At 52.2% G+C, this 141,654-nt stretch overlaps 1 protein-coding gene across 5 annotated transcripts; it reads left to right on the forward strand.

Annotated features, from left to right (window-relative positions):
• The first annotated feature begins 43,074 nt into the window (after positions 1 to 43,074).
• NFASC (neurofascin) lies at positions 43,075 to 112,460 on the forward strand. Of its 5 annotated transcripts, XM_042976048.1 has the most exons (30): positions 43,075 to 43,168; positions 49,177 to 49,194; positions 49,974 to 50,079; positions 51,614 to 51,810; positions 52,271 to 52,393; positions 54,561 to 54,731; positions 64,973 to 65,084; positions 65,470 to 65,654; positions 66,979 to 67,110; positions 69,362 to 69,505; positions 70,142 to 70,253; positions 71,005 to 71,171; positions 71,642 to 71,789; positions 73,063 to 73,187; positions 74,123 to 74,167; positions 75,371 to 75,472; positions 75,778 to 75,975; positions 76,803 to 76,873; positions 78,185 to 78,407; positions 80,391 to 80,506; positions 82,159 to 82,363; positions 83,520 to 83,642; positions 84,659 to 84,832; positions 86,989 to 87,003; positions 92,183 to 92,425; positions 95,933 to 96,049; positions 97,313 to 97,465; positions 103,998 to 104,129; positions 106,181 to 106,250; positions 109,534 to 112,460. In XM_042976048.1, exons 1-30 carry the CDS (start codon positions 43,075 to 43,077, stop codon positions 109,763 to 109,765), a joined length of 4,053 nt encoding a protein of 1,350 aa, XP_042831982.1. In that variant the 3' UTR covers positions 109,766 to 112,460. The 5 variants fall into 5 exon arrangements, with proteins under 5 accessions (XP_042831982.1, XP_015394930.2, XP_015394932.2 ...); XM_015539444.2 differs by lacking the exons at positions 49,177 to 49,194; positions 92,183 to 92,425; positions 95,933 to 96,049; positions 97,313 to 97,465 and adding an exon at positions 58,964 to 59,014; XM_015539446.2 differs by lacking the exons at positions 49,177 to 49,194; positions 74,123 to 74,167; positions 92,183 to 92,425; positions 95,933 to 96,049; positions 97,313 to 97,465 and adding an exon at positions 58,964 to 59,014.
• Positions 112,461 to 141,654: the final 29,194 nt, after the last annotated feature.

Raw genomic sequence — 141,654 nt, forward strand, 5'->3', positions numbered from 1 at the left:
CCAGGGTCTCTCTTTCCTTTGCTCCTTTAGGCATCCATTCAACACTTTGCAGGCCTTGGTTTTGTGTCCAGGACCCTTGTAGGAATCCTTGCATGTGGGGGTGGAAAAAGAAGTAAAGGACATACTATAGTCAGTACCCGATATTATTATAAATGGCTGATATTATTTATTGAATGTCTTTTACTCTGACCAGAAACTGGGCTAGAAACATTACAGGTGTTGCCGAGTGCAATCGTCAAGCATTTCTTGAGTGCTTCTTATCCAGGCACTATGCCAAGGCCTGGGGAGGGGACTTAGTCTAGCAGGAAAGACCGATTGCATTAAACAAGTGTGTGTGGGTGCTTTGCCACACTCTCAAGGGTGCTCCTCCCAGCTGCATCAGATCACCTGGAGCTTGTTGGGAGAATGTAGCCCCCCCTGCCCACCAAGATATGCTGCATTTTAACAAGATCAGTGGGTGATACATTTGTGTGTGCAAAGATGTTTGAGAGACACTGCCAGCAGTCCGGGATTCAGCTTGCTCTGGGAGAGCAAATCAAAGAAGGCTCTCTGAGGAAGTGACTTTTTAAAACAATTTTTGAAAGAGAGAAAGAGAGATGGAGAAAGCTCACGGGAAGGGCAGAAAGAGAGGGAGACATGAATCCGAAGCTGTGCCAACAGCTCAGAGCCCGATGCGGGGCTCGAACTCACAGACCTCGAGACCAGGACCTGAGCCAAAGCCAGATGCTTAACCGACTGAGCCAACCACGTGCCCTAGGAGGTGACTTTTAAGCTAAGAAATGATGAGGACCCAGCAGAAAAGAAGATAACAGGTGGAAGGTGAGGTGGAGCACATCTCAGGCAGAGGGAGCAGCCTGTGCGTGCTGGGGTGTGAAGCACAGTATGTCAGAGCTGAGGGGTAGACACGGGCCAGCTGGGGGGAAGCCTTGTAAACCAGTGTAAAGAATTTAAATCCAGAGTGAGTGGACTGAAGACAAATACTGTCCCCAATTTATAGATGAGGAAATAAACCAGAGCTCAGACAGGTTCAGTAATTGGCCCAAGACCACACAGCTGGTAGCTCATTGGTAAACTAATAAGAGCTGGAATTTATATCTGGGTCTCTAATTCCAAAGCCCGTTTTCTGATCCCCTCCATGATTTTGTCTTCTCAGGTCATTAAGAAGATGAAATGTAATATAATTTTAAAGCATCTCTGTAGTATTTAAGATTGAATGATCTTATAATAAAATGGCTCCCATAAAACAAGATGATTACATTCGGAATAAAATAAGAAAGCTCATGAAGTCAGAAAAGATATAAATGCCATTTGAGCACAGATTTTTTTTCTCTCCTTTAGGACGGAGGGAGACAGGGTACAAGTTTCTTAGGAGATACAGTACAAACGGAGACGCCATACATCATACAGATAACTCTTGTTATCTGAACAAATAGATGGTTCTTTCAAAAAGAACTTTTACTTTTCCTGCCATTAGACTGTGAGAGGAAGCTTGAATTGGTGAATTGTCAGAGTGAAGTGCAATATGACTAAACTAGGGTTATTTCCTTCCCTTGTGCTGCTAGGCTGAGCAAGCCCTAGCTTCCCTCCTTTTTGTCTGCTCGTGGTGGGGGCATCAGTGCCCATGTGGCCAGAAGGCAGGAGGGGAAAGAGAGACCAGGCACAGTCTGTGTGTTCCACAATCCAGATATGTGAGGTTTGGCATTGGCACCAGTTCAGAGGATCTCTTCCCAGGAGACCCACTAGGTCTCAAGTGTCTCGCTTATTTCTAAGAGGTCACATTGACCAATCCAGCCACTGCCAGTGAAGAATGAAAGCAGATCCCTGTCCTTGGTGTAGGGGAGGTTAAAAGAGGAGGTAGGAGCCCTGGGGCTCAGGGGCTTCCAAAGCTATTGGGAGGTATGACCTTTAACTTTGGGGAACTTCCAGTCTAATGGGAAAGGCACAGTCCCTGACTTCAGAGAGCTGCAAGTGTGCTGGGTGAGGCACAGCTCCTGTCTTCATGAAGTCCAGACTGAAGGGGAGAAACACACCTGCCCCAGGGAGGCTCCAGGCTGATGGGAGACACAGAAGGCAGCACAATCATCAAAGTTTCCAAAGCTGTAAAAAAAAAAACCAAAAAACAAAAAAAACACCACAGCACTCCTGATTCCACACTGCCATCAGGACTTTGGAAGATGACAGTTTGCTTCTTCTTGCTTTTTCCTGGCCAGCTACAAAAGCAACACGTGCTCATCACATCTGCAAAAGTAGAAGTCAATGAAGACAGTGATGTCCCCGATCATGCTCCTCTTAATTAAATGGGTTCTCCTGCCCAGGGTTTATTTTAGGCTGTTACTTGCAATCCTGGCAGGAGAGAAGCAGGTAACTCCTGAAGCTGAGACAGGTAGCTGGGCCACACTCAGGCCATCGCTCCCCCCTCCCCTCACCCAAACGCCAACTTTGCTCACAGTTCACACTCCCCTGCATTGCCACGGCCCGTGGCACCAGTAGTGGGTGACACATTTGCCAGTTCCCACCTCTAGAGAACAGCTGTGCCTTCCAGCTTATGCTCTAGAACACTGTCTAGCGTGTGGCATATTTTCCTGGTCTTGGCAAAAAGGGGATCCTTCTGTCTCCTTGCCCTTCCTCCCCAACACCTCCCCTGGAGACCATGACTGCTGACAGCAGGCAAGAAAGAAGAAGAGCTTGAGGTTTACTGAACAAGATGTTGGGTTAAACAGGAGGTTCTTGCTTTTGTCCCACAAATGACTTCCATATCTCCTTGAGCATCAAGTTCTCCTCCATTCCTGTTCTCTGCTACCAGGACCACTATGTTGCCATTGGTATTAAACTAGGGAAGCATGGTGGACAGACAAGACCACATGAACTGAAATCATGAGACCCAGGTTCAATTACTAGCTCTCCTACTCCAAGGATGACCTTGGACGAGGTCATTCTATTTGCCCTCAGATAAAGGATTTTTAATAATCATGTGAGCTTCAGGTTTCTTACCTGTAAGGTGGAAATGATGATGATGATACTTTCCATGCTGGGTAGTTATGAAGACCAGTTGAAGTGAATATGTTGAAGTGCTTTGAAACTTTTAAAGCATTATAATTGTTTAATGTTTATTTATTTTTGAGAGAGAGAGGGAGACCCAGAATCGGAAGTAGGCTCCAGGCTCTGGGCTGTCAGCACAGAGCCCAACGCAGGGCTTAAACTCGGGAACTGTGAGATCATGACCTGAGCTGAGGCCGGACCCTTAATCGACTGAGCCACCCGGACATCCCGAAATTTTTAAAGTATTTAATCACCAGTGAAGGGAAAATGGATACCCTTCCCTTTTCTCCTCACCTTGTTGTGGTGTTGATAATATTGAAAAATATATATATATCTGAAAACAAAAAAGTTCATTAAAGTATAAAAGATAGAGGTATCCAAAATAAATATTGAGTTTACTCGGACCCAAGAGCCTGAGCAGTAGGAACAGCTAATTGATGATCAATTTTGTGCCAGGGCTGAGGGGGAGGAAGGATAGATACGGAGCCAGGTCTCAGACTCAGAGAAACTCAGAGTTTAGTAGGCGAGAGAAGAGTAAGAATGTGGCAGTAATACATAATATTAACTGCTGTGTTTCATATTCTAAGTGCTGGGGAGGTTCAAAGGAATCTGGGAAGTGTGCGTAGAAGAAACACTTTTTACTTTAGCTCCATGTATAAATATATTAATTTGTTGAACAAATATTTTTGGATCCCTTCTATGGGCTGGGCACAGTTCTGGAAGTCAGAGATAAAGCAGGAAATAGATAAAATCCCTGCATGTCAAGGAGCTTACATTTTAATGAGGAAAGACAGGCGATAAACAGGGGAAAGAAATATGTGGTATATTAGGAGGTAGCAAGTATGAATGAGTTATAAAATAAAGCAGGTATAAGGGGGATAGGGAGTGTTGGGGCAAAATGGTCTTCAATTTTAGATAGTGTGACTAGGCAGTCACTTACTGAGAAAAAGGCAATGGAACAAAGAAGTGAGGTAGAAAAAGAAGATGGCAGGCAAGAATGGTGGTATGGACCAGGGGAAAAGAAGGAGAGGAATAGGCAATAGGATTTGCTGACAGCTCAGGTGTGAGGTGAGAGGGAGGGAGAGGAGTCACAGATGATGCTAAAGGTTTATCATGAATACCTGGAAGAAGGGTAATCATTAACTCGAATCACATGTTGTCGGGGAAAGAGAGATGCCAGGTAGGCAGTTAGATATGTGGGTCCAAAGTTCAGTGGAAGGATTCCAGGCTAGAGGCTTGAAATTGGGAGTTTCCAGCATATAGACGGTATTTAATGCTATGAGACTCCATGAGGTCACCAAGGCAGAGAGCTTAACAAGGGAAGAGATCCTAGGACATAGCCCTCTAACAGAAGTTGGGAAGAAGAGGAGGAACCAGCACCAGAGACTGATTAATAGGAATACACTGATAAGGACATTGATAATAAGGAAGCAGTAAGGAGGAGATTGTGGAGATTGTGCTGTTCCAGACTGTGTTGTTCTCAATGCCAAGGGGAAGAAGCGTTTCCAGAAAGACAGAGTGACCACTTGTGTTAGGTCAAGAAAGATGAGAACTAGGGACTTATTTGCCATTGGACTTAAACTGTTGAGGTGACCTTGAGAAGACCTTGATAAGACCTTGAGTGAGTGGGGTGGGGGTGGGGGTTGGAATCTTGATTGGACTGGGTTTCAGAGAAATTTGGAGAAGAGAAATTGGAGGACCTAAAAGTGGGCAGGTCTTGTAAGGAGTTATCCTGTAAAGGGAAGAGAAACAGGGCAGTTGCCAGAGAGGAGAGTGGGGACAAGTGAAGGCTCTTGAGATTGGGAGAAATCACAGCAAAGTTTGTAAGCTGGTGGGAAAGATCCAGTGAGCAAGGAAAATTCGATGAGGCAGGAGGAAGAGAAGAATTGCTGCAGCTTTGTCGCCAAGTAGGTGAGAGGGGATGGGGTCCCAAGCCCAGATAGTTCACCCCCAGGAGCAGGAGAGAGGCTGGAACATAGGAGCACAGAAGCAGGGAGGCCGTCAGTGGGGGGCTGGCACCGGTCAAAGTTCCCTTTGTTGCTTCTGTTTTCTATCAAAGAATAAACATGGCCATCAGCCAAGAACAAAAGGATGGGAAAGCATTTTTTTATTTAAAAAATACAGTTGGGGGGGGGGTGCCTGGGTGGCTCAGTCGGTTGAGTGTCCAACTCTTGATTTTGGCTCTGGTCATGATCCCAAGGTTGTGAGATCAGGCCCCGAGTCAGCTCTGTGCTGTGCGTGCAGCCCGCTTAAGATTCTCTCTCTCTCTCTCTCTCTCTCTCTCTCTCTCTCTCTCTCTCTCTCTCTCTCTCCCTCTCTCTCCTCCTCCCTTGCATGTGTGCGCTCTCTCTCTCAAAAAAACAAAAAAAAACAAAAAAAATTAAAGTGTAAGGGGGAAAAAAAGATACGAAACTGATAGATTTAAAAGAGACATAAAACACATATGAACTAATGTTATCTATCAGTTAGGACCTTAGGACCTTATTTGAATTTGGATTCAAACAAACAGCAAAAAACAAAAACAAAAAACCAAGATTCTTGTGAGGCCATTGGAAATCTGGGCACTGAATGGATATTTGATGATAAAAAATTATCGCTAATTTTGGAGTTGTGATGCTGAAGTGTTATAGATGAAATTATGCAATGACAGGGTTTTGCCTCAAAATAATGCAGTGGAGACATAGGGCAGGGTATGCAGATGATGTGTGGTTGGCCTGGGGTCAGTAATTGTTGAGGTTGGCTGGTGTGCACATGGAGCTTCGTTATACTTCATAATGAAAATTAAGACAAAAGAAAAAGAACGGGGAGGGAGAAGTGGGGGTTCAAGAAGAAAGGGGAAGGTACGAATTGACATTTGGAGGGCAGATGAGGGGGCGATCCATTTGATTATCAGATGCCCACTGGAGATTAGAGAACGTGAATCCAAAGTGAGGCCAGACAGCGTGGAGGTGTGTATTTCCTCGGCCACGTCCATCGCGTGGGTGTAGGCACAGAATAGGTGGAGAGCTGGATTTAACCAGAGTTGTGGGTTTAGCCAACTAAATACAAGGAATCGAGAATATCACTGGCCCATCATGTTGATAAAGTCTTGGAGGACCGGGGTGGTGTCTTTGCTTCTGTGAACTTACAGCTAATTTGACTAGCTGATTCTGCAGTCCACCCACAGGTTTTGACTAAATTTAATACTTCATCGCACGTACTTAAGAGTTATTTATTTGTAAGTGCTAAGGAGAGGGGGGTAGATTTATTGCCAAATGGATATGGAGTTCCAGTTTGGGAAGATAAAAAATTCTTTGGTTGGCTGGTGGTGATGGTTGCTTAACGGTGTGAATGTACTTAATTCTACAAACATACACTTAAAATGGTTAGAATGGTAAATTTTTTGTATTGTATATTTTACCACAATCTTTTTAAAAGAGATTTTACGAGGTTGCATCTATGAGAAATTAGGTGGCAATAGAAATTTGCCTTGTGTCCAACTGCCTTGTGTCCCACGCTCCTCCCCCCTTGGCCCTAAGTACAGAGCGATCTTGGTTTGAGTGTTCTTTCTCTCCCCGTGTGCTTGTGGCTGGGCAGGTATGACATTAATGCCTCTGTTGACAATGACTTCTGCGTCATAGCCCCCTATCCATTTGTTAGCTTGTTCTGTGGAGGATGTAATTGAGGGCTGGTTGGGAATGAAAGCATCGTCTAAAATCACAGGTGTTTCCCACATCTGTGATTCATCCTTTGGTGGGTGCTCCCCTTGGCTCCTCCTGTCTGTTTCCCAAGACTGTTTGTTCCATCTGAAGCAGAAGTTCTTTTTCACTGGATCATTTCTGTGTAGGTCCTAGTCATGGGACTGGGGGTCCAGCTGCTATGGCTTACCTGCCTTATCTTTCTTAGGAAGAGATGTGTCATAAAGCAAAATATTACTCTGGGCAGGTCATGTTATCAGTACAAATCTGTCTCTGATTAATTGTATATTTTAAAGCCAAGACATATTGCATATGTAAACCAGTTATGACCACTCTCCTTTTTTTCCCCTTGGGAATAACAACAAGGATTCTGAGATAATCACAAAGAGGTGTGTGGTTTGTTCACCCTTGCGTCTTCCACATGGCCATTCACAAAGCAGTGGTTGAAATTTTGTTGTATTGCTGTGAAGTGGATTTCAGCATGGCATCAAAGAGCGTGGGCCTTGGGGACACTGACATGGTTTAGAGTTTCGGCTGTGCCACTCACCAATCGAGAACCCCTAGATGAGGCATTTAACATCACCAGGCTTCAGGTTTCTAATGTGTAGAATACTAATAATGCCTTTCTTAGAGGAATGTTTTAAGGACTAAGAGGGATGGTTGCTCTAGGAGTGAATGTTCTTACCTTTCCCTTGTCTCTGCTGCCTTTTGTTGCCAAACATAACTGCAAAAGGGTTAGAATATAGATGGCCGTGTGACCTTAGAGAGAGCACTGAAACATCTCTGAGCTTCGTTCACATTTCTCACGTATCTCTGTATTACTTTTCTCATCACATGGGACGATGGACTTCAGTTAGAGATTTCTGAGATCCCTTTCATTGTAGATAATCTAAGATTCCTTTGACCCATCAGAACAAACTTTCTTTTATTTTGGACCTCAGGTGCACAGCCTTGGGTTAGCCGTAATCTTTGGCTCAGGACTCACTCTTATCATCAGTCCTGCATGTCCTGCTGGGTTTTTTTCTCTTTTATTCCTGTTCTTTCCCTCCCCTCCCCTCCCCTCCCCTCCATCACCTTTTCTTCTCTCCTTCCCAACTTTCTCCTGCCCATCCATCCATTTATTTATCTATATAGTAAGTACCTGTAAACCCATACCCACAACAAAAGATAGAACTTTCATGATTAGCAAATATCTAAGCTTCAGATTCCACTACCACCACCACCAACCCATCTTCTCTACCTCCCTCCTACCAGAAGTAATCATTACTTAACAAATTTTTTACACTTTTAATTGTGATAAAATATTCATGACAGAACACTTGCCATCTTAACCATTTTTAAGTGTACCGCTCAGTAGTGTTAAGTACATTCCCTTTGTTGTGAAACTGATCTCCAGAACTCTGTTCATCTTGCAAAGCTGAAACTTCATAGCCATTAAACAACTACACCCTATTCCCCCCTTGTCCAGCCCTGAACAACCACCATTCCTACTTCCGTCTCCATGAATCTGACCACACGAGGTACCTCATCGAAGTGGGATCATTCGGTAGTTGTCCTTTTGTGACTGGCTTATTTCACTTAGCATAATGTCCTCAAAGGTTATCCATGTTGTAGCCCATGTTAGAATTTCCTCCTTTTTGTGGCTGAGTAATATTCCGTGGTATTGGTATGCCACATTTTGTGTATCCACTCATCCATCCCTGGACACGTGGATTACTTCCACGTTTTGGCTGTTGTGAATAATGCTGGGACGAATATAGACGTACAAATACCTCTTTGAGACACTGCTTCCAGTGCTTTTCGATGTACACCCAGAAATGGGATTGCTGAATCATATGGTAATTCTATTTTTAGTTTTTTTAAGAACTGCCGTGCTGTTTTCCATAGAGGCTGCCCCATTTCACATTCCCACCAGCAATGTGGAAGGGTTCCAGTTTTCCACATCCTCACCGACACTTGCTATTTTCTGTTTTGTTTTTGTTTTTTAATAGTAGCCATCCTAATGGGTATGAGGTGGTATCTCATTGTAGTTTTGATTTCTATTTCCCTAATGATTCGTGAGGTTGAGCCTCTTTTCGTATGCTTGTTGGCCACTAGTATATCTTTGGAGAAATGTCTACTCAAGTCTTCTGCCCATTAAAAAAAAATTAATGTTTATTTATTTTTGAGAAAGAGAGAGACAGAGTATGAACTGTGGAGGGGCAGAGAGAAGAGGGAGATGCAGAATCCGAAGCAGGCTCCAGGCTCTGAGCTGTCAGCACAGAGCCAGATGTGGGGCTTGAATCCACAAACCGTGAGATCATGACCTGAGCCGAAGTTGGATGCTCAACCAACCGACCCACCCAGGCGCCCCCCTTTGCCCATTGTTGAGTCAGGGTGTTTGTTTTGTTGTTGAATTATAGTAATTGCTATCTTGAATCCTGTTTTTTTCTTTTCCTCTTTGCTTCTTATATAGTTTTACTGCATAGCACTCTTATTTCGCCTGCTGCATAATATTTCATTGTTTGATTCTACTGCAGTTTAATTGTCCATTTCTCCATTGATGAGCTTTTGGGCTCTTGCTAGGTTTCTGCTATGATGAATAGGGCTGCGAGGAACATTTCTGTGCATGTACAAGAGTGTCTTGTGGGTACACAGCTAGGAGTAGATTTGCTAAATCATAGTTGGTAAATGTTCAATTTTAGGAGGTAATGTAAAACGTTTCCCAAAGCGGTTGTATCCTTAGCAATGTATAAGAAATCTTCGACGTCTTTCAACACTTGATATGGTTAGACTTAGTAATTTTTGCTAACTGAGTATAAATTGGTATCTCATTATGTTCTTGATTTGCATTTCCCAGATCACCAATATGTTTATTAGCCACATATATTCCAGTTTGTCTCCTGCCTTAATTCTGTTGGTTTGCTATTCTCTTATTTGCTTACAGAAGCTTTTTATATATATTCTTGATGGTAATCTTTTGTCAGGTGTGTGCATACCCAGTATCTCCGCCTGGGTCTTGTCTTTTCATGTACCTTAAAATTTTTTCCAAGTGAAGTTTATTAAGGTATAACTTACATAGAATAAAATTCACCTGTGTTAGGTGTAGAGCCTTATGAATTTTGCAAACACATATAGTTATGTAATAACCATCCTCATCCAGATATAGAGCCTCTCCATCATTCCAAGAAGTTCTCATGTACCCCTTTTTGGTTAATCCTCTCCCCACTGACCCCAGTCCTTATTATGTCCCTCCAGTTTGCATTTTCTTTTTCTTTTAATTAAAAAAAATTTTTTTTAACGTTTATTTATTTTTGAGACAGAGAGAGACAGAGTGCAAGTGGGGGAGGGGCAGAGAGAGAGAGGGAGACACAGAATGTGAAACAGGCTCCAGGCTCCGAGCTGTCAGCACAGAGCCCGACGAACTCACGGACCGTGAGATCATGACCTGAGCTGAAGTCGGACGCTTAACCGACCAAGCCACCCAGGCGCCCCCAGTTTGCATTTTCTAGAATATCACACAAATGAAACATTACAGTATGTAGCCTTTTGAGACTGACTTCTTTTACTTAACACATTGCATTTGAGATGGCTCTAACTCGCTACATGTATCAGTAGATCATGTTTGTTTATTGGTAAGTACTACTCTGTTGCATTATATACCACAGTTTGTTTATCCCCTCACCCGTTGACAGATATTTGGCTTGTGTCTAGTTTTTGGCAATTCTGAATAAATTTACTATAAATATCCACATGTATGTTTTTATGTAGACATATATTTTTATTCCTCTTGGATAAATACCTAAGAGTGGGATTACTTGTTCATATATTAGCTGTGTGTTTAACTTTCTAAACAACCGCCAAACTGTTTTCTAAAGTGATGTACCATTTTTTATTCCCATCAGCAATATGCAAGTTCCATTTGCTTCGCATCCTCACCAGGACTTGGTATTATGAACTTTTTTCTTTACTGAGCTCTTCTGACAGGTATAAAATGGTATCTCGTTGTGGTTTTAGTTTGCATTTCACTGTTGACTAAAGATGATGAGTATCTCTCTGTGTGTGGATTTGCCAAAAATACATCTTCGTTGGCGGAAGTGTCTGTTTAGACCCTTTGCCTGTTTTTATTGGTTTATTTGTTTTCTAATTATTCAGTTGAGAATTCTTTGCATATTGTGTGACCAGCCCTTTATCAGATTTGTGTTTTTTAAACATTTTTCCCCAATTTGTGGTTTGTCCTTTATTCTCCTACCAGTGTCTTTCCAATGGCCGTGCAGGGCCACCTAGCCCTCCTGGTCATTTTTCCTGCTGACTCGGGGGCAGGCATAGCTGTGGAGACGCACTTGAGGCTGAATTCTCCACCACCACCAGCAATCACCTGGGGGACCTTCTGAAGAGACTGATTCTCCACATTGTTTGCTGTTGTGTTTAGACTGGTCTAATTTTGCTGGATCTGTGGTTGCGAGCGCTCACATCTATCTTGAACTTTCCAGAGCAAATGCCCATCTTCCTTAGTTAGAGAACCTCTTTTGGCTTCAGAACACAGGTCCAGCTGTACTGAAATAACAGTGTCCGATTTTAGCTGGATTTTTTTGCACCTTTGGAATGTGAGATCCACTCACTGAAGCAAGTTATCAAGGAAAGTTAGCGAATCTCTTTTCTTGGAAATGTCATTGTTGAACACTCATGATGCTCAGCCCTGGGCAATTTATTTTGAGGAGAAATAACTTTTAAATACATCTGGGAAAGTGTTTTGAGTTTTTAGAAATACTGTCAAAATTCTGTAATCCATGAAAGCCCATAAGAGAATATGTTAAAAAAATTATTTCTGTCCAGTTTGTATTAATTTATGTGGTAGTAGGTTTTTCTTCCTAATTTGTTTTTGCATTGACTAACATCAAATTTAATCTGCCAAGAGAAAGAAATGAAGTATTAAAATTGGAAAGAAAGAGATGTTATGATTGCTTATAGATGATACAATTATTTATACAGAATACAAAGAGAATAAAAAACTATTTTTTTAAGTTTATTTAGTGTGTGTGTGTGAGAGAGAGAGAGAGAGCGAGCATGAGCAGGGGAGGGGCAGAGAGAGAGAGAGAGAGAGAGAGAGAGAGAGATCCCAAACAGGCTCCGAGCTGCCAGGGCAGAGCTTGACGTGGAGCTTGAACCCACAAACTGTGAGATCATGACCTGAGCCAAAACCAAGAGTCAGACGCTTAACTGATTGAGCTACCGAGGCGCCCTCAACTGAAAGCTACTTTTAATTAAGCTTTTTATTTTGAAACAATTATAGATTCATTGGCAGTTGTAGCAAATCATACAAATAGATCCCTCATATACTTTGCTCAGCTCCCCCCAGTAGTTTACAAAACTGTAGCACAACCTAACAGCCAGGTTACTGATAATATATGGTCAAGATCAAAACTATTTCCATCACAGCAAGGATCCCTCTTGTTGACATTTTAAAGCCACACCCATCTCCTCCCAACACAACCTACCTTCCTTAACCTGTGGCAACCACTAATCTATTCTCCATTTCTATAATTTTTGTCATTTCCAGAATGTTATATAAATGGAATCACAATATTGTGATTGGCTTCTTTCATCCAGCATAATTATCTGGAGATTTATCTAAGTTACCACACATATCAATAATTCTTCCCTTTTTGTTGCTGTGTAGTATTCCACTGTACTATACCACAAGTTTAACCATTCACCCATTGAAGGATACCTGTGTTGTTTCCATATGGGGGTATTATGAATAAAACTGCTATATGCATTGCTGTACAGGTTTTTGTGTGAACATAAAGTCTTTATTTCCTGGGGATAAATGCCCGGAAGTGAACTTGCTGTGTCGTCTTACAGTTACGTCTAATTTCTTAAGAAACTGCCAAACTATATTGTAACTCAGATGTACCATTTTACATTTCCACCAGCAATATATGAGGGATCTAGTTTTTCCACATTTTACCAGTGTTTGGTGTTGCCATCATTTTTTTATTTTAGCCATTCTGATAGGTCTGTAGTGATGGCTCATTTCCTCCCCTTTTCATTGTGTGCTTCATTTGCATTCCACTAGTGGCTAGTGATGTTGAACTCCTTTGCAAGTGCTTATTTGCCATCTGAGTATCTACTTCAGTGAAATGTCTTTTGGCCATGTTCCAATTGGATTGTTTGCATCTTTGCTGCTGAGTTTTGGAAGTTTTTTATATATTCTAGAACTAGTTTTTTGTCATATGTGTGATTTCTCCCACTCTTAATCCTCTTTTGCAGAGCAAAGTTTTTAATTTTGGTGAAGTCCTGATTATCGTCTTTTTTATTTTATGGATCATGTTTTTGGCATCAAACCTAAGAACTGTTTGTGTATCCCTAGATCTCAAAGATTTTCTCCTGCTTTAATTCTACAAGTTTTAACAGGTTTGCATTTTACATTTAAGTCCACCATCCATTTTGAGTCCATTTTGTATAAGGACTTGGGATGAGATTCTTTTTTTTTTTTTCTTTCTTTTTTCTTTTTTTTGTCCTATGGATGTCCAGTTACTCCAGCACCATTTGTTGAAAAGGCTGTCTTTCCCTCCATTCCCCTATTGCTTTTGCATCTTTGACAAAAAGCAGTTGAGCACATTTGTGTGGGTCTACTTCTGGGCTCTCTATTTTGTTCCGTTGATCCATGTGGCTGTTCCTTTAGCAGTAGTGCTGGATTTATATAATGAGTCTTTCAGTTGGGTGGATGGGTCCCTCCCATGTGTTTCTTCTTTTTCAAGATTGTGTTAGCTATTCTAGTCCCTTTGTATTTCCATATACATTTTATAACAATCTGTCTGTATCTACTAAAAATCTTGCTGGGATTTTGATAGAGATCGCATTGAGCCAGTATATCAATTTGGGAAGAATTCACATATTTATCATGTTGAGTCTTCTAATCCATGAGCATCATGTCCTGTCTCTCTGTTTAGATTTTGATTTTTTTGGTAAGTGTAGCGTAGTTTTCTGCATACAAATATTGTACATGTTTTGTTCATTTTATACCTAAGTATTTCATTCTTTGAGGGACTGTAAATGGTATTGTATTTTTAATTTTCTTATATGTTCATTGCTTGTATGTAGAATACAGTTGGTTTTTTAAAAAAAGTTTTTTTAACGTTTATTTATTTTTGAGACAGAGAGAGACAGAGCCTGAATGGGGGAGGGTCAGAGAGAGAGGGAGACACAGAATCCAAAACAGGCTCCAGGCTCTGAGCGGTCAGCACAGAGCGCGACACAGGGCTCGAACTCACGGACCGTGAGATCATGACCTGAGCTGAAGTCGGACACTTAACCGACTGAGCCACCCAGGCGCCCCTACAGTTGGTTTTTAAATGCTTGGTTTGTATCCTAAAATGTTGATGATTCCATTTGTTAGTTCCAAATGGTTTTTTTTTGTTGTTGTTGTTGTTTGCTTTGTTTTTTGTAGATTCCTTGGGGTTTTCTACATAGACCATTGTGTTGTTTACACATAGAAATAGTTTTATTTCGTCCTTTCTGTCCTGTATTCCCTTGACTGTCTTTTCTTGCTTTATTCCACTTGCTAGACCTTCAGGTGCTATGTTGAATAAGAGTGGTGAAAGTGGACATCTTTGCTTTGTCTCCAGTGTTAGGGGGAAAGCATTCCGTCTTTCACCATTAAGTATAATGTTAGCTGTGGATGTTTTGTAGATTTTTAAAAATCAAGTTGAGGAATTTTCTCTCAATTTTTTTTCTGAGAGTTTTTTTTAAATCATGATGGGTGGTAAATTTTGTCAAATGCTTTTCCTGCATTGATTGATAGGATCATGTGATTTTTCTTCCTTAACTTGTTAATATGGTGCATTACTTTGACTGATTTTAGAATATTAAACCAGCCTTGCATCCCTGGAATGAACTACCTGGTCATAGTTACAATTCTTTTTTATACAATGCTGAATTCTATTTGCTAATATATTTTTTTAAATTTCTTTGATTTTTTTTTTTTATTTTGGGACAGAGAAAGAGAGAGAGAGAGAGAAAGAGAGAGATAGTGGGGGAGGAGCAGAGAGAGAAAGGGAGACATAGAATCTGAAGCAGGCTCCAGGCTGCTGTCAGCTCCAAGCTGTCAGCATAGAGCCCGATGTGGGGCTTGAACTCATGAGCTGTGAGATCATGACCTGAGCCAAAGTCAGATACTGAACCAACTGAGCCACCCAGGTGCCCCTATTTGCTAACATTTTTAAAGGATTTTTGTATCTATATTCATGAGAGGTATTATTGATCTTTAATTTTCTTTTTCTTTTCTTTTTTCCTGTCTTTGTCTGATTTTGGTATCAGAGTAATATAGCTTCATAAAATGAATTGGGAAGTGTTGTCTCCTATAGTATGGAAGAGATTTTTCTAAAATTGGTGTTGATTCTTCTTTAAAAATTTGTTAGAATATTTCAGTGAAGCAGTCTAAGCCTGAAAATTTCTTTTTTGGGAGTTTTTAAATTGTGAATTCAACTTCTTTAATTATTATAAAGCCATTTAATTATCTGTTACATATTGGGAGTTGTGGTTGTTTGCATTTTCAAGGAATTGGTCCATTTCTACTGTTTTTAAATTTATTTGTGTAGAGTTGTTGATAGTGTTTGTTTATTTTCCTTTTGATGTTTGGAAGGTCTTTAATGACCTCTCCTTTTTCATTTCTGATATTGGCAATTGTGTCATCTTTTTTTCTCTTCTTCAGTTTTGTTAGAGGTTTGTCAATTGTATTGATCTTTTCAAAGAACTCACTCATGTTAAAAAAAAAAAAAAAGAACCAGCTCATGTCATTGATTTTCTATATTGGTTTTGCTTTCTAGTTCATTGATTTCTGTTTTTTCTTCCTTCCTTCCTTCCTTCTGCTTACTTTGGGTTTATTTGGTCCTCTCTTTCTACTTTCTTGATGTGGGACCTTCCATTATTGACTTGAAACTTTTTTTCTTCTCTAATGTCTGTATTTAGTGCACAAATAAAGTCAGGATAAAAATAATGATGTGGACAATTTCAAGCTCCTCTTACAGATAAAGAGGTAATTTTCCTAGTAAATAAAAAGTTCCCTCAAATTGCTAAGAATAAACCAACTGCCTGGTAGAGAAATGGGCTAAGAATAGGAACAATTAAAGAAAAGGAGGGACACCTGGGTGGCTCAGTGGGTTAAGCGTCCAACTCTTGGCTTTGGCTTGGGTCATGATCTCACAGTTCATGGGTTTGAGCTCTGTGTTGGGCTCTGTGCTGATGGCGTGGAGCCTGCTTGGGATTCCCTCTCCCTCTCTCTCTTCCTGCCCCTCCTCACCCCCAAAATAAATAAATATTTAAAAAGTAAAAATAAAGAAAAGGAAAATACTCAACCTCACTCATACTAAGAGAACCACAAAAGAGACACCAATCTCAGTGCATTAGATTGTCAAAGACCAAAAAAAAACCTAGTAATACGCCATATTGGAGAAGTGGGAAACAGAAACTCAAATATTGCTGGTGGGAGTGCTTGTCTCAGCCTTCATGGAGAGCAGTTTGGCCAAATTTTCTTTGACCCAGAAATTCTGCATCCAAGAACTTATCCCAAAAATATTCTTGCAAGTGTGAGAAATCACATATATCCAAGGATCTGTACTGCAGCAATTTTTTGCATCCAATGATCACAAATATCCTAACTGTCTGAGAGTAAAGGATGGAGCAAATAATTAGGATATGTTCATACAATAGGATACTATGCCACTGCTAAAAGCAGTTTTACATGAGCTAATACAGAAAGATATATAAGATGTTTTCTAACTGAGAAAAACAAGGTAGATGAAAAATATGTATCATATGTTGTAATTTTTTAAAAAAGGTATAGCTATGCATATACCAGCAGCTTCTGGAAGGATACACAAGAAACTGGTAACAGTGGATGGCCAGGGGGAGGGGCTGAGTAGAACTGGGAGGCTGGGGATTGGGGTTCGAAGGGGAATTTACTTATATATACTCATATACTTATATATATTTTATTATATACTCTTTTGTATCTTGTGAGTTTCATATCATGTGAAGGGATTACATATTCAAAAAAAAAGTAAAATAATTTTTTAAATGCTTAGCTTAGGGACGTCTGGGTGGCTCATTTGGTTAAGCATCCTACTCTCGGTTTCGGCTCAGGTCATGATCAGAAATAGTGACAGAGACAGAATAAGTCTTTATTCCCTGTGCACAGACTAAATATCCAGGGGGAGAAGGGGCATGAACCAAGACTCAGGAAAATTTCGATTTTATATGTCTTCAGAAATACACACTTACACAATTGTAGGATTCTAAGGCAAGAAAGTGTTGGAGATTCCCCAGACCCACTTTTATTTTGTGACTGAGGGCAGGACAATCTGAGAATAAACATTTGTTAAGAAGAAATCTGTAAACACTCCCCAGGCAGACATTAAGGTAGGAATGCCAGGAGATAACAGTTTGGGAGCTGGCAAACATTCCTTCTGGTCATCAGTTGGACATACTCTGCCTTCTCCTTGTCGCTGGGGAACACATTCCACTGCCCACTGTGGCCCCCTGTAATGCAGGCCTCATTCAGATGAACCCAGAAGGTGTCTGGCCTTCTGGAATCTGGAGGCAGTGCCCAGCAACCTGGGAGTGGTCCCCACCCATCTGTGACTGAGAGCCACTCTTCTTGCAGCCTGTTGGACATCAAGTGTCTGTTGATCATGGTTCCTCCCCAGAGCATCAGGTGTCTGTCCTGGAAACTTCCTACCCCTGGGTCAGGTGGAGAGTCTTCATCACGGATTCCAAGGCTCCCTTCTCACTTAACCCTGAAGTCCTGTGAACAATGATGATAAATAAAAACATTGGTAGTGATTATAACCTCCTCATCTTTAAGGTTATCTGTCTGTCTTTATATCTGTCCATCTCTCTTTAAATCACAGCTCTCATTTGATACTCACAGCAATGTGATACTCATAAGGCCAATGTGATCCCTAATTTTCAAATAACAGTAAAATATTTGTACAAGGATTTGGTTTTCAAGTGCTTTCCTATACATTATCTCATAGCAGCCCTCCCAGTGCCCTCATGCAGGCAAGGAAAGTTTTATTAACCCAGATATACAAATGGGGGTATTAAAGAGGCAGGTGTGGGATAGTGGGCCTTTGGGATATGAACATGTGGGTTTGAATACTGACTCAATGGGCTTATTACACCTATTTCCTCCAGTGTAAAATGGGGATAATAATATTTGCATCCTTTGTCATCAGACTGGATTGTTGTTAGGATTAAATGACTATAGTTCCAAAGGATTTCAAGAATTAGCATTCTAATGATTTCTTGTTTCTCAATCTAACATTTAAAATTTATTTTTATTTTGGGGTGCCTGGGTGGCTTAGTCAGTTAAGCTTCTGACTTTAGCTCAGGTCATGATCTCACAGTTCATGGGATCTAGCCCCACATGGGACTCTGTGCTGACAGCTCAAAGCCTGGAGCCTGCTTCAGATTCTGTGTCTCCCTCTCTCTCTGCCCCTCCCCTCACTTGCACTCTGTTTCTCTCTCTCTATCTCAAAAACAAATAAAAACATTTTTTAAAAAATTAACAAAAATTGTTTTTTTTAAATGTTTTGCAAAGGAAGAGATTAATATAATGAACCTGATGTACTCATCATTATCTGCAACAGTCACCAGTACAAGGCCAGTCTTGTCTCAGCTATACCTCTATCCACCCTTTCTTCTTTTGCTTTATTGACCTGTTTTCAAAATAATGAAGTATTTCCCTAACATCCTCAAGATGGGTTGTGTGGAGTTTTAAAAGTTATTCTTAGGGATTCATAACATATTTGTTATGTTTCAATCTATTGCAGATATGATCCTTACTGCTATTCAGCTTGACCAAGGAAACCTTATTCTAGTTGACTTTTGAGTCCTTTTGGCATGATTCTTGTAGTCTGTGACACTGCATTTGCTTTTTTTGGTTTGACGAGATGTTCTAGACTCATCTTGTACATTTACTGCCTCAGATGTTTCTTCAAAGAAGCCTGATTTCTTTGTGGGGGGATAGTATTTAGAATTCCTAAACAGATCACCAGGGGTGCTCAATCTTACTGGGATGATCCTTGTTTCTAGGTATTACAGTGAACAAGGCTAGGGAGTGTGTGGGTTTGTGTGTGTGTGTGTGTGTGTGTGTGTGTGTGTGTGTGTGTGTATACACATATATACAGATAAAACATATGAAGTTCATATTGATACTCCAGTTCACAGTCAGGGCTACAGACTTTGTACTTGATCTCTCAATCTTACATCTGTAGCACCTTTCAAGAAGAAAACCTTTTTTCTCAGCAATATCAGTATTATTATTCATTTGACCTATCCCACGATATATTACAAAAGTCTCAGAGTAACAGTAACATCAGTAATATGATTATTGAAAACAGTTTAGGGTTGGGATGGCACAGGAAAGAGGCAGTTCTTTTTATTCTTAGCCGTGTCTTTCCAAGGATATAGAATCAAATTACTGTGTTTTAGTTTCTGTGTGTGTAGGGCCAACCAACTGGACACATAAACTCATTTGTGGATTTTATTTTAATTTTAGGCATTTCTTTTAGAAACGGTAATTGTGCTTTTATAAGTGTGTCAGGTATTTACGTGTTCCAAAGTAAATCCACAAAATAAGGTCTATTCAAAGCCCAGTTTCTGTCCCTGTCCTGTCCACTTCAATCCCCCGCCCCTACCCGGTAGGTCTTTTAATTTTTATTTTACGCTTTATCCTTTTATTATCTTTTTAAAAAAATAAGTGAATACATATTTGCCTGTGCATTCCTGCCCCTTTCTTGAATAAATTATACCATATTAAGCACACTTTTTCCTATCATGTTTTTCTTCACTTGCTAGTAGAGATCACAACATAGGTATACAGGATATATTTCAAATGGATTTCTAGAACTGGGATTGCAGGTCAAAGAGTGACTGAGTGCATGTGTAGTCTGATAGATGTTGCCACATTCCCTTCTACAAAGGTGGATTTTATCATTTCCTGCAGACACATTTTTAATGTTAAAGGAAGTGATTAAGTGAGATGTGTCATCTGCACGGAGAAAGGTTAAATGGTTGCCCAGCGGGACTGGCACTGGGCTTGAACTTGCAAATTCTAACTAATGGCCTGGTGGTCTGACTCACTCTACAGTACCTTCTCCCCACTTTACAGATGAAGAAAATGAGACACATGCAGGGAAATGATCTACCCTAAATGTCATAACAAACTAGAACTTCAAATTCATGTCCCCTGACCCTAAAATTAGCTCTCACTTCTACATGCTATAGATTTATTTATGGTGAGCTCAGTTTGGTTACCTGTAGGTGGGGAAGAAAAACACAGTAGTTCTCCTAAGTTAAGATAATTAATGAGATAATTATGGGTAAATTCCCCCATAGGTACAAGAGAAATTCTCCAAGATACAGCTTAACTCCTTTAGGTGATGGGGAATCCGCAATTAGATCTCGATGTCAGGGCACTCACTAATAACGATCTTAGGAATGAGAGAGACCACCAAAGTCTGACACGTTTAGGCACCTTGCAGAATCACTGTCATTTCTTGCACAGCACCTTGAATCTCTTTAAACAAAGATGTCATTGTGCTATGCAAAACTTTCCAAATGGTTGTGGACAAAGATGTAATTTCCCAGTGAATGAACAGGCTGCAAACCACAAAGCCTTTTCTCTTCCTTTCCTAGAGTGACCCTGGGGCTCTTCTTTGTGCTTGCTTTGTGACAGGTTGATTGACTTATGTGCAATTTGGGACCCTGGAGTTTTCCTTCCTGCTGTGGGCTGGAAGAGAGCCTCTGGTTTTGCAAGAAGGAGGCTGAATGAGGCAGAGACGGTGAGTGTGTGAGCACTCGGGCTGGTGCACAAGACTGAGAGGTGGGGGTGGGGGGAGAATCTTGCCTCCTGCCCCTTCTCTCTGATGAGCCAAGGTTCTTTGGCCCCCAGAGTCTTGTGAAAGGACATACCCTTCCTTCTCCCTAGAGTCGGCCACAGAGTCAGACCTCCAGGCTCTCCTTTGCAAGGAGGCTGGCACTGGGGAAGCATTTACTCCTTTTGTCCAGCAGATGCAGTCAGCGACATTAGTCTTGTCATTGTCCCAACTGTCCACCTGAATTGAAAGATTGGGAAACAGCTTTGTGACCCCCAACCCTCCCCCTTAGCCTGGCCTCTACAACCTGGGAGCCTCCTGAATGACAGCTTCAGCATATGGGGGGCAGTCTGGGAACCCCTCCTCTGGGCGGGGAATTGGGCCCTGGCAGATGGACAGCTGTCCACGGCGCAGTAAACCAACCCGAGGCCGACATCACTGACGCAGACCCTGTATGCACGGCCTGCATTGTTCCATTCTCGGCTAGAATTTCCTGCTGCCCCACGGCTCCTGTTTTAGTCTCAGGCTGGGGTGGCAGGGGAAGAAATGCGGGAAGAGAGGGCTACAGTTTTAACCGAGGAGTTATTGGTGACAGATCACAAGCTAGCAACCCAGAGGTCTGAACAGGGAAAGGTTTCCTCGTTCTTGGCTTTGGGCACCTCTGCCTCATGGCATTTTGTCTTTCTCCAGCCCTCTTTCCAGACGTCTTCTGTTCTCCCAGGAGTTGGAGATGGGGCTAGAGCAGAGCGGGGAGGGGAATGCAGGGAGGGGGTCAAAAGGTGGGAGCAGAGCATTGCTGACATGGATTCCAGATCTGGACACAATCCAGCTCCACTTGCTCGGTGACTTTAGGAACGTTTCTAACTGCTCTAGGCCTGAGTTTATACAATGGGGACGGTAATGAATGTCTTGTAAAGATTAACTGTATAAAGAGCCCTGCGCAATGCCTGGCATGTAACAGGTGTTCAGTAAATGAAAGTTACTATTATTTATCCTATCAACAGAGTTCAGATATGCTTGTCTTATCAAAGTAGTTTCTGTGTGGGCCTTTTGGGGGCCACAACTGGCTTCCGACACTGTCAGGTTTCAGGGACCGCTTGGGAATTCCAAATGACCATGCGGGGCTTTTCAATGGATCATTGTTACTAAGTATCGAACTCGAACGTACTGCTTGACACTGGGGGTGGGGGAGGCGCCATTCTTTTGTTTTACTGTATTTGGAGGACGCTGATTGCAAAAGTGGTATATACCAAGCTATTTTCATGAGCATGTAAAGATAGGTAACACAGCACGGGAACAGACCCCCAGGTTTGCGACAGAACCCGGCGGTCGTCTGTTGTGTTACCGTGCCCCCTCTCTGCATGCAGTCTCCCCCCTGTGCCCCCCAAAGCCCGTCACCACCCTCCCTGGGCACCGTAGGTGGCCCCCCCAGACCCCCGCCTGAGGAGCCCCTCCCTTGTCAGGTGATAGCGACTTCACAGCCCGACAGCACATCTGGCTAGCAGCCCCAGTCTCGCCCTGAGGCGCGCGGCGCTACCTGCTGCCGAGCAAACCTGTGCTAGCTCGCACGTCGGAACACTTCCAATCTGATCAGCAATCCCTAACACTGGTTCCAAGCTTTATTTTTATAGTGTGTCCGTTTCATTATGCCATTCAACTTTCATGACAAGTCAGGGGTGCGAGCAAGGCTGGTGTCCTCATGCCATTTGGTTGATGAGTAAACTGAGGCTCAAGAAGTTATTTCTCCAGGGGTCCACAAAATGTATTAGCAGCCGAGCCTATTCTAGAATTTAGTTGCCCAGAATTACGGGCTGTTTCTCGCCGTGACACCGCACTGCGGCCTCCAGGCAGAGGCACCTGCACAGCACGAGGGGTCAAAGGGTCAAAGGACTTGCAGCCGCATAGAGAAACCTTAAAGAAAAGAAAAGAAAAGAAAAAAGAAAAGAAAAGAAAAGAAAAGAAAAGAAAAGAAAAGTGCAGAGAATACATGCGAGCAGGCACATATGGCTGTTGAGGGAACAGTAAGTTCTGAGAACAGGAGAGCTGGTCCAGCTTTTTTAGGGGGTGACGATAATCGTCATTATAATAGTCAGTGCTCTGAGTACTCCCTATATGCACCGGGCACTGTGCTGTGTACTTGACATGCATTTTCCATTTTATCCTCACAACAAACCTACGAAATAGGGCCTATTATCATTCACATTTTATCAGTGACAGAAATACGGGAAGTTTCAGGCCTGTACCCAAAGCTGCACGTCTAAGAAAGTGCCAGCAGCACTTTGAATTTGAATCTGGGCAGTCCAGCCGTGGGACCCACACAGCTGGGTTTGGGGTGGCCTGTTCCAAGTGTTCCCGGAAACTCTGGGTAGCCTCTTCTCAGCCCGCCTCCAGCCAGGTTCCAGGTGGGAATCTGTTTGCGGAAGCCTCATGGGGCAAGTCCTCTGTTTCTGGGTCTTCCTTCCCTCTGGCTCTTCCCCCTTTTGTTCTGAGGCCACTGCCATCTGGAGCTGCCCCAGGCATCTGCTGCCAGCACACTCCTCCCTCCCCACGTGAGGCACCTTCCCCACTCAGACTCTTCGCTCCCCTCCCTCCTCTCCCCCACCCCCGCGCTCCACCTCCGGGTCCCCACCAGGCGCTCAGAACGGACACCTGCCCTCTGACGCAAGACAGACAAACCCCTCGGTTCTCCAGGCCTTCAGTTTCCCAGATGGATCCATTCGGTTAATTGCACTCACACTCCTAAGCCCTTCTGCCCGAGCCTCCTCTCTCCAGAAACACGATAACAGGCCACCTCGGACAGCATGGGCTCAGGACACCATGTGGGGTGATCGCGAGGGGCCATGGGTCTTCATTAGGAACTGTTTTGCCCCAAGACCAATCCCAGGCCCCTGAGGCAGTGCCCATGCTTAGCCCCCTTCTCCTGGGGGCGCTGAGATCTACAGGCTAGGTGTGGAGACGTGGTAGCAGCAGTGAGGTAGGTCAAAGCTATTCCCCTAATAGCTGTCTACACCATTTCTGCCGAAACGATGCCTTCTCTTCTCCATTCCTCAGCCTTTTCTGCTGCCCCGCTAAACCCACCTGTTCAGCAGAAGCTGAGCTGTTGAGTTGGAGACACCAAGTCACTTCTGAGTTTCTATTTCTCATAAGAGGACCACATCTGTAGCAAAGGGAGCCCCTTCTACGTGCTGATGCACGCGCTTCTCAGGGCACAAGACACAAAGCTTTCCTCTGCACCACTGGAGCCGATCTTTCATGTAAGCATTGTAGCTGCCAGCACTTTGCAGCAGACTCGCAGACACGTGGTGCATCTTCCAACGCAGGCAACAACCTTCCCTTGTCTGTGCCACCTCCCTCCTCCAGGCTCCTGCATTTTCACACCCCCGGCCTGCAGGAGCCTGCCGGGGTGGCAGTTGGATCCAGACTGATGTCTGTCTGGGATGTAAATGGAGGGGGCTGGAGGGAGACAGGGGGGACAGATGCCACTCCCTCCTGCTGTCTTAGCCCTTTCCTCCCTGTGCCCCTTTAGCAGCCCAACGGGAATTTTTAAAACGCATCTGGGTGTGTGCTGTCCTTGGAATCTCAGCTGCTACGCCAATATGGATAGCGGGTTGGAAGTTACCTCCGTAGAACTGACATGGCTCCCTCTCTGGGGCTGACCCATTGGCCATGGGGCATTGGTGGATGAAGCTGATACGAATAAGGGGTAGAGGAAGGGCTTGGGATCAGGAGACCCCAGCAGAGGCAGGAAAGAAAGGGGCCCACCGCTGCTTTGGCTAGTCTGGGATCTTGCGGGAGCCTCCTTTGCCCTCTGGTCTGAAGCAGGCAACTACTGTGCACATCACCATATGTTAGCTTTAAGATTGATATTAACTCCTTGGCCACAGAGCCAAGGCTAGTTGCACAGGCATTGTTGTGCATTTCATACATCTACAAAGTAGACTTCCGTATTCCAAAGCCCAACCTGCCTAAAGCTATGTAGCGATGCAATACACTGGCCATAACTTGGGAAAAAGGGAGAAAGGACCAGTGACTTTGAATGCTGGGTTTGTGCCAGGCCTTGGTTTAGATGCTATACATATAACTTAGCCCATTAATTGATTTAAAATGAATTAACTCACAACAGTTCATTGAATTAATAATCACTGAGGGGAGCCTGGGTAGCTCAGTCAGTTGAGCGTCTGACCTTGGCTCACTTCCTGATCTCGTGGTTCGTGGGTTTGAGCCCTGCGTCAGGCTCTGAGCTATCAGCACTGAGCCTGCTGCAGATTCTCTGTCTCCCTCTCTCTGTCCCTCCCCTGCTCTCACTCTGTCTCTCTCTCTCTCTCAATAATAACCAAACATTAAAAAAATTAAAAAAGAACTAATCATGGAAACAACCTTTTATTAAGTGTATTCATCCCACTCTTAAAGACAAGAAAACTTAGGCTCTAAGAGAGAGTAAACACATTGCTGAAGACCATGCAGCAGCGGGCACCTGGGTGGCTAAGTCTAAAGTGAAGAGTCCGCCTCTGGATTTTGGCTCGGGTCATGATCTCACGGATCGTGGGATCAAGCCCCACGTTAGGCTTCTGTGCTTACAGCAAGGAGCCTGCTTGGGATTCTCTCTCTCCCTCTCTCTCTGCCCCTCCCCTGCTTGTGCGCACTCCCTCTGCCTCTCTGTCTCTCTCAAAATAAATAAATAAACTTAAAAAAGATCACGCAGCCTGTGGACAGCCGAGGTGGCACTGAAGCCCAGGTGCGTGGCTCCAAGTTCATGCCCTTTCCACGTGCCAGAGGAATTACACATACGTTCTCTTGAAGCCCCATCTCTGAATCCATTTCTAGTGTGTTTTCCCTGGTCTGCATGGTTTCCGAGCTAGTTCATCGTTCACCTCTATTGATTAAGCCCAGCCCTGTTCTGTTTTGAGCTGGAGTTTATTCCTGTGAAGGATGCAGGAAAGACCTAGAAGCCACCGCCCTCACCCTCAGAAAGCTCACAGTCTGATTAAGGGACTGAAGGTCCTCCCTCTTTCCTGCACCCCAAACAAGCTTCTCCTATAATCTTGTCCCTCTTTTCTTCCTGCTTGAGTTCAGTCTGTGGTTTTCAAATGGCTTCAGAACCTTGGTCTGTTGAAACCAGGCTTAGAATCCCACAAATAGAGGGCGGGGTAAGCAGCTTAACATGACTGACGTTGGGAGCAGATGGGTCCAGATGGTAGGTCCTCGTGTGGACAGTGGCCTGGGCTTCAAATGGAACACCCCACTCAAGGAGCCTGGGAGCCCACTGCTCAGAGCCTGGGGTAGGAAGCTACATTTGAAAGGAAGATGGCTGAGGTTTTGCACAGCTGTCTTCCCTTAGGAAAGCTTCTGAAAGGGATGGGGTTTCCTACCTGTTCTCTCCGCGACATTCCCTCTGTACAGCATTTTGCAGTTTTCTATGGAGTTAGGAACAAAACTGTGACTCCCGAAGGTGGCATACGAAAACTTAGCCTTCCGTCTTTTGTTGTTGTTTTTTTTTAACTTTTTTTTTTTTTTTTTTTAATTTTTGAGACAGAGAGAGACAGAGCATGAATGGGGCAGGGGCAGAGAGAGAGGGAGACACAGAATTGGAAGCAGGCTCCAGGCTCTGAGCCATCAGCCCAGAGCCCGATGCGGGGCCCGAACTCACGTACCGTGAGATCGTGACCTGAGCTGAAGTCGGACGCCCAACCGACTGAGCCACCCAGGCGCCCCACCGTCTTTTGTTTTAAATCAATATCCATGATGTTAAAATTCTCAATCCCCAAGCCGAATTCTTCCTTAAACTTTTCTTTTTTTTTTTTATTTTATTTTATTTTATTTTATTTTATTTTATTTTATTTTATTTTATTTTATTTTATTTTATTTTCAATATATGAAGTTTATTGTCAAATTGGTTTCCATACAACACCCAGTGCTCATCCCAAAAGGTGCCCTCCTCAATACCTATCACCCACCCTCCCCTCCCTCCCACCCCTCCTTAAACTTTTCAACTGACAAATGTTACAGTTTTCTTCATAAATCTCGTAAATTTTGACAAACGTGTTTGATCCCATTAAGAAACTTAGTTCATTAAATCCCTTTGAACATTTGAAACTGTGTTTGTCAATTTTATCATTAACTTTCCTTTTTGAAATATCACAGTTTTGTAACAAGAGCCTTCCCAGTCCTTATGTAATTCTTTTTTCTTTATTTTTTAAAGTATTTTATTTTCTTCTTTTAATGTTTATTTATTTTTGAGAGAGAGAGAGAGAGAGAGAGTGTGTGGAGGAGGGGACCCATGTTAGATCCACAGGATCCAAAGCAGGCTCTGTGCTGACAGCAGAGAGTCTGATGCAGGGCTTGAACTCACCAACCGTGAGATCACGGCCTGAGTCAAAGTCGGGTGCTCAACCGACTGAGCCACCCAGGTACCCCTGTAATTCTTTTCTCTTACTGATAGTTTAAATAACAGCTCTATTGAGATATATTTCCTATACCATACAATTTGCCTATTTAAAGTATACAGCTCAGTGATTTGTAATATAGTCACAGAGTTGAGCACTCATCACCAAAATTAGTTTTAGAACATTTTCATTGCCTTTGCCCTCCAACCCCCACAAAACCCCTACCCATTAGGGATCCCTCCCCCTCCCTCCACTCTGGTCCTTCTCTAGCCCTAGACAATACTAATCTACTTTCTACCTCTATGGATATACCGACTCTGGACTTTTTATATTCATGGGATTATACAATGTGTAGTCTTCTGCGACTGGCATCTTTCACTCATTATGATGTCCTCGAGGTGCATCCATATTGTAACATGCCTCGGTGCCTCGCTCCTTTTTATGGTTGAACAATACCGCGTTGTATGGATGTGCCACATTTTATGTAGCCACCCATTGGGTGAGGGACATTTGAATCATTCCACTTTCTGGCCATTATCAATTATGCTACCGTGAACGTTCCTGTACAGATTTCATGTGGATGTGTGTCTTCAGTACTCTCTGGTCCATACCCAGGAGTGGAGTTACTGGGTCGCGTGACAACTCTGTGACTCACCTCTGTGACCCTGGGTCTTGTCATACTAAATGCAAGCCTCCTTCTCTGACCTTTTACCTTCAGTGTTCATCTCTTCTCCCTCCTGGGTCCCTCCTTCTTACCTTACCCAAATCTTGGGCCCCACCCTTGGAGGCCTGTCACAGAGGATTATGATCACTTCCCCTCCAGCCTTGCGCTGAGCCACTTTCCTTTAATGGCAGGCCCCAGGGAGGCAGCTGCTGCCATCCTGGATGTCTTCCCCACCCACTCGGAGAGGGGGTGGGAGCCTCCCCATCCTCTCTCTCCAGCTGTGAAGAAAGATGTGCGTCTAATTGCTGTGAAACTTTCTCCCTGAGGGTAAAAGACAGGGAGCCAGACAGGGAGAAGCTAGGATGCTAAGTGGTAGGGAGGTGGGGGCTCCTTCCTCCTTCCTGGAGGTGCCTGGATTCCTCTCCAAGGGGGTCCTCCGAGGCCATCTTTCCTGGTGTCAGTTTGGTTTATGCTGATGGCTCTGAGGTGGAGGCAGTCCGCACACCCTACGTGTTAACTTCCGTTTCCTTTATAGGTAGTCTTTATACAGAAGGAGACTGGTCAGAGCTCAGTTAACCACACGCAGGGCCAGTGAGTGGAGCCTGAATCGTAGGAAGTCACAAATAGCCACAAACCTTATTCAAGCCAGCATGTTAGATCCGCCAGCCCTCAGCTACGCTGGCGACGCTGGAGAGACTGTTCCATTCCACGCGTGTTTCCTAGTCCTGCCTCTCAGAGGACGAACCAAGAAGCGACAACAATAAGGGGGAGAAAACGCACAGCCCCCGAGAACTTCAGACAGCTGGCTGGATTATAGTACTGGCAGGTTCTTCCCAGTGTGACCAGCAACCGCTGGCCCATATGGGAGCTGTCAGCAGGGCTGGGCTCTGGACCAGGCCACCTGTATACTTTGGGCTCCCTTGCCAGGCCAGGCTGAGACGTGCCAGGCTCCAGTTGGCCTGGAGTCAAAGAGATGAGACGATACAGCAACCCCTCTTCCTCCAAGTGTCAGGCTCCATGTACGAGGATGTTCACTGTGGCATTGTTGTGATGGGAAAACAAAAATAAGGAAGAACAACCTAGAAAAGTCTTTTACGAGTAGATGGTCAAAGGCTATGGGGTGGACGCTCACCGTGCAGTTACGAAAGAGAACACCGCAGGTCTCCGTGTCCAAGCCCCATGGCGTTAGTGACCCAGCCACTTATGCCATGACAGGCAGATGTCAGCGCCTCCCCACCCTGGAAGGAGCTACACTCTCTTGGTGGGTGCAGCTTCTTTGGGGGCCCCAGCCTGCCCGGAGGCGTATGAGTACCAGGGTGCCCTGTAAGTGCCGCGTGCCCCTACGGAGCCTGGTGCGAAGACTGGGTATTCAGCAGACATTCACGGCGGTCACCTGGAGGGAAAGTCCTCTTCCCCCTTTCTTCTCTCCCATTCCCTCCCTCCCTCCCTCGCTCCCGATTTAATAAATAGCCAAGTGGTTCAGGTTTCAATCTACAGATCAGTTCTGGGTGTTGAGCAGGAAACAGCTGTTTTCATCCAAATCCCTAACCTTAAACCCAGGTGTCCCCCTCGGCCCCCTCCCCAGGCAGGAATCAAGGGTCACCTGATACTGTTGTTCCCCCCACCCCCCATTCCCCCTGAGACCTGTGGCCTCTGTGAACTTAGCTGAGGCAGGGAGAGGAGGGGCCGGGTCTGCTGGGCGCCCCTGTCCCTGTCACCAAGTGGATCACTATCAACGGTTAAACACACAGCCCCTCACTCCTCCCAGATCTCTCCCCCTGACAATGAAAGGGAGCCAAGGCTGAGACAGCCACCGAGCAGATGGAGACCACCCCCCTCCAACCCTGGGAAGGGAGGTGGGAGAAGGGGGGAGTCGAATCCCATATACTAGGCTTTCTTGGCTGTTGGAAAATCCCACAAGACAACTGGTTCGACCCCACACGGCTGCGGCTGCGAGGAAACTGGGTCTCTCTCCCCCTGGGCGTGGGGAGAGGCCAGCATCTAGAAGAAGCAGGCTGGTGAGTGCTTTCTTAGGCTGTCAAGCCCCAGTGCCCCAGAGGGTTCGGTGTAGTTACAGACAGCCCTTCAGAGCGGGAGGTGGGAGGACTGTGTGGGCAGATGCTTTCTTCTAGATGCTGAGACATGCGGTCATTCCATGGGGGTGAGGAGGGGGACGTGGGGAGATGTAATCTTTTGGCAGGTGCTCCCAGAAGCGGCAGCCAGGGAGCTCCTCCCTGCTGCTTCCCCTTCAACTCTTGTCTTCCTCCAGAGATCCCTCTGTCTCTCTCCTACTTGCTTGGCGCTCTGGCTCTTTGGGACAGGCTGATGATCGGCAGCAGGGGGCATTTCCAGTTTCCTAGGAAACCCACCCCCTGGCCTTTAGATGCCTGTGAGCAGAGGGAGCGGAGCAGGCTCGGGTCACCATCTGTTGAATCGTTTATTCCTTGGCAGGAGAGAGATGGAAGGGAGGTGGCGGTGAGGATCAGAGGGCAGGAGGGGGGGACGGCAAGGAGGGTCCCCTGTTGTACCCACAGCAGTCCCTCCGCTGCAGGTGGACCTCAGAACCCTGGGCAGCTGTGCTGACGCCCTCAGGGCTGAGGGGGCAGCTAGGCTGGGAGTGGAAGGGACAGCAGTTCTGCGAGTAGTGCCTGGCACAGCTGAGCCCCTAGATTCTGAGGGCCTGTCTGTGGGGTAGAGAAAACAGCGTAACCCTGACAGATCGGACAGAAAGCTCTGAGAACGGGGAGGGGGAAGATTTCAGAAAAAAGGAGATGAGAGTGTGGGCCGAGAGGATGCTGGTGAGATGCCCTTCTTGGGTTACTGTGGTTATTTTCATTATCAGACTTATATCTTAACAATGGTTTCATCCTGTTGATATTCGCCAAGGATTTGTCATATGTGGATTTGCCGATGGGATAACTGTCTCCCAGTAATAGGAAGTATCTGGTCAGCTACTCATCCCACACATATTTTTTGTACTGTCTTCCTATGGAGGGAGGAAAGACATGGGCTCTGAGCTCAAGAAGCTGAGAGTTCGGGGGCACCTGGGTGGCTCAGTCAGTTAAGCGTCCGACTTCGGCTCAGGTCACGATCTCGCGGTCTGTGAGTTCGAGCCCCGCGTCGGGCTCTGTGCTGACGGCTCGGAGCCTGGAGCCTGTTTCAGATTCTGTGTCTCCCTCTCTCTCTGCCCCTCCCCTGCTCATGCTCTGTCTCTGTCTGTCTCAAAAATAAATAAAAACATTTAAAAAAAAAAAAAGAAGCTGAGAGTTCGATGCAGGAGACAGACATGGGAATCCCACGGGCAGGAAGCAATGACTGCTGGAACAGAGTTTGGTGGCGCATCGGGAAACACAAGGGAAATGCAGCCTATTTTCAGGGCGAAAGCAGGGCTGGTGTCAGGGAGGGGTTGCCGCTCGGGGCCTTGGTAAAGAAGGGGATCTGCACTGGAGAGAAGTGAGGGAGTAGCATTGTGGCCTGGGTGAAATGGGAGCAAAGGTCAAGGTCGCCGAAGGTGCCTGTTTGGCTGGAGCAGAGGCTGCGATTAGCGTGAGAGCTGCCCACGGAGCGCAGATTGTGCCTCTTAGGCCGGCTCCTCGACCAGTTTTCCTGCTGAGAACAGACAGGATAGAGGGTGAGCATGGGCAGGATGCTGGCTCTTTGTTCTTCAAGTAAGAAGGCGGTAGGTGAGCGGGAATGTGGTTATTATCATAGTGATAACCCGAGACGCTGGTTTATATTTATGTACAAGTCAGCTGTGACTGTTACGCGTTTGTATGGGGAGCAGACGAGCTGAGAAATATCTTAGCTCTGAGTCTGGGGTCCCAGCTAAGAAGGGCTTCCTGCCTGTCTGCGTGAGCCCTCCGGCCCAGCGTGGGACACCTCTGAGCTCTTCCGGGCCCCACACGCCTGGCTCTGCCCCACTCCTTACTTCGATGTGCCTTTATTTCCTCTTGTGTTTCAGCTTCTCTCTCTGACTGCTGAAGAGGTTGCTTCCGGAATGCTATAGTTAATAAGCCTGCTGCCTTTTTTTTTTTTTTTTTTTTTTAAATCTGATGCACAATGGTGGAGTTTTCCGTAGGCTCTGTTGGGCTTTCATTATCTCTGCTCCCTCACAACATCCTGTGGCAGCGATGTCTGAATGTGTTCCTTAGCTGGTGTGGGTCGTATTGTTCTCGTCGTTTTATTATTTATTCCAGGCACTAATTGCTAGCATGTGGCCTCATAGCACTCATCTGTCAGTACGTCCCAAGGCATTAATCAGGAGCCCAGCCTCCAAGTACCTGCAGGACTGCTCTGTTCATGGCTCGGAGGCGTCCAACTGAACGTATTCGGTTCTAAGCTCATGTTCTCCTTGTGCCCGACCACGAACAGATTCATTCCCTGTTCTGTATTTCTGATACCGATCCTCAGCATTATCCTCATCCAGTTTCCCGACCTAGGAACCTTCATGCCGTCCTTCTTCTCACCACCCACTACCGGTCAGTCATCAGCTCCTGGTGACCCTAACTCAGAAAATATCCTCAAATCTCAGTGGTCCTTGGCCACTCTGAAGCCATCCGCCTGTTGCACGCACACTCTCTCACACTGGGTGCAGAGGCATCTGGAATCTGGGAGAAAGATGCGTGGAGTGGCAGGCAAAGGAGGTGTGGTCTGAGGAACCTCACCCTGGGGAGGAACCTTGGGTCCCAGAGGCGACGGATGCTATGCAGAGAGTGGCCTGGGACTGAGCCCAGACCAGCCCCCTGATGGGCAGGTCACAGGCCCTCTCTCAGACCTGAGTTTACCCAATACTCAAAGAAAAGTCTTGCGTGGGTCGGCGTCAGCTTGAGGTCACCAGGAAGGAACACGATAAGCATAGTGAGAGCAGCTTAATTGGTGTGGTATCTCATGTTCCTATGCTTTATCCATCTGCGTTTCCAACCACAACCACTGGAAGCAGCCAAAGCAGGAATGTCTATTTCCATGGTTGAAATTTTTTTTAAAAGCTCGGAAAACAAGTAATTTATTAAAAAAAAAAAAGTAAGTGGCAGGATTGAGGACTTTACTTGGGTCTTCTACTCCGTGAATATCCCCTTCCAGGCATACACCGGACACAAGAATGATCAGGGCATGGGCTAAGCCTCCAAAATGCCACAAAGAGGAGAGACGAGTTAAGCTAGTGGTGAGCAAACTGCGACCCCCCCCCCCTCCTCCCCGCCCCCGGCCAATTCCAGCCCGCTGCCTGTTTTTGTAAATTAAGTTTTATTGGAACATAGCTATGCCCATTCGCTCACTTATTGGCCATGGTGGCCCTCTCACTACAACAGTAAAGTTCAGCAGTTGTGACAGAGGCTGTATGTCTCATAAAGCTGAAAATACCTACGATCTGGACCTTTACAGAGGAAGTCTCCGACCCTTAATTTAAAGATTTACCGGTGTGCTAAGTGCCCCAGAGAGGCAGGTGTAAGGTGAAGTAGAAATGGAGGCAAGCAGTGGGGCGGGGGTGGGGGTGGGGGAGCACAAGGAATTATTCACGAAGCAGAAGATGCCTGAGTGGTGCAGTGTTGCAGACGGAGTAGGAATTAATCACGTGACAAGGAGGGAAGGCCTTTCCAGCCACCGAGGATGGCACATGTAAAATGTGGACATTGTAAATGGTGTGTCAGTTACGGGGCATTTAGCATTTGGAGGGGGTCTGAGAGCCCTGCAGGAGTCTGATCTCCTGGAGCCTTGCTGCGCGCAAGAGTTTGAGTCTGACCGTATAGATTGATGGGGCGATATGGAAGGGTTTTCAGCCGAGCACTGACAGCCTCAGACAGGGGTTTAGAAACATCACTGTAATAGCAACATGGAGAATGACCTGGAAAGATACCAGCTGGGGGGGTTACTGCAGTAGTCCACGAGGCATGACATAGATCAAAGGTAAGAGGGTGGGAGCACGGGAAAGGGAAAGGGGGTGAGAGACACCGAGAGGGCCTCGGTGCCTCGTGTGAGGTGTAAGCAGCGGTGGGATTTCAGGGTGATTCCCAGGTGTCTGGCTCGGGCAAGTTGGGTGGGGGCCATCGACAGAGACAGGGAAGAGAGACAGAGGAGCAGGACCCCAGTGGAAACACGACGAGCCCGTGGCAGAAGGAGAGGATCCGGCAAGGTGATCACTGCTGCTGCGGAGGTTTGAAGGGCCAGAGAGAAGAGGAGGCCGGAGGTGGTGGTTCAGAGGCCAAGGAGAAAAGAATGTGAGGAGGGATGGATGGAGTGGTTGACGGAAGCCGATGCCGCCTCCAAGAGGTCTGGCGAGATAAAGACTAAGGACGCTAGAGTCGGCCGTCGGGAGGCCAACGGGAGGTCTGGAGGGAGCGTTCCAGAGTCTGGTTGGAGGAGGGAAAGAGAACTCAGGAAATAAAAGCAGAAGCCATAGTCCACTCTCTAAACAAACTTTCATGAGAAGAGAGAGAAGGAAAAAAAAACAAATCAGGTGTATGTAGGGAGGCTGTGGGATCCAGAGAATAATCTTTTGTTTTTGTTAGGAGAGAAACTTGAAGGTGTTTCTCTGCTGAGGCCTGGAGAAGAGTTGGGAGATTGAGGAGCATGTGGAGCGGACAGCGGATGGTCAAGGGCGGGTCTCTGCGGAGGGGTGGGCCTGGGTCCAGCAGACGCCGGCAGGAGGAGGGAGGGACACTTTTTACGCAGAAAGTGGAGGCCATGGGAAGCGTAGGCATCCAGCTAACGTCCCACGGGCATTTCTGACCGTGACAAGCGCGCTGTCAGCTGCACGTGGTGGAATACTCGACTCCAGCCGGCTTCAAAATTAAAGGGAATTTGTAATATAAATATATATGCAGTTGGAAGATCCACAGTTAGGGCTGGCTTCAGGGAATGCCCCGTCAGCGACACCAACGGTGGCATGAAGAATCAGGTCTTTCCCCTCTGCCTTCTGCCTTCCGCGGTGTTAGATTATCCTCGTGTTACACACGGAGACACCCCCCCCACTCCCCCCTGGGGGACTGGGGATCGTGAAGCAGTCCCAGGAAGCCCCCTGAGCCCGGAGAGCACCGCAGACCTCAACGCAAAAGATGCGAGCCTTGGCACACCTGACGGCTTGCCACGTCCTTCCTCCCAGCCGCACCTGGCTGTTGCACCCACGCATTGTCGCCGATGGGTTCGGGGTTTTCTGCATTTGGAGAGTCAGACTGCTGCACAAGGATTTCCAGTTCTTTGTTTTACTGACGGAGTCCTTTCTTCAAATAAGACCTCATGCAAAACCCAATATCAACAAACAGGGACTTTGAAGCAGCCCCGGTGAGAGTGGAGTGGGGGTGGGGGCCGAAGTCCCGCTTGTTCCTCCCTCTCCAAATGCTCTCCTCCCTTGGAGAAGGTCCCCGGCACTTCCAAAGAAACCACCAGGCTCCTCTGACCCAATGCAAAAACCTGGCACTAAAAGGTTCTTGAGAAATCTTTCAGGTGTACCCTCCTTACCCTGAATACTTGGTGTGAAACCCCGGGGTGGCCGCGAGGCTCGCTGAATTGGGTGGTTTCATTGAAACAGTGGTGAAGTTTCTGGGTTGGAAAGTGAAGACGCTGGCCTCACCCCGGAGGGTCTCCCTGCCTCCACTGCCACCTGTCTACATGCCGCCCTCCAAAGAGCAGCCAGGGTGGCCTTTGAGAACAGCTCTCATCAGGTCACCCACCACTTAGAACCCTGCAGTAGCCTCCTGGCGTGTTTAGAATGGAATTTAAATTCCTTACTTTCATCCTCAGAGCTGGCCACACTGGTTGATTTCACCTACCCATCTACTTCCTGCCACAGGGTCTTTGCACAAGCGGTTCCCCTGGCCCCGGATGTTTTCCTGACCCACCTTTATAAAGTTGGCTCCTCCTTGCCATTTAGGTCTCCGTCAAATGTCCCCTTCTCACAGAGGCCTTCTTTGACCATTCACTTCCCTTTACCCCATCAGCCTATTGGGGTTTCTTTTCTTCTTCTTTTTCTTTATTTATTGACTTGATTTTTTTTTTTTTCGAGAACTTTTAGATTTACAGCAAAATCAAGCTGGGAGGTATCGAGATTTCCCGTAAACCCCCTACCCTGACACACGCACAGCCTCCCTCATTAGCACCACCCCCCACCGGAGAGGTGCAGTTGTAACAAGTGATGAACTCACCCTGACACATCCTAATCACCCACAGTCCGTAGCTGACATGAGGGTTCACTCCCAGTGCTGTCCTTCTGTGGGTTTAGACGAATGTGTAATGACATGGGCCCACCATCATCGTCTCATACAGAGGAGTTTGATGCCCTGAAAATCCTCTGTGCTCCATCTATTCATTCCTTCTCCCCCCCCCCCCCCAACCTCTGGCGACCACTGATCTTTTTACCACCTCCATAGCTTTGCCTTTTCCAGAATGTCACCTAGGGACATAGAATCATACTGTATGCAGCCTTCCCATGGCTTCTTTCACTTAGTGATACGCATTTAAGCTTCCTCCGTGTCTTCTCGTGGCTTGATAGCTCATTTCTTTTTAGCGCTGAATAGTACTCCGTCGTGTGGATGCACCACAGTTTATGCATCCGTTCACCTACTGAAGGATGAAGGGCATGTAGGTCGCCTCCATATTCCGGTGATTATGGATGAGACGCCGCAGACGCCCGAGTGTGCGGGTCGGATTGTGTTTTCTTCACTGGACCTACTGCTACCTGATTTGTTTTTGTTCACTGCCGATTTCCTGTCTCCCTCACTGGAAAGAAGGCTCCACCAGAGCAGAGAGACCTTATCTCTCGTCCTTGTGTTATATTCTCTAAAGCAGCACCTGCTGCCAGATCTGGTAAATGAATGAGTGGCCTGCCGACTGCCACCCAACAGTCCCGGCGGGGGGGGGGGGGGGGTGGTTTCTGCTCTCGGGGACGTGGAACTGGCAGCTGAGCCACGTTTCATCCCCGCCAGTCTTTCCTCCCATCATCACAGATGTGTTGTGACCACTGGCACAGCCCCGCCCAGAACGGGGCTGCGGGAACGTGGGGGGCTCCCGGTGATGACAGCTTGTGGGAGCCATGGGCCTCTCAACCGTCTGCCGGGGACAGCTTGTGGTGCCAACCCCAGGGGCTCCCCAGTCTGGGGAAAGAAAGCAAACCAGGATCCAGAAAGAAGGAAAAATTGGAAAGCACACTGATTGTGGGTGGATAATTATTACTAGTAGCCGCTGTTACCAGTAACATCACGTAGGTAACCGGGATGTTTCCTTCATCCTGCGAACTCAAAGCCCGCCCCGGGGCAGCAGCTAACACGTACTGAGCGTCACTCTGGGCCCTGTGCTTTGCCAAGGGCTTTAAGTAGGAATTGTGTATTAAGTCATCCCAGAAGCCCTCTGGAATAGTCCTGTGTGAGTTTTTCAGATGAGAAATACAGAGGTCTGAAGGTTCAGTACTTACTTGCCCGTGACCCCCACCCCCTCAAACTCAAGACAGTCATGCCGCACAGACCATGCTCTCGAACTTGACCAAGAGAGGCTGTCATGTCCAGCAGTCCGCACCAATGGCTGACCATCACCCGACTCCCACACCCTTCCTGGGCCCCGTCTCAGACATTTTGAATCTGAATCTCCCACAAGGCTTGCAAATTTAAAGTTCCGGAAACTTTAAAGCTTCAGTTCAGGGAGGTTACCTAAGTGAAGGAAGCATCCCACATAAGATAACAGAATTTCTAAGGGCATTCAAATTCAAAAAAAAAAAAAACAAACCAGTTTTTTAAATCTGCAGGCCCGATTTGGCCCCTGCCTAGAAGTTTGAGGGTCCAGGAATCTGTGTATTTAAATAGTGCCCAGGAGTTTCTGAGAAGCATCCAGCTCCTTCCCATGTGGGTACATTGTCAGCACAGCACCTGGCCAAATGCTCCTTGGATTCTTTATGAAACAGTGAGCTCAGTACTTCACCAGGCAGAACATTCCATGTTTGGGTAACTCTGTTCCCTCTCTCTTTTCGTCTTTTTTCACACAGGGGTTGCAGGGCAGGGGGAGGATTTCAGAAGTGCAAGCATCGAATTAATCGTCTTCCGCAGCGTATAGTAGTACACCATCAGCCCACACAAGATTTCTCTTGTGGTTTTGTTTTTGTTCTTTTCCTCACTCTCTCCTCCTGCAATAGCCCTCCTTTTCATGTATTTTACATCCTTACGATCCACCTCTAACCTGTTTGATTTGATGTAAAAGGATCTTTCGGACACATTGTATCGATAGTGTGTGTGGGTAGAGTATTTACTTTCATGGATGGTACTGTAGGATGGCTACATTTATCAGATTATTCTTCCTTACATCTCAGAGCAGCAGCTGCCTCTCTGGAACCTTCTCCCCTTCGATTCTAGTTTTTTCCCTCGTGGAGCTAAACGGAAAAATTCCACACCTTCTCCCAGCATTCCAAGACAGTCATCACGGCCCCTCTTCTGCAGCCCCCATCTGCCCTCTCACCAGATATGGGATTTTCCCTATTTCTCCCCAGGATGCTCTGTAGTTAGATGGCATTCTCCACCCACCCCCACACCTGCCCCTGAGTGATGTCATTCTCTACCTACCCCTAATGGGAGAGGAACCTGAGATACTTTGTGACTGGGCCACACAGCAAGATAGCGTAAGAAATAAGATTTGATTAGAAGCATGCACTTACCTGCCTCCAGTTAGATATCCCTGCCCTTGGCCTTTCCTACCTGGTTATCGGGATAGGAAAACTGTAACCCTCGGGGATGTGGGGGTACCTGCAGGCAGGACATCTCCCTCCTCACTCTGCCTTGACTTCTTTGAGTGCAACACTAGAATCCACATGCCCGGACACCAGTTAACACTCCTGTTCCTTAGACATGGGTGGAGAGTCCTTCAGAATGTACGGGAAGGATTACAAGCCGTGTGCCTCTCCTCCAGGCTGAGCGGACCAGGCTCCGGGAGCTGAAGGTGCCTATATGCCCATGTGGAATAACCCACCTCCTCCTCTTCTGCCGTTTATCTTTATGAGCACATTAAAGACACCGAAACTTACGTTTCTTTGTTATCGAGGTAAAATTGGCATATCAGAAAGTGAACCAATTTGTAGTGAACAATTCGGTGGCATTTAGGACATTCACAGCATGCACAGCCATCACCTCAATCGAGTAGTTCTTATTCTACTCCAGTGGAATCCCTTCCTCATCCCGACATTATCATCACCCCGAAAGGAAACCCCATACCCGTTACTTCCCGTTCCCCCTTCCCCTCTGCCTCTGGTAAGCACCAACCTGTGTTCTGTCTGTATGGACTTACCTATTTGGGATCTTCAATATAAATGAGATGATTCTGTATGTGACCTTTTGTGTCTTGCTCCTCTCAGCGAGCATAACCATCTCAGGTTCCCTCCACATTGTAGCAGGTGTCAGCACCTGCCTTCTGTGGCCAAGTGATAGTTCGTGCAATGTAACGTACTGCAATTTTGCTTACGTATTCATCTGTTGATGGACATTTGGGCTGTTTCTACCTTCTGGCTGTTGTGAATGATGCTACTATGAACATGTGCACACAGGGACTTGTTTGAGTACTGGTCTTTAACTCTTTGGGGCATATACCTAGAAGTAGAAATATGGGGTCAGATGATAAATCTCTGTTTACTTTTTTAAAGAAACTACATTTTTAAAATTAATTAATTGATTAATTTTTAAATGTTTTATTTATTTTTGAGAGAGAGAGAGGGCACACAAGCAAGGGAGGGGCGGAGAAAGAGGGGGACAGAGGATCTGAAGCAGGTTCCACACTGAGAGCAGAGCCTGATGCAGGGCTTGAGATCATGAGATCATGATCTGAGCCGAAGTCAGACATTCAACCAACTGAGCCACCCAGGCACCCACATTTATTTATTTTTGATTTAAAATGCTTTTGTTTTGGGGGCGCCTGGGTGGCTTAGTTGGTTGGGTGTCCGACTTTGGCTCAGGTCATGATCTCACAGCTCATGGGTTCAAGCCCCACATCGGGCTCTGTGCTCACAGCTTGGAGCTTGGAGCCTGCTTTGGATTCTGTGTCTCCCTCTCTCTCTGCCTCTCCCCTGCTCACCTTCTGTCTCTCTCTCTCTCAAAAATAAATAAATATTTTTTAAAAAGATGCATTGACTTTATATTAAAATGTTTCTGTTTTTGTTTTTGTTTTGAGAGAGAGAGAGTGTGCATGAGCACATGAGCAGGGGAGGGGCAAGGGCAGGAGGGACAGAGGATCCAGAGCATTTCTTTTTTAAATAACAACTTTACTCTGGAACTTTCCTGCATATGGAGAGATGGGAAATTGGGTGAGGAGTCAGGAGATCTGGGTTCTTTTCCTGGCTTTGCCCCTAACCAGCTGTGTGACCTTGAGCAAATCACTTCCCCTCGCTGGGCTCTTGTTTTCTCATTTGAAAAGTAAGGGGATTTCATAAAGCAAAATGATCTTAAAAGTCTCTTCCTCTTTTAAGATTTTACTGGGAAAAAATGGATTCCAGAGAGAAGAGGGAGAGAGAATTATCAAACAGCTACCAGATTATCTCTAAGAACTTTCTCTACCGTGTTTTAAAATTGTGAGTTAAAGGCACCCCAAATAATTGGGCTTTTTTTTTGTTTCCTGCCAGTGTGTTTCTAGTCAGTGAATAGCTCTGGCTTCTTATGCCCATCAAGATTCCCAGAACAAGGTACCCTTCTCCTGCCCATCACTTCCTGTTGCCGGACAGCTCCTGAACAAAACATGGCAGTCATGAAGCCAAGACGGGAGCCAAACCATCCCCACTGTCCTACGTGAAGGAATGCTGAGCCTCACCCCATGCTGGTTCTCTCAGTACAAGGTGTCAGCCTGATAGCCTGAGTCTGGTCTTTGGAGATGTACGACCCAAGGAGGGGAGTTAGCAGACCCTTCCTTTGTCTGTATAAAGACCATCTTTGGAGGAAGAACCAAAGACGTGCTGTGACGCTGTCCAGCCAGATTTTCCTCCTTCAGAGATTTCTACTCCCCTGACCCTCTTCTAGCTGATTGATCTCTGGCCCAAGTGCAGTGCCTAGGGAGGGAGGGAGTTTTTTCCTCCACTGGAGGGGAGCCTCCACAGTATGCCATCCAGGTCCAAAGCATGTGTTCCCCTGAGCCGCCTGCTGGTTTTCTGGGGAGACCCGAGTTTAAACAACAAAAACAAAACAAAAACATGTGATCTAAGTGGTTTATTTCATTCAGTCAGCCATTTATTTGCTCATTTTTCATCCATCCATCACATATTTTTGAGTGCCTGCCATATTAGATTCTAGGAATAAACAAAATGAGGCACCTTCCCTATGGAGCCTTCCTTTTTTAATAGAGGGTACAGATGAGTGGCTTTTGGAAAGAACACAATGAATACGAAGTGACAAGTGCTTGACAAGGGGGCCACAAATGGTGTTCAGGAGTACAGACGAGGGACACACAAGGCACACCTGGTAAAAATCGTGAGAGGGCAGATTCAAAGCATGTTCTAGACAGAAGCTAATCTGTGTAGAAGTCACAGAGCACGACACATGATGGGACCTAGGAGATGACCAGTACTTGCTGGAACACAGAGGGAGGGTGATGAGAGGGGAGGTTGGAGAGGGGACTCCATTAGGGAGGATTTCACAGTCGGGCATCTGTGAGCTAGTGAGTTGACTGGGGCCTGGCATATTTGTATCCACACTTTAGAAAATGACACCTCTGGTGATGGGTGAAGAATGAGTCAGAGGGGTAAGAGTAGAAGTGGGGAGGGACACCCGGCTGCCTCATTTGGTAGAGCATGCGACTCTTGACCTCGGGGTTATAAGTTTGAGCCCCACGTTGGGTGTAGAGATTACTCAAAAACAAAATCTTAAAAAAAAAGAAAAAAAGAGTGGAGGTGGGGAGACCACTCAGGAAGCTGCTGTGGTCACTGCCATGAACTGATGGTGACCGAAACCAAGGTGGAAGCAGTGGGAAGGAAGTAGATGGGGTCCAGAAACACGTGAGGTTGGGGGCTGCTGCTGGGCCCAGCGTCCAGGACCAGAAACTGCTGAAATCTGAATCAGAATCCTTTAGCCCGCTCCACATCCTGGCACAGGGGAGGGTCCTCATCCCCCCGGGTCTTCAGAAGCATAACCTTGTCTCCCAGGAGCAAGCCCTGGAGCCCTGCTCCTGTGCCCGACAGCCTCAGTCAGGACAGACGGGAGCTGGTGGTGGTGTACAGGTGAGAGAAGCATCCTGGGGGAGCTGCCTCCAGCCATCCTCTTTGACTTGGCCCCCATGGCAGAACAGCAAACTGGACCAAGTTTTAAGATCCCATGTTCTGGAAACTGGCAGTCTTAAATGACTGTATCTCATTCTTTTTTTTTTTTTTTTTTCAAAGTATAGTTAACATACAGTGTTACATTAGTTTCAGATGCACAATATAATGACAACAGTTCTACACATGACTCGGTGCTCATCAACGATAAGTGTACTCTTATCCCCTTTATCTATTTCATTCACCCCCCACCCACCTTCCGTAGCCATTCTTGCTTTTCTCTCTCAGGAGGAGGGGAAAAGGGTTTATCTCTTAAGGACTCCTCCCAGGCCCCTTGGGCAGCCATTTTTAATCCTTCCCCTTGCAGGCCTTAGAATGATTTCTTGTGCTTGAGGATGTGAGCATTGGGCGGTCATAATATCGCTCATTCTACCAACCCCCTGGAAGCCCCTTCTTCTGGGTCATAGTCTCAGCACTGCCATTATCTCTAAAGGGACAACATCAGGGCCACCATACCTTTGTGCACAAAATATCTGCAGAAATTCACTTAAAAAAAAAGTCCAATGAGTAACCAGCTTCCACCTGTCTAACCCCTAACCCTCAGTGCAGCTGCCTTCACTCTGCCCCTGGATCAGAGGACATCAGTGTGATCTTTTCTCTGTGCCCTACCCCAGACTCACTCAAACCCAGGCCCATACAACACATAGGGTTCCTAGAAGCTATGAGATTCGTGTGTTTCTCACTGGCCTAGTGCATGGCATCTTCTAGGTGCTGGACCAGTGGGACAGTGTTTGTTTCCAGGATTATTCCAAGCAGAGTTGCCCTTCCTTCTAGAACAGTGGTTCCCAACCGGGAGTGGTTTTGTCCTCCAGGGGACAGTTGGCAATGTCTAGAGACATTTTCGATTGGAGGCAGGAGTGGGTTCTACTGGCATCTAGTGGATAGAGGCCAGGGATGCTGCGAAACATCCTGCAGTAATACCCAACGCAGTTCCCCACACAGAGAATTGTGGGTCCCACATGTCCATCAGGGTTAAGAAATCCTATTCTAGAACACTGGTCTGTGACCAACAGGACCCTGGAGTCCTTCAGGCCCCGGAGGATTGCTAGAACAGACCACAAGTTCAAGAAAAACTCACTTGGCATTGTATTTCTTTCCACAGCTGAACTCTGTCCGAGAGGCCCAGTTAGAGCTGCTGGAGGCAGCAAGACCCCGCGGGCCGGGGAGCAGGGAGCGGGGCCCAGTACTGAGGATGGCCAGGCAGCAGCAGCCGCCGCCCTGGGTCCACGCAGCCTTCCTGCTCTGCCTCCTCAGCCTCAGCGGGGCCATCGAGATTCCTATGGATCGTGAGTCCTGCCCCATCCTCTTTGATTCTCCTGATTTGGGGCAGAGGAGTTGGGAGGGGATGGGAGGTCGGCGGGGAGTGAAGACCAACTTTGGAAGAGGCTGGGGAGAGGGGAAATGATTCTGGATGCAGAGCTGGGTTTCCCTGCAAAGAATTGACGGAAGCAGATCCGCGTTTGGGAATGTGAGTGAATTGCGCGGCACGATCTCTGAGGACTGTGGCTGAGCTGATGCTGGGGCTGCCTGGAGCCTGCCGAGCAGGGCTGGAGGTGGCAGATTTGAAAGTCAGTGTGGCACTCAGGAGTTCTTCCCTCCACTCTCCTCCCTCCGATCTCTGCAGTCTTGACTTGCCCATCAAAGTGGAGTTTCCAAGGACCAAGTGCAATGGATAGTTCTCATTTGCCTTCCTAATATCTGAGCTGGATCCTAGGCCCTCGCGGCTGGACTAATCAGGATGGATGGCCTGGGGAGGGTTGGGAAGGGAATTATTTCGCAGAAGGCTGGGGCTAAATGAAACATTAAAGTAGAGCTCCATTTCAATGCCAGGGTCCAAAACCCAGGCGCTGATTCCCTCTGTTTGTTTTTGCCTCGCCCGTGGCGAAGTTGGAAAGTAAAATCTGTATCATTCTGTTTCCCACGGTGGGGGCATTATTTGGCCATCAGAATCATAAAATAAGGGGTTTGGGATGCCGACAGCCATGTCTCTTGCGGCCGTATCTGTTGCTACGTTCGTAAGTGGCTCAGTGACTGGCAGCCATGCTCCATGGCCCTGCATTTAGCTGCGTACCCCCCTTTGCCGCCATTCTGACACCTCCACCGGAATGTCTTGGCATTCCAGTGCTCTGATGTGGGCATACCACCTCTGTCCCCTGTGTCCTGCTTCCAGAAATAGATGGGATCCACATGATGCCGATGCTGACTTGGGCTCTGTCCAGGTGACAGATGTCTAGGGAGGGCTGGGAGAGGGATACAGGCTCCAAGAAGTGCCCACTGAGCTCTCCAAAGCCAGACCCTGGGGCCGGGAGTCAGCATAGCTTGGAGAAGAATTACACATACTTCAGCGCCCCCCTCCCCACTCAACCCTACAAATAATAACTGCCCAGAGGAGTGGCCACTTCTGGGTAAGAGAAGGCCAGCAGAAACTATAAGGACCCAGAAGCAAGACGGGCAAGGCCCTGTTGCCTTCCCAATAGCCCCAAGTGCATGTATGTGTGTGTGCATGCACGTGTGTGTGTGCGTGTGTGTGTGTTCACTGAATGGGGGGGGGGGGTCATGACATGAACTGTTCCCGTGGAGACCATCTCCACTGATAGCTCAAGAAAGAGTCTCTCATTAACAATCCCAGGCAGACAGTCTAATAAGGAGCACGATAAGGCCAAGTCCCTGGAGAGCAGAGGGATACAGAGGAAATTGGGTTATCAAAGAAGTGGTGAAGGCTCATTTCCCTTCTGCTGCTTCTCCTCACTCATTCGCTTGCCACTTTGATCCCTGGGGCTAGTGGGTGAGGGGTTCCTTCAAGAAGAACTTATAAATAGACGGCTTTGACATCTTTGTTAGGAATCTGGATTTCTAAAGCTCTACCAGAGCCATGGGCAGGTGAGCTAGCAGTCAGTCTCTCCAGAGTACCGCGTGTGGGGCAAAGAGCCACAAGTGCCCTGACCTCCCCCACCACCATCTCCCCACCTCAGTGTCCGTGAGGAGGGCCTCGAGTGTCCCCTACTTCCGGAAATGCATTGAAGGAAACATAGACCTTTCCTTGCTCTGGGTCACACAGCAAATGGGTGATGGATTCATGAATAGATCCCAGGTCTCTTTAAGATGTACAACTTGATGACCAGGTTGGCACTCGGTATGTCCCACCCCTCCCTCTGCTAATCCCACCTTCTTTTAGTTCTTGGAACTCACCAGAGTAGCAGCTGCCACATGTCTGGCTGAAAGCTAAGTGCTTTAGAAGCATCTCCCCTCTCATCTTTCGCTGACAGGTTAGAAAACCGAGGTGCAGAGAAATAAAGCTGTTCTCTCCAGCTCATAAGTGGCAGGGCCAGCACATGACTACAGCACCTCTCTGAATGAGGAGGTGAGGTCTTTTGTGACACCAGGCCTGGTGCCCCGGGCCGCCGCACAACAGGAAACTCACGATGCCTGCCCGAAGCATGCCTCCTATGCCCTATACCTCCCTGCCGGCTGCAGGCTCAGTGGCCCTGGTGACATGTCCAGAATAAGCCTACAGAAGATGAATGCAAGACAAGAGAAGGCCAGCCCTTCAGAGGGGACCCAGTTGCCCAGGGAAGAGGTCCTCTTCAGCCAGGTTTTCCCCTCTTGCTGGGCCCAGCATAACAGGTGCCCCCCAAGTTACCTGAGCCCACCCTTCCTTCTTCACCCTAGGCCGTGGCCCGGTGGGAGGGGCTGGGGAAAGACCGTACGTTCTTACTCCTCTCCCCCCAGAGTCATTGAGGTATTTATTGACATACAACATATGTAAGTTTAAGGTGTACAACTTGATGATTTGCTACACGTATACATTACGCAATGATGACCCCATGGGTTAGTTTACACGTCCATAATTACCTTTTGTGTGTATGGGGTGGCAACTTTGAAGATCTGCTCTCTCAACAACTCTCAGGTGTATGATATAGTTCTGTTAACTACAGTTGCAGGCCGTACGTTAGGTCCCCAGAACATACCCATCTTAGAGCTGGAACTTTGTATGCCTTGACCAGCATCTCCCCACTTTCCCGCCCCCCTCCCAGCCCTTGGCAACCACCATTCTACTTTATTTCTTTGAGTGTGAAGTTTTTAGATTCTACATAGAGTGAGAACATACCGGATCTTTCTCTGACTTAATTTCACTCAGCGTAAGGTCCTCAGGGCCTATCCGTGTTGTCACAAAAGGTAAGAGAGAGATGCCTACACCCCACGTTCACTGCAGCGTTATTCATAAGAGCCCAGATGTGGGAGAAGTGAAGGCCAGGCACTCTTCTGGGAGAGGCTGCGGGGGCTCTGGCTAGAGGCTGCCCTGTCAGGGGTGCCCTTCTGCTCGCTTGCCCCTTCAGGGGGCATTATCTGTGCCTTGAGGACCGGGGCACTGCTTCTGCTCTGGGGAGTTTGGGCCCAGCAGGCTTCCTGGAATAGCCCCCGGCGGCTACACAATCCCTCATTGAAGCCCCGGCCTCCAGCTCCCGCCGCTGTGCCAACAGAGTCACACGCACCCGCCTCACCCCCCTCACCAGCCCCAAGGAGAACAGCGTGACCTTTGAAGAAAGCAAAGGGTCGCCTCATCAACAAGAGTGGGTTTGCCAAAAAGTGAGTCTGCTGGCAGCTCGCCCCTCTGTCCCCCTCTCCACGTCAAGGGACTGGGCATTTTTCTCCTAGGAGCCCACAGAGGAGACGGCGGGGTGGGAGGAACATTTCTTCCTCACTGTCATCCCAAATAGTGCTGCAGGACGACCTCAATACACACACACACACACACACACACACACACACCCTTCAGGGATGGGTTGGGTGCCAGGGACTGTAAATACCAGCCAGGGAAAGAGAAGAAGTGCATGGATAAAGGAACCTTGCAGACGGGGCAGGCACCTGCCTTACCCCCTGCAGAGCTCATTGGAAGACTTTTCCTCCCCCTTGGAAGGCAGAAGAGCAAACTCATTTTCCACTTGACATCACCAGCAAGTTCTATAGATGGAGAGAAGGGCAGGTGGTGTAACAGAGGGTTTGGGGGGGGGGGGGTTGTCACAGGACTAAGTAGGCTGCCCTTGTCCCCAGGCACGCGGTCCTCACGGTCATCTCCCTATGGTGGCTTGTCCTCTGGTTTGGTTGTGTCTCTGTAATAAATTCCTTGGTGGCACAATGGCGGTTGCAGATGTCATTACCTCCTTAGGGAATTAGACTCTCAAGAGGCCCCTGGCCTGATTTCAGTGTGGGGCTGGGGACAGCATCCAGCCAGCTCTGAGGGTCTCCACTCCCCCCAAGACCTCCCTCCTTACTCTCCTTTGTCCAGAATGTCAAGGAGGAGAGAGTGTTGGGGCTCCACTTGGCCCACCCACCTCTCTGGCCCAGGACGGATCTGTGAAAGGAGCTTTGGACCAGACTACAGGAGAACTGGTCCTTATTCCAGTTCTGCAGCAAATTTGCTACGTGCCCTTAACTGAATGACTTCCCTTCTAAGAATCTGAGATTCCCTGGATAATGTCTAGGGCTCTTTCCATTGAGCCAACCTTTGATTTTATAAAAGAGAGGCTTGAAGGCCATGTGGGCAAAGCAAAACCCCTGCCAGGACAAGGACAGAGCCCTCCACTGTGTGTGAGGACCCGAGAGACATCAACTGTGTCTTGAGATGAAGAAACCGCAGGCCTGGGCTAGTGGTCAAAGGGCCTACTTCTCCTGAAAATGGCCCGTTCTCCCCTCCTCCCCCTCCATGCCCAACCACACTGGCTTTCCAGAACTATCTTTCTTGGGCCCCTGGCAGGAAGATCTTATATGGGTGAAGATGCCATCATGGGGAGTTCCCGGGAGCACGTGTTCAGAAACCACAGATTTCTGCTTTTCCCCGGACTTTTCATTCCTTTTTGTTTCCTGCCGAGGCTGCACCCAGGCAAATGGCAAAGCAGATAAAATATTTCAGTGCCCCAGGAGACACACAACCCTGGCCCACTTGAAAGAATTGTTTTGAACCTTTGCGTGGGTCTTACTCAAGACTCTCATGTACCAACAGTGTGGATCGCAGGGGACTCGTTCCTGCCACACTCCGCCTTTCCTCTCCCATGTCTGTCTTCTCTCTCGTGACTCTTCCGGAACCTCTTGGTCCTGCCTTAGCCCCGCCTGCCGCACACCGCCCTTCTCTGGGCCCCTGGACTCCTCTTCCACAACTCACTGCGGCTGAGTCAGAAAGCTTCGAGGTCACCTTGGCTCCCCCGCAGCCTTTGCTTCCCGGGGAAGCACCCACTCTGAAGAAGTCAGCCCACAGCACCAACACGTATCTGATATCTGCACCAGCGTGACATGCGCACGGCCTGTTACTTCACGATAGAACCATAAAGAAGGGACATCTTACGAAGTTACAGAAACACATGTTCTCCTTTCTGCGAATTTTAACCAAGACCTCCTCCCCAGGAAGCACGTGACCATCGAAGATCCTGCCGTTCGAAGCTTGGTACACAGACCACCAGCTTGTCAGAAACGCAGGGTCTGCTAAATCAGAATCTGCATTTTAACCAGACCCACCCCCCCGCCCCCCGCCAGCCTGGGTGATTCATACACTTGTCAGGTTTGAGAAGCCCGACCTCAAACATGCACACACCTGTACACGAGCACCCGCACGTCTCAGGTGTGCAGACCTTTGCTACCTGCCTCTTTGTCCTTTTCGTAAAAAGCACAGAAAGGAGTGGTGGGCTCTGTTTCATCCCTGCACTTGTTTGGAAGAGGGATTTCCGTAGGGCAGCGTATTTCTGCCATGAGCAGAGCCGCGGTGATTCATCGGTCCCTAGAATTTTCCAAAGGATAGGCAAGAAGGTGCTTGCATGTGGGACAGAGAAGAAGGTGCAGCGGAAGGAGCGAGGCCTGTGGACCGTGTGGGCTTTGCCTCATAGCGCTGGTTCAGATCTGCTGCTGCCAGGCTTCTCAGCCTCAGCCTCGCCCGGGCACCATTGGCCAGGGGGCCCGCTTTCCTCAATGGCGTCCAGAGAGGGTGGACGGCATCTTTAGAGCCCAGCCTCTTTCCAGCAGCATCGTCCCGTTCGATAGTTGGGCTTTCCCGGCAACACCACTTGATGAGAAGCCGGTCTTTCTGCTCAACTGCTTGGTTTGAGCTCCCCGTGGAAATGTCGCCTCTGTGAAGCGCTCGCTGAGTCCGTCCCCACCTCTGGGTGGCTCTCCCACCGAGCGCTGCAGCCCTACTCTCCCGGCAGGCTGGGGCGTGAGGACCCCTGGGCGAGTAGTCGTGTACGATAACCTATAACCTCTGTCTTCTTTTCTCCCCCTCACAATGCTAACCCATCGGAACTAACAGCAAGCATTCAGAATGAGCGTAAGTCCCCCGGGCGCCTCTGTGCACCTGTGCCTCTGGGAGGTAGGAGGGCAGCAGGGAGGGTGGGAGAAGGCCAAGTGAGGAGATGGGGGGGGATCAGCCGCCTCTCCACCCTGCGTGCTGGGGGTTTCTTGACACCAGGGCCCTGTAGTGCGGTCCCTTACCACACGGGGACGCAGCCATCCACCCGGAGATTCCTGTTGCTGAGAAGGGCAGAGGAGCAGGTGGGTAAGAAGGGCCTCCGCTCCCCACCCTCAGGTAGCTGGCAAGGAGCACCGCGGAGAACACTGGAGGTGGGGACCAAGCATGAGAGGAGCTGGTTCTTTGGGCACAGGCCCTGGGAACTTGAACCTATGAGCTCCAGCCTCACCACAGTTCGGCCGTCTGTTGACCCTCCAGGGCTCAGAACCATCACGGCTCCTAGGCTCTGGAATGTGACCTGCGCTGGGTTCCTTTATTCATTCGACAAACATATATCAAGAACTCTTGTGCACAAGGCATCATACTGAGTGTTGGGATAGAAGAATGGGTAAAACAAAAGTTTCTCGTAGGGATCCCATGAGATCTTCGAGGGATTCTTCTTAGGCTCAGTCTTTGGCATAACCCCCTTTCCTGCGGCCCCATTTAAGGAGCTGGGTCCCCAAAAGGAGGCACTGCCCGCCCCCCGTTTGCCTGCTTGTCCTATGGCTCCTGAAGATGCTAATTTCAGCCATTCCCCGAGCCCGGGGCCCCCGGCAGGTCCCCGCAACCCTGACCGCTCCCTGTTTGTGCTGTTGCAGTGTCCCAGCCCCCGACCATCACCAAGCAGTCAGTGAAGGACCACATCGTGGATCCCCGTGATAACATCTTGATTGAGTGTGAAGCAAAGGGGAACCCGGCCCCCAGGTGAGTGCGCTGGCAGGTAAATCCAAGGGGCCCCGCAAAGAGGGCATTGAGACCACACCCCTGCCCTTCAGAGAAGAACCCCCGTCCTCTTGAAGAGGACATGAAACAGAAGCACGGAGATATTACGCCCCTTTGCCAAGGTCTCCCAGATTGAAAAGGGCAGAGCTTAGATTTAAACCCAGGCCTCTGACTGCACTGCCCCCACCCCCCACCCCCACCCCCAGGCCAGGTTTGTCTCCAGCAGACAGAAAACCCTGGAGATTCAGAGATGTTCTGCTATTGGTCCCCCGTCTTAAGAGCAGCCTCCACAGGCTGGACTGTTCCAGAGCCTCGTGCCTGATTCAGACCAAACATGACAGGACCCCGTGCAGGTGTCTGTCAGGGAAAATGAGGCAGGACAGAGCCTTGGGTATATGGCAGCCTTCTTCTGCCCACCCCCCACCTGGTCTGCGTGAGCCTGAGAACGAGCAAGGCCTCTCTCTCACCCAGGGTGGAAGGAACAGGGTCACCCTTCAGGGTCAGGCAGGGCATAGATGGCCTTACTTCTGAAGTTTGGTCTTTGCCCCCCACGGTTCCTTTGCAGTAACAGTGATTCTGAGACACTGAGCAGCCACTCCTGCTTCTTTTAAGTTATGTTCTGGACAGCTGTGCACACATCCCCACCCCCCCAGAAGGAGAGGGAGATTCTAGCGTCTTCCCCTCTGGGCTCAGTTTTGTGAGGGCTGCTTGTTCTTTCAAAGCTGGCCCTCCTGGGCTAGAAGGTGCGGCCACTGCTGTCTTCTGCACCCATGAGCAGGAGCATGGATAACCCGGGCCATTGCTCTTTGGCTTTGGCTTTAGAGTTGGTTATCGAATGAGACAGGAGAGGTAGAGCCAGCTCCCCGATGTGCTTGGCCTGGGTGAAATATTACAAAAAATCAAACTCCCCGCCTAGGGACACCTGGGTGGCTCAGTCGGTTAAGCATCTGACTCTTGCTTTTGGCTCAGATCACGATCTCATGGTTCATGGGATCAAGCTCCGAGTCAGGCCCCGAGTGGATGGTGTGGAACCTGCTTGGGATTGCCTCCTTCTCCCTCTCTCTCTGCCTCTCCGCCCCACCCCACCACTTTCACACATGCCCTCTCTCTTTCTGTCTCAAAAAGAAATAAATATTTTTTAAAAATAATAATAAAATAAATAAAAACTAAAAGTCCCTGCCTGCTCCCGAAAAGAACATTGTCCCCCGGTAGCTATGTGGGTATCTACCACTTCCAGCCATGACTCCCAGCCTTGGCTGGGTAAGAGCGCTAATGTCAGGGACATGCCCCCCACACGGTCATCTGACTGCCACCTAGGACTCTGCATTTTATCAGGCTTCCCAGTCAGTTCTGCCGCTCAACCAGGGTGGGACCCACTGGTATGGAGGTGCGGTTATGGGACAGGGTCAGGGACCAGAGCCCCGAGGCTCTCACCTGGAGCCCGGAGCCCACCCTGTTTCTCTTTGTGGTCCTGCCTCTCCCCTCCGCTCCCGTCCCCCGCCCCCATCATACACAGCTTCCACTGGACTCGCAATAGCAGGTTCTTCAACATCGCCAAGGACCCCCGGGTGTCAATGAGGAGGAGATCCGGGACCCTGGTGATCGACTTCCGCAGTGGGGGGCGGCCCGAGGAATATGAGGGGGAATACCAGTGCTTTGCCCGGAACAAATTTGGCACGGCCCTGTCCAATAGGATCCGCCTGCAGGTGTCCAGTGAGTAGCATGGGCAGAGGGGGGACCGGCATGCCCTGCTTCTGGGGAAATGGGGGGGGAGCATGGAGGGTCATTCCAGAAAGGCCGCCCCTGCCCTTGGCTGCCTTGGTGCCCTGCAAGTCTTGCTTGCTGTTTGCCTCTGAGGAGGAGCGCACCTCCCCCTACTCAGAAAGATTCCTGGGAGAGGAGGCTACCAAACCAGTCTTGAGCAACTTCACCTGCCTTCTGGGCAAAGGAGGAGAGGAAGGAGAGGAGCCTTTGAAGCTGTGTATTTATTTAGACAAATGGCCTCTGTTCTCTCGCTGTACCTCACCTAGACCCACGGGGGCTCTCTCCCCACTCCCTTGTTCTCCCATCTCCCCTTGTCCTTCTCCCCCTTGCACTTCTGCCTCTAACCTCCTCCTTGCCTCGGCCCCAGCCATCCCCCTCATTTCACCCGCCTCTGTCTGACTCTCCCCAGAATCTCCCCTGTGGCCCAAGGAAAACCTAGACCCTGTCGTGGTTCAAGAAGGTGCTCCCTTGACCCTCCAGTGCAACCCCCCACCCGGACTTCCGTCCCCAGTCATCTTCTGGATGAGCAGCTGTAAGTCTTGGGGGGCGTTTGATTTCTACTTTAATCTTAAGGAGGGGGGTGGGTGTGTGAAATGGGAAGGGCTTGCCCAAGGCTGGAAGGCCTTCACTTGTGAGAAGCCGGTGTAAAGGGGCCACGTGGCTGAGAACACGGTGAGAGGCCGCTCAGGCTAATTTCCTAGCCTGACTGCTGATAGCAAGTTGCTTAACATCTCTGGGCCTCAGTTTCCTCTTCTGGAAGAAATAGGGCTAATCGCTGTCCCTCTTTAATAGGGCCATTGTTAGGATAAATGAGGTCATACAGCCAAAATGCTTATAACAGAGCCAGATGCACGGTAAAGTGCTCAGTAATATTTGTGATGATGGCGAGTTGACAGAAAGCCTCGTGGTTCAATCTCTGGTCGGTCTGGATTTACTGGGACACAGCCAGGCACAGGGATGTAACCTTTGATAAAGGAGCGATAGGGAGACGGTGTTTGCAGAGGGACAGAGTATCGTCGAGAGCTTGTTCGGTTCTGTTTTGGACTGCGACTCTTCACCACTCTGGACCTGTTTCTTCCCACATTTTCAACCAAAATAAGTGGGGACGTGAGTTATAAAGGCGACTGGAGCGCCACTGTCTGTGTCTTCCCGGCTTCCCCTCCGCCTCCTTCCGTACCTGCTCCCCTGTCTGTCCATCCATCACTCAATGTATAGATCTGCCTGCTTGCCTGCTTATCATGCATCTTCCGTCCATCCCCGAGTTTTTAGCGGCCTGCTTCTGAAAGAGGCTGCCTGTCGAGGAGGCAGAGTTGCGCATTGTTTTGCAGACAGAGGGCTTTGCCCTCATTCATTCTCTCGCTACATCACCATGGTGCATACGCCTGGGGAAGGCTGCCCGGCCACGGGCTGGAGGGTTGGTTAGTTAGCTAACAGCTCAGACCCTCTCATCCCCTGCATCACTGCCGTCACCAGCTTATGTCCATGCTACCTCCCGAGCAGATCTCATGACCCTTGCTGGCATCTGTCCAACACAGGCCACCATCCGCATTTCCCTGGGTTGCCATAATCAGCCATAACTGGCCTCCTTGGTCTTCCCAAAAATGAATCTGATAGTTTCATTTGTATTCTCTGAGCCCCTCACTGTCTCCTCCATCACCTCGGATGAAGTCCAGACTTCTTTCCCTTCCTGATCTGGCTCCCTCTGCCTCCCCAGCCTTTCAATACTTGGCACAGTGCCTGGCACACAGTAGGCCTACAGTAAATCTTGGGTAAATGATTTGCAGAACCGACCAGCCCATCGTTGAAGGGTTGGCATCATTAACTTTGAGCCTTAAGAAGTAGCGTCTTCAGGGGCTCCTGGGCAGCTCAGTTAGTTGAGTTTCCCGCTCTTGATTTTGGCTCGGGTCCTGGTCTCACGGTTCATGAGATTGAGCCCCTAGTCAGGCTCCGCACCGACAGGGATTCTCTCTCCCTCTCTCTCTGTCCCCCTGCTGCTCGCGTGTGCTCTCTCTCTCAAAATAAATAACCTTGAAAACAAAAAGAAATAGTGACTTAATAAACAATTGTGGGGGGGGGGGCAGGGTAGGAAAGAGTTTGAATTTACGTCTAATGCTTCAAAAATCATAGATAATGTAGTCAGCCTCCTCAGCCACTCCCAGGATGTCACTAATTCTAAAAAGCACCATTTTCATGTGTTAACCATCACTGAAATTAGGAAACACCCTAAAATTGATGGTGCATATCATTGATTAGTATGTATCTCGAGATTAAAATTGGTAGTGCTGGTGGGAGTAAGAGCTTCAGATAGAAAACGAGTGAATTTGACTCTTGATTTGGGAAGCAAATCCCTCCCTCTGGCTCGGGGCCAGAGTTTTTCTGGCATGAACAGGAGGCGGAAAAGTATGGCCATAGAGCATGGGTGTGGTGGGCAGACCGGTGTGAATCTGAATCCTGCCCTTCCGTCAGTGCTTTTGCAACGCAGGACACATTAAATCCACCCGGACACATCATTAAATCCACCGCTCTCTTATCTGTAAAATGCGAATAAGCCTTGCCTCAGAGTTGAGAGGATTAGACCAAATAACGTTGAATTCCTGACCCACCGGGCGCCCTGTTGGTCCTCGATTGCCAGAACTATCATGATTGTATTACTGTTACCATTACTGCTAACCCCCCTCTGTACCTCTGCTTCCTAATAGCCATGGAGCCCATCACCCAAGACAAGCGCGTCTCCCAGGGCCACAACGGAGACCTGTATTTCTCTAACGTGATGTTGCAAGATATGCAGACAGACTACAGCTGCAATGCCCGCTTCCACTTTACCCACACCATCCAGCAGAAGAACGCGTTCACCCTCAAGGTCCTCACCAGTAAGTGCAGGTCCCTGCCGGGGGCCAGGAGCCAGGGGCACAAGCCCACTGAGCTCATGGAGCCCCAGGCACCTGGGTCTGGGGGAAGCCTTGTCCCCGAGACTGACCAGGGAATCCTCCCGGCTCATTGTGCCTCAGCCACTGGAGCCACTTGAAACGACATCTCTTCATTCTGAAGCCTTGGGTTAAACTTGGTCCCACTCTAAGTCAGTGCCTCTCAAGCTTCGGTGTCAGTCCGAGTCACCTGGCCAACTGGGCAACCATCCCAGGCTCAGCCCTAACCTGCCTCCACGGTCCCGGCCTCCGTGTTCTCCATTAGCTCTCTAGGTGCCCTGGACACACAGCAGCATCGGAGAAGCACTGCTTCGAGTGGCCATCTGGCATCTCTCTCGTGCACGCAGCTTGAGTATTTCTTTTATGTCTAGCCGTTGTATGGTTGTCTGTACTTCTAGAATAAAGCCATAGTACAGAATAGCCAAATGAGTAGGGACACCGCCATGAATTGTGCTTGATTCTGTAACACGTATACGCTGGACCGCCTGGAATGACTGCGTTTGCAAGTTGCAGACTTATGTTCTGGTTTTATTTGTTGCCGTTTTTATTTCCCGACGCCGTTTGGCTGGTGCCAAGGGGAGTCGGCATTTCCCGATCCGCTTAGCACGGGTGGCCCTCCACGGAGGAGGAAACCTAGTCAGTTCACAGAGATACTTCTTGCCGGGGACCCGCCGGCCTGGAGCTCTGGCTTCAAGTCCTCAGCCTGCTTTAGGGCATTGGGTTCAAAGTGGCCGTGGTAGTTTGCAGCGTGGGTTTATAACAGGCCTTCTCGAGAGGAGACCTCAGTCTGTCGGACTCAGCTGTGAATGCCGTTTTCCACACCGTGGACGGTGGTAGTTTTGGGGGAGGCCAGGCAAATGGCATCACATAGGCACCGGCAGCTGCCGCAGGTGGGGGAAAACAGCCTGAACCCCAGAGCCCACACACCTCCCAGAAGGGCGCGGGGAGAGGCCGGGGGAGCTCACTCCTCACTCACGACAGCTGGGGGCCTGGCCCCCTCGTACTGTCGTCTTTCCTCAGCGGTCCCTGCCAGTGATGGAAGCAGGTGGTACTGAGAGCCCCCAGCCCCACACTCCGGGTCCACTGGGCATCGGGGTGGACCCCCAAGGAACAGCTTTCTTCCTGCTCCCCTTCTCCTGTATGGAAGTTTTTTCCCTTCTTCTTCTTTTTTTTTTTCCTCTTCATTTTCTTCTCTGCTTTCTCACTCTCTTCCTCTGTCCTTCTTCCTTTCTTCTTTTCTCCTCCCTCATCTTCTTTCTCTCTGGACCCCATTGAACCCTCCTCCAGCCCATCTCCCCCGCTTCTGCAGCTCCCGACGCACTGTTCTAAAGTTGGTGTCACGCTGCCCATAATTTGCTAACCAATAGGATGGCCAGAAACCCCAGGAAAAGCCCCGCGTGCTCCTGGCAGGATGACCCAGCTTCATTCTGCTTGCTGCCCCTCGCTGGCTTTCTTATTCCGGACCCAGGCCCAGAGGGGACCCTTAGAGAAGAAAGTTGGGCTGCCTGAAGTGTCTCAGTGCACGTCAGGAGCAATCAGCTGCCGGCTGGCTGAGCTGAGGAGGACAGTGTGGTCTGCCCAGGACCTCGGAGTGGCCTCTGGAGCCAGGATGCGGCCGGCAGTGCTGGGCAGTGAGGGCAAGATGCTCACTGAGCCAGTCCCCGGACGGCCTTCGGTGCCGTCACCTGGATTCCTTTCTGCTTGCCCGGTGCGATGCTGAAAGTCAGCCTCCTGTTGGGGGAGTGAGTCAGGTGACCTTCTGTGGTCCTCAGTGTCATGTGGGGTGCACGCAGGGAGATGGAAACGGTAAAGCGTCTTCCTCTGTGGAATGAGGCAGCTAGAGATTCTCAACATTTAGAAGTTCGACTTTCCAGAAACATCCTTTTCTGTACCCGAGGAAGAAAAGGATATTTACTTCTGCTTCATTTTGGGGTCCCCTTCGCCACTGAAAACTCTTTCCTCCGAATGCCGAGAACCCCCCAGGTGATGAGAACAGAACCCCGTCTGCTTCCTGGAGTTCTCCCAGGGGCAGCTTTGGCTGGGAGCAAGTTCTGGGCATCTGCGCCAGCCCAGAATTGGGCACAGTTGCTTAAAATAGCACAGTTGTGCTCTCTCTGCTTTCCTGCCTGGAAAGGACATAGGCTCTTTCTTGTACCTCCAGAACCAGGTCTGGGGTGGGAGGCAAAATAGCCATGCTAGGACAGCTTCAAAGTCTCTTCTCACCATGCCCTTCCACCACCGTTTGCCCCGTGGGGGAAGAAACCAATCTCATCATGCCTGAGTTTGCACTACCTACGTAAAAGGAAGGGGGAAAAGGTATCTAATACAAAACACTGGGTGATCTGAAATCATTTTTCAAATTTGTTTTGGGTTGCGGTCAAAGACAAACAGCAGAGTCGGGCTCACAAAGATGTGCGTGTCCTACTTTGCCCACACCGGAACAGGTCCCTTTGGGTGCCTTCTGCCACAATAAGAGGTGACCGTGGTGAAGGAGGAGGCTTCTCTGCTGAGGCAGACAGTGAAGCACTAAGCCTGCTTCCTTCTAATGTCACTTCTAATCTAAGTGACACTCTTAGGAGTCAGAAAGCCTCCCTGAATTTCTCAGCTGTGCTGCAGAATCCACAAACCGTGAGGTTAGTTCCAAGGTCGGATCACTTCTCTGCAAAGAGGTGGGTTCTGTTTCACCTTGGTCGCATGGGAGCCTAGGAGCATGAAGCCAGGACCCTTTTAGCTGTGTGCCCCTGTCCTCCCAAGCCAGAGGAGGACCGTCCCCTCCCAAGGCAGCCTCAGCCCGTCCTCCCCTCTGCCACCCTGCCTCTTCATTCCGCGGCAGGCTGGATCCCACCCTTAGCTCCAGGTGAACCCAAGCCGACTCTCCAGACTGGCTCGGACTTTTCAACATGCCCCATCTTAAGGGATAGTTCTGAATAACGCACATCTCCCCTAGTGGATGTTAAGCAGATTTGGGAAGCGATGCAATACGGTCCCAGCGAAGAGTGTTCACAGCCTCTATAATCGGTTGTAACACGATTTGATCTGTCTTCAAATATGCAAATATTCTGGCACAGCGCCTTGCCTCCCTCGGGCGGTTGGACTCTGTCCCTGGCTTCTCAGGGCTGTCTGCTTGGCTTCCAGTCGGCTGTACCCCCCACCCCACCCCCTGTTGGTACCATCAAAACTTGAACCCAGTAGCTGGACGGGGATGGCGGTAGAATGAAAAGCACAGCCTTGGCATGCTTCAGTGCCCTGTTCCAAAATGTCTTTCACGGAGGATTAAATGCCCAAGGGTCTTAATTACCTAACGTCGGAACCAAAGCCGCCGACCTCTTGCTGAAGGGATGACTTCAGCCCCAGCCAGTCTAGGAGCTCTGAATCTCTAGCTTGGTCAGCGGGTTTCTCCCATCCAAGTGTAAAACTCCTAGCCCATACCCTCTCTCTCCTGTCCCAGGCTCCCTTTCGCTTCCGAAAATCTGAACCGCAGCCTGGCTCTCTCTGCCTCCCTGGAGTAGAAGGAGGCCTTCTGCCAGCAGTGACATCTCAGAGACCAGGGTGGTGCCCGCTGGTCAGGTGGGCTGGGGAGGCCGGGTGCTTCTCGCTGGCAGCCCGTGATCACCGGGAGCGGCCAAGGGCCCCTGTGTCCCTCTCTCTCTGTCTCTCTATCTCACTCTCTCTCTCTCTGTTGATGAACTGTATCTCTTGGACTGTCTTCTCTCACTGAGCTCCCACCACTGTACCTTACCTTCTCAAGGAGGGCTCTGCGCTCCACCCCCCCCCCCCCCAAGAGCTGGCCTGATCCAGAGCCCTGGGCACTGAGGATTTTGATGGGAAGTTGTTCAAAAGACCGCTGCGGGATTCCACTAATCCTTATCTCATTTGATTGGAAACATAGGATCAAGCCATTAAAGGTCAAGCCTAATTTCTTTCATTAAAAAGAAACTTATCTTATTATTGCCTTCTTTTGCAGGATTTAACCTTTTCTTCCCTTTTTTGGGCTGTTTTATGTTGCTTGTTCTTCACCAGGCACATTTCCTTTTCAAATTTGCCGTGTCTTTCCTTTGCCAAAAAAAAAAAACACCGGTTGTTTTCGTGGCTTTGCGTTTCTGTTGTTCTCTCCCCGTTTATGCCTCCATGAGCTCTCCGTGGCCTCCTGTTTGCTCACCTTCTTTTGTTTATTGCAGACAACCCCTATAATGACTCGTCCTTAAGAAACCACCCTGACATATACAGTGGTGAGTCGCCGCGGTAACCTTGGGAGTAACCTTGCCTGTCCTAACCCCAGTTTGCCTAACTCGACTGATACCGTGTCATTAACTCACGCCGGGTGGCAGGGCTGACAGTTGGTCAGACCAGGGTAGGACTTCAGAAGAGCTTCTGGGAGGACTCAGTAGAATCTTAGGAATCAGTGGCGGATGGATGGAGAGCATCTGAGGACAGATGCGTCCGCACGCACGTTGAGGAGGAAACGGAAGTCTGGTTCCTCCTAGTGGTTTATAGTACACGGAAAGCTTTGTGGTACATTTAGTTAGCTCCTACGCGTCTGGATGTGAATTGCCTGCTCTGCAATCTAGCCTTACTTACTGGGGGTGCCGTGTCACAGGCTCCGTGTATCTTTAAAATCCATCTGGCAAATATGAGTGAGAGTTCACTGCTGAGTTCTCTTTTAAGGTAAGTATAAAGGAAGACGGACCATCATCCGTGGCTCTATTGCCTGGGTCTCTTGCCTCCCCCAGCAGTGTGCACAAATGGGTGGGTGCACACGCTTGCAAGTCATGGGACACTTTCCATGAGGCATATTTCTGACGTAGCCCACAACCGGTCGCTCAAGCTGATTAGTAGAGTCATTAGCTATTTCCACACCTGAGCCCCCACCCCCCACCATGGCTCAAGAATGTCTTATTTCCCTTGAGCAGCCAGAGGAAACATCATTTACTGGCTGTGGTGAGGCAGCTGGCCCCCATCATCCGTTACGCCTTGGAAGCTGAGGCTGTAGGTCCCCAGGGGGGTCATTGTGGGCTCAAATAGATAGGAAGTGTCTGCATTGTGAGGTGCTAATATAAACAATGATTGGGGTCTGGAGTGGGGAGTGGGAAGGAGGAGTGTGAGCCAGGGAGAGAGGCAAAGGCTCTAACTTGGCATCAAACAGGTAGAACCACACTGAGATTCTGCCAAAGAGAGTTACTGCCCAAGGAAGCAGGGGACCTTTGTTGGATTCTGGGCATTGTTTGTTTTCAAAATAATGGGGCCAACTACCGTGGTGCCAAGAGCCCCGGAGCACTGGTGTGGAATGTGCCTTTCTCTAAATTGGATTTCAGATAATCTATTATGGAAGGATTCTCGAAGCTAGAGTGTATCAGAGCCAGAAGGTCCCTTAGAGACCATCTGGTCCAAACTGCTTGCTTTGTGTAAGATAAACTATTCAGGGAGGCATTGTTTTATCAATGGGATAAGTTTGACTGATTCCAGCCACTTAAATTTTGTGACTAGTGGTAGATGTGATTACAGGTGAATGAGTGGGAGTTGTAAGAACCATCCAGGGCTATGAAACGAAGCAAAGCTCGCAAGAACTCACGATGGAGATGGACCGCCTTCTCCTCAATCCAAGGTAGAATGAATGGGGTTGGCCCAAGGATGAAGCCAGCTGGAAGAGGTGTAAAGTCAAAGTGAGGCACATGGTGAACAAAGGACAGCTAGGTTGAATGCTTCTAAAAAGACATAGAAAGTGAAAAGGAAGGAAGATGAAGTCCTTCCTGAGTGCAGAGTTGGACAAAGAGACGATGCAATGAAAAATGCCCAGCGCATCTGTCTGCTTGGCCCCCCATAACGGCATTTTGTTCTAGTGATTTCTACAATGGTTTGGTACCCTCTGAACATACGCCAAATGTCCAATGACCTGCTCGGTGGCAGGGGGGAGCTGGTCTGAGATTGTAGCTTGCCACTTGGAATTCACCCAGGCAAGAGAAGAGTATGCACTCGAAGGTAGACAGCCTTCCTTGAATTAAACACAGGCTCCGGGAGGTACCACTGAGTGACCTCAGGCAAGTCATTTAATCTCCTCATCTGTAAAATGGGTATGTTACAGGCCCCAGAGAATTGTCATGAATGTTAACCAGGGTAACGTGCGTATGGTTCCCAGCACGGTGTCAGACACATCAATGATTAGTACGTGTTAGCACATTACTGGTACTGAAGGGAATGGTTTAGTGTTGACTCAAGTTAAGATGGACATAGAGAACCTGAAGAGAAGCCAAAGGAAGAAAGGCTAGCCCAAGTGTGGGAAGAAAGTACTATGGAGGGAGGAACTTGAAGGCAGACTAGAAGAACAAAAGCTATTCAGATCTTCAGCTGTGCTGAGAACTGAATAAAAAAAAAGCTTCAACTGGGGTGCCTGGGTGGCTCAGTCCGTTAAGCATCCGATTCTTGATCTCAGCTCAGGTCTTGATCTCATAGTTGTGAGTTCAAGCCCTCGCTTTGGGCTCAGCACTGGGCTCTGTGCTGGGCATGAAGCCTGCTTTAAAAAAACACACACACACACAAAAACTCCCAACTATTGCATAAGGGATTTGAGTTATACTTATGGAAGAGATTTCCTGGCAGTGGAAGGTATCAAATGTTACTAGATAAAGAGATTTTTTTTTGTCTTCTGGGATTGTTTGGTCAGCTGTTTCTGGGGCCAGAGAGGTGGATGAGATACCACGGATCCAACCTCATGAGTCCTTAATTCCGAGAATTGAAAGCAGCAAATGTGAGATCCAGCTGCCCCTAAAAGCTGTTTCTGGCAGAGGTTCTTAGATACATCCGATGCATTGAACTCCCTTCTGCTAACCCACAGTACTTGACGGAGGGGGGCAACTCAGATTGTCAGCAGTCTTGACCTTTCCTCTCACAGGAGTTGACCAAAACATTTTTTCATTGGCCCTTTAAAGCCAAGGTGGCCGAGGCAGTATCATCTCTTGAGGTGTGCCCCCTGGCCAGATTCCCCTAGAAACCCACGAGCCTGTTCTTGAACCACAGCCTGGGAGAGCAGGAAAGGATGGACTGTCCTTGGGCTAGAGGTCAGAGGGGCCCATGTGGGAAGCTCTTCCTGAATCCACCGACATGAGCTTTGGCATCTGGGTTCTGAGTTTGATCAGGTATTCGATCTGACCCCAACCCTGAAGAACAGGGAGAATAAGAGAAGCATCATCTGAATCCCCACCTCAATGAGGGTGGGTGAGATCCTATGATACCCTAGGAGACAGTCATCCTCTACCATTTAGGGTCCTATAGAGTAATCACCTTTGTCTTGGAGACTCTTCCTGAGTCTACTTCTCCAGGGAAAGAAATTAGCCATCTTCCCTTGGGAGCAGTGGCCCCCAAAGCCACCAGCTGACTTATCCTTCATAAATTATCATTTATCCTATCATAAATTGGCACCTGCTGCAGCTGACCAGTTTTTCATAACCTCTTCTTTGGGTCCAGCCTTCTTAACCCTTCATGATACCGTGTGTCACCCTGACTCCTCTTCAAGCCTTCCGTGGCCTTAAGAATCCAGTTGAGATGCCTTTGGAGCCTCCTCATTCCCAGCTTCTTTTCCACGTTGGGCTTGACTTTATTTAATGGCCACTGAGGAGGGATGGCCTCTTAGCTAAGACAATGGGAACGATATTTAAGGAAAACATAGTGGAAGAGGTTCATCAGGGCAGCTCGCTAAGACAAAAATGTCTTTCTCCCTCACCTCTTTTGCCCTTGGATTTCAGTCTTCTTTGGTCTGAGTAAGAAAGATACTCCCAAAGCTGGCTGTCAGAAGCAGGGACAGATGGGATATCCATCTTTAAAGAGGCGATACAGTATAGTGTCAGAGCACACACTTTGGTGCCAAATGGTCCAGAATCCAAAACACAACTGACTTGTGACCTTGCCAAGTCTGTGGACTCCATTGAGCCTCAGTTCCCTCTGGTGCAAATGGAGGTGGTCCCCCCCAGGTTTGTTGTGAGGATGAACATGACTATGACTATGACGTCTAGAGAGAGCTGTTAGCCCGGGCTTGGCCCGTCATGAATGCTCACCAAATGGTGGCCCTGATTATTGCCTCTGACTTTTAGAATGTTCTTCCCTATATTTTTTGAACCTTGGCTTGTTTCCCAGTAGCTTCTCCTCCTTTGGGATAATTCTGTGGTTGCTAGCCCACATCCTACGAATGGGAGTATTGCTATAACCTTTTTATAGTCACAGCTCCCAGCATTGTCAAGGTCCCCACAGCGAGACTCTGTTCATTTCTCCTCCGTCCCATACTTACTGCTTTGCTGGCCAAGTGTGCTTGTGGTGCTGCGTGCTATGGTGTGAATTAAATGTCCACAGGGTCTCGGGCTGGTTTCTGCAGATTTTGTCCCTGCGTGGAAGGAGTATGCCAACTGAGCTGGCTCTCCCACGTAGTCCGGGGGTTCCCCGCACTCAACAGACTCACCAACCTCACACCAGAGCCACCTGCCCTGAAAGCTCCTTCTCCTCATAGTTCCCTTGACCTTGTGTTGTCTTGACTGTTTGGGTGATTCCACGATAACGGGTGGGAGGAAGCTGCTGCTTTGTATCAGGCTTCCTTGGGACTGAGAGCTGGCTGCCACAAGAGTTACAGACGGTAACCAATTAACCCCATAATGGATTAACCCGTTCAGTAGCCACTGTTGTATATGTGTGTGCCGGTGGGACAAATGAGGACCTCTGCAGAAAGAGAGATAACACGCGGGGTAAACTGTTGCCTTCTTGTCTGTTCCCTTCTCCCCTCGAATCCATCCATCCCACAAACACCGACTGAACGCTCGCTGTGTGCCACATGTTGTGCCAGCCGCCTAACTAACTCTCATCATTTCTTCCCCTGACAAAAGCATAAAATAGACACCAGCTCTAGGAAATGCACTCCCCGATGGCTAATGGAGAGAAGCTGAGTGCCTCTAAGACGGGAGCCCTGCTGACCCAGCCGGGCACCAGCCTGTCCAACAAGCTCCTTTAGGAGACACCGGTGTCGCGGAGACAGGGTTCCCCCGCCACTCTGTCCTCGCTGCCAGCACCCGTTCACAGCCCCTGCCGGGAAGATGCCCTTGTTCCCCTTCCAGGCATCTCTGAGGGCTCCCGGCCCCTGGCAGCTCTGCCTGCCTTCTTCCTCTCACCTCTCCAGCTGAGTCTAAGACCCCTACACCTCTGGGCAGGGGTGCCTCCTCCAGCTTCCCTTTGCTTTGGGGCTCCTGGTGGGAAAACCCTTGCTCTTCTCCCTTCCGTCTTACTGTGCCAAGAGCTCCCGGGGAGAGGTGAGGTGCAGGTAAGGTGGGGTCTGCTGTGCTGGGGGTGTGCCCGGACTTGCATGACCCCGTCCACAGCCAAACGGCCATCCTGGCCGTGTCGATCTCCGCGAGCCACCGGGCCTTCCAAACCCACGTGCACGTCACTTATGGCTGCTCCCGCCTAGTTGAATTGTAGATCACCTCCCCCATCTTGGCTGCCACTCCCCACTCCCCCTCCCTCAGTCTCTCACATCCAATTAACACCCTCCTCCCAGCCCCCTTCCAGAGTCATTAGCGAAGAAGCAGAATGGTCTTGGCCCCAGAGTGATTTCCTGTCATCTCTGCTCATTCATTCTCTCCATGTCTTTGCTAAGCCATTAATAATGCTTCCTGCATCTCTGACTGTTCATCTGGGTCTCTGTGGCTTCATCCCAGCTCCTTGTCTCCAGGGTCGCAAAGAGCAGGTTGTCTGTCCTGTGGCCCAATACAGGTCTTCTCGTTCATCCGCTGCTGCTGAGACGGCCTCCCGGTGGTGGCCACCGCATTGGCCTCTGGGGTCCCAACACAAGATGCTCCAGGAATAAACTGCTCACTGCCCGGGCAGCCCCCTCCTCCTTTCCCGGGAAGGAGGGATTTTCCTAACAAGGGAGGAAGCCGGGCTCCTCTTGCCAGAGCCTTTCAGAACTTAGATGTGCTCACACACATGTGCCAGTGGGGCCGAGGAGCCCCGCGCTTCCTAACACACCTCTCTTAATGATGCCCCGGCCCCTGGGGGGGGGGGTTCAGCTGGGAGAGTCCGGGGCTTGGTGCCTCTGAGGGTAAGGGAGTAAGCAGGGGGCGTGATGACACTTCTTTCTAGCCTGACAGCTTTGGCCTAGCTGGGTCCACCCTCTGGGCAGGAGGCTCATGAGAGCTCCTTCTATCCTGTTTCAGCCCGAGGAGTTGCAGAAAGGACCCCCAGCTTCATGTACCCCCAGGGCACGGCGAGCAGTCAGATGGTACTGCGTGGCATGGACCTCGTGCTGGAGTGCATCGCCTCCGGGGTGTACGTACAGCTCGCACCCCCACCTCTGGCCACCCTCCGGGAGGACGCGGGTGGGGGTTTGTGCACGCTCTGTTCTTGCCACGGTTTGGGGGGCAAAACATCGTCCTCTCCATCCCGTTCTGGCTGTTTCCTTCATGGGTAATGGGGAAGGGAGATGGGTAGGCATCCTGGACGTGTGTTAGAACCTCACGTGACTTTACGTAAGTCCCTCAGTGCTCTGCAGCTGAGCGTCCCCTCTGTATGGGAGAGGTCGGCTCTCATAGGACACACGTCCTTCTGGGCCCAAGTCCACTTTAAGGTCACCTGGGTGTCCCAGACTCTGTAGAAGAACAGCAGGGCCGCAGCTGGTGATGAGTCCGTGTTTCCCGCTTGGTCCCTCTCCCAGCCCAACACCAGATATCGCGTGGTACAAGAAAGGTGGGGACCTCCCATCAGACAAGGCCAAGTTTGAGAACTTTAACAAGGCTCTGCGCATCACCAACATCTCCGAGGAGGACTCTGGAGAGTATTTCTGCCTGGCCTCCAACAAGATGGGCAGCATCCGGCACACGATCTCGGTGAGAGTAAAGGGTACGTTGTGTGTATTTCTCATTATGCTGATTTTGCCAGCCCTACATGCCACGACCACCCTTCCCTCTGGGGGGCGGGCCAGGTGAGCAGGGGAGACCCAGCAACACTCTGGTTCGTGGTAAGTGACCTGCCAGGGACGGTGTCACCCTGTGGATGTGAGAGAGAGAGAGAGAGAGAGACAGAGTGTGTGTGTGTGTGTGTGTGTGTGTGTGTGTGTGTGTGTGTGTGTACACGGTGGGTACTAAGGGAAAGAGACCCACCCTGACCATCACCCACCTCTCTGTTGTGCCCAGGGCTCCCTCCACAAGAATGTACCTCCATGGTCCATTTGGATTTCACCCAGAGCCTTGTCTTTCTTTACTTTTGCATTTTAATTCACGGCGTGTCGTTTTGGCCCTGTGCTGTCTGTGTACTTGTGTGTGGTTCTTTTTACAAATGGGGAATTATCACGACCCAAATTGTTTTTTAAAAAAATCACTTCCCTCTCCCCCGAGCGCGGATGGCCCCCCTGAGCTATCGCGGGCAGTAAAGCACGTGCCTTTCTGGGTCCCCGCCACAGGTGGGTAGGGTGCACCAGTCGCCTCTCAGCCCGGGGCCGAAAGGACGGTGGGGACGGTGAGGTCTGATGCCAATAGTACAAGAACTTCCGTAGCATGCGGTCAGCTGATCCTGTGACTTTGGTCTCAGCACGACACTCAGACCGAGGGTTCTTGGCCTTGTTGGGGGCATCAAGATCTTTGACAATCCGATGCAAAGGAACCTCTCAGAAAAAAGTCCACATGTCCACAATTAGAAGGGCTAGCCAGCGCTGCCCTACCAGAGCCCAGTGTCTAAAAGAATAAATACGAGGTCTTTTCTAAATGGTCAGATCTTGCAGCAATAGCCATAGAAACCCAGAGGGGCCAGCCCCGTGCGCACTTGACCACCCTCCCTGGCTCGAGCCCTTGGGTGCACATCATGAACACCTGTGGGGCTCTAAAAGCATTTGCTGCCCAAGCCTCCTCCCCTGAGGATTCTGACTTAATAGGTCTCCGACAGGCCCCAGTGTCCGTGTTTGTTAAAAGCTCTTCAGAGGATTCTAACGAGCGGCCCAGTTTAGAACTATTGTTCTGCGAACTCAAAATAGACCGGGTGGCATCTGTGGCTCCAAGCCAGCCAAAGGCAGGCTGGACTGAGTCATCCCATGAGGATGAGCCCTGGGCAGGTGGTGAGGGCCTGGAGCTGGCACCCAGGGGCTCCTGCCTTCCTAGAGGGAGCCGGTCTGGTGTCTTCGGCCTGCCCCATGCCGGCTAACCGCCCCGCCTGCACTGTGTTTGTCTTCCAGCTGCTCCCTACTGGCTGGACGAACCCAAGAACCTTATCCTGGCTCCTGGCGAGGACGGGAGACTGGTGTGTCGAGCCAATGGGAACCCCAAGCCCACCGTCCAGTGGATGGTAAACGGGGAACCTTTGCAATGTAAGTAACGAGCCGCGGTCTCACCCGACTCCGCTGTCTCTCCTGTCTCTGCTGAGGCTCCAGATCCCCATCCCTCTGGGCCAGCCCCAGTGGTCCCAGAAGTGAAGTCAAAGAACAGCCCCTTGGCTGCTGCTTCTGGAGCGTCCCATCCCTGTGGACATCTCAAGAGACAGGAAATCTGCCTCACCTTTGTGCGAGAGGACAGGAAACCTGTCGGTAGTTCCCCAGACCCCGCTCTCTGCTGAGGGCGAAATGAGAAGCAGGTTGGATGTGAGGAAGAACCTCCCCATGACAGCAGAGATGCGCCAGCACAGTTAATGAGTATGCCCAGATTTGGGGAAATTGCATCCTGCCCGATGGCTGGAGTAGGTGATTCCAGGGCCCCTTCCAGATGGGGCTGTTGGTCGAGTTTTCCCGTCATATTCTCGCCAGTTGCGTTCACGTTAGAAAATGTCCTTGTGGATCTCCGTGAGAGTGCAGCATGCCCGCCCCGTCCAGTGCTGAGCACATACCTTCCTCCTCCCCCACCTGTCAGTGTCCTTCCACTGGGCACAAGCAGAGACACGGACGCCACCTGCCCTCTGCTGTTGTGTCCTGACAGCACTTTGGGAACAGGGCAGACAAAGGCACCAGACTTCACAGCACCATTAAATAAATGCAGAGCCCAGGACTTGCAACTGAGCCTGGAAAGGTCACCGGTCACTTAAGGGGAGTGACTGAGAGGAAAGTGGGCTCCATGAGAATTGTCAGGGAAGGAGGCATTGGAGTTGCTGGCGTTGACTTCTTTGTGCCTTTTTGCTGAGTGGGGACTTGGGGACGGGTGATAAGGATGCTGACCGTGTCTTCATTTACCTCCTGCTGATTCCCCAGTTCCGGGCTGACACTTGCTATCTGTGGAGTGGCGCCTGAGGGGCCAGACCTGGGGTGGCCCTCGGCCCACTGCTGCTGTGGGTCTGAGCGATGCTGGATGGGTTCACAGACCATCCAAGCCAAGGCACCCGGTCCAGCCCAGGAATCTTAGAGCAGAAAGTCACCTTCTAGCAAAAGCTGGGAAAGTGGCAATTCTTTACACTTCTAGAACACTATTCATACAGCTCATTATCATTCTCTTTTTTTAAATTTTTTAAATTTTTTAAATGTTTTTTAATTTATTTTTGAGACAGAGAGAGACAGAGCATGAACAGGGGAGGGACAGAGAGAGCGAGACACAGAATCTGAAGCAGGCTCCAGGCTCTGAGCTGTCAGCACAGAGCCTGATGCGGGGCTCGAACTCACAGACCGCGAGATCATGACCTGAGCTGAAGTCGGATGCTTAACCGACTGAGCCACTTGGCGCCCCCCCTTTTTTTTAATGTTTATTACCATTCTCTTAATAAGCTCCTCAGAGTAGGATGGGAGTAATTCTCCCCCGTTTGACAGAGAAGGGAAATGAGGCCCAGAAAGATTTATTGGTTTGTCCCAGTCCCAGACTGACATGTGAGCAGGACTGAGACCCCACAGCCACTCCTCAGCCCCGGCTGTCTGCATCACAAGCCAGCCGTACTAGAAGAACCGTGGGAGCAAATGTTCTCTCTCGGTTTAGGATACGTTTCTTGGGATGATCAGGAAGCTTTGGCAAACCTAGGGACTCATTCAGTTTCAACAGGCATTGGCTTATGGGTTTAACTCGGAATGTTTGAAGAATGCTCTGCTGAGAGGATGGGAAGGTGGTAGGTCCCATCCGGTTGTACTTTCCTTTGTCCTTTTCAAAACATTTGGGTGTGCACACATTGGATTAAAATAATAACGACCATCATAATCTGTGTGTGCCAGGCCTCTGCTGATGAGTTTATGCATGCATAACATCTCAGGTCACCGTCCTGAGAGCCCCGCAGGGTGACATATCATCCCCATCCCGCACACAAGGATGCTGGAGCTTCAGCAACTGAATAAAGCCGGCAGTTTTAATTGATGCAGTTAGAATTCAAACCCCTTTCTGTTGCCGCGGCTTATGCTGTCAACCACATCTGCCCAGCTGCTGAATAGGAGGAGCAGGGATTCACAGTCCCATGGGACAGACTGAGGGACAAACCCCAGTGGGTTTATGATGGGCCCAAAGTCACACAGCTAGGCAGCAGTCGAGCCAGAAGCCGGGACTTCTGGTGCTTCTTCCACAGCACCCCGGTCGTCCTAGGGGGCCCTGGCCAGAGCCCCAAGTGCCCTCCACCCTGCCCCTCCTGTTGCTCACGTGGACCGTCTTTCCTATCTGAAGCGGCACCACCCAACCCAAACCGCGAGGTGGCTGGGGACACCATCATCTTCCGGGACACCCAGATCAGCAGCAGGGCTGTGTACCAGTGCAACACGTCCAACGAGCACGGCTACCTGCTGGCCAACGCCTTCGTCAGTGTGCTGGGTGAGTGCACCCCTCCGCTCGCCCTCAGTGCAGCCTCCCTGGGTGTTCTCCTCCAGAGGTCAGCCAGGCTGGGTGGGGTAAGAGAGCGGTAGGATGGGGGAAGCATGGACACTGAAGATGAATTTTCTGGAGAGGATGAGGGACTTCGGACCCATGGATCTGGATGTGTGGACAATTAGTTCCCTGTTAGAAGTCGGTTTGGGGCCCTTTCCCCCCTCCAGATGACGGGGAGGGACCTGTCTCACCCCTTCCACTATCTGCCTGCGTTCTCAGTGTCCTGAGGGTAGGAAATGGTTCTGAATCCGTTGGTGGTGTCCCTCCCAGAACAGGGAGAGGGCAGAGGCAACCGGGAGATGCCTTGGGGTTGTGGAGGGGGAGTTATAGAACCTGCTGGATAATCTGGGGAGGCCCTTTGCAGAAGCCGGACTAGAGGTAGCATAGGCTGAGGGTAGATGGGTGACCCTCCTCCTTCCTCACCCAACCCTGAGAGGCTTCTTAAAGGAGGAGGTTTGACGGGGGAAGGGATGTTGGGGATTGGAGAGCTGCTATGCCACCGAGGCACCTAGAAGAACTGGGGGGCTGGTAGCTGGAAAAGCTGGCCCCCCCCAGCCAAGACCCGTTCTCCGGGACTTGCAGACGTGCCCCCTCGGATGCTGTCACCCCGGAACCAGCTCATTAGGGTGATCCTGTATAACCGGACACGGCTGGACTGCCCGTTCTTTGGGTCTCCCATCCCCACACTCCGATGGTAAGTTCTAGGAGACCAGGCGTCCCCCCTGGGGTCCTGTCTTATGGTGCCCGTTCCCATCAGGTCCACATTAGGTATTCAGTAAGACCTGGGAACCTTAAAGGGTGGAAGCCAGGAGGAAGTTGGCAGATCACTGAGGTCAGCCCCCTCGTTTATTTTTTATTTAGTTAGTTTTGGAGACAGAGAGAGAGAGAGTGAGAGTGGGGGAGGAGCAGAGGGAGAGAGAAAGAAAATCCCAAGCAGGCTCTGCTGATAGCACAGAGCCCGATGCAAGGCTCAAACTCATGAACCATGAGATCATGACCTGAGCCGAAATCAAGAGTCAGACACTTGGGGCGCCTGGGTGGCTCAGTCAGTTAGGCGTCCGACTTCGGCTCAGATCATGATTTTTATGATCCGTGAGTTCAAGCCCCACATCGGGCTCTGTGCTGACGGCTCGGAGCCCGGAGCCTGCTTCCGATTCTGTGTCTCCCTCTGTCTCTGCCCCTCTCCCACTCATGCTCTGTCTCTGTCTCTCAAAAATAAATTAACGTTAAAAAAAAGAAAAGTTGGACACTTAACCAACTGAGCCACCCAGGTGCCCTCCTTTATTGTGCAGAGAAAAAAACTTGCCAGGGTCGCCCAGTGGTTGGAGGTGGACCCTGCGGGGCTCAGGCTCCAGGCTGCCCGCACAGCCTCTCGAGAGGTTGCCACCCCACTCCCTTGGGCCAGTCCTCTCAGTATGCTTCGTGTTGTGCTGCTCTGTTGTGAGGTTTAAGAACGGGCAAGGCAGCAACCTGGATGGTGGCAACTACCATGTCTATGAGAACGGCAGCCTGGAAATCAAGATGATCCGCAAAGAGGACCAAGGCATCTACACCTGCGTCGCCACCAACATCCTGGGCAAAGCTGAAAACCAGGTCCGCCTGGAGGTCAAAGGTAAAGGAGAGGGTTGGTAGGTAGAGGGCGGTGTGGGGGCAGGCGAGGAAGCCATCGCCGCAAAGCGATTCCCGTGCGCTGTTCCCTTTGAAAATGCACCACACATAATGTCTGATCCCTGATGGGACCCTCCCTGTGCGTCTGTGTGTCCTCGAGGGTTTCCAGCTGGCCTGGGTGCTGGGAACACCGAGCCATTCTCAGCCTGGTCCATGTGGAATTAAAGAGGGAAGCCCGAGACCCCACCAACACCCCACTACACCCCAGAAAGTGCATCATCTATTCCCAAGCCAGACAGAAAGGACTTGGGGATTGTTTACTACTTGGAATCACTCATTCATATAACTGAATGTGACCTTCTGCCACCTTCCGTGGTCGGTCTAACCTTGAGGTCACGCGCGTCACACGGTGAGGCCACGTGGGGTGGTGGGCAGAGGCCACGCCAGTGACGACCTCCCTCGGCTTCTCCACAGACCCCACCAGGATCTACCGGATGCCCGAGGACCAGGTCGCCAAAAGGGGCACCACGGTGCAGCTGGAGTGTCGGGTGAAGCACGACCCCTCCCTGAAGCTCACGGTCTCCTGGCTGAAGGATGACGAGCCCCTTTACATCGGAAACAGGTTTCTGCTCCTTCCCTCTCTCTCCCTGCCACGAGTCTGGGACCGTTTCCTTCCCCCTTGCTCTTGGCGACGCACTGAGGAACCCAGGGACAGGGAACCTGTGTCGTGCGTGCAGAGGGGCGTGGCAGCATTAGTGACTCCCCAACCCCGGGTCCCTCTCTCCCTCTCCCCCCAGCTCTCTGCCTCTCCCCTCCTCTTCCTTCTCCCTCTCCTCCTTTTCCCACTCCTTTCTCTCTTCCCTCCTCTCTTCCACTCTCTCCTCCCCCCTTTTCCTCCTCCCTATGCCCTCCTCCTCCCTGCAAGTCTTGGCAAGGCTGGCGGCAACGTCCTCAGACCTGCTTGCAGTGCCCCTGTTCTCCAGCAGAGGGCAGGGCAAGCCCGAGTCGCCGGCCACCAGAGTGCCCGTGGGGCGTCCGAGCCCGTAGGCAACTTGGACTCTTACCAGACCACCCCAGCCTCCCGCGTCCGGATTTAAGTGATGTAGGGGAAGGGGAAGCATTGATAGTGTCTAAAAGTCCCCACGGGGGTCTCTAATGTGCAGTCCATGTTGGGAATGGCTGGTCCAAGCCTTCCTCCACGGGGCTCTTTGTTGTACCCTCTAACATCCCCGGGGGTGTTTGTGCAGAGCCCTGAGGTCGCGCATGGGGAACAGCGGTTTCCACGATCATCTCGCTTCTCCAGGGGTGTACCCTGCAGACGGGCGCAGGCATCCGTGCACTCAGTGGATACTCAGAGCTCCACCAGCCCGCCCTGCTCCGTGGTGCCCCCCTCCCTCAGCAGGAGAGAGTTCAGAGGAGCCCAGGGCGCCTGGCCTGAGCCTGGGTGCTAGACTGGCCTGGGCTGAAGTGAGAGCCAGAAGTAGGGGAAGAGGAGGGATACCAGCCCGCCTGTTGAGGCGTGGACCTAACTGTGTCCTAATGTGGGAGGCGAGCGCAGCACAGGAAAGACACAGACGATATGGCCACTGGGGCATTCGAGCGCAAGGAACGTGGGTCAGGGCCGCTCCCGCTTCACCCACTTCCCCTTCCCCCTCCATCAGGCACCTCAGGGCGCCAGGTGACAGTGAGGACCGTGCCTCTCTCGCAGCATTGAGAGGGGGGCCTCCTGTCGCCTGGGAGGGGCTGTGGCTGCCCAGGCCGGCCTGTGACGCTCCCCTCTCTGACTTGCCACCCCCCCGCTCCAGGGAGAAAGCAGACAGTGCCCGGGGCTCCCCCCAGCCCCCCACTGTCTGCCCGCTCGCCCTCCTCCCGACCCCTCCCTGGTGCCCTTGCAGGATGAAGAAGGAGGACGACTCCCTGACCATCTTTGGTGTGGCTGAGCGAGACCAGGGGAGTTACACGTGCATTGCCAGCACTGAGCTGGACCAAGACTTGGCCAAGGCCTACCTTACTGTGCTAGGTAACTGCCACCGCTCACACGTGCTCTGACCCCCGCCCCCCGCCCCCGCCACCCCTTCCCGAGGCCAGAGAAGCTGTGGGCCTTGGACGGCTCCCAGGGCCCTGCCTGTGGTCAGCGGGCTGGTCAGGCACGGTGGTCTCCTGCCATTTGATCTGAGGGTTAGGAAGCTGCTCCTTTCAGAACGTGCTGGGCTGGACACCGTACCTCCTGAGTGGAACCATTAACTCGCCCAAATCCTCAGCTGAAGGGTTCCTGAGCGAGAGAGGGAAGGTGGACAGGGGGTTCTTCTCGTGATCATTTTTACCAACTTCACAGCTGCCTCTCTACCGCTACGCCAGTGAAAACAGTCCATCGTTGAAGCGAGACTGAATTTTGACTTTATTCTGGGAACGCCCTCTGCCAGCCTCCCTCCCCCTCCCACCTCCGGTTTCTTGAGGGGATTTCACAGGACGCGGTGCACTTAGCAAAATGATTCCATCACGTCCTGCCCTGTGTCCGGGCCAGACTGTAAATACTAAGCCATCCTAACCCCAGAGGAAGGTAGCCTTTCCCATCCAGGGAGGCACATCCCCTGGTGTCGCCTCATCACCTCTGTCCTCTTTGTGGGCGTCCCATTGCCCCTGCTGTTGGTACACCCTGTCTCTTCTGCGGTGGTGGTACACAGCTGCCGGGGACGGTGGTTCCAGGCACACGGTGGCACTGGAATGGGAAGGAGACGAGTCCCCCTGCCCCCACGCCAGCCGTGGAAGAAACAAGACGACCTCTATAAGACATGGCGGGGGGGGGGGGTCTCCGTGGAAGGGCAGGTGAAGCTGTGCCTTGAACACCTCAGCCCGGGGCAGCTGTTCAAGCCTCGGCCGCCTATTCCCATCCTTCTGGAACACCTGTAACCCTGGATAACCTGCTAACCTGGAAAACCCGTCTTACCTTTGCAGCTGATCAGGCCACTCCAACTAACCGTTTGGCTGCCCTGCCCAAAGGTAATTCGTACTAATCACGGGACCCTCGCCAGAACCTTCTCTAGGTAGCGGGGAGGGTGGAGCCCGAGGAGGAAGGTGCTACAGGACAGGCTGTGCGGTGCGTAGGCAAGTGGGTAACGCTCCCCACTTCCCAGGGTCCCGCCCGCACCTCCCAGCCCCGCCGCAGCCCTACTCCGGGCTTCCCACGCTTTTCGCAGGTGAGGCTGTTGTTCCACCCATCCCCTACTTGTGGCCACGCTCACCGCTTCCCGGTGGTGGCCCGTTCTGTCCCCACAGCTTTGGCCGCAGAAGCGTGTAGGCTGCTGTCGGGAAGGCCCACCTGCTTCAAGTTCTCTGTAGGCCCATCTCGTTCGCGGCCTCTCCACATCGGCTGCTATGTACCTATTCACACTCTGCATTTACACGTGTGCACACAAACACGAACGTGGGCTCGGGTGACTCACCTTCCGGATCCTCCCAGCAACCAGCCAGAATCTAGAAATAACTGGGTCGAGGAGCCAGGGTGGGGAAACGGCATGCGTACCACACCGGTCCGGGGTGAGGTAGCTTTACCCCCGGGCCAGGATGGCCCTCACACCCACTGAGGAAATCCGGTGAGACTGGAGCCCCCAAAGGTGCCTCCCCCACCCCTGTTTGGATGTTTGCGGGGCGCTTCTGTCCTGCTGTCCACCACTGAAACTTCTAGGCTAAGTCCCTGTCTCCTCCCTGGCCCTGTCCTCTGCCTTTGTCCCTCCCCTGCGCCTAACCGGTCTGCCTCACTCAGCACTCCAGACACCCTCCCAGACCCCTGCCCCCTCAAAGCCTTGGCAGAGTAGAAGGTAATTATCCAGAGAAAAGGAGACAAAACCCCACACTTCCTCGCCAGCTTTCCCAAGGGTCACAAGCATGGGTCTCGTGAAAAGGGCAGCATTTGCCAAACACTTGCACCTAAGAGTATCCACAGAAATGGGATAGGTCGGTCCCAGTTCTCTCTGTGCCCTACATCCTTTGATGCTTTTGGGGTGGGGGTGGAATTTGGAGTCTCCTCTTTGTTCTACCTCGGCCCCCTGAGGGAATGGGGCAGGCCAGGGTCGATTCCTGCTGGCGGTGACCACAGCCCATCAGGGACCTGTCATAGGACAGGGTCCAGGCCTGGGGCCAGCACAAGGACGGGACGCCTCTAACTGGGGAGTGCCGCGTGCTGTGTTCTTCCTCTACTGCCAGGACGGCCGGACCGACCCCGGGACCTGGAGCTCACCGATCTGGCCGAGAGGAGCGTGAGGCTGACGTGGATCCCAGGGGACGATAACAACAGCCCCATCACAGGTCAGCCAGGGGCCCCGCGCTCTGATCCAGAAGCGAGGGAGGGATGGCAGCCTGGTCTCTGGTAGCAGCCGGAGGCTTTGACCGGGTCTCTGGTCCTGCTTCTGTTCCACTTGACACGTGCCCTGGGCTGTTCCCAGAGCACACGGAGGCCTCGGTTCCCCTTTCGGTGTCTTGGGAGGAACCTGTGCGTGCCTTTGCCCACCCAAGGGAGATGATAGAGACTAGCGGAAACCACGAGGGAGTACTTGGCAGAAGAACTCTGCTAGCTCAGCTCCCAAACAGCGCCGTCTTCCTTGCCCCCTCAGACTACGTCGTCCAGTTCGAAGAGGACCAGTTCCAGCCGGGGGTCTGGCATGACCATTCCAAGTTCCCGGGCAGCGTCAACTCCGCCATCCTCCAGCTGTCCCCATACGTCAACTACCAGTTCCGGGTCATTGCCATCAACGAGGTGGGCAGCAGCCACCCCAGCCTCCCCTCCGAGCGCTACCGAACCAGCGGGGCACGTGAGTACCCGAGGGCGGACGGACCGGGCGCTGAAACCAGGTGCCCTGAGGTCAAACGGAGTTCCCCCAGTTTCTGGCCGCAGGAACGAACGTGGGCGGGTTATTTGACGTCTCCGAGGTTCGACCTCTTCATCGGGGGAATAGCAGCACCTCCTCCCTCACGGGGCTGTTGTGGGGCTTTCGTTTGAAAATGCGGTTTGGGTACTTCCCATGATGCCTGGCATCTAGTGAGCACACAGCAAATGTTGGCTGTGATGTCTTATTATTACTAACATCCTTAATAATTCTTGGTGATCTGCCTTAAAGGGAAGTGCAAGGGCAGAGATTTGCAGTAGAAATACGTAATCCGGTGTTATGTCAGATTTCTTTTCCTATCCCACTTGGGGTCGTGTTTAGATTTCTGAAAACACACCAGCTCATTGAGCATGGGGCTGCTTCCCCAAAATGTTAAATGCCGGGGATAAACCAGTCTGGTATTAAACTTAGTAGATAATCCACGAAGGGGATAATCCACATTGAGTTAGCTGTCTGGACCATCCAAAGTATGGAAAGCCTTATGATAAATGCCGTCTGGCGAGGGATTAAAATTCAAAAGAAATTAGTGCTGCTTGTAGGGGCAGGGGGTTAAGTCTTAGCTAGGAAGGCACATCATACACATGAGAAAACAGCGGAGCGAGTTCAGTTACCTGTGGGCTAGAGCGTGGAGAGATGCTGAGAAAAGACAGAACACAGAAGGGACGGGTCGGGTGGGAGGGAGAGAGTTTGGTGGCTCACTGTGCTCTGGTGAAGCGAATTGGACTTGAACTTTGCATCCATTTGGGTTCCAGCCCCTGAGTCCAATCCCGCCGATGTGAAGGGAGAAGGGACCAGAAAGAACAACATGGAGATCACGTGGACGGTAAGGGTCCCTCCCAGTCCCCCGTCTTGATGGGCCTGCTCTCTTGGCCTTGAGCACCTGGAAGCCCTTGCTCTCGACACCCCTGCGAACCCAAGGCCACTGTCTGCACCGGACATCCAGAAAGCAAACAGGAGCATGTCTAAAAGCAAGATTTAAGACAGGAGGAAGGAGCAGGGGTGACCAAGGAACATAGACAGCTCGTCTGGCAAAATCAGAGAGAGTACCAGCAGACATAAAATGGACTACTCTCTAGAAGAAGGAGGGGTTTAGGTTGGATTCTAGAAAAGATTTAGCCTAAACGTGTATACCTAGCTTTGGCGTGTTCTGGGGCCCTCCCACTGGAGCTGGTTGGGGGTAGAAGGAAGACCAGTATCCGAGGTTCTTTCAGTGCAGGCTTCCTTTTGGTCCAGGAATGAACTAGATGAAATAAAAGCTTCCCTCCAGGCCAGGGTTGAAAAAAATCCCATCTTCATTTTGGCTCACCGACTATATTTTCCCAACCAAAATTGGGATACGTGGTCTCCAAATGACTTTTGCTGCAAACCACTTCCAAATCTGCGAGGTGCACGTTCAGCCACTGAAATATTAACATTTCTGTGCTGCCACCATGAGTAACAGAAGCAGGGAGATAACAGCGTTGGGGATGACGGCCGTCCCCATCGTTCTGAGGGCTCGGCCTCACAGCAGCCCTGGCAGCTGGGCTGAGCCCAGATTCAAGACACTGGGCTCATCTTCAGGACCTTGCAAGGACTGGCTCTTGGTCTACAGCTCTGTAGTGTGGGCTCCCAGGGGACCGATTCCTGGACCATGCCCTCAGGGAACAGAGAAGAGTGTCGCACCCACCGTTAGCTGCTGGGAACGACAGGATGGTCACACATGGATTTGGTAGAACCCAAGTCAGTTCTGGAATTTTGAGTTCAGTGGCAGCAGGCATGCTGTGGCTAAACCACAACTCATCCCTCTCCGACTTTAGAGAGTATCATGTTGTTTCCTTGTTTTGTTCTTACTGATCCGTCACAGGAGAGTCCTGTTGAAACTACAACTTTGGCTCCCCTGTGCACTTGCAGATGCGGGTGGCTCTGGGAGTCAGAGTGACTAGGTCTTGGGCGAAGCCTGTCACAGAAAATCTATGTGCAGCTGAATTCATAGGACTCTGGCTGTTGGGGACTCAGTGTGGGGGTGGCACACCCTCCCAGGGCTGCGAGGGAGCCAGTGCTGTGCAGATGGGGGCAGAGTGCCTGGCACAGAAGGAGGGCGCAGGCTGTGGGCGGGTCTGGGCTCCACCCTTGCCTTCAATTTCTCCCCGCTCAGCCCATGAATGCCACCTCTGCCTTTGGCCCCAATCTGCGCTACATCGTCAAGTGGCGGCGGAGAGAAACCCGAGAGACGTGGAACAACGTCACGGTGTGGGGCTCCCGCTACGTGGTGGGGCAGACGCCTGTCTACGTACCCTATGAGATCCGGGTCCAGGCTGAAAATGACTTTGGGAAGGGCCCTGAGCCAGACACTGTCATCGGCTACTCCGGGGAAGATTGTGAGTACCCTCCCTCATCCGCTAGCAAGGACCCTCCCAGCCTGGCTGCGCAAGGCCAGCCTCACAGACCAGGAACCTCAGGGCGGGTCATGGGGCCTTCGGAGAACATCCTGGGAGGACAGTCGGTTCCCCGGAAAGAGAAATCCCCTATGGTGAACTCGGGCAACAGGCCCCTTGTAAATGTCAGGAGCAGAAATGTCATCACACAAATGCTAGTTAGAATTCTTGAACATCATCACGTGGTCCAATGCTCCCATTTTATGGATGTGAACCCTGAGGCCTTGCGAGGGAACAACCTTGCCATTATTACACAATAGCAGATGTCAAGCTGGAAAATAGAAGCCGGGCCTTCAAATGTACCTTACTGCCAAGCCTTGCTAGTGCCAGGACTTCGGGACTCTCCCTCCCAAAGAGCCATAATTAGACTCCTCTGCAGGAAGCAGGGCCCCAGGCCAGACTCCTTCTTGGCTCCCCAGGGGAGACCTCAAGAAATGCAGACGGTCTCCAGAGGCTTAGTCTGGAATGATCCAGACCAGCCACCTGCTGGCATCCCCAGTGTGGCTTACAAAGAGAAGTTCTTTGGAGGCTAGCCTCAGTGAACCAACAAGTTTCTGGGCATGTACATGGAAGTATATGCCTGGCTTTTAAGACAGCAGTGGCCTCCTTGTCCACAGCACGTCAATTCAGTAGGCTGCTGAGCAAATTAGGGGGGTTGGTGGCGCCCCTCCCAGTCAGGGCGATCCATGCCCTCGTGGGTCTGCGTCTGATCCCAGAAAAGATCACGTAGGTGGACGGGGTGACCAGAAGGAAGGGAAGAGGAGAGTCTTGGGGAGTTGCAAGGGCCAATACTGGGGTCAAGAGTCCAGCCAGTGTTGTGTGTCGCAGTCAGATGGAAAGAAGTGAGGGTTGGGCCCCGGGCCCCACTTTCCTGGACCCACTTGGGAATAAGTGGAGGGTATCAGCAGGCTCTCTGTCCATCCTGCTCCTCGTCTTTGTGGTGGCAGACACTTCCAGACAGGACACTGGCAGGAACTACTGGCTGGTGAGTATGGACTAAGCAGGGTCTAGTCGTGAACTTCATGGACCTGCCCACAGTTTCCATTGCACCTGCCCACCCCCGAGGGCTGTGCTCTGCTGGAGGAGGTGCGGGGGGGGGGGGCGGGGGCAGAACAGCTTTGGCAGCACAGTGCAGAAAATGGAGGCAAGAATCAGTCATGAGGGAGGGGTGGGTCTTCTTCTTCAGGTAGTCAAGGGTCAGAATCCCGTCCTGAACTAGGTTAGGGCATCTTCGTCTATGGGTGATGTCTCCTGCAGGGTCCTGGTAGGAAACAAATGTCACTCAAAGGGGACTGTCTCTAATGTGAGGACAGGGTTCAGGAACCACGCTGCCCGCTGGGCTAGCAACAGTGGAACCCCAGTATAACACTCTGAGCCTTGAAGGGTCAGGGTACAGGTGAGTCCCCACAACCAGGACTGCCCTTGGATAGAAAAGTACACCACCGTCAACCTGAGCCCCGCAGAGAGGCAGGCAGGGGACTAGGTACCCACCCTCCCTCTCCTCCTGCCCTGGGGTCTCCTATTGAGCTCTCCTATTGACCAAACCCTTCCAGAAGCCTGGGAACAAGGGGACCAGCTGACACGGTCCGGAGAGGGTAGCCTGCTGGGACACAGAGCGGGGTGGGGAAGGGTAGCACATGGGATGAAGGGGCAAATGGGGGCTCCCAGCATCTGAGAGTAGCAAATAATTGCCTTCTAAACATGTAAGTAGATCCCTCCCACCAAGATGGCCACCCTTTTGCCCTGGCCTTTCCCCCACTCCCGCAAGTGCAGCTTCATGGAGCGGTCATAGCCCCTGCCCTCATGGAGTACCCAGTCTAGAGTGGGGTGGAGGCACAGGCCGGCAGAGAACAAGTCCGAGGGGACCCTAGAGTCCAGGGGGCAGCCCCGCTTGTATAACCAGTTCTCTGTCCCAACACATTGCAGATCCCAGGGCTGCGCCCACTGACGTTAAAATCCGAGTCCTGAACAGCACGGCCATCAGCCTTCAGTGGAACCGCGTCTATCCCGACACGGTGCAGGGCCAACTCAGAGAGTACCGAGTGAGGAAACCCGCTCTCAGCCCCGCCTAACCACCTAGCTTGCTAACCAGGGCAAGGGGGTAGCAGACGCGGGCCATGAGATCCTTGGAAGGGGTCCTAGGGATAGTTTTTAGATCCAGAGTTGATTCACGAAGATGATGTCTAGTGTTAGCGGTTCAAAAATACACCCAGGAAAAAATTACCAGGTGTGGCCTGCAAGAAATGTGCTGACGGTTCTGCTCGGCAGAAAATCACGGGAAGGGTGGTGGGTCGGGGTTGGCCCTGCGTAGCACGTTACGCTTCTCGTACACGTGTGAGCAGGCACACATGTATCTTAGGAGCAGTGTTGAGGCACCCCTGAGCTACACTCCTCTCCTCTCCGAATGGCCCCCGCTGGGCTGCTTGCCTCACCCAGCCTGCTTTCATGAAACCCCAGCTAACAGGGAGAGCCACCAAAGACCTTCCCTGTTGCCTCAGCCAACTCGGGATTATCCAGCATATGGATTATGAAGGCCCTCGGCTTCTCCTGGTCTCCCTGCCTGTGAGCAATTTCTGCTCACTGGTCTCTCCTCTTAGAAAGGGTAGGCCGAGGTGCAGAAACGGGAGAGAAGACCCAGGCTCTGCCAGGCTCTCCCTTACTTTATTTAAAAGTTGCCTGGGAAGCGAAGGAGGCTGTAAGCATGGGACAGTTCACGTTCTGTGACTTAGAGGTCATTGAGAGTTGGCTGATGGACAACTGGGGGCAGAATGGAGGGAATCAGTCTCTTCTGCGGACATGAATTTGGTAGGTAGGGGAAGGAGGCAAGAGGATATATACACTTCAATGAGCTCTTCCCCAGCATTTGACTTGCACTCTTTACCTACTTGCCTGGAAGCTTTCTTGCCTAAGCTCCCATTGGGCCCCCTTCTTAAGTGTGGATTTCCTCCTTCCTTTGCCATTGGAGGCCCAAGTGACGCTGGTGTGGCAGCCTGACCTGGGCCTTCTTACCTACTGCTAACTGTTCCTTGTGTCCCAAACTCTCTCGACTCTACTTATAACACTTACCACCTTCTGAAGGCCATCCCGTCCAAGCTCTTAACAGCCTGGCGTCCCCTGACTTGGACACGTGTCTATCCCATTCTAAAGGTCTTCAAACAATATTAAAAGAAAACGTTTGACTTCAAAGGATTAAATCAGCTCTCGTATTCAGACTTCTGGGGGTAACCTGTTACTTTTCAACTTCTGCTTCCTGCCGATCTAAACCATACTAATCCAACTCAAGGTGATGTGGTCTTTGAGCACAGAAGAGAGCTTTCCATGCCGGGACCCTGGGCTCATATTTGTGGTTCCGGCATAGACTCCCTGAGCAACTTGTTCCCAGCTTGGAAATAAGTCTCATGATGGACCATCGCCATCAGTAACTTTGGCCAACCTGCCTAACCCAGAGAGGCGATGTGGCTCAGAAAACGATTGAGCCCGAAACACCCATTTCTTGTTTCGCATCAACTCTTACTCGCTGGTGGCTGATGAACAGGGCTTCTAAGGCCGCTCCCCCAGCCCTAGGGGGACTGATGAGGGCATTCGGGATTCGGAGCCCGTGGCAAGCAAAGGGAAGACCGGTCACTACCATCGGCACTAACAACTAACCCGCTCCACCTGACCGTCCCCTCACCGGCCTGCCTCTGTCCCGAAGGCCTACTACTGGAGGGAGAGCAGCTTGTTGAAGAACCTGTGGGTGTCTCAGAAGAGGCAGCAAGCCAGCTTCCCCGGTGACCGCCCCCGTGGCGTGGTGTCCCGCCTCTTCCCCTACAGTAACTACAAGCTGGAGATGGTTGTGGTCAATGGGAGAGGCGATGGGCCTCGCAGTGAAACCAAGGAATTCACCACCCCGGAAGGAGGTAGGTGTGACCCACAGCTCTTCGGGGTGGGGCAGGACCAGGGTAGCACGTCCAGGCGGGCCTGGAGCAGCCCCCAAGTGACTTGGCCGGACATTACAAGGCGACCTCTGCACGACCCCGAGAAGCTGATGTCCCGCGAGCCGAGCGGCTCCTGCCATTCCCACAGCACGCCAGCACCTCCAGGGTGGCCTGCCCTGACAGGACATTGTGTCTCAAGAGAAGAGCTGTGCCGTCTGCTGACCGCATTCCAGACAGGCTGGTAGACCGACCCCCGCAAAGGTGCTGGGGGAGCCTGGGCTACCCCCACCTCCAGAGGCCGAAGCACGGTCACCCTGACCGCCGGAAGCACCCAGGACCTTCAGAGCTCTCTCGGCACTGTAAATCCAGAAGTTTCCATCGGGATAGCTGGTCTGTGTGCACAGTGGCCCCGCAGGGGGCGCCCTGATGCTGGTTCACGGTCCGCCTGCTCCTGGGAGGCAGATGCCTGCGAAGCTTATCGGCTGGGCATTTGCTTTGCCCTCTTCCATTTCTCCCCCTCCCTTTTAACTGCTTTCCCCCCATTTTTCTTCTCTTCCTCCTTCTTCGTTCTTCTCTCTTGTTTTCTTTATTCCTATCTGTCCCAGCCCCTCATTTTCTCTTCATCTTCGGCCTCTCCCCGTCCCTCCCGCTCCTGGTGCCCTGTCCGTGGATCCCATCTTGGGTTTCTTTCTCCTCACCCGTGCACCCCGCATTGCCGGCTCGGAGCCTGCCTGCTGCTGGCACCCAGCGGTGAGCATCCTTGTCTGAAGCCTAGGAACCACAGCCTCTGTGCCAAACAGCTGTGGTTGGTCCCCTGCCAGCTGGAAGGTATCTTTGCAGGAGCAGAGCCTAACGTGTGCCGGATCCACAGTAGTTGCTAAAGGAAAACTCGACTGACTTCTTCCCCGCTTAAACCGAGTCTGAGCCATGCTTGTCCTAAACTGGGGGAAGCAGCATCCTGGATGGGGCGGTGGGCTTTGGCCCCCTTGTGGTTCTGATGGGTTCCGGCATGACAGTTATCCTGCCTGGGGGTTACCCAGAGGTCAACACCTTCATGCTTGTGCTTTGTTTTTGTGTGCTTCCTCATCCTGCCTCCCTCCTCCCCCTCATCTCCCCTGCCCTCTCCTCCTTCCCCAAGTACCCAGTGCCCCCAGGCGTTTCCGAGTCCGGCAGCCCAACCTGGAGACAATCAACCTGGAATGGGATCATCCAGAACACCCCAATGGGATCCTGATCGGATATACTCTCAAATACGTGGCCTGTACGTTCCGCCCTTTTTTTCTCTTAATCTGGGAATCGGAAACCCCATTCTCACCAACTCACGAAGGAATCGAGGCAGGAAGCCTATGGGTGCAAAGGGCACTGCAGAGGGATAGAGGCACCTGGGAGAAGTTCCCCATGGGATTAGGAGAGGCAGGCGAGACCGAGGGAGCTCCTGGTCTAATGAGGGGTGCAAGTCGGCCCCTCAGGGATCTTAGGGTCTCCAACACCCAGCAGTAAGTCTAGGAGAGGCAGTTTTGACCTCCTCCGATGGGGCAGACTACATGCAAGGGAATCCACACGACCCTTGGGGACACCAAACAAGGTGTCATTTATGTTAAGGCAGCTGTATATAGAGCGACTCCGTCAAGAGCCTGAGTAGGGAAGACCTGACCTTAAGAGCTCAGTGTCACCATGCAAGGACAGGGGTGTCATCACATTTGAAAAGCTGTAAGCCTTCTAAAGTAGGTGATGTTGTACCGCATTGGGAAGCTCAGAGGGCCAGGTGTGGTGCGGTTGACGATTTTAATAGCCAACTGTGTGCTTCTGTGCGGTTCTGAATCAATCTCTGGACCTGACCGTCCCCCTTTGAGGTATAGTGAATAGGCCTTTTACAAAGGAGGCATTAATGATCAAAAGCTCTAGTTGGTTGTGCCCTAGTTCTGTTTGAAAGGAAAAAAGGAACTCAAGTTTTGTCCTTGTTGAAAAGGCCTGGGGATTATAAACTAAATCTTTCAGCATCAGCCACATAACTTTGCAGTGAGCTGGAGATAATGAGATCAGTGAAAAAGCATTAACCCTGGCGTGTCATCGGAGGGAGAGATGGAGGGGTCTCGCCCACCACTCTGCCCTTAAACCCAAATCCCCTACCCCCCGGGTCATTAAGGTTTCGGGGCAGGTCCCACATGTGCCCTCTCCAGCAGAGTCGGGAAGGCTTTCTCCTCCCAGCTGCAGACTGTACAACCCACCACGGTCAATGTTGCTGAAGTTCAATTCCACTTACCTCTCTCTCCCCAGTTAATGGAACCAAATTAGGAAAGCAGATAGTGGAAAACTTCTCTCCCAATCAGACCAAGTTCACGATGCAAAGAGCAGACCCCGTGTCGCGCTACCGCTTCACCCTCAGTGCCAGGACGCAGGTGGGCTCTGGGGAAGCAGCCACAGAGGAGTCACCAGCACCCCCGAACGAAGGTAGGTGCATTACGGCGGCCTTGGGGATGAAAGGTCCCAGCTAATTCAGATGCCTAGAGAAACACCCTGACCTGACAGCCTCCTGGGATGGAAAGAAAACAGGGCAGCGGGTCCTCCAGCCCCCAGTAGGATACAAGAGAGCCCGTCTCATATACTGAGAGGTAGGTGCTGGCCAGGTATCTGGAAAACTCACATCTTCTTAGATGGTTGCAGTCAGACCTGATCCCAACTCTGTCGTGATTTTCTCAGCTACTTAACATCTATCACCTTGCCTTCTCTGGGGGAATAAGGAAGAGGGCCTGCTTGCAGCCTGAGCCGAGTGAGTTGTCAGGTCCTTGTGGGGGGGGGGGGGTGGGCGCCGTTGGGAGACAGCCACTGGCCAAGCCAGCTTCTTGAGGCACAAATGCTCTCAGCTCCTGGCACCTGGCGTCTTCCAGCGGCAGAGTGCGCCTGCCTGAGACGTCCACTAGAGGGGGCTCCAGGCCCACCTGTGCCCGTGCCGGCTCCCGGAACCTCAGGGATGCCAGGCTGCAGAAAGCTTGATGTTGGCAGACCCTCTCCAGAAGGAGGGGACCCCCTGCCTCTCCAGAGGCACAGTGGGGTATTCAACAGCCATTTCCTGAGCACCTGAGGTGTGAGACACTGTGCCAAAAACTAGGGCTACCGCCTAGGAGGGGAGACAGCCACAAGGATATCTGATTGCTGTTCTCAAGTCGGTGGCTGTGCAGAGGAGGGGTGAGTCCTGCAAGGCAACACTTCACAGGAGAGGCAGTGAAGCAGACAACAGGTTACCCTGTCTAGTGCTTACCCCAGCAGGCTGAGGTCCGACGGCCTGCCCCTGGCCCGGATGGGACCTCCTGAGTACCCTCTCCCACCCCAGCAGAGCCTCTGCTTCCGTCGCTGGCCCAGGCCTGCTGCCTTGCCCTGGGCCCTCACTTTAGCTTCCCAGCAGCCCTGCATTCCTCCCCAGCCCCGCCCCCAGGGCCAGCAGGCCAGTGCTGAGGCAGGCGGGAGAGGGGACAGACAAGCTGGAGAAAGGCTGACAATCCTTCCTGTGTCCCTCTGTGGTCTTGTAAACCAGGAGTGAGCCACCCTATAAGTCCCCCTCCTAGTGTGCTCGTCAAACCCTCTGGGCACTCAGGCAGTTTATTCGGGCTGGGGGACTTTGGGCAAGTGGCTGATGTAGTCTTCTTCCCAAAGGCCTGGCCAGACGGGAGAGTGCACTTTCCTGATTGCTTAATTCTATAACGAGAGACATAAAGAGAGCCTCTTGTAACCTCCCCGTTTCCAGCCCAATGCAGAACATCAGATAAACAAAGCCCCATTGTCCAGCCCTAGCGACCACCACAGGATAAGTTCTGCAGCCCCAGGGGACAAGAGGACAAAGAGAGACTTTCTTCTCAATTTAGGGATTTGCAGTAAATTCAGGAATTCCTTTTAGGGCTCTCAATCCACAGTTGGGTTTCTTATTTCATAAAATACAGCTGTTGGGAAAAAACTAGGATAGCAGACCCTCAGGACAGGAGCCGGGCCTGAGGGCCACAATCTGTGACGGGTCCCGGCCTTACGGTTCCCGGCCTTCCAAGGCTGAGACGGTGTGGGGGAGGGTTCGCGAAATAGGCTCGCCCCTCCTCCATCCACCCCAACACTATACACCATCTTCCCCCAAAGATCTACAGGAACCGTCCTTTCTACGGGGGTTGGTGGCCTGCTCTGCCACCTACACCTTATGCCCTCAATTCTTGGCATGATGGAAGGGCCACCCAGCCTGCCTCATAAAGATCAGCCGAGCCAGGGAAGGATGCACCCTGGAGGAAAGAGCTGGGAACAAACCACTTGAGACTGTCCCTGCGGCCACCTCCTAGATGATAGTCTTGGAGTGGAGGTGGAATCAGAGTGTATTAGAAAGGTCTCCCAGATCCCGGTGGAAATTTTCTGTAGGAACATACCAGGCCCCAGGGAAGTTGAACATGAGCCCTGGACACCAGCTGGCATCCTCGGGGCAGTAGCCAGCACCTGGCCACACTGTCTGGGTCAGGTTTGAGCCAGACGCTCCTCTGCTTGCTTGTCCCGTGGTTTCACCTGTGCTCTGTTTTGTCTTCCCTCTCTCATCCTTTCTCCCTCTCTCTGGCCATCTTGGGCGCTGTGTTCTGAAGCTACTCCAACCGCAGGTACCGTACCAGCAGCAGAGGTAATGGGCATGGCATGGGACGGTGCAGGCAGAGCCCAGCCCAGCCAGGGTGGAGAAGGAGGGAGAGGCTCGGGATGAAGGCATGCTCCCCGCTCACCCTTTCAGTGGTTGGGAAGCCAGACCTGCAAGGAGGATGTGTGTGGGGGAGGGGTCGGAGGAGGTCAAACACCCCCTCTTCCCTTCACTTACTCTTGGCCTCCTGGGATGGCTCAGGAAGGGCCCCACACACACACACACACACACACACACACACACACACAGGCTCCAGACCCAGTCTCTGCACCTGCAGGTCTCTTAGAAGCTGAGCGATTACTTCCCCTGACCCACCTGGGCCCTCGCCTAGGCTTGACATCTCAGAACGCAGAGAGAGGGTCCACAGCCCTTGGGTGGCCAGCTGTGCCCCTCGAAGGAATGCTGCACCATGAATGAGAGCAGCTGGCCCCCGTCTGCTGGTCAGGCTGCCATCCCCTGAAAGGGTGACCTACGGGTGAGCACGCTGTGCATGCCGACCACGCATGCTGCATGGGGGCCCGGCACCAGCCCTGCCATCTACCATGGGTTCTGGTCAGCGACGACGAGTGAGCTTGTCCTTGGATAGGGCCAGGTGCTCCAGGACCTGGCGTCTTAGCGGGCACCACGGGCTGATTGTTTCCTCACCCCTTAGAAACCCAGCTTCTCAGATTCTTCAGCATTAAGAACAGCCTCCACTCTCAGGGTCCGGGAGGTAAAGGCACAGCAGAAGGGAGGAGTGGGCAGGCAGGTCCCGGCTTAGGAAATGACCTGCTAACCACATGGCTCCTCTCAAGCCCTCATGTTGTGGGTTCGAGGACACCAGAGGGCGCGTCACCACCACAGAAGGCCTGTCCTCAAGCTGGAGAAGCTAGGCAGGGGACCCCAGGGTTCCTTCCCCCCACCCTCCTCAGAAGCTGAGGACAAGGCTCACCCTGGCAGAGCAAAGGCTGTGGGGCAGGGGGTCACTAGAGCCTCCTTAAGCTCTTAAGGGGAGGAATGGAGAAGCAGGTGAGGAATCTGAGGGTTGGCTTATGGAGGGTTACCTAGTTTGCTTGCCTCCCCCCCTTGACTCATTTATCCCCCACCCCCGTTTTAGGTTGATTCTATTTCTGTTGCACACCCGCTTCCTTCCGTTTGTTTGTTTTGCCAGACCTGTGGGTGGTGTGCCGCCATCATCCCTCCCTCCCCCAGGCCCCTCCTCCCCGCTCCCCGTCATCAGCCAAGCTGGTGGGTCCCAGGGCCTCCGCACAGGGTCAGAACTCCTCCTCTGGAATAGGAAGTCGAGAGAGGTCCTGGGCCCGGGGACCGTGGAGAAGGCCATCCTTGTACTCTGGGCATTGTCCTGACTTTCTGACTCAAGTTTGCACACGGGTCTCTTCTGGAACTATTCTAGCAGGTGCTCGGGGTGGCCTAGCAGGCTTAGCGAACATAGAAGGGGAGACTCGAGGCACCAAGAGAATTAGCTTGAAGCTCGTGGGTCAGAGCTCCCAGCCGCCCCCACCCCCACCCCCTGCATCACCACCATCTGGCACCCTGGGACCCAAGACAGACGGGTCTGGTAGCATGGGGTCTGCCTTGCTCAGTGAGCACCGTACCACTCTGGACTGCCCCTCTCACGAGTGGCCCCTGCAAGGGACAGCGATCGTTCCAAACCCCCCACTTTCCGCTTCCCGTTTAGAAAAGATCCAAGCCCACCGTGGCATGCACAATGAGCTCAGGGGCTCTGTCCCTCTGTCAAATGTGTTTCCTGGACTCCAGCTTCACATGACATGCTGGTAGAGGCACATTGCGCTTCTTTGTAAATGAGGTATGCTGATGGCACCAGCTGTTCTCAGCTTTAAATTCATAAGAACCTTCTGCACAATCTGCAGGTGCCAAGCGATGGAGCCCAGGTTCCACATTTTTGACACGGGCCTGTTATCCAGCCCACTGCTCCCTTCCCTCTCATCTTCCCCAAACCTGGGTGGTTGTTTGTTTTGTTTTGTTTTGTTTTTACCCCAGGCTGATCTGTTCATACCTTACCCCGTGAAAATAACCCCTCTCGTGCACCTGTGCCTGTGGTCTCTAAGGATTGCTGCCCATCTGCCCTGGCCATCTGTGATTTGGCCAGGGTAGTCCACGCGCCATGTGGACATGTTTGGACTGAACCCTCCACCTTGGAATGTCTGGAAACTGCTGTCCTCGTCTGTGACTTAGAGCTGCAAATGTTTGGTGGGCAGCCCCGTGACAGGTTCTGGGGTCAAGGCTGGTGCTCTCCACCGATCACTGACGGACATAGTGCACAGAATTATGGTTCTCCAGCCCATAATTCCTGCTGTAACTAGAGATGCCCTCTTAGCCCAGCAGCATGCCTGTCCAGCCTGTGGGCCACTCTGTCTCTAAGCCCCTCTGTCCTCTACCCGAACCCCACCCCAGGGGACGAAATCCTCTAGATCCCCTTTGACCTGAGCACTGGACGGTTTCCCCGTGAAAACCTGCCTTCCCCTCGCGCCTGTAGGAGCCTCCAACAACTCACTCACCTGACCCAGAGCCTTTCCTTTTCGCCTCTGCCCTCCCTGTCTATCTGGCCCTGTCCGGCCATGGGACAATAGATGCAGCTAATGAGTGGGCCAGAGAGAACACTGATTTGCCAGCTGTGACCTCAGCCAGCTGAGGCTGCCTCCTCCATGGTGACTCCAATGACGGGCACCCTCTGGGAGGGCGCCTGGGAGGCCACTCCTTGCCTCTTGTCCCCCTCTCCCTAACACCCCGAGGCTGCTGCCGCTGAGCTGAAGGAAAAGCATTTAGGTGGCCTTCGCCAGTAATGCTTCCTTCTGGTCACGCTTGGTGGAAGGAGCCATTGGAGGACAGGGACAAGACAGTGCCGCATCCTCAAAGTCATTTCCTGTTCTTGTCTCTGACCAGCAGGGCCCTCACCTAGCCTCTCTTAGCGTCTCTGTCTCTAAAGCTGCTTGGGGGACGGCCCGGGGAGGTGCGTGCGAGCCTAGCTGTGGGCCTGTGGGATGTAGTGTGTGTCTCCACTTCATAAGAACTAAGGGGCACATGAGTGTGTACAGCTTTGGGGGGAAATGACATTGATCCAGGGGGCCCCGGAAATGCAACACCACTGCCCAGGTCTGCACTACACAGAGTGGGATAAGTTTAACTCAAAAGGAGCGTCTTCCCAAAGTTTCTTGATGATGCCTTTTAAGTGGTCATAGAAAAGGGGGGCCCTGTGAACACTGTATTTGCCAGAAATTATTAGAAAATACCCTGTTGAGGAGGAAGCAGATCAGAGAAAGACCTGCCCCGATGGGCAAGACAGCCTCTCAGGTTTCCTTCCTGCAGCACAGAGCAGCAGGAAAAGTCCATGTGTGTCCACGGCACAGGACCTGCAAGGGGCCAGCTCTGGGAGAGAGCTGACCTTGGCCTTGTGGATCTCTCGGGCTTTTCCGTGTGTCTGTCTGTAGGTCTTGGTGAGTGTGATCGGTGAATTCCCTCATGCTGAGTTTTTATAGCACTGAGCTTTCTAGGCCTGGGGCCACCTTGGACCTGCTTCAACAGTGGGGAGGGAGAATGGTCCCCACCCCACACCTTCCTGATGTGTGAGTCGGGAGGTATAGGGAATATAGCACTGCCTGCTTTGACCCTGCCCAGGAATCTTTGGAATGCATGGGACATACTTGGCCACCCAATGTGACTTCTGCTGTCAGCAGCCTCAGGGTCCGGCACTGCCTCTGATCTTGCAAATAGGAAAGCAGTTGGGATCCCAGAACAGCCCCTCCTTCTCTATGGGGACTTGTAATATTGGACACCCAGGGGAATGAAAGGGCTTTTGTTGGTCAGACTCTTGTTGAAAAGGCCTAGGGTGTCTTCATTCTCCCCTGAGAAAAGCTCCCTGTCACTTGTCTCTCTGGCTCCCTCCCTGCCCTGGCCCCATCCCGGGCAGTGAGCTTATTTTCTTCCTAAACTTCTAGAGATTTAGAGATAGGCCTGGGATGTCGCTATTCCTCTGCAGTTACAAGTGTCTCATATCTTAACATCCCTGCGTTCTGCCCCATAAAGTCGACCCTGATCAGATTACAAGAGATGGCAAGAGGAGACGGGGCTCTGTCTCTGATTTGCCCCCATCATTCTCACACCTCGGCTTTGGCAATATTGGAACGAGAGGGTCACAGGACAGCCCTTTGGTAGCTGCCATGATCCTCCTGTAGAAGGAAAGCAAGCCTATGGAAGCGATGTCACATAGACAGACCTAATCCCCTGGGGCTGACCAACGTCGAGGGTAGCTTCGGATGGGAGACGAAGGTGTGAGAGTGAGCAGAGATCTGAACCAATCCCCTGCAGATTTATGCAAAAAAGAAACCCACAAATGTATCTCGCTTACGTCCTGGGATTTCTCCATCTACCAAGCACAGACTATGCTGTGGCAGCATTAGTGTCCCTCCCACGTCCTGACGTGAAGGGGAAACCCAAATGTGCTGGGAAGAGAGGAGTTACTACACGTTCGGGAGGACTATCACTGGGCAGAGAAGAAGGGAGGAGAGGCAGGGCCATGGACTAGAGCTGAGTGCCTGGGGAGGGGTGGACAGTGAGACAGGAGACGCGGGCCACGCTGGGAGGCCGACCTACAGAGTGGGGATTGTTCTCTCTCTGGTTGGATTTGGGGGTGTCAGAACTCGAGCAGCCATGAGAAAGGGGAATTTGGGAGCGGATGGTTGGGAATGGGAGCCGTCCGGGTGCTGCTGCGGGACACAGCCGGCCACCTGCCCCCCTCCAAGGCTGGAGCTCCAGGGCTGCTGCCTGGCCTGTGTCTGGGTGGCGCTGGCCTGGGACCCCCAAGCCATGCCTGGGGCCGGAGTGACTCGGTGCGGGTCCTTTCCCATCGCCACCCTCACCCTCACCCTCGGCCGGGTGCATGCTGGGCGCTTTGAGCCACACAGACCATGCGAAGAAAATGAAACACGCACGGGGCTTCATTCTCTTCCTCGCCCATGGCTGTGTCCTCTCCCCGTGATCCTCTGACCCGGTCCGTCACGCTTGCGGGGGCTCCCGGGTACCGAGCCCCGTCTCCCCACCGGGCTGCCTGCCTTGCACGCGGGGGCCGCGAGGCCAGGCCGGGGACGCCCGAACCAACCGGACTCGGCTGTTTTACATTTCCCTCCCAGCTCCTCCCACGTTGCCCCCGACTCCGGTGGGTGCGACGGGCGCTGTGAGCAGTACTGACGCTACTGCCACCGCTGCCACCACCGAAGCCACCACAGTCCCCACCATCCCAGGTGTCGCACCTACCACCATCGCCACCACCACCACCACCACCACCGCCGCCGCCACAACTACAACCACTGCCGCCGCCGCCACCACGGAGAGGCCTCCCGCCACCACCTCCGGGACTAAGATGCCCGAATCCGGTACTGCCCACTGTCCCTGCGCCCCGATCCCTCCGCGGGAGGCTCCCCGCGTGGGGGGGGGCGGGTCTGGGATGCCGTTGGCCACCACCGCCCTTTGTTTCCACTTTGAAGGCACACGTGGCGAGGATTCTCAGTCTGGTAGCCCGGGGGCACGGAACACCTCGGCCCATCCGTGGGCGGCTCTCCGCGCCCCCATTCTAGCCTCAGATCTGTGTTCACAGCGGGCCACGCTCCTCAGGCAGGGTCCCCGGGTCCCGGATGGGAGGGCCGCCTCCACCTCCGCGCTAAGCAGCAGCTTAGGGCTGAGCACCCTGGAAGGGAGAGAGGACGCGGGCCTGAGCCCGGATAGTTGGCCTGAGAGGGCTTCCTGCCCCGGCCGTGTCGCATTCAGCCCTGCAACATAGAAGGCTGAGGCGTGGAGAGCGGCCAGCCCTGCCGGGCAGCTCTGTTCCCAGAACCCTGACTTCCCTCACATCGTCTCACAACAAAGCACGCTTCCGGCCGCCCCCCGCCCCCTTTTTTTAAAAGAAGAGCTTCCGGGAAAGAGCCTTGCCAGGGAGCCCCATAACGCCCACGCCCCTAGATGCACACCCGAAGGGAGAATCGCAGCCTTAAGAATTGATTCCAGGGCTGGCCTGCTGAGCCCAGAAAATGTGCTGTCCCGTGTGCAGCCAGGCCAGGAAGCTCTGTCCTTCCAGCATGAGGAGAACCCCTGGGCGATTTAGCCGTCCCTCTAAGAACCAAGCATCAAACACTCTTTCATTACCATCCAGGGGAGGGCCTCTAGTTCACAGAGCCCACGGGCCAGCTATAAAATCAGTGTGATGCAGCTGGCAGGGGACGCAGGAGGCATCCAGAGCCCTCCGCCAGCAGCTGTAAGACTGTAGACCCCTCTGCGTCCTGGGCAAGTCCCTTTACCTTCCGAGGCCTCACGGCTCAGCACCTGAATGAGGGTGGAGGCTTAATGCACCGTGTGAGTATTGTCTTTAATTCAATTAAGTGAGCCCAAAGGGGAGGCGAGTGATACATCGGGGACACGGTGTTCCTCAGGCCTTGAAGGCATGGATTTGCTTTAAAGATACAATATCCAGAATTGAAACAATACGGACTTTAGGAAGACGTTGGCTGAGGAGAAGCCTGGCAGGCCATCAGAAGCTCCCACCGGTAGTTTGGTGTCGGGTGTTCTTTGGGGCCACGATGAGGCATCTTTGCGTGATAGCAGGGCCCTGTGTCCCCGTGAATGCTTGGAGGTCACAGAACAGATGCACAGAGAAGGAAGAAGGGGACTGGACCTTGCCTCCCAGCAGAGTCACTGCCCTCTGGAAAGATCGGCCTTGCTGCCACATAGGACTAGCCCCATTGGCGCTCACACGCGACTTCTAACTGTCCAAGACACTGCAGAGGACCTGCCTGTGCCCCTGAGTTTATCTTTAGAGCTTGGGGACACCCCGCAAACATCCTCACTTCCCTCAGTACAGGAGAGTGGTTCTGCCAGCCACGATTTTTTTAACCATCTTTCAGCTTTTTCATGTCTTATATCTTAGGACCAAATGTTTCCTAAATTTCCTTTCCTTTAGGGTGAAACGGGGCTTTTTATTTGGCCTTAACTTGTCTCTTTCAGATTTCAGGGGATACCCCCTAATTCTCCCTTTCTGGGAGCCCGCAGAACAATCCATGCTTCCTCTCACGCTTTTTGTGCTTTATAGTAATTGATAGCTCTCCTTCTTGGTCTTTCTCTCTGAGCTTTTCAGTTCTTTAGCAGTGGCACTGCCTTCCCCCAGCTCCCACCTCTGTGTCATTCTGCTCCAGTCATGCCCCAGTCTCCACGCCCTTTACGAGAGTCAGATTTGGGTCAGTATTGTATTGGTGGCCAAACTGTGTAAACCCAAATTCTCTGGCTACTTCCAGGCCCCAGAGCTGAGGAAGAAGAAGCTCAAGTTCCCAAATCATGAGTTCTCATAATTCATTCCCACTAGCAAGAGTCGTGAGATTCCAAGGAGCTGGGATTTGGGGTGGCTTAAAGCCGCCAGTACAATGGAAACACCTGGCAGATAAGTAAAGAAGCCTATCTTCTGCCCTCCCCATGGAGAATGCCCTGTGGTGCCATCAGTGGAATCTCTTTCTTGGCCCCTCACCTGACATGAATCGTTCACCTGGGGCAACCCGCAACTGACAAGGTTGTAGTAGAGAAGGCACCCCCCACAACTGACAAGGTTGTAGTAGAGAAGGCACCCCCCGAAACTGACAAGGTTGTAGTAGAGAAGGCACCCCCTTTGAAGTAAAGACCAGGAGCTCTTTTATCGCTTCCCCAGCCCTGCAGACTCAGTCACATGTCAAACGGATAATGAATAAATGCATCACCAATGTACTCTATTCATTTATATTTGACAAGTGAGTTAGTGACAGTGCCCCCTTGCATGCTAATAAAATATACAGGAGCCACACTTGTAAAGTCTTTGAAATACAAGGCTTCATGCTAGTACTCCACCATTAAATCTTTGCCGGGAAATGGGGTAATCAGACTGCTGGGACTCTTGAAAAATGATTACGTTTGAAGATTAGTGCCACTCTCCTGTCCACAGGCTATGGTTTCAGACAGTGCGGTGGCTTTGATAAAGTGGCTCCCAGCTCATAGGAACTAGATAATTAATGTCTTCCGTACTGCATGGAGATCAAGCCTGAAAGACAATTTAGTGCCGAGGAGCCAAAAAAATTGGATTCTTCTGGTGTCTCAAACCCTGGGGATTGGGGGTCAAGAAGGAGTTCTCTTCTTTGGTTCCCATCTAGCCCATGAGAGGGAGAGGAGGGGCTCATACTGTCTCTACTTGGGACCCTGGGGTTGTTGACCCCAAGTCCCCTTAAACAATCTGAGGCCATGTTCCACACAATCCAGGATCTTGCTGACCCAGGGACTCCCGAATCACCTGTCTGCGTTACCGTTCTCCCGGTTCAGGAGCCCTGTAAGGCTTTCCCACGTTTGGTCCTGAACTTTCTACACATCACGACTCTTGAGGGGTTTCTAAAGATCCTGCTCTCCTTCCTGTAGAGTGTCTGTAGCTGAAGGGAGAGAGGCTGGCACCTCTTTGCCCCTCTGTCTGTAGGATGGCCAGGGGAGCTTTGCCCAGCGTCCGGGTTTTACTTCACCATTCCAACCCATGACAAAGGATCAAAAAAGGGAAAGAGCCCAGGTCCGAGCCTCCCATGGCATGGATCAAGACCCCCTCTTTCATTCCTACCCCCATCTGTGTGGACACACAGTTTCCAGCTCTCCCTCACATACAGGTCCTCCTGTCTGCGCCCGCTCGTACCTGGATGGCGACCTCTGGCCTGGCCACCAAGGCTGCAGCTTGGAGCGCTGTCGGGCCCCCCGCACAGCCACTTCTGAGTCTTCCCCTTCCGAGCCGCGCACGCGTGTGTATGTGTGTGTGTGCATGTGTGTGTGCACGCGTGTGTCTCCGGAGCTGCCTGTCTCCTCATCACTAACCCCTCTTCTAACCTGCCCACCAGCCCCCGACAGGCAGTCCATATGGAACGTCACGGTCCTCCCCAACAGTAAATGGGCCAACATCACCTGGAAGCACAATTTCGGGCCCGGAACTGACTTTGTGGTTGAGTACATCGACAGTAAGCATTGCTGAGCGGGGCACGGCGGCAGCTGCGGTGGGTAGCGTAGACGCCATTAAAGAGATCCTGTGAACTCCCCCAGGCTCAGAGGGGCCTGTTAGCCCGGCTTAATTATGACTTAATGAAATCGATATGCACTCAGGCGGCAGTGGGGTGGGAACAGCAGTCGAAGGAGAAGGAAGAGGGCTTCCGAAGCCATTAGTGGAGGTCTAGGGTTGCATGTGCTGGGGAGGACCCGGGTAGTGGGGCCCTTCGTCCGTTTCCTGCCCAGGATGAGGGTTCCGAATAGCCCCCATAAGAGCCAAAGCTCACTCTGTGTGGCTTTCCTTAACTCAGAATCCACTAGTGTCTGGTTTCTGGTTTCTTCACTAGTTCAGTTCAGACTTTGGGTACCACGGTGTTTTGCTCACAGAGGGATGCCAGTGCCCTACGGTCCAAGGCACAGACCAGGGTCGCTTGTGGCAGAGAGCTGGTGGCTTGAGCTGAGCTGTTCACTCTTTATTGGATCTTGGGATCAAGGGTCATATTCATTACGCTGTAGGGGGTGGTCAACGTATCTCCTTCTTTGAGAGAAGGCCCCTGTTCCTGAGGACTCAGCCCCACCACGTTGTTGTCTAGCGACTAAACCAGCTAACCCAGCCAGAAGATCTCTAAGGGACGAGCAAAGCCAAGTCTTAGTTCTCCGTGGTCGGAAGGGTTCACATCCACCGACTCTCATCCCTAGTTTGGCCCTTACTATTTCAGCTTCCTATAACCACCGTTCGCCCTACACCCCGATAACAAGGGCGCTCCCTTCTCCTGAGGTGTGGATTCTCCACACAGCAAGAAATGAGAGGTGAAACCGGCAGTGAGAGCCAAGGACTGGAGTCCTGCCTCCCCTCCGGTTACCATGAGGGATGCTAACTGGCTCTCCGAGCCTCGCCAGAAAGCTCCCACACGGGAAGTTTGTCACCCCCAGGATAACAGAGCATTGACTGACCTGCTCTGTAGGAGCAGGAAGTAGGTCATCACGTTTAGTGCCAAGGCTGTAGTGGGGGAAGAAGGCTTGAGAAAGAATAGTGCCGTTGGCTGAAGGGCCGTCACGTAGGAGAGTCGGCGTCGCGTTGGAAAGGCTGGTGGCGCTGCCTGGTGACCTCCTAGTCTGCGCGATGGCCCGACCCCATCCCCCACGCTTCTGCCTTTGACAGGTGACCAGGACCCTAAGCACTGCCTCCCCGGCTCCTCCTGCCTGGCCCTAGGCTGACTGAGGTTTCTGTTCCCCAGGCAACCATACGAAAAAAACTGTCCCTGTTAAGGCCCAGACCCAGCCTATACAGCTGACAGACCTCTATCCCGGGATGACATACACGTTGCGCGTTTATTCCCGGGACAACGAGGGCATCAGCAGTACCGTCATCACCTTTATGACCAGTACAGGTGAGAGGGGATCTGGCCTGGCCGTCCCCTGCAAGCATGGGGCATTTCATTCCATCTCAGCTTCCTGCTTGTCTCTTCTCCTTGGAAAGAAGACTCATCCCACCCATTCCCCACCTTGCATGGCGTGTCTCAGCTCTTAGTCAGTCCGCAGCTCCCAGAAAGCCAGGAGGAACCAGAGTGCATGCACAGCGGAAGCAGAAAGTGCCCTTCTGACCCTGTGGCGACGCGTGGGGAGTCAGAAAGAAACGAGGACAGAGGAGGCCGCCTGGCCCCCTGGCTGTGCCGGCTACACGAGGGCTTGGTGTGTGTGCGATCGTGGGCGCTGCGAGAGGGTCTGGGGGCTGCCGGAGTGCAGAGCAGCCTGCCCTGTGCGCACAGGACGTGGAATTAAGGGATAGGGCCACCCAAGGGTCTTGACCCAGAAATCTTCCCAGGATCGGCATGTGTGTCACCGCCCTGCCACTGTCATCTGTTTAAAAAAAAAAAAAAAAGTTCCAAAGTGTGTGACACGAATTGTTCGGGGCTTTATCCTGGTTTAGTTTTTTTGTCCCCAGTTTGCCATGGCTTAAAAGTAGTTGACTTTCTGTCATGCTGGGGAAGAGGAAGGAGCTCTCCAGGAGGAGGATAGTCCTGGCTCAAAAGGGACTTCGGCTGTAGCTAGAGAAGCAACCTCAGTGTGCCAGATGAACAGGCCACTAGGGGCTCAGTAAATGGTATAAGGTCTGGGCGGGCAGGCAGTCTGGAGACTTGAGGCCACCTGCTCATCTGTTTGTGTGTATCTTCATGGTCAGCCGGGCAGGTGGCCGTGCTAAGCCCTGAGGCAGAAGGTGAGGGTGGGGGAAAGAACCAAAGAGAGAAAGGGACCAGGTCCTGCCCCAGGATGTCCTAATCACGTGCAGGTTAGGAGATATGAGCATGGCGGGGGTGGGGAGAAACACACAATGATTCATATGACCGTATGAATGTCGACTCCGTTATTCATTACTCTTCCTGTGGCCAGGCTGATCCTGGTAGCCTGCATCTTGAGATTCACCACCCAATTGTATAAATGTCTCACTCCACCCCTTCTAGCCTGGTCCCTCCTGGTCTGGACGTTCCAACCTCCTCTCCATGCCTCCGGCCTATCCTGCCCACGTTCATGCTGTCAAGACTCAGGGAGTCTGAGTCCGGCTGCCTGCTTGAGGCTAGCCCAGCCAACTCAGGCAGGATGTCTGAGCGAAGGGCCAGGCCAGCTTGGGAGCCAGGCAAGGGAACTGGACAGTTGACCAAGTAGAGCAGGTGGCTGGGCTCTGCCCGACCCAGTCGGGGTCTCAAGCTGTTGCTCATCGGCGCGTGCGTTTAATTTTGTTTCATTATCAACTTGAGTCCAGCACAGAGGCAGGAGGCACAGATAAGATTCGAGCCTGGAGCCGCCTCCTAGGGAAGGCTACGAAAGCCAGTGCAGTCTGCTTCTAGACTTCTCCCGGGACTAAGTCCTGGGGCTGTGAGTGAGGGCTGAAGAGAAAGAACCAGAGAGAAAAGGGCCAGTCCCCGCCCTCAGGGATGTCCCAGTCTGCCTCTAGGTATCAAACGTGCGGTACGGGGAGAAAAAAAAAAGATGATGGATAATACACTTCTGAACATTGACTCAGTGTTCTTCTCTCTTTTCCTGTGGTTGGTCTGGAGAGACTGATCCTGATAGATTGCTTTCAGAGTGAGTTTTCCCAGACTCCTCCGGGTGCACGCCGGGGTGGGCGGGTTTGTGACCCGAGCTCTGAGTACATATTGTTTGCTTACCTCACTGGCTGGCTAGAAATTACTATGTGCAAACCACACGGGGAAAGGAAATATGTTCCTTTTCTCAAGTTTGTGTGTGCCTGTGTGTGTCCGGATCCTTCGAAAACGCACACTGTGTATCCTGCGGGTGGAGTCCAAAGCCAACTTCACACGATTCCCTAGGTCCCAGGGTCTCATCAAAGCAAGAGTTTATGAGCATCTCTGGGTCCGACCACTGGTCATTTAGGTGACCACAGGCCATCACTTTAGTCCACAGACCCAGACACGCAGCAGTGGTTCAGGGGGGAAATAGAAGGAAACCACGAGGAATGCTAACTGGTTCCCTGACCCTCACCGGAAAGATCCCACATGGAAAGTTAATCACCTCCTTGAAGCTTTTAAAGCCAAAGAGACCCAAGGGGCCACACACACATAGCCCTGGACTCTAAGGGGCTCACGAACTCTTCTGTCCTGGGGTCGGCTGGGGTCAGCAGGGTGGGGCGAGGTGGCAGTACGCAGGTGCTGACAGTGGGCCAGACAGCAGACTGCCTCAGACCTCAGGAAAGCGGGAGGAGGCACATTAGGGGACCTCACTGTGGTCAGTTTTCTGCTGTGTTTGGAAGAAACCCGGGATGGGGCACGGTGGTGATACAGAGGCATCGGATGGTCCTTAAGTAAGAGCAGCTAAGCCTAAGTGCATTTGAAGGAAGTCTGCCCCTGTTCTGTTTGCTCACCTCCCCCTGTTTGTGAAATGTAATTCTTCTGCGGACGTTGAGTGACTGGCCTTTGAGTCGTGAGAACTGTCTTGCGGACGAATGGCCTATTTCTGAGCGGTCTTGTAGGGTGTGGTGTGGAAGGCACACAAAATATGGCCTCTGGTCTAGAGTCAGAGGCACTTGGACCTGAGTTGGCCAGACGTCGTGGGCCGGATGAGCAGGTGCTGTTCTGGCTCCCTGTTCCAGCGGAAGGTGGTGAGTGTAAGCGCACCCTGGTCTTTGAACGTTGTCATTACTGTGTCCATTAGGAATCTTGAAACACGTTGAACAGATCGATTAAGAATGGCGTCGGCGGCCAAATGTAATACCCTGAAACCTCCCTACAGTGCCTTCCGTCTCTCAGAGCCCACTCCGTCGGGTCACGTCCTCCGTGAGCTCATCTGGTCCTAAATTGCTCTCGGTACTTGAGAAACTAAATCATTTTGATGGGGTCCAGTTGAACCCACCTTACCTCAGATCCCACTTGGTTTGGGTTTGGGTTCTTTCTGAGATATCGTTGGCATATAACATCGTATTCGTTTCAGGCGTACAATATAATGATAGGATATATGTATATATTGCAAAATGACCTCCACAAAAAATTTAATTAACATCCAGCACTCCTCATAGTTACAAAACCCACTTGGATTTGAACAGGCTTCTGTGTCCAAACCTCACAGAAAATTCTTTGCCCGTGTGGCCACTCTCCCTGGAATTGTGAGCTTCTCTCCCAAGAGGCTCGTGGAGGTGGCTTGTGGGGGTATATCAGAACAAGCATCATGAAGGTGGTAGGGGAGCAAACAGGTCACTGCACACCTACGAACCAAATGCTCTGCAAAGGACAGGAGCCACCATCCAGACTTGGGGTGTGGCGCACGGCCAAGCCAATTTCCCAGTGACCCCGGTCGGTATCCCAAGCTAACCATATTAAATTAGGATTAAACTGATCATTCATAAGTGTTCACCGCCTACTTGTTATGTGACCAGCATCGTGCTAAGCCCTAGGGGGGGCTCAAAGACTCCCCTGTTCTCAAGCCTTTAATAGTATAGTTGGAAATCAGGACCCAGGAAACAGAGCAACTGAGTATTACATTTCGTGAAGTAGACAGGGGTGAATTCTGAGATTGCTGTAAGCCAGAGGAGTGGGAGATTCGGGAAGGCGGGGTGGAATGTGGAAAGGTAGAGAGCAAGAAGGGCATGGGTGTGTGGGGGGGGGAGGGGAAGAACCAAGTGCCCGGAAGGCCAGGCATGACAAAGGTGTCCCGGGAGCATAATACACGATGTGTCAAGAAAACAGAGCACTGGAGGAGATGTTGGGAAGATGTTAGCTGGGAACACTGGGCTTGCAGCTGCAGAACTGGCTGGAGGGACAATGCGAGGTGAACAAAGGGATCGCCCCGTTGGAAAGTCAGGACCGGAGGACAGGTGAGGGGAGGAGCCAAGGCTGTAGAGGTGGTTTGGGGAAAGACCCACTCCACGATAGCAGTTGAAACACTGAGTAGAGAGGGGCTTGAGGTTTTCCCGTCGGGATCGGAGAAAAATGGTGACAGGAACTGGAGACCGTGCAAGGTGAAGGAGTTCACCTGTAAAGGGACAGTGCCTGCGCTAGAGCTGAAAAGACTGGCGGCTGCCTCTAGGGTTTTTCTTTTAAGATGCTGGGAGCTTCCCTGTATTTAAGAGCAGAAGGGAGGAGGCAGCAAAGAGGACGATGCTGGAGGGCTTGACGTCCTTCTAGGACTGAGCCACCCAGGAAGGGAGAGCTGCCACCAGTGCCATGGAGGAAGGGACAGCTGTGGAGACTCTGAGGTTTCGGTGGTCACCCGAGTGGAAGGGGGGAAGCCGCCCACCCAGGGAGAGGGTAGCGTGGGGCAGCGCGGAGAGGGAGGAGCAGTGTGGGAGGATGATGAGAGGGGGATGGAGAGATGGGCAGGCAGCAGCAAAGGCCCAGTCGAGGAACACGTAGCTTACGAGCTCTTTGCCTTGAGCAAATCACGTAAAATCTCTGTGCCTTAGTTTTCTCATCGGTAAAATAGAGCTAATAAAGCCTACCTGATGGGATGGTGAGGATCGAATTAGGTGCTGGGTGGAGACGTACTCAGAGCCGTGACTAGCCCACAGGAGGTGCTTCTGTGTGCACTGTGATAGTGGGACCGTATCCGGTGGGAACAGGTGCTGTGAGAGAGAGAAACCCGAGTGGCTGGTTGGGGGAGGGGGCTTTGGCTTTAGCTGTGAAGGTCTGGGAAGGCCTTTCTAAGAGGAGGTGACATTTGCCGAGGCAGCGTCTGAAGAAAGAGCGGCAGATGCCAAGGCCCTGAGGTAGGGACATGAGTGGCCAGTGCGGCTAGAGGAGTGAGGGTAGAAGACCGGACTGGAGAAATGTCCGGGGCCAGCTCGGGTGGGGCCTGCCAGGACAGGACAGAAATCTAGCTTTTCACCCAGTAACAATGGGAAGCATTGGAGGGTTGAAGCAAGGAAATGGTTTGCTCCTCTGAGGGGCTTGGGGAGGATCTCTCTAGCAGCCTTTCATGGAACAGCCTGCAGGGGTAGGGGTGGGAGGGATGGGCCATCCCCGCACAACATACACAGATCGGGTAATCACGCCAGGGCAGCCAGAGCACAGAGAGCACGAAAGCATTTATTTGTCAGTCTGCCCCATTTGTCCACCCTCTTCTTGGTGCATTCCCTTGCCCAGGCACAGAGAAGGCTCTAAAGACAGTTTCTGTGCCCAGGAAGAGCAAAGGGTAGGATCGCACCCAGACCCCTCCCCCACAAAAAAGCATGTGATGGAGACCCTGGAGCATGAGGGCTCCTGGTCACCCCTCTGTTCCTCGTGCTCGTCCCCAGGAGGAGGTCCCGTGCCTTGGCCCGGGGCTCCATGGGCTCTCTGGGACCCTGCTGTCACCTGGCTCTGTGAGACGCCCCTCGGCTCGCCAGGCTGGTCCCGGGGCTACTTTGAGTTGGCTCAGTTGCTTGGATCCTGCCGCTCCTCCCAAGTCTCGGTTTCCGTGGCAGGCTGGGAGCCGCTGCTGTTCTCTAATCCACAGAAAGGAGTAGGGTGAGTGGGTTTTGCCCACGCCACACCCCTTCCCAAACCCTCATGCCAACCGTTGGGTCATCCAGAATACCTACAGAGGACACCTGAGCTGCTGTCCTCTTGGCCCACCCAGGTGCCCCTTGGATTGTGAAGGGGTCAGCCCACACGGGGACATGTCTTCACGAGCACTGGGAAGGGACAGAGAGGGACTCATTGTCATGGGGATTGGGGGCGGGGGCGGGGGGGACCTCCACGCGTTGGAAATGACTTGCAAGTGGCTGGACGCTGAAGGCACGGCCCCGGCCCCCGCCGTGCCGCCAGCCCATCCGGGTACCCGAACGGGGATTGTCTCTGCTGTCAGGGAGCGCCCGATCCAGTTGGGGGAGCATGAGAAGGCACAGGGCATCCTGGAGCCACACCCTGCCCAGACCCACTGCCCAGAAGCCCGGTTGGCTTTGGGGCCAGGTTGGTGGGAAAGGATGCCATTCTGTGCCTGTGCAGGCCTGCGAAGGTGTTCTTCCGACAGGTTTTTGCCATGTTAACCATGGCCCCCGTTCCCTGGTGGGTAGCAGAGTCCCGTTTCCTCACCCCAAGCTCGTCCGTGGGGAATCGCACCTCCGGGGCCGATCCCGGCCTTCCCTCAGTCCCCACCGGGCTGTGACCAGCCGTCTGGGTTGCAAGAACGCCATGCCCCGTCCTTAGGACACTTTCCCTTCCTGAAGGACCTGTTCAGCCTTCTGCTGCTTATTCTGCTCCCTCTACCCCCTTTCCTGTGCCTCTTTTCTGACCTTCCGACCTTGGCTCTTTAATTATTTTCTCTTTGTCCCTGTTGTGGGGTAGTTTGGGCCAGAGGGCTGCTAGGTGGTAGCGTAAGGCTCCAGGAGGAACATCGACGTGAAGTAGCCGTTCTTCCCTCACCTTCCCCTCCTCACCTTCTCCCGTGGGAAATCATTCACGTGTTTGCTTCCGGCCCTCCCTCCCCCACCAGCTTACACCAACAACCAGGCGGACATCGCCACCCAGGGCTGGTTCATCGGGCTCATGTGCGCCATCGCCCTCCTGGTACTGATCCTGCTCATTGTCTGTTTCATCAAGAGGAGTCGAGGTGGCAAGTACCCAGGTAAGATGTAACGGGCGAGTGGGCTTGGGGGGGTGGGGCTGGCAGGCTTTCCTGGGAGCCGCCGGGTCCCCTGCCGGGTCCGGGGGGTTTCTGTTCTCCCCGTGAGCCCAACCCCTGCCGAGCTCGGACGTACAGTCCTCCTGCCTGGTCTGTGCATCTGAGAGGTGCCGGAGAGCAGTCGAGTTAATTAAGCTCGCCCGAGGTGGGCGGACGGCGTGGTCCAGGCAGCTCCAAAGAGGGACTAGAAGGAACGCTGGCTCCTATTAAGAATGACCTTCCCTCCCCTTGGCACACCATCCATCTGCTTAGCAAATGGACTTGTTTCAACCTGAATCCCATTAGGATCCTGTGTCCCAAGGAAGGAGGAAGGAAGAAAGGCATTTTCTCTGTGAGAGAGAGAATGGAGAGGGGAGGGTCTGGAGGGAAGAAGCACACCCGTGAGGCTCTCGGTCACTGGGCTGTAATGACAGATACCCCAACAGAGGCTCAGGAGCTCCTGCGTGAAGGGCAGGCAGAGGCTGAGGGGTGGCTTGCGTGATTCAGACTCCCTCGGTCCTGAAGGAGCTTTGGGCTTCCCAGAGAGTCCCAAAGCGCCATTTCTCTTCTGGGGGCCTCAAGAACCACCAGCCCAGACAAACCAAGGTCAAGGACAAGGACCTCTGGCATTCTTGCTTCTGGAAATATTGATTGTTTTTCAAACAGGGGCAAGAAAGCCATCTGTCTGTGAGGGGGTGGGTAGGATGACAGGAGACAGGATAATGGATGACCCAGAGAGTGAAAATCCTGCTGGTCTGCAAAATGAAATTACTCCCTGCCCCCTAAAGCACAGCCCGTGCTCCCCAAATGCCTGCCTCTCCCGGCCTCTAAACAAGTCCTCCTCCGGGGGCCCCCTAAAACTCAACTCAGAGAAAAGATTCTTTTATTTCCTTCCCCTGCCCACATTCCCTCAGACCCCAGGATTCTAAAGAATCTCCTTGAAGTGAGGCACATGTCTGTGAGGAAGGGCAGGAAATTCTAATTCTTCATTGGCAAATGATGTTTTCTTTCACTTGGTTGTGCTGCGTTGGGATTGTTTTTCTTCTATAAGAGAGAAAGCTCTAGAGTCAGGGAGTAGAACGGCCTTACTGAGCTCACCCCCAACCCCCCACTCATCAGATAAACTCTGAGCCTTCCTTTGCCCGTGTAGAAAGTGTTCCATTCCAGAAAGCTCTCAAGGCTTACTGCCTTCCCTCCAGATACAGGGTAGGGCCCTGGTCCAGTAGAAAGATGAGTGAACCATGAGGCCTGGGCTCTAGCTTTCACTCTAGACTTTATTCAGTTACTAATTAGTTACATGACATGTTCTTCATTTTCCAAGGGCTCAGTTTCCCTCTCCTTAAATGGGGCGATTCTCCTGCCCTGTACCTCAGGAAGGACACATAAAGAGCCATCCGTGTAAGTGTCCATTGTGTGCCAGGCTCTGTGCTGAGTGCTCAGGACACCAGAAGAAAGATGATCTGTCCCTCAACACACTGCATTGGGCACAGAAGGAACGTCACAGCATGAAACAGGGCCTTGGAGGGGTGTGTACAAAATCACACAGGAGGTATAGGGACAGGGAGTGGCACGAACAAGTGAGGTCACAGATGTGAAAGCATTTTCCATTCTGAAGGTGCGTACAGAGCATAGGGCCCTCTGCCCTCTGCCCAGGGCACTCTTCTAGGGGCTTTTAAGAGACAGACGCAAATTATGATAAGAGAGGGCAGACCAAGAGAGGGTCGCATCCATTGGGTGTTTGTGGCCAACCTCACGGAGAGGTGGTGGGGAGCCAGGTGGGAGGACATTTCAGCTGCCAGTGGAGATGTGCAGAAACCGCAGCCATGAGGAAGCAGTGGCGCCATGAACTTGACACCCGGTGAAACCAGGGAAGGACGAGGGAGGCATTGATGGCGCCTCGTTGAGAGGGAGAGTGTTGCTGAGCCCAGAGGTGGTGCCTTGACCGTGCAGTCAGGGTCCCAAGGAGCAGAGGCCTAATCATCGTGTCTGTGTCTTTGCTTCTCTTACCGACCAAGTGCGAGAAAAGAAGGATGTTCCCCTTGGCCCTGAAGACCCCAAGGAAGAGGATGGCTCCTTTGACTACAGGTGCGTGATCTGTTTGACTCCTGGTCACCCTCGCGTCGGGTAGGCGGCTGTCCTCACTTCCCCCTTGTCATCCATCGGTCTGTCACTTCTGCCTCTCGGACGGCCTCTGCTCGTCCTGATTGCGCCGGACACGGCTGCCTCCTTGAAGGCAAGACTGACGCTGATTTGAGGAACAGCATTTCATTCATTCAGCTGCACAACTCAGATTTTTTCGAGCTCCTTATTTGTATGTTTTCACCTTTTTACTGTGAGAGCACATGCTGGGAACCCCCTTGCTACGAAACGAGCTGTTGGCTTTCTCTCTGCCCACACCCCCACCCTGAACCTGTAGACAACCGCCCAGGGAATGGACGTTGTCTTGAGAGCTCAACTCCGTGAGAAATGAGGGGTAGTGTTGGATGTGGCGGGTGGGGAGGTTCTAGACCTTTTCCTCATGAACTTGAATGATATCTCTGGGCTCTAGCCCAGAACAGGCCTTGGAGAGGCCTCTGGCCAGTGCCCGTCTCAAATCAGAGGACTGAGGCCCAGGCAGGGAAGTGACCTGCCCAGGACGCCCACCCACATCTGCTACCCAGTGAGCTGGTGGCACAGCTGGAGAAGCCAGGGGCCCGACTTCCAGCTACTGCTAGTGGGCAACATCACAACCCCCTCAGACCTGGATGGGCCTTCATATCGGGCATAACAAAGTTGTAATCTCCCTTTTGATGGCAAATGTATGTTGAGTTAAGGAAAGAAGCTGGGCGGGTCCTGGAGTCTCATTCCCAGACCAAGGTGGGCGGAAAGAAATGCTCTGATCGGAGCCCTGCTTCCCCACCCCCACCCTGTTACTCCCTGGGGTGACATCACCCCGCCTTCCCCTGACCTCTCCTTATCCTATCCTCGGCCTCCGCCACTGTGCTCAGCAGCAGCCGGACAGGCAGAGTCAGCTCAACGGGTGGCAAAGACACTGCCCACCCAGGAGTCCATTGGGACGCTTACGTACGTCCATCCATCCAGTCCCGACATCTCCAAGAGCCTCTTAAAAGGGCAAACACGAGAGGCCCCTCTCCTGACTGTCCTCAGCACCCCTGCTGGGGCCCATCTTCCCCAGGGGCTGAGAGCTCTTCCCTGGCCATCAGTTCTGAAGGACATGGAACTTCCCTTCCCCAGACCCTCAGTGCAGCCATAGAAGAGGGGTGAGGCCCTCCTCGTATTCAGGGCCAGGCAACCTGTGCTATGAGAAGCTGCTTCCTCAGGCGCCTCTCCTCCCCCAGACACCAAAGCTGTTGGGCAAGAACACCTGCCTTCTCCCCACCCGCTCCCCTGGCCCACCCACACTGAGGCTGGATATACACACACAGATGCATCCACGGGCCCACACACCACGCACACACGCGCCTCGGTTTGGGCTCAGCAGTGAAGCACCTCTCTGGTGGGTCTGCTTCTCTCTGCCTTGTGTGCCCACCTGTTTCTCCAGGGTCTCGGGGAAGATGGGCGGACAGGTGTCTAGGCCCCCCCCCCCCCCGCCGTCATTCTGGTTCCTTTCGAGCTTCCCGTAGAAGAGGTCTTTCTTTCCAGATTGAGATCCTCATTCTCCACAAGAATCTGACACACCAAGGACCCCTCCCTCTGCCTCCCACCCAAGCTGGGCCATTGGCCGCATTTGGCTTAGGTCCCTGGAATCCCCTAGAAGCACATAGACACAATCCCCACGCTCCTGGGAAGGAGTACATGTGAAGAAGGTCGGTGAATGGACCAAGAACCCAGTAATTAGAAGCTGCTCATTTCAAAACGTGAGCCCCACTCCCCATCGAGACTCAGGTTAGCCCTAGAGACCTGCTTGCCTCACTAGGCCTGCCTCTCCCGTAGCGCTGCCATCAGAGAACGCAGGCGGAGTTAATGGGGCACAAGAGGGAGCGGGCTAATAGCTTTCCATCTACTAACACCCAGTTCAGGCTCTGGCTCCAGACCCTCCCCTGACAGCTGTCCCTGCCCAGCACTGCTGTTAGAAGCCAACACGCAGTGCCGACCTTAATGGCAACTCAGCCGGTTGTTTCCACACACGTCCAGAAAGGGCTAAGCGTGGCCCGGGGGCCAGGGAGGGGACGTTGTGTGTCTGCCCATACCGCCTGGCACCGCTGTGGTCCCGCCTGCCGGGACCCAGATTCCCGCTGGTGGCCCGGCTGCCTCCTGCGGGGGGGCCGTCTCCCCTCTGAAGTGCAGCCAGCAGCACCTGTTCCCCCCTCTGAGCCAAAAGGGCAGAGAGTTTTGCAGCCAAGGGAGGGGATGTGGCGCTTGAGCAGACACTGGCTGCTGGGGGTGTCTCACTTCCGGGGGGGGCGGGGCACAGCAGGCATCCCAGCAGGTAGAGATGCCGCTTTAGCCCCCAGCCTGCCAGCTCCCCTTGCCCAGGAGGGGCTGAGGGGCAGGACCCGGGGGCCTCCAAGGAGGCTGGGCAGGACCCCCTGAGACTTGCCGGGCTTTGTCGCAAGTTGCTGGTGACACACGCTCGTGTGCGTGCCCCTCCCCGCGTTGCACCCTCTTTCGCTTGCCCCCAGGCAAGAGCACCTGCTCACTGGTAAACCAGAGAGCCGACAGAAACCACACCAAGACGAGAAGGGCAGAGGCAGGGAGAAGTTTGTTTCTCAGTGGCCCCGGCCCATTGCTTTCTTGTCAAGGACAGAGCCTTTCTAGACAGAGCCACACAGATCACAGAGAGTCAAAGCTAGTTCAGCCCCTCTTGATGGAGAGACTAAGGCCCAGTGAGAGGAAAGGCTTTCCCAAGACCACAGAGCCACGCAGTGACGCACATGCGACTGGGGCCCCAGCTCCTTGACCCTTCTGGCCCTGCCTGGTCTGACAAGCACGCGACTCTCCTCGCTCTGGGGTGGCTGTCCTCTGCCCACTCCTACCCCAGAGAGTAGCGCAGCCTCCTGAAGAGACCAGGAGTCCAGAAGTGTGGGCTCCATAAAAAATTAAAATCCTAATCCCCGGAAAAAAAAAAAAAAGAAAGAAAGAAAGAAAGAAAAAGAAAAGAAGTGTGGGCTCCAGGCCCAGCTCTGCACCAACTTGTCGGCTCAGCTTGGGGAAGACGCCTGTCCTCTCCAGGCCTCGGGCTCCCTTCTGTCAACCAGCCAGGCAGGGGAGGGCCGGGGGGAGTTGACTGATGACCTCTGAAGTCCTACCCTCCCTGAGCTGTGTAGTACATAGGCTTGGCAAGAGGCCAGCGGCCCTGTTCCGCCCCGCCTGGGTTCAGCCCCACCGGGCTGGGCCAGGCCCTGATTCTCTGTCTCTCTCTGGCCAGTGACGAGGACAACAAGCCCCTGCAGGGCAGCCAGACGTCCCTGGACGGCACCATCAAGCAACAGGAGAGTGACGACAGCCTGGTGGACTATGGCGAGGGTGGCGAGGGGCAGTTCAACGAGGATGGCTCCTTCATCGGCCAGTACACGGTCAAAAAGGACAAGGAGGAGACAGAGGGCAACGAAAGTTCGGAGGCCACGTCACCTGTCAACGCCATCTATTCTCTGGCCTGATGGAGCCCCTCCGCCCAGGGCACAGCCACTACTTTGCAAGTGGGAGGAGGGGAGAGGGGGAGATGAAGCCACTACAGACCTACCACACAGCCACCACCACCTTCAGGGACAAGGGTACCACGTGGGGGTCTGCCAAGCTGTGAGGACCAGTGACCACCCAGCCAACCACAAGCCCCCTCCCGCTGACCCCCCCTGCACCCCCGAGGTGCCACCATGTGGGAGAGCTAGAGTCCTGGCTAAGCTCAGCTGGAGGGACCCCAGTCCTTTGCTCAGCTTCACAGCCACCTTGAGCCTCCCACCCCCGCTGCCCGCCCTTGACCTTGGCATACACACTCACCAGTTTCTGTTGGTTACGGCCCTTTGCGTTGTCTTTGTTTTTGCTTTGTGCATCTCCCCACCCTCCGCCCAGACCCAGCGTCTCCATTTTCTTTTCCTGGTGAACAAGTGTCCCTGGATGAGGAAAGAATGAGTGGATTCTCCCCCAGAGAGGCAGAAGGATCGATCTGTAAAAGAACAGACAGAAAAGCTGTAGTATTCAAACCACCACTGGGCCAATGTATTTCCGAAGGATGCCTTTCTCGCCATATGCCTCCCCTTGCCCCCAACCCGTTCGCCTTGGCCTTGTCAGTTGCTGAGCTGGGCTTGGCTCCTTTCTGGAAAATGACAGTATTTTTGGCAGGGAGAGAGTGGGCAGGCCGCCTCGCCTCGCTCTGGGTCACTCGGGAGGTGGGCTTACCTCTTGCTCCTTGCTCTCACCCTGCCCCTTCCTCCAGAGCGTCCAAGACAAGAACCGCACTGACTCTGAAGAAGGAGTTTGAGGAACAGGAGTGGGCGCTGATGGGAAAGACTTCAACTCCAGTGACCGTGTACCTCAAGCAGAAGAAAATCGGGCGTCCGGTCCCTGGGGAGCTGGGCTCACCTCCAGAGAGAAGAAAAGGACTGGGTTTCGACCTCCTTCTTCCCCATCAGTGAAACCCAGGATGTGGGAGAGGGGACCTGGCCTGCTGCGTGGAGGGCAGAGGGTGCCCCTCCCCCCACCTGGTCGGGGATCTCCACCGCTGTCCTCACAGAGATGGGACCACGTGACGCAAAAGCTTTGCTGGTGTGTTTGGGGGTGACAGGTGGTGCTCCCCCTTTCGCCTCTAGCTGATGGCATCTCGCTCAATTCTGTACGATGCTGAAACCGGTGTTTTACACGGTGCGTGGATGGGGCCCGGCTGCCCCTGAGACTGAACCAGTGTGTGTCCTTTCCTTGGGGTATTTACATATCAGGAGAGCCCGCGGGAACACCGCGCTGACAATGCTGTAGAGCCTGGCCTGGGGACTCTGCGCCCTTCGTATGCCTTATGCAGCTCTGATTCCGGCCCTGCAGTTCCCAGGTTCCCAGCCCCTCCCTGCAAGCCTTGAAGCCTCCAGCAACGTCTGTCTCAAGGAGACCGGGGCGGCCTATGCGAGCGTCACAGCAGAACCAGAAGCAGCCGCTCGACACGTGCCCTGCCACCCGTGGCCCCAGATGGAGACCCTCGCGGACCGCAGTTCTCAGAGACCGAAGGCTCTGCCTTCGTCCTCCCCACCTAATCCGTTTTTGAAACCAAAGGTACCTAGCCTCAGAGAGAGATCTTGAGCCTAAGAGCAGCCCGGTAGCTGTGGCTGCTGCTAGAGTCGGTTTCGGGAGGGTGAGGCTGACCCCTAGGAATGGCCACACGCACAGCGTCAGATTAGAGCCTCCAGCTGCTTGCCGGGGGTGGGGGGGCAGCCTGGGCAGGAACAGGGCTGTGTCCTTCAGAGAACTTATTAAACCATCGTCTGCCACACGTTCAAGCCACAAAGGTATTAGCACTGCTTGCATCACTTAATAAGCAGTGAGGGTCAAGCCCATAGACACACACACTCTGTCCGCAGGTGAGAAATCATAGCCTAGAGCTGAGCCAATTATGCTATTTGAACCCGAGGGCAAGTCACTGTCCTTTGGCCCAGGCCTAGGAGCCCGGGGGGCAGCCCTCTCGTGGTGAAAGGGGACAGGGTGAATAACGGGGGGCTAGGAGTGAGCTCAGGGGCCCCCTCCCCTGGCTTTCCTCTGTCACCTGCCTGGATACAGCGGGGCATGCCTGCAGCGTCTGCCCAGAGTCCCTCAAGGGAACGTCAGGGAAGAGTGCCTGCGAACTGAATTCAAAGACAAGCCTTTCCAGAAAACACTCTGGATCTGAGCAGACTAGCCCGTTTCTCAGGCCCTCATTCCATGTTACCACACACACCAGTGAACTCACTGCACCGAAAGCAGGCCTGTAGGGCGGGAGGACCGTGCGATGTCCCGTGACTGCCGCACAGCCGGTGACCGCAGAAGGGCTTGTGCTGCCACGGGGTCTTGGGGAGAGAGGATTCCTTAGCTGTCCGCTCCTCGTTTGTGTCCCGCCAGCTCTGAGCCATCCCCCTCCGCGTAGGAAGGCAGGGCCAGCAGCCGTGTTGAGAGGCTGTCGTGCTGGGGATACTGAACGCTGCCCGAATCACAGCCCTCCCGGCAGGCAAGAGCCAGCCTGAGCCCGGGGAACCCGTTCTCCCCAGGCAGAGATACTGAGGCGTGTGGATTGCAGGGTTAGGGAGCAGCCCTCGCGGGAAGAGGGAGCCCAGAGTGGAGCCCACCCAGCTCAGCAGGAAGGCAGTGTGGCCCAGCACTCCCTGCCAGCCGGGGCTCTCGAGCGACCACCTGCAAACGTACCAACCACGAGGCAGTGCTTCCACGGTGCTTCCGCCTGCCTGGCTGTTGGGGGTGGGGGGCGGGGGAAGTGTGGGTCATCTTGCAGCCACTCTAGAAGTCCCACCGCCTGAGCTGCCGTCCCACCTGCAGTGCTCAGCCGCAGGAGCTGTGGCCTTCCTCGTGTGTCCGTTCGTGGGCTCCAGGTAGTCTCGAACATCCAGTCTGAGCTGGGCTCCGAGACCTGGAGAGGGTACCATGGTGAATAGTCGGGGGCGGCGCCCGCCTCACAGGGCTGACAGTCCACAGTGGGCACTGATCTGGAGCATGACGAATGCTTAAGCCACTAGCGGCTCCAGGCTCAAAGGGAGAAGCTTCAGAGAGAGCGCATGGCCCTGGGGACCACGTAGACCTCAGGACCAGGATGGTCAGAGACCACAGGGTGGGGTTCAGGACCAGTACCGCTTCCCGAGCCTCTTTGAGCTGCCCTTGGGGGCAAGTTGCTCGACTTGTCTGTAATTTTGGTGCCGCCGTCTCCCATATTTAGTCCCGCCTTTAAATACCTGTCCCCACCAAGGGGCAAGGGCCCACCTGAAGGGGCAGGGCGGCCAGTGCCGGAGGAGGCACGTTGCAGGGCCGGGAGACAGCTGCTTCCCACCTCGCCTGGGTTCTGGTGAAGGGGACCCACCTTTCCTTACCTTGCTTTGAGGAGATGGTTAAGGTTAGGTTAAGGGAAAACCAGACTAGCTCTTTCCCGTTCCATTTGTCTTTGCCCTGGGAGGTTGGAGGCATCTGGTCCACCCCCCTCCTGGCAAGTCCCAACGTCTGGAGAAGTGTCCACCTGTCCAAGAAGCAGCCAGTGCCAACACCGTTCACCCTGCATGGGGTATCTGCAACCTGGGCCGGATACGGCTTTCGTAGTCGCCCTGAACACAGCCTGAGAAAAGGGCCGGAAACAGATCTGAGTCCTTTTGTGGATTGTCCAGCTGAGGGACCGCCTGCCCTGCGCACACCCAGCAGCCACGCCTGGGCATGCCCACGCCTGGCTCGCGCACAGAGCAAGGTGGCACTTTCAGAGGGAACACTATGGATTATGACATTGCCTTAGCGTGAGTTCACACCCTGGCCCGCTTGAGATGAGATGTGAAGTGTGGGTACGATCGACGCTCAGGGCAGGGGGAGGGGAGCCACCCAGGTTGGACCCCGTTTGGGTGATTCCTGCAGGCAGAATTGAGAAGGAGTCTGACCCAAAGGAGAGGGCACCTTCCCCAGAAGCAGTATGGGCAGCGGCTCTTTAAGGCTCCTGGAGCCCCTTGCAGGACCAGATCCAAGCCACAGAGAGTCACAAACAGCCCACAGGACGGAAGCAGTGGAACACTTTGCCTCAGTCTTTGCAAGGCTGCTTCACTAACACAGAAGAGGTGGGGCTCCCCAGGCTCTCGGTCAGCAGGGCCGGTGCCAGAGAGTCACTTCTCAGTGGGAGGGCACTGGAGGCTGGCACAGGGCCTGCTCCCCCTTGGTGACACCTTGTGTTCACCACTCCTGCAGCCCCTGCCGAACACACACAGCTCTGCTAGGAAGAAATCACCTGGCGGAGCTTTGCATGGTGGCTTAGGAGAAGCATGTAGGGAGGTCCCTGATTTAAAAAAAAAAAAAAAAAAAATCAGAGGAGTCAAATGAATGAATGAAAAACCTCGAAATGTCAGGAGTAGACCGTGCGTGCCCTAGGCAGAGCCGACCTCCTGGACAGCCCCATCCCTTACACCAGGCAGGGTCCATCCCATGGGAGTTTAGACCAACCTTCCAGCTGTCGCTGGCCCGTTCAGCCCAAGCCAGGCCAGCACACTTCCTTCTCCCCCTTGTTGAGAGCAGCCTTCCTGAGACAGGTTCAGAGAAGGATCAGCAGGAAAGGACAACCATGCCGGGAAGCCACAAGACCCCACCAGACAGTGTCTCAAGCCACACCCCAAATCAGCGCACCTCTATCAACATGTTAGCATTAAATAGAAGTTCTGGAATGATGAGGGTGGCAACGAAGTAGGTCCCAAGGTGAGTAGTTTTGGTAGCTTCAGATTTCAGCATGCAAAGGAATCACAGAGCTGATCTAATGGGAATGACTCATTGTACAGACAAGGACGCTAAAATCCAGGGACGGGAAGGTGCTGGCCTAAGGTCACATGGCTGGTAGATCAGGGTGAGGGTAGGGCTTGAACTCAGGCCTTCTGACTCCTTGTCCAGGGTTCCTTCATCTCACCGCAGCTGCCTCCTTGGAAATAGAGGTGTAACTTAACATCCGTCCCGCTGGTTCGCTCTCCGTACCTCTTATCACTTCTGCATTGCCCGTACGCCTCCCAAAATGAAAGACACAAAGGATTTTTCTGAGGCCAAGATCAGTCAGTCTGTGGCAGCCTGTGGTGAAGCCAGCTGCGCCGTTAAGGCCCGACCCAGGCCAGGAGAGAGTGACGAGCTGACTGGCGTTTGTCACTGTGAAGTCTAGACTGTACTCTAGAGTGGTTATCTCTTGTTTCAGGACACTTGGGGCCCGCAGCATCCTGTGTCCCTCGGGCACTCTCTCCGCCCGGCTCTCGGCCACGGGGTGCTGAGGGATCCGCTGGGCCAGAGTTCAGCACATGTAAAGACTTCAGTGAAGCAATAAACACAAAAATCTGGGAGAAGAAATCCAGACTTTTGTGCCCTACTCTGTTTCTTTTTCAAAAACGATGCCGAGTGGATGGCCCTGCCCCTGTTCTTTTGTTCTGATCTCCAAATTCGACGTCCTCAGTCAGTGTTGTCCCTCTGCCCAGCTCCCAGCTCTTTGCCAACTCACACTCCTCCTGAGCTGAGCATCAGTCGCCTGTGACGTGGCCGCCTTCTGTCCTGGTCCCGCCCCCCCCAACCCGCGCTGGCCCCAGAGGACCTTTTGCCCCGCCTCTCCCAGCACACGCCCCCTCCCACAACCATTCCAAGTTGTTCCTTTCGGTGGGCATATATTTTCCCAACGATTCCATGCCTTCCCGCGTACCCGCACACCTGCAAATTGATCTTTTTTCCATTGGTTAAATATTTAACTCTCCATGGCAGACCTTGTTTTAACCCCTCTCACATCATGTTCTTTCCTTTTCGCGAGTTATTTTGCATTAACCAACATTGTCAGCGACAGATGCGAATCTGAGGGTGTCACGCGTGACCTTCAGCAGGGAAGACTTCCGGGCCGTGGAGGACCATCTAATACGTGGACTTATAAACTGACTGCATGAGCAATGAAAAGGCCAAATTATTCAGAATTTTTTTTTGAATCACTGTAAAAAAAAAAACAACTGATTTCTTTTGTATAGAGAACACTAAACGTATAATAAAAGTTGTTCAAAATGGACTCTGGCCAGACGATTTGTTCATTTTCTACACTTAATGGAAAGAGGGAGAGGGGTGTCGGCATTAACAACAGAGTGAATCAAAAGGGTTTTCCACGGACACCAGACAGCACGCACTTAGGGAATCTGCTACACCAGCCCCCATCTTGAAGTTGGTTTTACCCTGGAAGACTTGTTGGCACAATTTGAGCTTTAAATGTACAGTAACTCATGTGGCGATGCGTACAGCCGTGGAGATACCCTGGTTCAATACGACCGTAGTGTGCTTACGCACCATTTAAGAAGAGCCATGTTGGAATAAAGGGGCACCTGGGTGGTTCGGTCAGTTGAGCGTCCGACTTCGGCTGAGGTCACAATCTCACAGTTTGTGGGTTCAAGCCCGGCGTCGGGCTCTATGGTGACAGCTCAGAGCCTGGAACCTGCTCTGGATTCTGTGTCTCCCCCTCTCTCTCTGCCCCTCCCCCATTCACACTCTGTCTCTCTCAAAAATAAATAAATAAAAATTAAAAAAAGAAAGAAGTGCCACGTTGTGGGGGTGCCTGGGCGGCTGAGTCATTTAAGCTCCAGACTCCTGATTTCGGCTCAGGTCATGATCTCATGGTTCATGAGATCGAACCACACATGGGGCTCTGTGCTAACAGCACAGAGCCTGCTTGGGATTCTCTCTCTCTCTCTCTCTCTCTCTCTCTCTGCCCCTCCCCTGTTCATTCTCTCACTCCCTCTCTCTTTCTCTCTCAAAATAAAAAATAAACTTAAAAAAATTAAATAAAAAAAGAAGTGCCATGTTGGGGATGCTGGGAGAAGGGGAGTAGTGAAGGTTTCTGTGTCTCTGCCCTTAGATGGGAGAATACCAGCATATGTAATATTGTTGAAATAATGAATAATACTGCCTACAACAAACCACACACGTCAGTAGACTCAGAGGAACCTCAATCAACAAGCTAATGGGGAGGGAAAGAAGCAGAGAGGGCTGTGTTGGTCAAGGGGCACTGCTCAACAGCTACGCCCCCTTTCTTGATTCTCCGGCTGGGAGTTGTGCTAATTCTCACTGAGGAGTGGCCCTCCGCCCATCACCCGCAGGATGAATGAATGACAAGGGACCCCCAGACATTGGAACTCCCTCTCCTTGGCGTGGTGTGGGGGCTAGAGAGTGGGCGGGGCTGGGAGGTGGCTCTGGTCGTGTAGAAAGATAACTGATGGTCTACAAGTCCAGCTCCTCTGGATAAAGAACAACCAAGTAACTCTCCATCCCACCTGTGTTTACTCTCCTTTCACCAGTCCTCAGAACAGACGGTGACTTGCGGGGTTATTGTCTCATTAGATTAAAATGAGGGCTGATTATTTGCAAAGATGGCGGAGGAGCATGGAGACCCTGAGCTTGTCTCGTCCCTGAAATCCAGCTACGTCAACACCAAAACGTTTTTGAACACCTAGGAAATTGATCTGAGGATCAACACAACACTTTGCATAACTTGAGCCACAGAACTCTGGGAGAGAAGAGCCAAGGAGGGTGGGGAGCTGTTTTTGTGGAGAGAGGACAGTGAAAGGGGGAGAGTGCAGTGAATCAGGATCATGCAAAAAAAGCACTTCCCTGAAAGTAGCTGGAGAGGAAGGAAGGAAGGAAAGACAGAAAGAAAGAAAGAGAAAGAAAGAAAAAAGAAGAAAGAAAGAAGAAAGAAAGAAAGAAAGAAAGAGAAGGGAGGGAGGGAGGGAGGAAGGAAGAAAGGAAGGAAGGAAGGAAGGAAGGAAAGGAGGGAGGGAGGAAGGAAGGAAGGAAGGAAGGAAGGGAGGGAGGAAGGAAGAGTGAAAACACTCGCAGGGGAATGAATAAAATAAGGGCAGATTCCAGGTCTTACTCCTCCTGAACCTCCCTGTTCACTCCTTGGAATACGAGAAAGAACTTTCGTCATTGCTCTCAATTTCACAAGCCAGCTCTGAAATGTGCCCATGTCCATGTATACTGTCCCACCAGTAGTCCAAGCCTCATCTTGAATCGACAGTGTCCTTGACACTCCTGTTACCTCCTCCCCGCTGGAAACTACAGCCCAAAGGATCTTTTAAAATACAAATCTGATCACGTCACTTCTTTCTTAAAATCTTCAAGTTGGCTACAACACCTTCAGTCTGTTACAATGGGATAGAATCTTTTTAAAAAATTTTTTAAACACTTAATGAATTTTATTTTTTTTAAACTTCTTCAGGTCTTTATTTCTTTTTTTTTAATTTTATTTTTTTATTTTTTAAAATTTACATCCAAATTAGTTAGCATATAGTGCAACAATGATTTCAGGAGTAGATTCCATAATGCCCCTTCCCCATTGAGCCCATCCCCCCTCCCAAAACCCCTCCAGTAACCCTCTGTTTGTTCTCCATATTTAAGAGTCTCTTGTGTTTTGTCCCCCTCCCTGTTTTTATATGATTTTTGTTTCCCTTCCCTTACGTTCATCTGTTTTGTCTCTTAAAGTCCTCATATGAGTGAAGTCATATGATATTTGTCTTTCTCTGACTAATTTCACTTAGCATAATACCCTCCAGTTCCATCCACATGGTTGCAAATGGCAAGATTTCATTCTTTCTGATTGCCGAGTAATACTCCATTATATATATATATATATATATATATATATATATATATATATACCACATCTTCTTTATTCATCCATCGATGGACATTTGGGCTCTTTCCATACTTTGGCTATTGTCGATAGTGCTGCTATAAACATGGGGTGCATGTGTCCCTTTGAAACAGCACACCTATATCCCGTGGATAAATGCCTTATAGTGCAATTGCTGGGTCGTAGGGCTGTTCTATTTTTAGTTTTTTGAAGAACCTCTATACTGTTTTCCAGAGTGGCTGCACCAGCTTGCATTCCCATCTTTTAAAAATTTTTTAAATGTTTGTTCATTTTTTTAAGAGACAGAGAGTGACAGCATGAGCGGGGGAGGGGCACAGAAAGGGAGATACAGAATCCGAAGCAGGCTCCAGCTCTGAGCAGTCAGCACAAAGCCCGACAAGGGGCTCAGACCCACAAACTGTGAGATCATGACCTGAGCCAAATCAGATGTTTAACAGACTGAGCCACCCAGGTGCCCCTATAAGGGGATAGAATATTAACGCCTTGGCTTGGCATGTTAGACCTTTTGTGATCTGACCCTTCCTTCTGCAGCCTCATTTTTCACCACTCCTCCACATATGCCCCAATTTCTGGCCATTTCAATCTGTTTCCTGCTCCCCCTAACATACGATGGTTTCTCACACTTCCCTGCTTTGGTAATTCGAGTCCACTCAAAAGCAACTATTAATAACTCTGTGCCAGTTAATGCTGTAAGGTAAGTAGGATAGAGTTCGGGTCCTCGAGAAGCTCAGACTATCGTTAAGAGACGGTCAAGTAAGCAATGTTATAGAGGCATCTGGCTGGCTCAGTTGGTAGAGCATGAGGCTCTTCACCTCAGAGTGGTGAGTTCGAGCCCAACGTTGGGACTAGAGTTTACTTTAAAAAAAATTCAATGTTATAGCATCCAGGACAAAGGGCTCAATAAATGTGGGTTCAACAAATGAATGATGGCCCAAAGGTGAGTCTGTTTGATACATCCTCCTCCCGACCTTCCACATGCCCCTTCTTCTGGATAATTCGTAATCACTGAAGTAATGCTCACAACGGGCCCTTGCAACTCCTGATTCCAGGCTCTTTCCTCCCTCCTCTTCCAAACCCCGCCAATCTCCTTTCTCCGTATAGATCATCTCTCCCTCCCGGGCTCCTTGAAGGCAGGCAGTGGCCTCTGTGCTGGGTCACACATCTTTAACAATCAGCCCAGGTAGCACTGCCTCAGGAAGTCTTCCCGCTATCCAACGTAGCCCGAACGTGCGCGCGCGCACACACACACACACACACACACACACACGTGCGGCTGCCAGTCTGGTTTAGACCTCCTCGCTCTGCCCCCAGAACACTATTTTATATCTCTCCCAGAGGGTCTGCATACACGTATTGTCTCTTTCACTACATTGTGAACATCCTGAGTTTGAGAGGTTTTGTCATCTGTGCATCCAGAGGCCAGTGCCTGGCACCCAGCACGGACAAAATGAACGAATGTGAATGAATGAGTGAATGGACGAACGATGAAGACAGCTGTTCCTTTGAAAGAAGTGGCCAGGTGAGTTCCAGACCGGTGTCATCCTCTTTGGAGACGGGATGTTTGGATACTGGACTCGGACATGACATTTTGGGGGAAGGGGGCAGTCCACTGGCCGGTTTTGGAGCAGGAGCCCCCTGACTCAAGGTGACAGAAATGGAGAGGGTCTTATTTGAAGAAAGCCAACCTCAATTCAGCTGGGGCCAAACAAAGCGGCCCGTCTCCCCTCCGGGGCCCAAGGGATTCCCAGAATATCTGTCATCCCTCATCCCTGTCTCCTGGAGGCTGTGCCTCCCAGCCCATTAGAAATGCTAATCTCCAGCCCGGAGCTGGATTATCCGACCCAGTGGGAGGGGACCAGTCATCTTCCCATCTTCATTAAGAGTGAAGGCTCTACCCCATCTTGGCCAGCTGCCCCCAAAGGGATGGAATCTGGGAATTCATTATGGCAGCTCTCATCAAGGCAGCCACGACTGCTCAAAACCATATTAGGTGGAGGAAGGTAGGGGAGGGCCATTTCAGCCCCCCCCCCTTAATGCATCAGAGCCCATTTGTTTGATGTCAGTTCCTGCTGGAGCGAGGACCAGGCAGTGGGGCTCAGAGCAATTTGGAGCCACAGCTGCGGCCCAACCTCCACTACCACCCCCACCCCCGCCCCTGAACTTGCTGCTGATTAGCCCCGGACCCCAGGCAGAGAAGCACGGCTTTGTGTAGACGGGGGAACGGTCCCTCCGAAACAAACGAAATTACTTAGTATATATTTAAAATCACACTTGCCCTCTAACACGGCTGAATGCTATTCGTCGGAAGGCCCGGGACCCATCTGGGAAGGGAATTTGCAGGTAGACAGCAGGAGAGTCCTGCATGATTAGAGGGGGCAGTTTTTGGAGCTCCAGGGCAAGGCGGGGGGGCAGATGAGGAGGAGAGCCAGGCAGAGGTAAGATTCGTAGTCTCTAAATATAGTCCCCACATCAGCAGCATCACAATCTCCTGGGAATTTAGAGAAATGTAAATTCTTGAACCCCACCCCGATCAACTGTATCAGAAGGTCGGGTGTTTTAACCAACACTGCAGGTGATTCTGATGCAAGCTAATGTCTGAGGACCACTAGGTTAGCGGGACAGTGACAAGGCCGGGTACTCTGGGATGCGGCCCCTCCCCCCACCCCCGAATTGTCAGTCAAGTCTACCCCATTGGTGAATTGGCTTCGCGTGAGCGGATCTTTTATAAAAACTCGCAAAGTTGATGAATTCTACATCCAAATCGATGCAGGGGGAAGCAGAGACACAGGACAACGTAGGGGGCAGAACACGAACCCCCAAGAATTAGCAAACATTGTGGGAGAGCCTCTGACTTTCACAGACCGTGGCATTGGCGGGGAACTGATCCATTTTCATTGATGTCAAAGAGGCAAGAGGGCACCAGATGGCATTTGGGTCACAATACATTTACATTAAGTGACTTCAGAGGACAAGAGTAACTAATGACGTTGACGCCCGCCGTCTGTGCGGGGAGAGTGATGTGCACTTTATGCAAACTCTCCCTTGTGACCCTCTCGCCAGCTTGCTGAGGCGCTGAGGCAGGTAGCGTTATATCCTGTTATGCAAGAGGAAGCTTTGGCTGCACAGAGCTAATTTGCCCCGGGGTAAATGACAAAGCCAGAACTAACTGCCAGGTCTCTCTGATTCTAAAACCTCCACCTTTACCGCCCCACTCGGGTATGAATGGGCATCTCTGTAAAGAATTGGGCCCGGCTTCTGTGCGTCAAAGGCATCGTGCCCCATCAGCCGCCTCTCGGCTTTCAACGATTCGCCCCTCACTGCTTGGCTCTGACGTGGTAGCACATACAGGCTCCCGACTCCACCCCAAGACGGCCCAGGAGAGCCCAGGACAGGGTTGTGGGGGCCGCGCAGCTCAGTGGTCATGTGATGAGGGGCCAGTGAAGCCAAAGGCACTCATCCTGTTCCAAGTCAGCCTTGAGCATGAGGAAGAGAAGAGCCAGGGCTCAGGTGTAGCTGTGTGACCTCAGGCAAGTTACATAACCTCTCTTTGCCTTAGTTTCTTCGCCTACAAAACAAGGATTGTAACTGTAGCTCTCTCATAGGTTGGCGTAAGGATGAAATCAGTTAAAATGTAGAAAGGGCCTGGGTGGTTGTAGGTTGAGCAGCGGACTTCAGCTCAGGTCAGGATCTCCCAGTTTGTGGGTTCGAGCCCCACACTGGGCTCACTGCTGTCAGCGCAGAGCCTGCTTCAAATCCTCTGTCCCCCCTCTCTCTGCCTCTCCCCAGCTTGTACACTCTCTCCCTTAAAACTAAATAAACATTCAAAAAATGTGGAAAGTTCTCAGAAGAGTGCCTGATGCCTAATAGGTGCTCTATAACAATTTGTTAAATTTGAATAAATGAGGGGCGCCTGGGTGGCTCATTCGGTTAAGCATTCGACTTCGGCTCGGGTCATGATGTCACAGTTGGTGGGTTCGAGCCCCACTTCGGGCTCTGTGCCGACAGCTCGGAGCCTGGAGCCTGTTTTGGATTCTATGTCTCCCCCTCACTCTGCCCCTCCCACGCTCATGCTCTGCCTCTCTCTGTCTCTCAATAATAAATACACGTTAAAAAAATTTTTTTAATTTAAATAAATGAATGAACCCCCTTCCGCTTTCCCCTTCTGCATATTAGAATGTTCTCCCTATCCTCATCTTCCTGCAAAAGTCCTCCCCGTCCTTCCAGGCAGGCTCCAATACTCATGCCTGCTTATACATCTGTGGCGCCCAGACCTGCCTCTCCCACGCAGTGGGTGGTCTGCTGGTCCTTAGGACCCAGTGGTCCCTTGCACAGGAAGCAGGCCTCATTTGCATTCAAGCCGGCTGCATTACTGTATTTACTGCCCAGCTCGTGGTTTAGTCTGTGTGGTATTGACAAGGGGCACGGGGGCAGGCAGTGTTTGTCATCCTAAAAGCAAGTTTGCCAGGTTCCAAGTGGCTGGATGTAAGGGTCGGTGATGAGCGTTTAGAGCTAGAGGTTCATTCTACAGCCCCATTAATTAACTTTCCCTAAGTCCCCTAAGTGCTCTTGTCTCTTTTTAAAGTCTAGGAGCCCACTCTCATTTATCGGAAAGGACTGTCCATCTTCCACCACCCACCCTCCCTCCTGCTCCTTCTATAGCTCCCATCTGGCTGTTAAGACACAGCACGACCCGACCCTCTACCCACCAGGCAATCCATGTGGCAGAAGAGGATGAGGCCAGACATCCAGACAGCCCGGCTTTGTCCTAAGAGAGAATGACAGGACTCCGCCAATGCCCCCACCCCCGGGTGAGCATTCACAGCCCTGATCCCAGTGGGACTGGGTCAGGGGGCTAGTCACTTCCCAGAAGACATTCTCCCCCGGATTCAGGAGCCCAACTCCCAAGCTTAGGGCAAGAAAAAGCACCTCTTCCAGGCCACACGGTTCCCTCCTTCTCAACACCAGCAGCATTTCTCTTCGGGGAAGGGGAATTTGGCAAAACCCATCCCTGTAATCTTCTTGGAGGTCCAGAAGGGCTAAAATCTACCCTCCTTCTCCACCCCCAGGCCCAGCAGCAACTTCCATAAAAAACAAAATAAAGTCCTTCCTTAAAGCCACCTGGGCCTCCTTCCATGTTGTCCACAGTGCCGTGCCCTGGTGTAGCCGGGAGAGTCAAGGCTGCTGGCTAACTGCTGGGGAGGTCTGGACGGTGCAGGCACGGGGGCCACAGGGACAGTCTTGAGCAGGAGGAGGCCCAGTCCCTTCTCAGTTACGTGCACACGCCTAGACCTACAGAACGTCAGGGCTGGTGTGAGCCCCGGTCCATCCCCTCATTCCACAGACCCCCACATCAGATGTAAATCCCAAACTGGCTCCCCACCCACCCACCCCCCAGACGCAGAGAATGTGCCGGCCCTCCCTTCCACGATAGCTAATGCCTCCTTGGGGAAAGCAGGTTCCCATTTCAAATTATGGCCGGACTGTATCGGAAAGGGCTGACAGTTTTTCCCAGGGTGGGGTGAAATACACAAACTGACAAATATAGCCATTCCAAAGCCAATAGAAATAGTTCGAGGGGCACCTGGGTGGCTCAATCGGTTATGCCTCCGACTCTTGATTTCAGCTCAGGTCATGATCTCACAGTTCATGGGTTCAAGTCCCAAGTCAGGCTCTGTGCTGACAGCTTGGGGCCTGCTTGGGATTCTCTCTCTCTCCCTCTCTCTCTCTCTCTCTCTCTCTGCCCCTCCCCCACTCACACATGCTCACACGCTCTCTCTTTCTCTCTCAAAATAAATAAACTTCAAACAGATTTCTTTTAAAAAAAGAAGTAGCTTGGGATCTTCAGCTGCCCTAGACTCTTCTGGGGCCCTCTAGCCCCCCACTGAAGCAGACAGCTGGGAGCTAGGCCACTCTGAGGAAGCTGGGGGCCGGAAGAAGCAGTGTGGTCATTCTGGGGAATCTCGTCCTATCCTAAACTGAGGACCACATAGGTATAACCTTAGTTCCGAAAAATAGGCAAACCATAAACCAAGGCGGAGCCTCTGCACCCGCTTTCCTCCCTTCCCCAACCCTGACTCCCACTCCTCTCCAATTCTAAAAAATTTTGTTTGATGTTTACTTATTTCTGAGACAGAGAGAGAGAGAGAAGATGAGTGAGGGAGGGGCAGAGAGAGAGGGGGACACAGAATCCGAAGCAGGCTCCCGGCTCCGAGCCGTCAGCACAGAGCCCAACTCAGGGCTCGAACTCAGAGACCGAGAGATCGTGATCTGAGCCGCAGCTGGACGCTCAACCAACTGAGCCACCCAGGCGCCCCTCCGTTTCCGACCCTCTAGTGCCTCTTCAGAGCTGTCAGGCACCCTCTCGTTTGGGTCCATCAGTGGCTTTTAACGGAGCCCCCCTCCCTTGCTTTCATCCTATTAGTGAGCTGGGAGTAATTACGACTTCATTAGCCAAATAGGTTCTTGGCTCAGAGACTTCCCCCCCACCCCACAAAACAAAACAAAACACACACCCGCTTCCGTCCATCTGAAGTCTGTCCCCCGGGGGCACCAGCTAACAATGCAGCAGGCTCCGGGAAACCAGCAAGGAAGAGGGAAGAGCAGGCCCCCCCCCTCCTCCGCGGTGCATCTGTCGGCTGGCTCCCCCCACACCCAGATCTTTGACAGGGAGAAGGATGGCACTCCAGCAAATGAAGGGCGCGACCCCTTGCATCTGTCTGCTGTCCTTCGCCCTCCAGTCACGGCTGGCCATCAGTTGATGGCCAGCTCACTTCCCGGATGGACAGGGCAGGCTTTTCCCGTTGGGGGCGGGGTGGGGGTGGGGGAGCCTCTCTGAACCGATGCCTTTAGAATGTCAGGAGTCCCCAGCTTCCCTGCCCCTAGTCTCCCGTCTATACTTCAGCTGCTACAGCTCCAGGGGCAAGGGAGAAGAGGGTGTGCCAAGCGAGGACAAAGCTGGGCCCCAGGACCATCTGGCTGGGGGAACTTCAGCCAACCCTGGCCACCAGACCAAGCAGGCAAGTCCCTGACACCTGGGAAAGATTCCACAGCTTCTCTGTCACTTGTCTGGCCTCCCACACCTCGGTCTTAGAAAGAGTTTTCTTTGGGTCTAAATTAGCTCCACAATGCAGTTAAAACCATCCCCACTTGGGAAATCGCTTAGTGCCCTTCTCTTTTCCTGTTCTTTTTTTTTTTTTTTTAATTTTTTTAATGTTTATTTTTGAGAGAGAGCGTGTGCGAGTAGAGGAAGGGAGGAGAGAGAGGGAGACACAGAATCAAAAGCAGGCTCCAGGCTGTCAGCCCAGAGCCTAGTGTGGGGCCCGAACCCACGAACCGCAAGACCATGACCTGAGCCGAAGTCAGACGCTTAGCTGACTGAGCCACGCAGGCGCCCCTCTTTTCCTGTTCTTTTAATAGGTTTTAGGAGCACGGAGTCCGAGCCTCCTGCCTCTAACCTGCCCTACCTCCTCAGTCACTGCTGGCCACACAGTGCCAATCTTAGCCTCCGGCCTCTCCAGGCAGGCCAGGTAAGCCTCAGGGATGAGGCCACGGCTGTTCCAGCCACTCCCGCTGCCCACCGTCCACCCAGAGAAGGCGCGGCTCCCGTAGACCCTCAGACACATGCCTCTTTGTCCGTGGAGTTTCCGAGAGAGCCCGGCTGCTTCCCCCGGGGGCTTCGCAAGTAACAGCTGGTGAATTGTCATTCCTGCTGAGAGCCCCTCTGCTTGGATCCTCAGCTGGCAAGGTGCCATCTGCCGGGGCTGGACCCAGCGGCCGGAGGAGAGATGAGATGACCTCCAGATAGCCCTGCCACTTACCAGACTCCAGGCCATGTGCAGCCTGACCCTGGCCCTGGCTCTAACCCGCACCCGTCCTGCCCCCGGGGCCTGCCCGCCCTTTCCCAACCCACCAGCAGCCCAGAGGCCAGGCCGGGGACCCCTGCTCCCTGCCCTTCAAGAAAAGGGAGTCCCCAGAGGCCAGCCCAGCTGTACACACTGCGCCCCTGCTTGTGGTTCCTGACAGTGACCCTCCTTTTGTTCATTCTGCAATTTCCCAAAGTGCCAGGAGCATCTCATTTGACAGTCACCGCATCTGTTCCTGTCACTCTGCAGAAGGCCAGGGGGGGAGCAGTGCCAACCCCTTCCCCGAGGCTACCGACACCTCGCACTCCCCGTCACCCTGTTCACTCACCTAGTCCCCTGGAAGCACCTCCAATGCCTCTCTGTATCCCCTCCCTCCGGGCTTGTCTGGCAGCCTCCGTAACCATCCAGCCCCTGCCAGGACGGGGCTCACCTGCCCAAGCAGAGGAGCGCCTGTCTGTCTTCGGGGGACTTCAGGAAAGAGGCCAGGCCTCCGTTTGAGGACCGCCTGGGGCCCTGACAGCTTTAGGAGCTTTGAGGGGCCAAGGAAGGCAAAGCCTTTCTCTTGGTCTTCCTCATTGCCCTCCCCACCGCCACACACACCCTATACATGCAGTCTTTGGGCGCTCAGTTGCAGGGCAGTGGGAGTTCTGGCCGGTTCTTCAGCCCGGAAGGCCCACCAGGAATCCGCCGCGTCGGCGTCCTGAGCTTCCACACGGAGATTGCCAACCTCGTTCCCGCTGACAACCTTGCTCCTGCCGGTTAATTCCATTACGGGGTGTTTAGCCGTATCCCTGACCTCCCCATCGATGCAAGAAGCCGACATTCCACCCCCACCCACCCTGTCATGAGGACCAAAAATGTCTCCGGGCATTGCCAGAGGTCCCCTGGTGGAGAACCACGGAGCTAAGGCAAAAAAGAAGCCTGACATCTGAGGGCCAGTGACTGCCATCTCCACCAGGTTCCGGGTGACTAAGGGATGGCTTGGCTACGTTTGGCAAACCTCCGTTTGCGAGGACTCAACTGTCGGTTTAAGTTGAAAGCTGCCAGTCCATAAATGAACACGTGTGGCCACGTTCCAGTAAGTCTTTATTTATGAACACGGAAATTTGAATTTCATATTATTTTCATGGGTCATGAGATAGTCTTCTTTTTATTTTTTCAACCACTTAAAAATGTATAACGTGGGGCACCTGGATGGCTCAGTCGGTGAAGCTTCTGACTCTGAATTTCACCTCGGGCCATGATTTCATGGTTTGTGAGATCGAGCCCCGCGTCTGGCTCTGTGCTGACAGCACGGAGCCTGCTTGGGATTCTCTCTCTCTCTCTGCCCCTCCTCCACTCACATGTACATGCACACACACGCACACACTCTCTCTCTCAAAATAAATAAATAAACGTTAAAAATAAATAAGTAAATAAAAAATGAATATGTAAAACGCCTTCATTTTTTAGCACAAGGGACCATGCTCCTGGCTTCGTGGATCTCCAAGGAATCAAAACCCCAAAGTTCCTGCTGACCTGCCCCTACGAAATTAACAAAGCCCGGGGCAGAAGCTGAAGTTTGGAATGGGGTCCTGGTCCTCTGAGGAGGTGGAGGGAGTCAGCCACCCCCAGTCCCTTTGGCCCAATAATTCCGGGTACTGTTTTTAGTGGGGCGACCCCACTAAACTCAGCAGGACTGACTACAGAATTTGCAGGGCCTGATGCAAAATGAGAATGCTAGGCCTTTCTTCAAAAAATATTAATAAGTAATAATTATTAAAATTATTTTAATTAATAAATTAATTCATTTACCCACAAAGCCAGCCCCGTACCTCAGTCTCCCAGGAAGGTCTGCACCCACCTCGCAGCCTCTCCAGGCAGAGGCCCGGCACCTCAGGCTCGTTCTCTGACCCTGGAGACAGCTCCTGCCACAGGCCTTCAGACTGGGCCAGCACCTGTGACTGTGCCCTGCACGGCGACATCTGGCTGAGGGGGTGGCTGGGGGGCTGAACGTAGCTCAGGCTCCCCAGGCTCCAGGGCGGTGCTGCATCTGTTCAAAGGAACTTGCACTAAATGGGCTGGTATTTGCCCTGCCTCCTGGGCACCCAGGACTAAGAGGAGAAGGGGCCAACTGTGCCCCAACACGGTCTCCTCCACCCCTACCCCAGAGGAACCGCAGAGGAATGGATGTCCCACTCATCAATTCACTTAACAAGCATATATTGCACACCAGATGCTCTGCTGAGAGTAGAGCTATGAGACCCAGGGTGGAGACACCCATCCTGGACAGAGCAGGGAGAGGCATGCCCTCCACAAAAGGTCAGGGCTGGTCAGTGCCTGAGAAAGAGTCGGTGATCACTGGGCCAATTCTTGAGAGCAAGGAGGATTTAAACAGGCATCCCCAAGGGAGAAAGATGACTGTTCCAAACCAGGAACAGTCCTAAAAGGGTGAAACGAGAGAGTCTAGCCCCTTCCAGAAAGGGCAGGCAGAGCAATGTGGCAAGAGTGAACTGCGCAAGGCAAGAGAAAAAGGCAAAGCTAAAGGGAGGGGCAGATACGATGATCTGTGTCATAGCACGGACCCTGGCATCAACCTGGAGGCAGGAGAAGCTGAAGGATTTTTAGCAGGAGAGTGACAGGTTCTGATTTGCATTTCAGGGAGCTCGCTCTGACTGCAGTCTGGAGGGTGGGTAGGAGGGGCTGAGACTGGAAATGAAGCCTGGTGTGGACGAGATGGCCAGAATTCAGATGGAGACTGTGAGGGTCAGAGCTAAGACTGTGGGAGGGAGCGTGGGGTAGAAGCAGGAGGGGCAGGAGCGGCAGGCCCGGATGGTTGGCAGGACACAGGGTTGGTGGTGAGGATGTGAAGGTCCGGAGGGTGCGATTCACGGGGGCAGGGAACCCAAGAGGAGTAGCAGGTGGACAGGGGGAGGTGTATCAATCAGGGTTCGCCCGAGAAACAGACCTAGTAGGCTATGGGTATGTGTGTGTACATATGCACAGACACATACATATGATTAATTTCAAGGAAGTGACTTATACAATTGTGGGGGCTGGTTCTGTTTTCTGTAGAGGAGCAGGAAAGCTAGAAACCCAGGCAAGTGCTGATGCAGCTGGTGGAGGGCAGAATGTCTTTTTCCTCAGGAAACCCTCAGTTGTGCTTTTAAGACCCTTCAACTGATTGGATGAGGCCCACCTACGTTATGGAGGGTAATCTCTTTAAGGTTTTGCAGATGTTAACCACATCCAGAAAATACCTTCACAGCAATACGTAGATCAGTGTTTAATTAAATTACTATAGCCTCGCCAAGTTGACACATGAAACTGACCGTCAAGGGGAATGGTGGAGGGGGGGGGGGCGGGGGTTGGGATGTGAGAGGCCCATTGGCATCCAAGTGAGGACTTCTGGCTGGCTGGCACAGGTCTAAGCCCCATGCTCAAAGATCCTTCTAGGTCCTCATCATCTCTCCTCTGACCATGCCTGACTGGCTGGCCTCCCTGCCTCCAGGTCTGCACCTGTTCTGTGTATTCTATCCTCCCTGCCACCCCAAAGTACATGTCTCAGCCTGCCTCTTGCTTGCTCAGACCGCTCCGATAGTTCCTGACTGCTCTTTGATAAAGCCTCTGCAGGGCTCTTAAGGCTCTTCATGGACTGGACTGGCCCACCCTGCCTGCCTCCTCCTTCCTTTCTTGAAACGTCAAGCGAGGTCATGATGACTCCCTCCCTCCCCAAGCTCTCCACGTTCAGCTGCTGCCTTTGTACAGGCTCTTACTACTTCCTGGAACCACACCCTCCCTCCCTCCTCCCAGCCCGCGCTGCATACACCTGGTGGGTTCAGAGACCTCCTTCAGGACTCAGAATACCTTCTCTGTGCCTGAGCCTCACTAAGCTCCTCACTACCCTCCATGATATTTTGTGCAAATTTGAGCGACAGCTCTTACGGGATTATATTTTGATTATTTTTACATGTCCTCCCACCATTGCATTGTGGGCATCTCAAGAGTCTGTGTCTGTCCTATTCTCCTCAGTATCCCTGGCACTTGATACAGTGGTTAGTGTATTGAGTATACAAGAGATACTCAATATTTGCTTGTTAAATGGATGGATGGATGGATGGATGGAGAGATGGATGGACAGAGAGATGGATGGATGGAGACATGGAGAGATGTATGTATGTTTGTATAGATGGATGGATGAATACAATTTTCTAACAGTTTGTATCATTTATTGAACACTTCTTTTTTTCCACGCACTCACTGTGCTAGGAGCTTTAAGTCCTAAATCAATCTAGGTTCTCGGTTGCAGGCAGCAGATGCAGACTTTGGCCATCGCAAGCAGAAAAGAACTGGCTCAGTCAGTTAAGCGTCTGACTGCGGCTCAGGTCATAATCTCTCAGTTTGTGGGTTCAACCCCCACGTCAGGCTCTGTGCTGAGAGCTCAGAGCCTGGAGCCTGCTTCTGATTCGGTGTCTCCCTCTCTGCCCCTCCCCCGCTCATGCTCTGTGTGTGTGTCTCTCTCTCTCTGTCAAAAATAAATAAACGTTACAAAAATTTTTTTTAAGCAGAAAAGAACTTCAGCTATCACATGGGTCACAGAATCAATGGCTAAAGAAGACAACTCAGAAATGGGCAGAAACAGAGGGGGGCTAGCCAGCAGAGACTCGCTGAGGTCACGTCTCAGGAACGGCCAGATCAGGACACCATTTTTGGCATCCCCCACCCCGGACACACCCTGTGAGAGTGCTAGAACCTCCCACTGCCCCCTCCTCTGCAGTCCAACATACCCACATGACACTGCATCTGGTCCATACAACCCTTTAAGACAGATGGCCTCGCCTCCATTTTACAAATGAGAAAATAGAGACCTGGGGAAACCTAAGGTCACTCGGCCAATCAATAGATTGGGTGGAACTGGCATTAGTATTTGTCTGACTCCAAAGCCCATTGCCTTCCGCTCTGCTCTGCACTGTCTCTTTCAAGAGGGCCCTGCTCACTGGTCTTACGTAAATGCAGCTCCCTGGGCAGTGAGAGACCACAGCCTCAAAATTCTAATGGGCTACTTTTTTTGCATAACTGCAGATTTGGGGTGTGTTTTTTGGCTCTAACAAATGATGGTGGGGAATATAAAGACAGCCCAGGGAGCACAAGCAGGCTGAGCAGAGAGAGGGTCTGTGCACTGACATGGGTCGACTGGAGACACTCCCAAGAGGTTAGGCATCAGATATCCAGGGATCCTGGAAAACAAGGGTTTGGCTTGAGGCTGCGGGAGGCCCGCAGAGTCTGGCTAAGGGCTCCCCATGTCCTCACCTGCCCCGGTTCCCATGCTCCGTGGCTGTCCATTAGCCCATGTCCATCCCAGCCCATGTCCAAAGTCACAGCTGCCCCCATCCAGGGACAGTTGGTCTTGTCAGGACCAAAAGATGCCCCCACCAGGTATGTCCTTCTCAGACCCCAATGCCCCGGCGGAGTTGAGGGCAGAGCTCCATCCAGGCAGGGAGCTCAAGCACCCAATCCTACCCCCGGTTCCACCCCCACCGCTCTGTGACCTTGGCCCCACCGTCTGACCTTTCTGTGTTTCATTTTCTCCATGACTCAGTCTCTCTCCACTGCCCCCACCCACCCCCCACCCTCCACATTGGCCAAATTGTTTCATTAGAAAAAAGAACTCAGGGTTCCTTGAGCTCCTTGGAGAAACCACATAAATGCAGGGCATTATTAGCATTATTACTATTAAATATTAATAAGGACATTAGCATCGTCTATTATAAGCCTGAAAAAGAAGCTCCAAGAGCCCTGGGTCGAAATGGCTAAGAGAATAATTAGGCCCCTCCAGGCCGCAGACCCCTTCTGGCCCTCAAGCAAAATTAGGAAGGCAAATGTAGACAGACTATTGAGATTCCCCAACCAGCTCCCCCTGCTCAGTTCCACGTGGCTCCTCCTGGCCCCTCACAAATCACGTTCTTTCCAGTCCCGACACCCCCGTGCCAGGAACGCACGCCTCACCTCTTCTGCGTACGCAGGCCCAATTCCAGAGGCTCACATCCCTCCCTCCCTACCAAACCTTCACCCCCTCCCAGCACCCTCTCTCCCTGGCATCTGAACTGCCGTCAACCTAGCGTGCAAGGACTTGTGGTCTCCACTAGGCACCAGGCGCTGTGCTGAGCGGGAGGGTGGGGGCCAAATGGAGACAGCCATGAGATCACCCCTACCTTCAGTCACTGCACAATCAAGGGAACAATAATCAGTATTTTGTGTGGCACTTGGCCACACAAAAAGTACTTTTATTTTTCTTTAAATTTAAAAAAAATTTTTAACGTTTTTATTCATTTTTGAGAGAGAGAGAGAGAGAGAGAGAGAGAGCATGAACAGGGGAGGGGCAGAGAGAGAGACACACAGCATTGGAAGCAGGCTCCAGGCTCTAAGCTGTCAGCACAGAGCCTGAGGCAGGGCTTGAACCCACGAACGGAGAGATCGTGACCTGAGCGGAAGTCGGATGCCCAACCGACTGAGCCACCCAGGCGCCCCCCAAAAAAGTTTTTAGGTTTATTTATTTATTTTGAGAGACAGAGAGAGAGAGAGAGAGAGTACACACATGTGCACACACACGTGCACACACACAAGCGGGGGAGGGGCAAAGAGAGAGGGAGAGAATCCCAAGCAGGCACCACGCTATTCGTGCAAAACCTGACGCAGGGCTTGATCTCACAACCCTGGGATCCCAACCTGAGCCAAAATCAAGAGTCAGGTGCTCAACCGACTGAGCCACCCAGGTGCCCCCAAAAAGCACTTTAAAAAATCATTACGGGGGGCACCTGGGTGGCTCAGTCGGCTAAGAGTCCGACTTCAGCTCAGGTCATGATCTCATAGTTTGTGAGTTGAAGCCCCTCATTAGGCTCCCTGCTGTCAGCAAAGAGCCTGCTTCAGATCCTCTGTACCTCTCTCTGTGCCTCCCTTGCTCGTGTTCTCTCTCTCTCAAAAAAAATAAAATAAACATTAAAAAAAATCATTATGTTGGGGTGCAGGGATCGAGTCCTGCATTGGGTTCCTCACTGAGCTTCAGATTTTCTCTCTCTCCCTCTGCCCCTCTTCCCCACTCCTGTGCTCTCTCTCTAAAATAAGAATAAAAATCATTATGTTGAATCCACATGTCCACACCATCATCCTAAGTAGGAATAGGATTATTCCCATTTTATCGATGAGGAAGTGGATTCTCAGACAGTTAAGTGTCCTTCAGCGATCTGCTCAATGTCATGTGGCTAAGAGTGACAGAGCTGAGACAGAGTCCCGTTCTCTTGAGGGCAAATCCAGGGCCACCCCACCCATCGCAGCAGAGAAGGGCTCAGCCCCACAGGTGCACACCCTTGTGTTACAGATGGGGAGGCTGAATCCCCGAGAGGCACAAAGGGAAGTCATGACATTCATTGAGCACCTACTGTGTGCGTGGCACCATGCCAGATACCTCATGCGTAATTCAAGGCTCGTGGCAGCTCAGTGAGGTTAGTGTCTTAATCCCCATTTTCCAGATGAAGAACTTGGGGCTCCGAGGTGGTGGGTGGCCTGCCCATGACCACAGGGCTTGTACACAGCAGGACTGCATGTCAAGCCGGTCTGATTCAGAACTCTGTCCAAACTGCCTTGTCACCCTCCCCCAGAGCTGTGCGTGGTCAAGTCTGTTACCGCTAGTAGACCGCTTGCAGAAAAGCACGGGTACATTGAAGACAGACCACACCCTGTGGCTCCGGAACCCCCCCACTCCTGCAGGCAGGGATGCCACTCTGTAAACACATGGTCTCCTGAGAGCTCCGGGAAACGGTCTGGAGTCTGAAGCCAGAGGTAAAGGTGCGGGTGGCTGGAGAGGCCAGGAAAACATAAGTAAGACCTCAGCACCATCAGAGCCCCAGGGGCTCTGGCGGGTCCCAGCTCCCTCCCCACTTGCGCCCTGGGCCGGGGCCCCAGCCCTTCCTTGACCATTCGGAGATGCATAGACTCCACTATCCGCTATCGATCTGGTAGAGCTGCAAAGGGAAAAGCAGATGGTCTGGGAAGGGTTGGGTAGCCCTCAAGATGCCTCCTGGGGGCGCCCTCTCCCAGGGTGTTTACAGGCAAATTAGTGACTCATTTGATGAGCCACCTGATCGTCTTTGGCGGGTCCTGCTTTGCCCGGTCTGGGGGGGGGGGGGGTCTGTGGGGACTCTACCGAGGGATGCGGTGTCCTGCTCCCGACTCCATGAAGACACATTGGTTAGCCACAGAGGAGAGAGGTGCCCCCTAGAGTCAAGTGACTTGTAGTGAGGCTTCCAGGATCTGGCAGGCAAATTGTCCTGCCCCCTGCTTTGACCAGCCCCCCCACCAGCCCTGGAAGGGGTGTAGCCGGTGGCTGGCGCACACAGCATAGTGATGAAACCAGGGGGGCCGGAACCGCACCAGGCAGCCTCTGCTTCTCTGCTTGTTCACTGTTCACTTTGAGCAAGTTCCCTAATCTCTCTGAGCATCTTCTGTAAGGTGAGAACCACAATAATGACACGAACCCTGTGGGGGGGATACGTCAAGTGGAAGCCCTTAGCACAGATCCCGGCCCGTTGGAGACACTCGAATTGCTGCGAAGAACTTAACATAATAGTTAATAATAATATTATGAAATACTCGAGTTGTTACCAAATTGACCCCCCAGGCAAAACTCAGCCTGGACCCCCAAATGTCCACCCCGCTCTCTCCTCGGGAACAGGAGCACCTTAGGAGCTGGTAGTGAGGATCCCCGGTAACCCCCCGAATCCATCTGTACCAGGCTCCGCTGAGAGCTCCAGACGGGCAAGAAGATGAAACTGGGAATCGTGTCCCCACAGAGATCCAGGCTTAGTAAGTGCTCTTGTCTGTAAGTACTCGGTGAGTCCTCTCACTGTGGCTGTCGGAACCCACCTGGGGCAGGGCAGGCAGGTTGCAGAGGGATCAGAGAATTTGAGACCCAAGTCACCTGTGCTGATCTGATTGGGAGGGAACGTGTGCCCTCTCCAAGCACCCAGCCCCCGAGGCAAGGGCTGCAGCTGTCCGAAAATAGAGTCACAAGGATAGCTGTCTCAATTGAAAGCAATCTTTGCAAGCATTTCCAGACCCTTGGCCCCTGAGTCAGCCAATCCCCTGGCCCGTCAGCCCCACGGCCGCCGACGTGCCAGCTCCTCTCTTGGCAGCCGTTTTCTGCCTAGAGAGAACTTGAAGCCCTCCCTTCAGAGCCTGAGCTGACCCGGATAGCGTCAGGGGGCAAGGCTCACCTCAGAAGCTCAGGGCTGACATGCCAACCCTAGGGAGACAGACAGACAGACAGACAAGGACAGTATGGACAGAGGCAGGAAAGGGAAGGATGCAAGAAACATCTTGGATAAGAAGCACCATGAGATGGCTCTCCGTCAGGAACAAAGAAGACGGGCTCTTGGGCCGGGAAAGCCCCTTGGAGTGGAACAGAAGGACGGGAGGGGGGAGCAGATGGGACCTGGGCAGGCATTCTGGCCTCGGAGTCTGGGCAGTAGAACCTCCCCCATTTTATGTCCTCTCATTGAGCCCAGGTCTGTCCCGAGCCCCCACGGCCCCCCTCCACTCCGGAAGACACGGAGCTGCGCTCCAGGCTGGACAGGTATGGCCGGCTCAACGTCCGAGGCTGGCCTGGCCCTCCCAGCTGTTTCAGCATCTGGACCACTCCCTGGTCTTGCCTATGTGAGCTGGACAGCAGGTAGAGCAGAGGGGCGAGTGAGACAACAGTGACAGCCTGACAGCGCTGGAGGCTGCTGCAGATGGCCGTCCCTCCACCTCCAGGCCCCCGCCTTCCTGGGCACACCCCCCACGTGACAAGAACAGAGCAGAAGAGATGTGCCACTGACCTGGATGAGCACCTAGCGTCTCGGAGCCGGCAGGAAACTTGGCCGTCTTTAACCCCTTCAGATTACCAGTGAGGCTCAGAGAGGGCAGGACACTTAGCCAAGCACACACAGCCAATCAGTAGCAGAGCCCAGACTACCCTTCAGACATTCAGACCCCCCCACCCCATCCAGTGAGCTTTTCGTGACATCACACTGCTGGTTGGTTAAAAACGGACCTGGATCCATAAGTATTGATGTGGAAAGGTGTCCCAAATCTATTATATAGTTTAAAAATATTTTGCAAATCATGCTGTATTGTGCGATCCCGTTTTCATAAAGTAATACTAATAGCCCATGTAATCATATACATGAAAATAATAAGCCTGGGGGCATGTAACTCAGATTTGTTAAGGGACTTTCACTATTTTAATTTTTCTTCACGTTTATTTATTTTTGAGACAGAGAGAGAGAGAGACAGACACACAGAGACAGCACGAGCAGGGGAGGAGCAGAGAGACAGGGAGACAGAATCCGAAGCAGGTTCCAGGCTCCGAGCTGTCAGCCCAGAGCCAGACGCGGAGCTCGAACCCGTGAACTGCGAGATCATGACCTGAGCCCAAGTCGAACGGCCCAACCGACTCAGCCCCCCAGGGGCCCCTTCACTATCTATTCTTGAATTTCCTCTAACGTTTGGCTATTTTGACAGAGCCCCGCTACTTTTATAAGCGAGGGGAACAATACAGATGGGACATAGGGTCGGGCAAAGGAGGATCCCCTCTACCCCACTTGCCCCGCACAGCAAGCTGGAGATTTCTGATTTGGATGTTTTCCCGCAGCCCAGCGAGGGACTTCTGGGGGAAGCAAAGAGCTGGCCTCCGCGGGTGTCTAAGGTTTGAGGGGCAAGAGCCACTCTCTCTGCCCTCCCCACCGCACCCGTCTCGGCCCCTTCAGCTCTGCGCTGGGCAGCGATGGGGGGGCAGGGGCCGGCTGGCCAGACAGCGCCCCGCGGCCAGGCGGCCCATGCATTATGGAAGACGCGGGCGCCCCGGCTTGCTCCCTGGTCCTTAAATGACAGCAAATGAGGTAAAGCCAGAAGGGTGGGGACGGGAAGGGGGTGGGAGGGGGGCAGAAGGAAGCCATCTCCAGGGCCCCCGAGCGTTGGCTGAGGACCGGAGCCAGCCAGTGAGCGGAGCCTGGGAGAGGGAGGAGCACATCTTGATGCAGAGATGCTGCAGTGGCTCCGGGCGCGCACACACACAAGCGCCCTCGCCCGCCACCGCCACCGCGGCCGCCACCGCCGCACCAGGACAGCAGCGAGCGGCTGAGGCTGAGGCGAGCCGGGGAGGAGAGGAGGGCGGCCCAGGGGGCCGGCGGCCGGCCCGGCTCTGGCTCACCGCCCCGGGCAGCATCCACCTGCCCCAGCCAACACCCTTCTTCCACCCCAGGTAGGTGCCAACCGCTTTTGTCTCCTCCAGGCTGGGGGGGGGGGGGGGTGGGGGGGGGAGGCTTCCCGGTGCTCCCGGGGCAGGGGCTGCGGCTCCGATTTCTTGCAACTTGGGAGGGGGCAGGGGCAGAGCAGGAGCCCCAGCCGGCTGGGGGGCCCCTCTGACTTCTCACCCCAGCCCCTTGGTGGCCACCGGACAGGAGGTCCCCTCCACCCTGTCTACGTGGGTGGCATCCTACAGGGCCCTGGCAGGCCGAGCCTGGCCGGGAGGCTGGACCCCAGCGGTGTCGAAGAATTCCAGCCTGTAGCAACACCTGCCTACGGAGAGGGCAGCGGCCCCGGGGCCTGCCCGGGGCCCGGGTCCAGGGCCAGATAGTCCACGAGGCCAAGCCCCAGACTCCGGCCTTCCCCCCAGAAGTCCCGGGGTGAAATGGAGCCTGACTGCCCAGACTTGAGGTGGCCCTGAGTGTGCCTCTGCAGGGTGACCTCTTTGCAAAGTGTTGCTTCAGTTAGAAGGGGAGGCTGTGGAAGAGAGCGGGGAGAGTGGAACTCAAGTTTGGGCAGAGGCCTGTCCAGGAGCGGAGACTTAGGGAGGAGAAACCGAGGCAAGTCACATCCCAAAGGGTGAGAAGCCTGGACCACCGGGGCTGAAATTCCTTTTCTTCCCTCCCCCCCTCCCCACACCAATCTTCTTTTCCTCAGATCCCTCCCCTCCTCCTCACTGGTGGGAGGGAAGGGTTGGAATCAAGTTTGGCTTTCACTCAGGGAAAGGGTAGAAGGGGAGAGAGCTCAGTTTAGGGGGTCTGGAAAGAGAGGGCTCAGTTTAGGGGGGCCGGAAAGAGAGGGCAATCCTGCCCAGCACCATGGGGTTTACACCACCCATCGGAGGTCGGGGAAGCAGCCCCAGCCAGTGTCCAGGGCTGAATACTGTTGCCTTTTCCAGAAAGGATTCCCACATATGGGAAACAAGAAAGGGGGCAGGTGACACAGTGCCTGTGGAAGGGGACAGTCCTGGTGTTACATGGGGACAAAGCTGGGACCCTGTAGCTGCACACCACTGGGGCTGAGCCTACGTCCCAGGAGGAAAAGCTGTCAGTCAAGGTTGTCTGGGGGTGTGGGAATCCAGGCAGACTGAGGTGGGGTCGCCCCTTGAGAAGAGCAGGTTGTCCGGGGCCCCAAAGTACCTGCCCTTAACATTCCCCCCTCTCTGTGACCGGTCAGACGCTACCGCCCTTCCTTTCAGCCTGACCACCCCCCCCAACCCCCCCACAACACCTCCCTGCCCCCAACTCCCTTCCCAGCCCAGACAGCATCCTTTTCCCTCTGTTCAGAGCCGGTCTGAGAGGCCGAAATAACCCAATCCCCTCAGTGAGCTCCTGATCTCCTTCTGGGCAGCAGCCCCAACCTCACCTCCCAACCCTCTGGCCCGAGAGACCCTCTGTCCACTTAGCCTCCCATTCACACTCAGAGAGACTGGGGAGGCCACCGGAGATCAAGGGCAGCAGTGGGCCACCTGTGGGAGAGGCTGATGGGACCCCGGCTCCTGGGGGTGGAGCAGGGAAATGGTGCCCTGACCTCTGACCTTGGGAGGAGGGAGTTCTGCCTCTGGAGAAGACAACAGCCAAGCCTCTCCCCAGGGTGCCTCATCAGTTAACCCCTTTCTAGCCAGGCTGCAAAATCACTCAAGCAAGGCTTTTGCCACAAGGTCAATGTTATTCCTAATTTCCCACGGGATCTGTTAGGAGACCTCAGCCAGCAAGAGGGAGACGGGAGGTGAGACGGATGCAAAGGGGGCATCAAAGTCACCCAAGTTTCACCTGCCCTTCTGGTGAGGGAAGCAGAGGCAGGCGCACAGAGGAGATGGGTCCCCTGCTCTCTCCACCACTCTCTCACTTCCCATTCATCTTCTTCTACCCACTTGGCCATGCTCTTCCCTCACACTCCCTTCCCTGGCCAAGTTCACTCCTCCAGCCTCAGCCCTCAACCTACCTCCACACCATTGCCCCTGCCAGGTTTCACGACTTGTGCAACTCCACTCCAGCACCTTCTCTGCCAGCTGTTGTTCAACTAGAGACGCACGTAGGATGGGCCTCTGTGTTCAGTGGGATGCTTGTGCATATGGTCTCTGACTGACCAAACTTAGTCCTCAGGAGCGAGCACACAGAAGGGGGTGCCCTCAAGGCATCCTCTCTGACTCTGAGGCCATGAGGGAAGCAATACGTTTGGAGTGGGTTGAAGGAGGTACGTATGTGTCCTACCCCCGCCCCCAGAGACATCCTCAAGCCAAGTGGGTGTGAGAAAGCATATCTCAAAGACAATCTCTAAATCCTAGAGTGGGTGGGAGAGATTCCTAGGGCAGAACCAGGGGGTTGAACAAGAGGTGAGTGATACAAAGGGAAAGAAGGACCGGAGCAAAGGATATTCCAGTGAAGCGGGAAGGACTGAAGTTAGACTGCTCAAGGCACCTCCTAACCAGGAAGAAGAGCCATGAGGAGGTAGGGCAATGTCCTCTCCAGTGACTCTTAGGAGGCTCTGGGAACTGGGGTCTGGTCCACGGTCAGACAGTCCTGACCGGAGGCGGAGGTGGGGCTGGAGGGCCCCGTAAATTCCTTCTGGCCCCAGGTTATGCTCTTTCAAATGGTAACAGGGGGATGGCTCTTCTTCATTCCCTCCTGCAGACCAGTCACCTCTCATTTTTCTGAACCACCCTAATCTGGACCAACCTCCCCCACTCACCTCGCAGGCGGTGGTAGGGGGGAGGGCGAGCGGGTTGCTAACCTGGAACATTCATGGGAGTTTCCATGGGTTCTGTGCCCTGAGGGTAATCATCTTGGAGTAAAGAAATTCTTCCTTTAGTTTCATGAGTTCTCTTGCTACAAAATGAGCCCATGTTTCCAGTTTCCCCTAAAGAGGATGCAAAGGATGTAAAGGGAGGATGTGATGTCCTCCCCCCATGCTGACCACGTTCCATCCCAGGACAGGCCCAGGCACACCTCAGCATGCTTCTCATCTAATGAGCACCCCCTCAGCCCATCCCTCCACTCCCCACCCCCCCTCACCCATCTGGATACAGGAACAGGCTGGGTCTCCTCCAGCTCCAGCCCACATCCTCTCAATGCCTGCCGGCCTCCTAGATCACTAGGCCCCCCATCCCGCCTCTGGCTGGAGGGCGGCCTTCCTGCAGCGAAGCCCAGGAGGCACAGTTAATCTGGGGCCCAGAGCGGAAACTAGCCTGTGGGGAGGAAGGGGTTTGAACCCACCCCCACCAGGCTTGGCTCTGAAGCAGCCTGCAGGGAAGTTAGGAAAGTGTCAGGGAATTGGGAGTGGGGGGTGAGTCTCTTCTCTGCAGAGATCAGGGGACATATGGAGATTGGGCTGCTCATTTCTTCCTAATGTGGTTCTCTAGAACCGAGTGGAAACACTCATCCTTACTCCTGGCCTCTCAGAAAGGGATGGTCCTTCCAAAGCCTTCACTCAATCTGCCCCACTCCACGCTGGCAGGCAAGTGGGGAAAACTTGGGTCTGGGTACGGCTTGCCCCTTATCCTGAGCTCCTCCCAGGAGGACGCAGGGCTCCCCTTTCTGTCCACTCCCCACTTTGAGGAGTCTCTCCGGTGGAGAAGGCCAGGGCAGGAGCGCCAGAGAATCCAGGTGGCACATGAAGGGGACGAGGGGCCAGACTCTCGTTGTGGGAAGCTCAAACAAACGTTAGCCTGGGGTCACAGCTCTCCCCAGAGGAAACAGGCTGGGGCCTCAGAACCAGCTGCTAGTACCAAGAGCCTGCAGAGAAAACTGAGGGGTGGAAAGGGAGGGAGCACACAGAGGGGCCTGGGGAGAGACCCAGCTCCCCTGTCCCCACCCAGTCCCTGTCCCCCCCTGGGGACTGAGGAGGCCCCTATCCTGCCCAAATCTGTCCTAAGGACCTCCTCCAGCTCAGCGCACCAGCCTTTCCCACCACAGCTCTCCTGACCCACCTGGCATGTGGCCCCACCAGGTCACTGCAGACTCCTGTCCCTCCAGAGAGGTGAAGAGTGTTTCAGGCCTTCCTGGAGGAC

The sequence above is a fragment of the Panthera tigris genome, chromosome F3, assembly GCF_018350195.1.
Source record: "Panthera tigris isolate Pti1 chromosome F3, P.tigris_Pti1_mat1.1, whole genome shotgun sequence".
NCBI classification, from domain to species: domain Eukaryota; kingdom Metazoa; phylum Chordata; class Mammalia; order Carnivora; family Felidae; genus Panthera; species Panthera tigris.

Excerpts from the sequence above, each read along its gene's own strand:
- NFASC (XM_042976048.1), top strand. The coding sequence starts at position 43,075 with ATGGCCAGGCAGCAGCAGCCGCCGCCCTGGGTCCACGCAGCCTTCCTG. Across the intron at positions 65,085-65,469 it reads GAGTGCATCGCCTCCGGGGT|CCCAACACCAGATATCGCGT; the intron begins GTACGTACAGCT and ends TCCCTCTCCCAG. Across the intron at positions 78,408-80,390 it reads CGGCTACTCCGGGGAAGATT|ATCCCAGGGCTGCGCCCACT; the intron begins GTGAGTACCCTC and ends AACACATTGCAG.